Source organism: Lycorma delicatula, chromosome 1 (genome assembly GCF_047948215.1).
Source record: "Lycorma delicatula isolate Av1 chromosome 1, ASM4794821v1, whole genome shotgun sequence".
In the NCBI taxonomy this organism is placed as follows: domain Eukaryota; kingdom Metazoa; phylum Arthropoda; class Insecta; order Hemiptera; family Fulgoridae; genus Lycorma; species Lycorma delicatula.
The window spans coordinates 124,662,380-124,806,558 of NC_134455.1; the positions used below are offsets into that span (position 1 = coordinate 124,662,380).

General features: G+C 35.5%; 1 protein-coding gene and 1 long non-coding RNA gene across 3 annotated transcripts in view; one reads left to right on the forward strand and one right to left on the reverse strand.

Annotated features, from left to right (window-relative positions):
* Window positions 1-11,727: 11,727 nt before the first annotated feature.
* LOC142321863 (E3 ubiquitin-protein ligase MARCHF5-like) lies at window positions 11,728-85,631 on the reverse strand. Of its 2 annotated transcripts, none has more exons than XM_075360324.1 (8): window positions 85,422-85,631; window positions 64,474-64,595; window positions 61,651-61,744; window positions 47,008-47,122; window positions 38,246-38,376; window positions 28,662-28,852; window positions 26,545-26,710; window positions 11,728-16,148 (listed from the first exon to the last, which is right to left on the reverse strand). In XM_075360324.1, the coding sequence occupies exons 2-8, from the start codon at window positions 64,539-64,541 to the stop codon at window positions 15,999-16,001; spliced, it is 915 nt and encodes a 304-aa protein (XP_075216439.1). In that variant the 5' UTR covers window positions 64,542-64,595; window positions 85,422-85,631; the 3' UTR covers window positions 11,728-15,998. The 2 variants fall into 2 exon arrangements, with proteins under 2 accessions (XP_075216439.1, XP_075216448.1); XM_075360333.1 differs by lacking the exon at window positions 85,422-85,631 and adding an exon at window positions 84,981-85,338.
* A 58,141-nt stretch (window positions 85,632-143,772) lies between these two features.
* The window catches only part of LOC142318176 (uncharacterized), a 3,247-nt gene continuing 2,840 nt past the window's right edge, over window positions 143,773-144,179 (forward strand). The window contains exon 1 of the long non-coding RNA XR_012754844.1: window positions 143,773-143,961. This is a non-coding gene — a long non-coding RNA (uncharacterized LOC142318176). The remainder of the gene's footprint in view (window positions 143,962-144,179) is intronic.

Below are 144,179 nucleotides of genomic sequence, written 5' to 3' on the forward strand. Positions count from 1 at the left end.
GAGTCCACTTCAAACTGCTGGATTCTGTTGTTTATCTTTACCTGACTGAAGTATTTTTTGTTTTGATCTGGACTGTTAATTTCATATATTGTGAATTGGTCTTGGAGGAAGGAATCTTCTTCTGCATCTACTGTCTTTACACCTTTCTTTTCAGACATCAATCTTTTTAGGCACACTTTATCAACATGACTGAGAGGTGCCAAACGGCAACCTCTCAGTGGTTATTTTTGCCTGAGGAGCTCCCCAGTGTTAACAGGACAAAGTTTGTTGTTGATAATAACATTCCTCTCACTTTGCCACTCATCACAGATCATCCTCTTCAGAAAACAGAAAAGATCATCAGAAACAACAATTAATGGAAGCTGGAAACAAGCCTCTTTTGACGCACTATCAGCGCGCTCATTGCTTGAAATTTCAATATGGCTGGGGATCCAGCAGAAGCTCATAGTTGTATTGTCATTTGCGAAATAACACACTGAATCTCACAGACAATGGAGTGTCTGAAATACATGTCACTAATTGTCAGTAAGACACTTATGGAATCTGAGCAAACATGTACATGTCGAAAAATTGGGCTAATTATATTTAAGGCCTTATTAATAGCAGACAACTCTATAACAAAAATACTGATGGTGCTGGCAAGGCCAAACATGTATGTTCAGTTCTATTACAAACCACAACCAACAGAATTTACTTTTTAGAGCTGTCCGTATAAACTGTAGCATCAGAGTTCACACTACTATTATAAATATGTTTATAAGATAACGCGATTTGTGTTCTTTTTATGGTACCGACAAAGACTAAAGCAGTCTTTAAACATTACAGTAATTTAATGTCATTTCTATACTTGTAATCTATATGTAATGTCATTATACTAACACAATAGAATTATATTTAATTAGCTAAAAATTTCAGTATCAAATAAATTTATCATAATAATTGATAAAAATGAAGCATGAAAAACTGTTCCTATTTTGGTGAATGCATGACATGGAGTAAAGTTATTCACCATCACCCTGTTCATTAGCGACTGGTGTACAAACCTCAGTGGTTAATTTTTTTACAATTCAGCGGTATAGTTTTCCACAAGGCAAATTGACATTAGAATGGTAGATCCTGTGTCCTTAATGTTCTTGGGTTTGCCACAGATATATTTGGATTTAGTCAACAGTGCACATATTAATGGAATTACTTTCCCGAAACAACATCAGTTAATAATGACTTACACGAGTTGAATAAAAGCTCAACCTTTACAAATAGGTGTCATAATAAAAGCATCCGATGTATATGATACTGTTTACAACAATAACTATTATATGGGCCAATCACACTTAACTTTAAATTCAGCATGAAATGTACGCTTAAAAGGTCCAAGTTAAATGATTTCTTTAGAGTTCATTTGTGGTTGGTTAGAATTTACATTTTCAGCCTGCCAGTCTTACTATTTGCTATCAAACTGAAAATATACTCATACCCTTCATTACATCTGCATATTTTCTTATTTTGTAACAGTGTGTTATTTAAAAACCATCAGAAGTAATTCTAGAGCAATTACAAGGTGTGTTCAAAAAGTAATGAGAATTTTTGTTTTTTGGAAAGAATTTTATTTATTCGTCTACATTAATGTTATCCCCTACAAAACAGTCCCCATTACATATTATACACTTATGTCTGCACTTTTTCAAATCCCTGAAACACTTCTGGAACTCGATCTTTTAAATAGTATTTAGCTCTTTCAGCTATTTGCTTTTAATCTCATCTATGCTTGTAAAACGATGGCCCTTTAAGGTTCTCTTTATTTTTGGGAATAGAAAAAAGTCACATGGGGCCATGTCTGGCAAATATGGTGGCTGGGGTATCATCACAGTGTTGGTTTTGGCTAAAAATTGACGAACAAGCAATGAAGTGTGAGCAGGCGCATTATTGTGGTGCAAAAGCCATGAATTGTTTTGCCACAAGTCCTGGTGTTTTTTTCGAATTGCTTCACGCAAACGGCATTGCACTTTTAAGTAATACTCCTTATTGATTGTTTGACCTTGTGGCAAGAACTCATGATGCACTATGCCGTAAAAATTGAAGAACACTGTGAGCATAACCTTCACATTAGATCGTACTTTTAGAGCTTTTTTCGGTCTTTGTGATCCAAAATGCCTCCACAGGGATGATTGGGCTTTAGTGTCGACATCATATCCATAAACCCATGTTTCATCACCTGTTATGAAACATTTCACTAGTTCTGCATCGTTGTTGACTTCATTTAGTGACTCCTGAACAACTTCCGTTCACCGCTGTTTTTGTTCAAAAATCAACAATTTTGGAACAAACTTGCTCACACATTTCATACCCAAAAAATCTCATGGCTTGACCCAACTGATATCCCAACATCATCCACGACTTCTCTGATTGTGATTCAGTGATCATTTCTTTCACTTTTTCCACGTTTTCATCGGTTGTTGATGTGCTGGGACATCCAGGGCACTTGTCATCTTCAACATCTTCACAACCTTTTTGGAAATGCTTATCCCAATCGTAAATCCTTGCTTTATTCATAGCAGACTCACCAAAAGCAATATTTAACATTTTTAAAACATTGCTACACTTTATTCCATATGGAAAAATTTAATACAAATTCTCTGATCCATTATTTATACAAATAAAAAATTGCTGATTGTACCAAAACACGTGCTATCCTTTTGACAGCTGACAACAGACTAAACATCCAATATGACTAAAAATGTACAGATACTTTTCAGACATGTTTATCAATACAACAATGAAGAAATCCAGAGAATTGGACTAATACAACTCGTGAAATTTCAAAATTCTCGTTACATTTTGAATTTCAGTCTTAAAAACAATTAACATTTTTCTTTTCTTTTTTATATAATCCCATTGTAACTAATAATATGAGTAAATATTTATTATAAATATATAACAAATAAAAATAGCCATTAAAAATTGGCAAGCAATGCCGAGTTGAGTTAGCTGATTGTAATTAAAACTGAAGAAAAAATAGAATACATAAAAAAATTACCCTTTTCAATATGTCATTCTTTTATGAAGAACGTTATTTGTGCAATCTGAAAGAATAAATTCAACTTAAATTATTTTTTTGGGGTTTTTCTGGGCGAAAAACAATTCCGCATTACATTCGCCCAAACATAATATATTTATTGTAATAAACAAAGATATACCACATTACATATCTCAATTAAAGTAATAAAGTAACCATCTGCTCTATGGCATTTGGCATGAATAGCTAAAACTCACTACTACAGTAATTCAAATACTTTAACATAAATGGACAGCCCTAAGAAACCATAAAATATAAGATAACCATTTCATTATACCATAGAACAGTTTGCATGTTAATCTAGCGACGCAATGTTACAAAACAGATACAATCCATAAGGATGTGGCGCATTGTTAGTTGGCAGTCATAGGAGTGCATCTGTTTGTCATCAGATATCCATGAGCAAGTCTAGTTTGCCCTATTCATAAACAGCAAAGAACAACCTCCTCTCGATAGTTATTTCTGCATGAGTGTGCCTAATTGGATGAAATTTATTAACAGTAATATGCCTCATTGTGGCAGATCCTCTTCAGGAAACAGACAAGATCGTTAGAAGCAACGCAATTTGTAAAAGTTGGCTGAAAACAAGCTTCTTTTGATCCCTATCTGCATGCTCTACCACCCCCCTCCCCCACCCAGGGCTGACAGTCACATTAGCAAAGGACACAGGCAAGTCTCCTGCAGACACAGTATTAGAGAATTTTCTTCTTTTAATAGGATTTCCACATCCTCATGGTGAGAATGAAGACTAAACATTCCATTGGATAATTTTTGTAGCTATAAAAAAGTACTTATTCCTGTTTTACACATAAAAATTTTGCATGCAGATTACTTATCAAATTATATCCGGTTTTTCATTTTACTATTTATAATTTTTAAAAAGTGCTTTACTTCTTTGAGCACTTCTTCAGCCTCCATATCCTTGAGATAGTGGTGGGGACTTGGAAGTCTGCGCTGTTAGTGCAACGGAAATTTTCTTTGGACTTGTTTGAAATGGTTTTCAGTAAACTAATTTTATTTTTTTTGGCAGAAGTTACCTTCTTGCCACTACTTAATGCTGTAATAGCAGCCATGAGGGACTTTATTTGATCCGATAATGCTTCCACTAATTTGGTCAGTTCTTTGGAAGTTATGCAATCATTCTCTTTTTGAATACTGTTTCAAGAGAGAGCCTGACAAAACTTACACCACACTGTACAGGATTCCTCATGTTGTGGGATTTTCTGTATTCCCATCGAGCCACAAAAAAGGGAAATTTCTGTTTTTAGTACTGATCTTCAAAATAACTTTCTCTTCTTTGTACATAGTGCATTCTCGCAATCTTGCTGAGTGTGGACCTTTACAATTTGCATATTTATCTATCTCAGCAGTTTTGATGTCATTGTGTCTTGTATAGCTGCAACATGCACAAACTTGTTCAATTTGTGTAACTATCTTTGTTGTGGCAATACTCTGACACTGAAAGCAGCATCCAGGATTAGGTATATATGGTGGTCGCACCATACAGTCAGACTTGAAAAGGATGTTGGTACTCAACACCGTTCTCCCTTCGCAAATCTTCTGCACTGTTTAACTGACTGCAGTGACAACTCATCTGTTATTTCCGATAACTCCATGTAAGCTATCATAACAAAAGAAAATCCCCTTGCTGAAATTCAGCATCTTATAGGGCCTCCACTACCACTCCATCTTTCCCTATATATTTAAGGGCTAACAACAGTTTTCTGCATTTTCTCATTACTTACTTCAATAAACAGGGTGCCATTCCTGAGCTTTTTAACAGATTTTGGATCTCCACAAGCTGTTACAATACAGTTATTTATCAGGAAGGGAGAAACTTTACAAAAATACTTACCTTCCTCACTGTATCTCACTATTAGAAACCTTACAGAGGAAAATTTCACCCCCTCTATAACGTTATTTTTCTCCTCATTACTAGTTAAATCTTCAACCGACAACATCGGTCAAAGTCTTTCAAACCTTTGTTTTTGTTGGTTTTTCAAATGAAGAACAACCAGAGAAAGACTTTTATTTGGAACTGCCATACAGTTCCCAAGAGTAGTGACAATATAACAGAACATTCCAGCAGAGTGCATCCAAACTGGAGCTGGAGCTATATACAAATAGGTTTGCCCAGGTATCCAGAGGACACTGTTCAAGACTCGCTAAGTAGAGCTATCCACATATCAGCACAATAATTTTCACCTTGGGTTACAGTTGTGTTTCAGAAGGTGTTGCAACACAGAGTGTAAATGTAAGAAGAAATATAGCAAGATGTTGTTGTGTATGTTGTAATTTGGGTAGGGTTCTTAGTGTAGTGTAGTGTAGTGTATGTGTATAGTGTTAAGTGTTCTGCAGCTCAGTGTGCAGTTGAAAAAAAAGCTGCAGAGACTAGGGCTGTGGGGGTCACCGACCCCCAAAGTCTTAAAGAATAAGACTTCCCGTTAATTTTAGGAGTCTTAAATTATGTAAATTAAAATAAATCTTCATTACAATAAAGAAAACTTTGATTTGTTTCTGAATATTTATCTTATGATAAAGAAGAGTTTAGTTTTATTTTCGTTAAATGTTTGTTGTGTGATAAAGTTGGACTGAAGGAATACTGATAGTGTAACAATGTTTTCTTTACTTGCTAATCAAGATAACATCAGTAATTATAATTAAACTCATTTCTTAAATATAATTTTATATAAAAGATTATAATTTTTATCATTAGAATCTACAAATAACTAATATTGTATTATATAATTACTGAATGTTCTCATAATTTTAGCATTAAAAATTTTTTCCTACATTTAAATATCAAATAAACAAAAAATTACATATTATTTAAAAACTTAAGAAGTAAAAAAATGATTAGTAAAGGACAAACAAAAAAGAAATAAGAGCAGATACAGAACAAATAATTGAGAATAAATTAGGAAAAAATAGAAAAAACCCAGTAACAAAATAAATAAATTGAAAATCAAGATACAACAATAATGGAATTAAGGAAAAGTTACTTATCAGCAAAAAATTATTGAGTAAATCACAATATTTCTTTTTTTATAGAAATCAATTAAACAGATAAAGAAATTTATTATGCAATATAAAATCATTATTGGTGTGTGCAATGACATCTTAAAAGTAGATTTAAGAGAACCTGATCTGGAATTCTTTAAAATGTGTCAACCTGGTAGAAAATTAAACCCAGTTTTAGAGTCATTTGTATCTGGTACAAACATTTTAAGAGAAGATATAATTTACAGCCGAATTGGCAAATTTTATTATTTATATTTATAATAATAAAATACATAGGCTAGTCTGCAATTTGAAAGCAAATACAGTATACCAATTTCACACAACTCATTGTTACACATTAGATACATACAAATGACAAGAAAGATTTATTTGTCAATCAAACGTGACAATGTTGAAGTGGTGATTCTTAGAAAAGGGCAATAAAAAAAAAGGAAAGGAACAGCAAATAATAATAAATTAAAATTATTATTAAAATACATATATATATTTTCTTCTAAGATCGTCATAATTTTTATATTCAGTAAATTAGCCATCTTTCTTAACTTCACAATGTAGCCTTCTTAGCTAACTCAAGCTGGATTTACACATGTACTGTGCATGAACTGAACCGCTTGTCATGACCATTTCAAATGAAAAATGGTTTAGCCCAATTGAAATCCTTAGACAAGTTGTTTTCAATTTACACATGTAGGACTGTATGCATATTGTGCTCAGACCGTATGCTCTTTGACTGCTTTGAAGAGGATTCATTAAAGACATGACAGATGACAGTCTGACAATCAATCATTTTTCATGTCACATTTATAACATTTCCATTAATCTTTGCTTGCACTAGAGCCTCTTCTAATTGCATCAACTTGCCATGGAACCTTTCAAAATCATCACTGAATTTTTTGCGAACTTCCATGGTTTCTATGGTACCCTAGCCTCTGACGTTTGGAATAGAAGTAGGTCAGATTCGGAATTGTCAAAATAAATTCAAAATTATATTCATGAAGGAAATTATATACAACACAATCAGCATATCTTTTTCTACATTTTCAGGCTTCATCTGAAAACAACTGTAGAATAATCGGAATCTTTGCACCAAGTGTCCAAACGCATTTTTTGAGGTATGCCAGGCATTTGATAATGGTTATTAAATATTTTTTGTTTTTCATTATTATGCAAAGAAGATTTTGGGTAGGGTTGCAGTAAACATTTATTAAAGAGGAAAACCTTCATCTCCCACCATTACAAAAGGTAATGAATCTGAAGTTCCTGGTAATGGTTTTGGCGGAGGTATATCCAGATCCCTTGTTCCAGATGCTATACTACATTTGACATTCTCAGAATACTGCCATCACTAGATTTCCTGTATCCTCTTACATCCATGACTACAAACTTGTAATCTGCATCTACTATAGTCAACAAAACTATTGAAAATGAGCCTTTTTAATTAAAATACAGTGAACTGCTATTTGGAGGTGCTTGTCGTCACTACATGCTTCCCGTCAATCACACCAATGCAGTTTGGGAATGGCCAATAATAGTTAAATTCCTCTCTGTATAATTTATGAACATAATAGGTTTTACTTTTCTTTGTTTTCTTCTATTCTTCTTGCATGAGCTCATATAAGCAACAGGCAATAATTATATCCTCTTTGTCTCGAGCCATAACACTACATTCCCGTTTACGAACAAGAGTACTAATGAGCTAAAAGAAAATGGAAAGAATATGCGCATAGTGATTCAATAACAATAATTGGAGTTTGGTATGCACACAGTAACATATGTGTAAACTGAGACGGTTGAAGACAGTTACGACATGGTAGCGATACATGTGTAAATCCACCTTCGCTGTAATCTGAGTACAGTGAGTTTTGAAGATGGAGTATACCCAAAACACATCAAAATATGATCTAATTATGTTAAGGCTACGAAAAGTAGATAACTGTACTCAATAAAAAAAAATTACATTTTTTCATCATTTTTTTTTTTTGGAGAAACATCCAAACAGACCGCCTAAGAACAAAACACTATACTGGTTCAAAGAATCAAAATACTGCATATGAAAATTATGATGTGCATAGATTTAAATAATTTTGCATATTGTAATGCACCCAACACAATTCAAGTAAATAAAATAAATGTTGTAAAGGGATGCACACAAACAATGAAATTTTCAAAGCGTAATTGAAACAAAAATTCACATCTCAAGAAACAGAATTGCATGGAAAGTTTTCATAAAAAATAAATGAATAGAAACATGAATAAATAATACATCAAATCATGATTATATAAGTTTGGAATGTAAAATGCTTTCCCAAAAAACCAAAATAGAAAATAAATTTAACTCGAACAGGCTAAAACTGATTTCACAAATTTTATAAGTTTTTCAATTTTGACCACACAAAACAATGACACTTCAGTATCCTAATTTAAGCCAACATTATAGTGCCACATAACATATACAAAAACAAGTAAAATCTAATATACAATTCTGCAGAAGTTATCCAGGAATAAAATAAAGTACCATCAGATAACATGAAGTATCCATGTATTAACTTAGTGTAACCCAACTGCAGATGACAAAGATTACTTCTTCATAGTGACTGTTTCTCAAGGCAATAAACTAGTTTTAAGCTGATACAGCTCATCATAAACTGCCAACCACTCACTGTGAAACTTCATATGAAACTTGACAAAACAAGTTCAGACTAAATAACACTTTTCTTTAAAGTTGGCCAAGTACAAACTTCCTTAGCAGCTGGATCCAATCATCTGTTGCCAGGAACTCTTATGTGGCTGAGAACCTAGAAAAAATATATATGTATTCCACTGCTGGGAAGAGAAATGTTTAAACATTTTTAATGTTTTCTAAACAACTGTTCACCTAGATGTTGTAGGCAGTTAGCATATACTATTCAAGGCTGTTAGCCCTTTACAGCTAATAGTCGGTACTAGCTAATAGTCGGTACTAGCTAATAAATAAGAATGTCCTACAGCTATAAATGTCAACAGTTATTAGAGTGAAGTGAATATCAGACATTGCTTGAGGAGCATTTATTGAATTTTAGTGCAACAGAGTATGTTTAATTCCATCTATGACTAGATGGGCTATGAGTGTGGCATAGAATTTGGTGTTACACATCCTCAACTGAAGTAAACTGAACACATAAATTCCACAACAAAATATAATGGAACAACCGACAGAATCCCCCTCCTTACGATCATGATTGTAAATCATGAAATCATGAAAGAAGGTTACAAAACTCCTGTTGCATTATCATATGATTAGTATCTGGTTTTTAGTGTTCATTTAGCTGAAGATGACAATGATGTAATGGAAGTTATCATGGAGAGCAAATACATTGTTTGACAACAAACATAGCTCAAAAGTTATTGTCGTAAATACAAGCCGATCTCAAACACCCACTTGTAATGTTAGCCAAACACAAATAATGAAATGGCCTGTGAATACCTGTAAACAATACCATAGGCTGGGTATAAACATTGTATCCCTTCCCAGCCAGAGAGAAGGTTAATAATAACTCTGCTAATATGCTCACTGCTAACTAAAGTAAAATGTATACCAGTAGCAGCAGGTACAAAAATGTATGTTACAAACACTGTTGTACATTACAACAATACTACGTTAACAGATAAAATGCGACTGTAGAAAAATGCAGAAAATATCTCAATTAAGTTTAAAAGAAAAAACAGAATTAACTTACAACTGTCATCTAACTTTAAACAGTGCAATACATGCATATAGTATATGGGTTAAATATTCTTTGTTAAGCAGAACAAATGTGACCTACAATTCCTTAAGGTTTTATTCTTTATCATTCAAGAATATTCTATTACATCTTCACTCCACATCATTTTTCTCTTCCCACCAAACTGCTGTGATAACATGATTGCTGATTGGTTAAATAATCATGTCCAGTTACAATGCCTGTGGGCACAATTAATCAGTTCAGAGTGGATTCATGGAAAAGAATATATATACTTGAAGCTCTCTACAATTAGATGTCAACATTCAAAATACTTCAACTTACAATTATTGGCAATGTATGGTTAATAAAATATAATAGTGTTACAATACACAGAACAAAGAAAAAAGGCACTTCTTAGCTTTTTAAAATAGAATTATAACTTTTCGCTATAATGAATTGCCAGTCATTTTCATACAAATTTACAAAATACCCCTGCTTAGTCAAACTAGGATATCCACATTAAAACTTTTATATTTAAAGGGTCTTAATCTGTTTGATTATATCCTTTCCATAAGGCTTACAATGCAAATTTAGCCAATCTTTTGGCGTGAACAAAAAGGAAAACTTCAACTTCTTTGCTTTAGGCTATGAGAAAAAAAGAGGATCGCAACTTTTTTGGCACCACTATCCAGAAGAATTTTCTTATTATTTTTTTATTTTATAAGTTTTATTAAAAGTTCTTTTCTGTTCAAACCATCTTATGTGTTTCTGTGTGTGTTTTATTATACAATAAAACTAAATTGCAGTAATTTGAAGACTAATATTAAAAACCTTTGCATGTTTATAATAAAGATCACTTTATAACATTTTTTGGTTATACAAAACCCTAACAATGACAACTACCAGGTCAAAACCATTCTTAGCATTACCAAGGTGTGTTACGTGACCTGAATACCGAATAATGTTTAACTAACATGGATATTGCACAATTATAAATTTATACTGAGAATAACAGAACTGCCTAAACAGAAATAAATGATTTATTTAATAAATAGTTTCTTAAACATTTAAAAATTAATGTTCTAAAACAACTGTTCAACTACCTGATATATGCAGTTAGCCTAGTCTGTTAAGGCTGTTAGCTCTTTACTGCTAATAGTAGGTACTAGCTAATAAATAGACTGTCCAGTAGCTGTAAGTAAAATAGTGTTAATTTCTGGCAACTGTTATATAACAAGTTTTTTTTTTAATTTTAAGAATCAATATGTTAATAAAAAGTTCTCTGTTTGTTGATAATATACTATTTCAAAAAAATTTATTTGCAAAAAAAGAAATGTTTGAAAAATAATCCATTTAAATTTTATGTTTCAGTTGTTTCGTTATATTCTATTGGAAATTTCAATAAAGGAATGATATTTTATAATATCCTTCCTTTATAAGTATTCATTTTAACACATAATTATGGTAATTTGTGTCTAACTCCTGGAAAAATCTATACACTTGGTGATGGGATATATGTTCTGAAACAATCATTTATAATATATATTTCCATCAGTCACCAAATGGATGATACAAAGGTGTATAATAAAATTTTGTTTCCAAATTTGACTTAATATTATAAACCAAAAATGTTTATTAAAAATGGTAGCATGCATGTCCCCTCCCCATTCAATGCATCACCCCTCTCCACTTCCCTAGTTGCTGTCATTTATATATTGGGTGTAAAAAGTACATCCAAATGAAAACCTGAAGAAATAACGGTTCAAATACCACAGTAAAAGTTTACTAAAATCTATGTGTAACTGTTATAATATATATATAACACACTTTCTTTTATACTGCTGCTAAAAAGAGTATCAAAAAAAGATCAAATAGTTTCATCACACAAAAAATTAGTTACATGGTTTATCAAAAAAATTGTTATAAGCTATAAAAAATATAATATTTTTTTTTTTAATAATAATAATAAAGTTAAATTAAAATGACAAAAGGATTTAAAAGAAGAATACTGCCAACAAATTTTAATGTTGGAAGTTTACTATAAACATAAAAATTCAAAAAATATTTTCAGTAACTTATCCTCTTGATTTTAAATAAAAAATAAAATTGTACCAAACCATTATAAATACACCGTAAAATTAAAACATATCACTGCTCTGTAATTTTAAATGTGGTTAACAAGAAAGAAAAAATATTTTTCAATTATTATAAAAATACTCTACACACTCTGTAACATTGATATATATATATATATATATATATATCTTTTATATATTTTTTATTAACTGTTTAATATAATAACTAAAAAATAAGATTAAAACTGAAAAAAAATTTAAATATACTTTAAAGAAACTGAGTACAACTGATAAAAAAAAGTTACAATAATAATAAATGAAAAAAGGAAGACAAAATTTACATTCAATTTATAGATTTTTTCTCATCATTTCATAACTTAACATTTGAAGTAGTATTTGAAAGCTCGATCATGAATGCTGGGATCTATTATTCCACAGCCACTGATTAAATTTTTCTAATCCATTATTTATAACACCATAAAGTTTTTTCATGACAACTATTTTTCAAAGGATATCTCATATTGATGAATATATCTAAAAAAAATCTCTTATTTTAAACAGTCTGATAGTATACTTTACACCCATTATGAAGGCAGAAAATTACAGACAACCTTGGAATTATTACACTTTCAAACTGAAAAAGAGACTTCTCTGTTGTACTTTGTAGACGTGAGAGAAGTGAGCTACAGCCCAAACAAAAATAGTTATTTCAAAATAAAAAAGAAGTTTAAGGACTTATTTACAATATATTTTTGAAATATATATTGAAAGTAATCTAATAAAAAATATAAATATTTGAAATAATATATATTTGCTACTTCATACAGTTAAATTAGTTAAATTTTTGTTGTTGAAATGGATTGATTAATTAAAAAATTTCTCCTTCCATAACTTATTTTATCAGCCTGATTTTGGTTTGCATCTAAGCAGTATTATACCTCTTTATATATTTAAATATGTTAAGCGTATTACATACATTATATAATTTAAAAATAATCTGCAAAATACACTTGACAAAAAAAGTTGAATAACAAAAGGATACTGTACATTTTTACAAAAATAATTAACAGATGTAGCAATATAAAATTATATAATAAAAAGTAATGAAGCTGGAGAGCAGCTGAGTACTTCTATTTTCCTTTAATTAAACAAATGTACATGACAAAAAAGTCCAGTGTTGATGAATTGAAAATGAATCCGAAACTATCACAAAACAGAACCTTACACAGATGACGTCTACATAGATAAAACTTCACTCTAAATGAAAGAGAAATTAACAAGGCATTGAGAATTGGAATCTTCATTTTCTCCAAACAAAACTTATCGTGAACTCACATTTATTCAAAATAGTGGCTTTTTGTAAAGGAAATGGCTAAGGGAAAAACGTATTTCATATCTGATATTCTGGATAGGATGATACTAAGTCAGTCAGGAATGACTGTAGTCTTCCACTTAAGGTACAAGCTAGCATAACAGGCCAGTGATATAATAAATGCTAACATAAAAATAGGCACTAACAATCAATATGTTGACTCCATGATATCACTGGTCGAACATTGTAACCAAATTGGTATAAGCACACGTGTGTATTAGATTTGTATTCTGTAAACATTCATAATGAAAGCATCATGCAAACTATAACATTTTCTCAATCATTCACACAAGACATTAGGGCAAAATGAACAATAACCATATTAAGCTAGATTAAATGTTAAGGAGTGAAAAAATGATATTCATCTAATTTTGTTTTGGTTCTATTTCGTCGTATCACAATAATATTCATTTATAGATATGTACTGTTACAATGCACAAGAAAATGTTTTAATAATGCTGGGGTTATAACAAAAAAGACCAAAACGTGATAACATATCTATCAAAAGAAAACTTAATATTTTAATTTAACAGCAATAAATATATCTAAATACAAAAAAAGTTTCAAAATACATCAACTTAAAATGTCAAAAAAGAAATAAAATTTTACATTTTAATGATGCAAATAGGTGGGTGATCTTTATATAAACTTATTTTCTAGTTTTTAACAATAAATAAAATTTTGTTTTAATATTTTATTTTTGCTATTTTTAGTTTTAGTCCATAAAAGAAAACAACGGCTGTAGTCACAATAGCAACACAACAAAATATTTATAGGGAAACTTACTTAAACATGTGACAGTGCAACATTGCAATTATATGCTGATAACTGTAATCATGCATAAACTTCCAGTGATATGTTAAAACTACTTAAATTAATGTTAACTACACAAATTATTTTTGATCATTTCATATTTTACACTATTTTTCATGAATCAATAGAAAATGAAACCAAACATTTTTCTACCACCTTTAATTAAATTAACAAATAATAAAGAGCTGAAACTGGCATTCAGAATGCAAAAAAAGAAGAAAGAAAAATGTATCCCGTATCTTAACAACTTTATCACAGCACATTCTCATAAATTTTATTTGGCAAAAAAAAAAAATCAAGTAAAACATTCATTATCAAGCTTTCAAATAATTCTAATTTTTTTTAGTTCAAAAAAACTACTACTTACTTTTTATAACAGACTTAAAATTATTTAATAATCAAATGCCTGCAAAAAAATTATAAAAAAGTGTCAATATATTTAAGTCAGGACTGTCGTGTAAATGCTTATGCATTCACAACTAACAATATATATTTATACACACATATATATATATAAAAGAATTTTTGAAAATTTAAATAATTCATCACAATATTGACTAATGTGCTAATTAAATTAAAAAAAACAAATTTACCACCAAACACTGTAACAAAAAAAAACTAACACCAATAGTCAACTTTCACAAGATCATCATCATCTGCACCATATACCAACTGATAATGCAGGACCCCACAAAGTCAACTATTGGTATTAGCTTTTTATGTTTTTTGTTACAGTGTTTAATGGTTAAGTTGTAGTTTTTTTTAAAAAATATGTGAATATATGTATATATATATATATATATACACACACACACACAGATGGCCCAAAAGTCAGAATAGGATTTGAAAACTCAACATTTTTGTTTAAAATATTTTTTTCTGTAAGCATTGTAACTGAGAGTCTGGTGTTTTACAATGAAGAAATACACGTAAGTGCAATGGATTAAAATAGTGGAATTTTACTTCTAAAATCGGAGAACCATCATTTTATCTTATTACCCTAAAGTAAAAAAAGACCACATTCACCTAATAATGAACATGTTAGCAGTGCAGAAGATTCAGAATTATCAATGCACCATTGATCTAAACAGCTTGATCATTTAACAGCATTTTGATCTAAACAGCTTCGGCAATAAACAAACTTGTCAGCTGTGGGGTACAAAAGACTTAGAACTTCACCACTCAACTGAATTCTATTAAATGTATAGTCTCGTGTGGAATAACACTGGAGAAAAAACTGGTCCACAATGTTTTTTTAAACTGACAAGTAAGCCATGACAATTAATGGCAAAAGATAATGAAAATTATTTTTGTTTCCCACAGTCAAGAAAAATCCTTTGATAAGGTAACAGCAAAATGAACCTACTTACCAAATGACCTGGTGTCACCATGCATTTACTTATATAAATTTGGCAAGGAATAATTTCACAATTCAGAAATTAATTTGTCATCTTGATACCTGGATTTTACAACTAATAATTTATTCTTATGGTGATAACTAAAGAATATATTAATATGGCTCGAATTCTTCTTTAACTTAAGAAAACATTCAAGAAGAAATTTTGGCGCTGCTGTCAGAAACATTATAGAAGTATTGGAAAATGCCTTAAACCAAACCTGCCTTTGCAAAAGAGCTAAGATATAGCCACGTATGATTTTCCATTCTTATCTAAAAAAGTCTAAGCTTTATACTTTATTTAAAATATAAATCAATAATAAAGATTAATAAATACAAAAAGTATTTAAAGACAAAATCCCATTCTTAAGTTTTGAGTCACCTGTTATTTATCAATTTCACTTTTTAATCTCATAAAAATAAAACAAATTAATAAAAACAATGTATTATTTTTGTTACATACGCTGCTGAATCTTTATAGTTACAATAAGAAATGTAATATATAATAGATTAACAAAATCACTGGCATAAATTAATAGAAATGAATTCACTGTATCTGTTGAGGCGGTTGTGGAACATTCGGTCCAACCTCAGGTGGTATAAAATCTAAAATCTTTCTTTTATTTTGTCGAACGTATTTAAGTTGTTTATAATATATTTTTATACAGCCTTTTAATGCAATGAATGCTATTCCTCCCTATAACATAAAAAAAGATATTAAAAAATATATATACTTATAAATAAATTCCTATTGAGAGATGTTAACTAGTAATACTAATAAAGTACATAAAATAGAACAAAGGGGATTAATTAATAAAAATAAATCTAATGAAAGGTTTTACAACAAAGCAAGCATTTATAAAATAAAATGTGGAAATCAAAATTTAAAAAATATAAGTACATACAGCTAAGACCAATGCATATTTCTGCAATTATGATTAAACATAAGCTTGTTAAGTAGTTACATATTTACTACAGAGTATTAGGCCTTACAAAAATATAAAAAAGAACTGTAAGTGCATGAGTTTTAATGGTTAAACAATAAAACTGGTAACTAAAACAGAAATTTATTTCAACTTTAGATAACAAATGTAATGATTTTTATTTAATGTGCAAGTTACACAGCTAGTAAAGTAAAGCACAACAAGATAGATGTAATTAGCTACAACTTTGTTAGAGATTTTTTCCTAGTTCTAGATATATTAATTTGAAATTTGAACTTTCATTTTCAGTTATTAGAATGCTAAGATATCAAATCAGTTTTTTGGGGGCTCACAATGAAGGTTCATTATTAGCACCCAGAAGTAAAAATTCTACAATAAACAAACTAATTCTATACCAATATACGGTAAGTCTAACATATATGTAAACAAAATAACAAAAAATAGAATTAAAAAGCAAAATACAAAAGAGTAAAATATAATATAAATTCTAAAAAAAAAATGTACAATAATTATTAAATAATCGAATACAGTTGTATTCCTATACTGTTGTATAAACATCAAATTGGTTATCATATTATTTCGTAAAAGTATAAAAATGTACATTATTGTAAGTCTAAATTGAAATTGACTTACTTATGGAATTTAGCCTATTGTATGATATGTAAGCAAGCACAATCATTCAACTCTAATAACTGGCAATTAAAATCAATATTTTTGACTAAAAAAACCTTATAAATTTTATATGTGAATAATTATTTCCTATAATTAGAATTACTATGTCATGTGATCTTACAAACCATTAGATAGGTGTCATTAACTACTTAAAAGTAATGAAAAAAAATAAATAAATTGCACGATTGTAAATTGGATTAATAGCCAGTTTCTGCTGTGGAAGAAAACCATACTACGATCATTTCAAAAAAGCACACTAATATTAACTTGCTCCACATTCTGTTTTGCCAACTTTAATGTGATTTTCTGATCACGACACTTTTTAATGTTTCTTTAGATAATTTCCTCAAGTGTAAAATGATTTTTTTTATTTTTTCATTACTTCACTTACAATCAATTTTTTCTTTTAATCATTTTTTTTTTGTAGAGATTACCGTAATATATAATAAATATGTTTAAATTGACCTCAAAAGAGGAAAATTTTCAAAATTAAAAAAAGGACAGAAAATTCAAAGAATATGATCCAAATCAAATGGAAAAGTGCTTGAAAAATATGATGAGTTTCAGGAAAAAAACCTGAAACATATCTAAAATGAAGGAACTTGTGTGTATCAACATATTCAAGAATACCTGAACACAGAATAAAAAACAGAAGGTAAGGAATTTAAGCTAGGGATTCTAAACAGTAAACACCAGGAAAGATTCAGTCAAGAACTGGGAGGCTAAAAATTTCTTCCTCAGATTTTGACTGTTCATTATTCTGAAATACTATAAATGGTTTTTATAAGCAAAAAAAACAGTTCACACTACAACATAATTGTTAGTGGCTACAGGGAAAAAAATCATTTTCTTTCGGGAATTCATTCATTAGATTTAGGTGAAGAAGATTTATTGATAAAACGAACTTATTAACTGATTGACAATACATCGTGGCCTGGCACAAATAGTGTTTGCATTCCAATTGAAAATACAAGTCAGAAGATCACTTTTATACATGGATGTATCATAGATGGACAATAATCTGATCCTTATTAAATCCTAGCAAAGTGAGGATATTTGTGAAGTGGTAATAAAAGTTCACGGCAATGAAAAAAAACTGTATTAACAAAAACGATGCACAGAATTCACTTTTAACATGGGAAAATTGTTAACTGTCTGGTGGTTACTATGGCCTGATGAAGTCTAAAAATCTTGAAATGGCTTACTGAAAAGTTAATTCCACTTCTTCCAGATAACAGTGTTGTCATTTTGGGTAATGACCAAACCAAAGCATGCAATTAAATAAGCTACCATTGAATTACAGCAAGAATTATGTAATTTAGGCTTTTAAATAACATCCTATTACAAAAAAATACCCAAAAATTTGAATTACAACAGCTTAATAGCTGAAATCCCAGAAAAAATACTGATTGACAATGAAGGTTTAACACTGAAAGGAAATAACATTTTGACTTTTGCCACATGCTGACTATATGCTTTTAAAACACTTGGACAGAAATGAAGACGTTATTGAAAGAAGGGTTAAGACAAGTAAACAAAGAAAACTGGAATAAATATTGCAGGTATATAAGCTCAAAGATTACTAGCATAAAGATTGGCTTACTGAAAATATAATTGAAGACTGACATCATGATGAGAAATAAACCAATCATGATTATGATGAAAGTGACATAAGTTACAATAATAAAGCGGCCAAAATAAAATAACTAAAAATTAATTCTAATCTCTTTCTTTTCCTTTTTTAAAATAGAAAATAAAATAGTAAACATACTGAGTGATTCAAAAAGGATTTCACACCTTTAAAGGCATACAAAAATTTATTGGGTGACAAACCTGATGTGCTTTTCTATGAAATCAGATCTCAACCAAATCTGACTTAATAAATTTTTTATGCTTTTAACCTTTTCCTATCACAATGCTCCGCGCTTCTTAGCGCTCCGCAAAAATATGTTGGTATCTGATTGCCTCTCTTCATAGTCTTATGCTACCTTCTTGTGAAAAAAATTTCAAAAAATTACAATATATTAACAAGATTTAACAGATTCTGACAAAAAAAAACCTTACGATTGAATATTTTTTATGCATGTAACAACAAAAAAATTGAAACCGTACAAAAATTACGATAATTTAATTGCAGAATTTTTTTTGCGCATTTCTACCGCGTTTTTTATTAGCGAAATTTTTTTTTTGTTTTGTGTTTATGAAACATAGTTTGCTGATTAAAAAAAAAATACTTTCAAACAAATCGGTTGAAAGTTGGGCAAAATATGATGAAAAACCCGTGTCATAAATTACAGATTAATTAGCATATCAGTTTCGAGAAATTTTTTTAGTTATTTATTTTTTCTTAGCATTACATATAATGTAAAATTTATTTTAAAAATTATAAGACTTTCTAAGAGCATTTATTACGTAAAAAAACTTTTTTTTACAACAGAGTATTGCTGTTACACGCCGCGGGTGGGGAGGCAATAGAGTTCATGAAACGCATAATAATTACCCCAGTAATTACAAGCTATTCGGTACAAACAACAGGTATTTTTTATGTTACTATGTATATAAAATCGTAATATATATTATATATATATATATAATATATAAAATAAGAAATTACGAGCGCGCACTAGTTTTTACACCAACATATAAATCGCAATATGGGAGATTCCCCAAAAAAACAAAAGAATGAAATAGATGACAAATAATAAATAACCTAAACAAATAAAATGAAGTAATAAATTTATAAATAAAAAGCTCTTACCCCTAGTTGGTGATATTTTGGCGTGTGTGATACACGAGAAAGCATCCGTCTTATACAGAGTGGTACCTCACAAGCCACACACCTCCAGAATGATCTTACGCGAATGCCGTTTGCCGAGCACACAACGCATTGTCTAAAACTGTTTGTTCCCTCACGTTTATGAAAATGTCTTGCTTCACAACTTTCAAGACGTAACAATTCACGATTTCTTACATAAGATCCTCGTGCAGAAAATCTCGTAGGAGATGATGAAACAAGCCCTTTCAAAACCTCATTTCGAAACCACCTGAAGGATTGGTTCATCTCCATCTTATTGACTGACTTGTAAGCCGTATAAGCATTGACAAGGAGCATATCAAAAATGTGGAAAAAAAGTTTTTTCGTCCATTTTGTCATGCGCCTATGTAAGTAATAGCTTGAAGACAGACGATCAGATAGATCAACAGCCCCCATGTAATTATTGTAATCTACAATCATTACAGGTCTCACGACATTTTCTGTACCGCGAATTGTTACACTGTATTTACCCTCTTCAGCAGGCCCACGAATAGAAGACAGAAGTGTTACCATTCGCTTGTCATTGAATAGAATACAAGATATTCCATCCAGTGTCGTACGACAGGCTAACCGGTGTCTGGTCAAACCTAATTGTTTACGTCTGTTTCGTGTGAATTCAGCTGGCATTCCAGCATGATTGGATCGAGCTGTTCCACAAGCTAGAATTCCCACATCTTTCAGTCGTCGATATAATTACAGGGATGAAAAAAAATTGTCCATATACAAATGATATCCACAATTTTCATAACCTGCAATTAGGTTGATAACTGTACGTTCAGTAATCGTTTCGTTTACATTTAGTTCCTCTCGTTGTCTCCCGAGATATGCATTCATATCGAATGTGCACCCAGAATTATCGCAAAGTCTGTAAACCTTTATCCCAGAGCGCTTTCGTTTACTAGGTATATACTGCCGAAACAAGACTCTACCCTTGTAGGCGCATAAAACCTCATCAACTACAATTTGTTATCGTGGATTACAGAGTTCACGAGATTTCTGACGTGCAATTTCAAATATTTCGCGTACTCTCCAGAGACAGTCATAGTTACCAGTTTGCATTTCTGATTCTATTGGTGGATCCTGGTTAGTGAAGTCCAAAATATGAAGAAAGACAGTTCTCGGTAATGTATTCCCAAACCAAGCGATATGGGAAACCTCGTCAGTTGACCAGTATTCTTGTAAAATGTGTCTTACAGTATGACCCATTTCCAGGATGATTGCAAAGAAACGTTTCATCTGGTCAAGACTAACGTCACCTTGAATTCTGTCCTTAGGTAATGGTCTATCAGGTCTACGGCTTTGAAAATACAAATTAGTTTGTGATGTTACTTTTTCAAGGATAGCCCCAAAAAACAACATAGATACGGCAAACGGCGTCTGCCCATGAATACGGGGATAAGGAATATATTCAGGCATATTCTGTAAATTCCTACGACGCTTCTTAGGCCGACCTCTCTTATGAGGAGCGGATTTAGCCAAAAGGTCGGGATTCTTTACAAATGCACCTGGTTCCGGACTCGTAAAAGGCAAACTGTTTAGTGTGTCATATTTACACCTATCAGTACAAACTAACCAGGGATTTCCAAGAACCGGCAGACGACCTTCCAACTCGTAACCTTCGTCATCTGTAACTGTTTCGTCATTTTGGGCCCGGTCAGTTGGATTTTCTTGTAACTCCGCCGTGTCAAGTTCCTCATCTTGGAGAGGAAAATCAATAGCTGGTTGCATTTCAACATCCAACTGCACTGGAGAACGATAATGGATTTCATGAAATATATTACCGTTTCCTTCAGCATGTGGATGTAGAACTGAACAGGCTACATTTATTTTCTGTTCCGTGTCAGTATCACTAATCGAATGACCTGGATCATCATCGTCGCTACTAAAATTCAGGAGATGCGGTTTCGAAAAATCGATACTCCTAATTTCAGTATTTTTGATGTCGTCCAAGCCCTCAAGGTCGTCACTGTCATTTTCTTCATAATCTGAAAGTCCTTCGTCAAGAGCAAACCTAATCTGTTCGTCATTCATTGTCTCGATAAAAAAAAAAATTACGGCAAATAAAAAAAAAATTAAAAATTAAAAAAAAACCCCAATATGTGAAAAAAAATCGCACTGAATAAAAAAAAACCGATGTAATTTTGAAAAAAATAATGAAATAATATATTACCAACGGAACGCCAGTTTGCGATAGTAAGTTACTTACTGCAGTTCACTCGTACTCACTCACACAATAAAGTAACATATGTTAGTATAAATGAAAGAGATTCAGAAAACTACGTTTTATAAAAATCCCCACCACATAAAAGTCTATTCAGATTGACAAAAAAATATTTTTACTGTAAAAATTTTTACTGTTATTCAATACGAATTGGTATGCGTTTCATTGATGCCGATATCTTTTGTCAGAAAAGATTTATTAGGCCTCAAATAAAAATGACACACATTTATGACCACAATTCCTTTTTTTTTGTGTGTGCCGTGTAACATAACTTATTATGTGTTTCAATACATCGTTATGTTGCTAATATAATAAGCTAGTTTTGTAAATAATAAATAAATCCGTAACCCTCATAGCAATTATAATACACTAGTCACACACACACACACACACACACACACACACACAAACACACAAGCACATTTCTGAGAAAAAAATGGTCATATTCTTTCTTGTCCAAATAAAACAATTTAATTCGTATAACCATAGTTCGAATTGTATAATAAAACTGATTCCTTTGTGAATATAAAAAAAAATAACCGACTTAGATCCCATATAAAATGATTTTGTAACAGCGTTTTAAAACTGTCACCGCACAGAGCCACTTTACTGGCTTCCTGATCTGAAAAGGTTAAAGTTGTCTTTTTGAATCACTCTATATATTATAAATAAAATGATAAAAATCAGTGTATTCAAAATTGCATACAAAGTTTGTAGGCAATTTTATATAATTAAACCAATCAATAAAAATAAATAAAATAAATGTTAAATTAAAGATTTTTTTCTCTTTTTTTTCAGTCAATTGATTGGTTTGATGCAGTTCTCCAAGATTTCCTATCTAGTGCCAGTCATTTTATTTCGGTATATCCCCTACATCCTACATACCTAACAATTTGTTTTACATATTCCAAACATTACCTGCCTGCACAATTTTTCCCTTCTACCTGTTGCTCCAATATTAAAGCGAGTATTCCAGGATGCCTTAATATGTGGCCTATAAGTCTGTTTCTTCTTTTAACTATATTATTCCAAATAATTCTTTCTTCATCAACTTGCTGCAACAACTCTTTATTTATCACTTTATCCACCCATCTGATTTTTTAAATTCTCCTACAACACATTTCAAAAGCTTCTAATCTTTTCTTCTTAGGTACTCCGATCGTCCAAGTTTCACTTCCATATAAAACTACACTCCAAACATATACTTTCAAAAATGTTTTCCTTAATTAAAAATTAATTTAATTTAATTAAATTTAAATTAATTTTTTTTAACTTAAAAACAATAAATTTTAAATTAATTTTTGTTGTACACATTATGTTTCTGACTGAAGGCTCGTTTCACATGAGCTGTTCGGCATTTTATATCAGTCCGACTTCGTCCATGTTTAGTTGTCAATGTTTAGTTTTTTTAATTTTTGGGAAGTAGAATAGCAATTCTACTTCCCAAACAACAAAATTCTTCTACCTCTGTAATTTTTTCTGTTCTTATTTTTATATTCAGTGGTCCAGCTTCATTATTTCTACTACATTTCATTACTTTCGTTTTGTTCTTGTTTATTTTCATGCAGTAGTTCTTGCGTAGGACTTCATCCATGCCATTCATTGTTCTTCAATTATTACTGTTGCTGTTTGGTTCCTGCACATGTTAGTAATTGCTCTTCTATCTCGGTACTTGAACCCTAATTTTTTTAAAATGCTGAACATTTTATTTCAGTCAACATTATCGAATGCCTTTTCTAGGTCTATAAATGTCAAGTATGTTGGTTTGTTTTTCTTTAATCTTCCTTCTACTATTAATCTGAGTGCTAAAATTGCTTCCCTTGTCCCTATATTTTTCCTGAAACCAAATTGGTCTTCTCCTAACACTTCTTCCACTCTCCTCTCAATTCTTCTGTACAGAATTCTAGTTAATATTTTTTATGCACGACTAGTTAAGCTAATTGTTCTGTATTCTTCACATTTATTTGCTCCTGCTTTCTTTGATATTATGACTATAACACTCTTTCTGAAGTCTGATGGAACTTCCCCTTTATCATAAATATTACACACCAGTTTGTATAATCCATCAATCACTTCCTCACCTGCACTGCGCAGTAATTCTGCAGGTATTCCATCTATTCCAGGAGCCATTCTGCGATTCAAATTTTTTAATGTTCTCTTAAATTCAGTTTTCAGTATTATTTCTCCCCTTTCATCCTCTTTGACTTCTTCTTCTTCCTCTATAGCACCATTTTCTAATTTATTTCCTTTGTATTGCTTCAATATATTCAACCCACCTATCGATCTTTCTTTTTTAATTATAAATCGGTGCACCATCTTTGTTTAACACATTATTAGATTTTAATTTATGTCACAAAATTTTCCTTAGCTTTCCTGTATGCTCCGTCTATGTTACCAATGATCATTTCTCTTTACACTTCTGAACTCATTTCTTTAATCCACTCTTCTTTCGCTAGTTTGCAGTTCCTGTTTATAGTATTTTTTAATTGTCGACAGTTCCTTTTACTTTCTTCATCACTAGCATTCTTATATTTTCTACGTTCATCTATCAGCTGCAACATATCCTCTGATATCCGTTTTCTACCAGTTCTCTTTGTTCCACCTAAGTTTGCTTCTGTTGATTTCAAAATTTCCTTTTTAACATTCTCCCATTCTTCTTCTACATTTTCTACCTTATAAGTTTTACTCAGAACTCTTGCGATGTCATCCTCAAAAATCTTCTTTACCTCCTCTTCCTCAAGCTTCTCTAAATTCCACCGATTCATCTGGTCCCTTTTCTTCAGGTTTTTAAACCCCAATCTACATTTTATTATCAATAAATTATGGTCCCAATGTCTGCTCTAGGGTAAGCTTTGCAGTCGATGAGTTGATTTCTAAATCTTTGCTTAACCATGATTTAATCTATCTGATACCTTGCAGTATCACCTGGCTTTTTCTATGTGTATATTCTTCTATTATGATTTTTGAACTGGGTGTTGGCAATTACTAAATTATACGTTGTGCAAAACTCTGTAAGTTGGTCCTCTATTTCATTCCTTTTGCCCAGCCCATATTTTCCCACAATTTTTCCTACCTTGCCTTTTCCAATTCTTGCATTCCAATCTCAACTATTATTGAGTTTTCATCCCCTTTTATGTGATCAATTGCTTTGTCAATTTCTTCATATACACACTCTACTTCATCATCATCATCATGGATACTTGCAGAAGTTAATAATCGTTGTCGGCTTAGGTTTTTATCCATATTATAATGATACTGTCACAATGCATTTTGAAATACTCTACTCTCTTCCTTATCTTCTTCTTCATTACAAAACCTACTCCTGCCTGCCCTAAAATAACCTGACTAAAAGTCATTTTCCTATTCCCACCAAACTTCGCTAATTCCTATTACATCTACATTTAATCTATCCATTTCCCTCTTTAAATTTTCTAACCTACCAACCTATTTTAGACTTCTAACATTCCATGCTCCAACTCATAGAATGTTATTTTTTAATTTTCTGGTGACTCCTTCCTTAGTAGTCCCCACTCGGAGATCCAAACGGGGGACTAGTTACTTCCAGAATATTTTACCAAGGAAAATGCCTCCATCTTTGTTACATTAAAATGGAGTTACATTTTCTTGGAAAAAAGCATCTGTAGTTTTCCATTGCTTTCAGCTGCACAGTACTTAGAAGATTGAATGATGCTGATATGGCCGTTTAAGTCCTCCTGATCCACACCGTTAACAACTACTGAAAGAGCTGCTGCCCTCTTGCAGAAATCATTCCTTAACCTGGCTCTCAACAGATATGTCTCCAATGTGGTTGCACCTTCGGTTCAGCTATTTTATACCACTGAGCACTCAAGCCCCCTCACCATCGGCAAGGTCACATGATTCAACGACAGAGAATAGAAGTTTAAAAAAAAAATTGATAAAATTCATCTAATCTAACAGTTGTTTGTAATATGTACATAAAAAAATAAAGTTATCGATAAAGAAAAATAGACAACATAAATTATGATGTATATAAATAAATTAAATGTATAATGTATGGTATTTAAATAAATAAATAAATTTAACAAAAAGGGCATCAGACAACCAGAAACGGTTTAGAGGTGTGCGTCCATGCATTTGTTATTTGTGTGAGAGGTTTTACAAGTCTATAAAAATGTCATTCAAATGATATATTTAGAAATATGCAATATTTATTATTTGTCACTCTTGCATAATTCAAACATTAACTAACCAAATTTTTTTATACTCTGTAACACTCCACCCCACAAAGGTAGCATTGTACGAACATCATAATTTTTATTCTAACTACCTAAAATGCTATCTTCTGTCAATTATGTAAATAAACAAACCAACTTACTTATCATTGTAGCTAATGATTTTATATCCTCAACACATAATATACATAAAAAACAATACTTATAATAGAACTTCAAAAAATTACCAAAAGTGTTCGCTGAAGATTAGATGGTATATTATCAAATAAAACCTTGCCACAAACTGTAGCCACAGAAGGAAATAAAAGTGCACTGCAAAGAACTCTTGTCGCAGAAACTGTATCCGATACTGCTGGCAAATCTGAATTATTTCTAGGTATCTCACTTTCACATCTAAAAATTAAAAAACTTAAAAATCATTATAAATTAACAAAACCAGTTAAAACTTATATTCAAATACATATAAAATAACTTTTTCCCGAAAAACAAAGATGAAAGTGTAAAAGCAATAGCATTATCATATTTTTTCCTAGAATATTTTGGATGTTAGCTCTTAATTTAAATTTACAATGCAATGCCGCATCACACACCACACACACTCCACAAGGATGTGGTGTATTTTTAGTTGGCAGTAACAGTGAACACAAATGGGTGCACTGGTCTGATTCATTAGGTGTCCAACTATAAAATTAGTATGCCCCAATCATAAACAGCAAAAAATAGCCTCTTCTCAATGGTTATTCCAGATTGAAGAGCTCCATGGAAGCACAATATCCTTGAGGTATCACAGTTCATTATCTGCTGTATTAGTCCAATCACATAGCCACCTCCTCATAGAGTGTGTTTAACAGAATTAATAAAATTGAGTGGTAAAGGACTGTTTGCTACTTTAGCAGCAGAATCCGCACTTTCATTACCTTGGATTCCCACATGAATAATGATCCAGCAGAAACTCACTTGTATGTTGCAACAGTTCAACTCAGCAATTGCATTACGAATTTCAGGGTGACGATAGGATGTTTACAATACAAATCGTCTAAAGCTTGGAATGGACTACACGAATCACTATAAATGATGATGTGCTGACATTATGGGTTAATGATGTTCAAAGCCTTATTGATGGTGTACAGTTCAGCATTGTAGACACTTGTTTTGTCTCTACCAGGTTGATATAACAATGGCTTCCGACAAAGAACAACATATTATAAATACACAATAGGTATTTTAGTGTCAAATTAGGAAGGTTTGAAGGCATACTGAGACAAATATTTTCAGGTGTAGGAAAGGCGTCACATGAACTTTTTAATACATGCGGCAACTCAAATATAAAGATAGTGTTTAATTTGCCGACTGAATCACCAACTTTTAATGGTATTATTTCCATCTGTATCTTATATCTCCGTATATCATGAAGTGAGGGATACAGAATGAAAACAATCTGCCAGGTTAGTTGCAACTGCAGAAGAAATTGTCAGAAGTTCTCCTTCATGAGTCTCAGGATAGACCGTTTCTGAAATCTGCAAACTGCATGAAGCTTTTTTCCACAGTAGATGTGGGAGTAGTATGTGATATGGAGTCTCATTACATATGAGATAGGTAATTCCTCCATGGCTTTCTCCTAGCATCTATGTATATATATGACAACATAATGCTCCAGCTTTACGGTTCAATTTTAAGTGTTCATTTGTAGGTCTGCAGTTAAATTTACACAGTGCCTGCTGTCATTTCTAAATCACCATGTTTTAGGTATGACTTTTCTCATATTTTGAAGATGAGATATATGCACAAATATAATAGAAATAATTAACTTTGTCTTGATATTATACATACACCTTATATTAACATCAATGATATCCAAAACACCTTGGTTTAGAAAGTTAATTTTATAGGCGTTTTTATATTTTAGTTCCCTAGTTATTTTATAATTTAATACTTTAAAAACCCCCTGACTATAGAATTTAAGATGAAACAATTAACTGAAATCACTCAATTGTTGAATAACTAATTTTCAAAATATGAGAAATTTTTAATACAAAAATGATTATATTTGAGCAATTCCTGAAATTGGAAAAAGTGTACTCATTAATGTTTCAACCTCTACCTTACTCAAACTGCAGAATGTTTCAGTCAAATTTACTTGCAAAAGAATTATTCTGAAACAATGCAATTCTCAAATGTAATATTCCTCCACTACTTATAATGAATATGATATGTGGAGGAAAAAATACTCGGATATAATTCATTCATAATTCACATTAAAATACAACTTTAATCTCATTTAGGAAAACAGTAAAGTAGATCTTTTTATATTTATTTAACGAGAGAAAAAATTACAGTTACATACGCAAATGAAGGCAAGATGTACTTGAGAAGAGGCAACTTTGGTGAATATTTCCGTAAAAATGTTAATACAGTGTCCTCCCATCTAACCATCTTACCCAGAATAAGCACTATAGGAATTGCTGGTAATCCAATCAGCAATACTAATGGATCTGCATGTTCCATTGCAGTCAGTCCATCCTTGTGTCCTAAGACCTACAAAAAATAAAAAAAATATACCTATTAAGAATTCATAATATTAATAGTAAAAAATCATGAATAAAAAATACAAATACTAGAACTAGCTAAATATTAGATTTTGTGAAACATATTTATACTCCGTAAGAGTAAGAGTACCTGATCTAACACTTTCTTGTCATTCCCTAAAATACAACGAATGTTACTGGATAGTTTAAATTTGCGACATAAGGCCACATAACATATGCAATCTACAAGGATGAGGCACACAGTTAAGCAGCAGTTGCATCTTACGTACAGTGGTGCGTTTTCCACTGATATCAGGCACTCATGAGTAGTTATCCTATTCACAATCAGCAGAGGACCACTTCCTCTCACTGAATTTTCCTGTGGTAGGAATTCCATGGCAACATTATCTTTGATATGTCAAAGTTTGTTGTCTACTGTAGCAAATCCGGTCATCTTGCCACTTCACATGAAGTGTGAGTTTTACACAGTTAATAAAATTGGATTTAATTGTGGTGAAAGAGGGTTGACAACACTCATCTTTAGAAGCAGAATCTGGACATTCATCACCCAGAATCCTCAGGTGGCTAGAGATCCAGCAGAAACTCAGCGTTCAACTCTGCAATTGTGTTGTAGATTTTGATGACGATAGAATTTCTGGAATAAAAATTTTCTAAGGATTGGAGAGCATTACAAGATTCACTACAAAAAATAATAATAATAATAATGATGGTACTTAAGGTTAATGATGTTCAGAGCCTTATTTATAGCGTATAGTTCAGCAGTAAACACACTCATAATACCAGATAGACCAAATATATAAGTTCTGTCATTAAAAACAAATGCGCATCCAACAGTATAATTTTGTTCTGATCCATCTATGCATACTACTGTGTCTGGGTATATCTGGAGAGAATATAGTAAAACATCTGATGATTGTGTTGATTCTGTATTGTACATCATAAGGCCAAACATAAAATTTATAAGGTTGATTCCCCATGGAGAATATGAACACAGATGTTACGTTCCACTTGTGCCATCAGGTGCTGCTAACTAGCGAGGGCTAGGGCTCTCCAGCAACCTATCGTGTCGTACGATGTCCTACGTCATAATACCACAAGGAGTGGTCATTATGATGTAACGACCTGTATTCATTCGGCACCAGAATCTGACCCACAGCAGTTGTGTTGTACATTCAGTCCAGATGGACGCACATACTAATGTTCGGATGAATGCTTATTTTAGTTGTATACTTATATGTTCACCTTTGCACCTATCACCTTTGCATCTACAGTTCATACTAGCTCTGAAACCTACCACAAATGTTTTATGGTCCTCCACATCGCAAGGGATCTAACATACTTTTTATGGTCTTCTGTCGCCAGATCAAGTGGAATCGAGGTGTTGCCAATTGAGGCCGGATGATTCAAGAGCCGGATTTCACCGCTATATCATCTACCCATGGTCAAGTAGTCAGATCGAAGAACAAGATTCAATGCAAGTTTCGTAAGATCAAATCAAGCCACTGGATTAAGCGATATTTATAATTTATTTATAAGCAGTGTATTTAAAACAAAAAGTGTATATTACAAGTGCAGTAATGTTACAATTAACATTAGTGAAATATTCAGATTAAATATTTCAATGGTTTGCAATACAGTTAAGTTTGTGGCTATAAAGGTAGCAGGTATACTAAGGAAACTTCCATACCGGTTTGGGTAAGAATGGCTTTGTTAAAGCTGTACTGAGCACGGACGCTCACGCTCAAGTTCAAATTTCACATTGTTCATTGACCTGGACAGGCAGATGTCAGCTGATATAATCGTATTAAATATATATACGTACAAGTTATTTTGTTCATTCAACTTTAGACATAGACAGTAATTTAGCAGTATTGTTTTGTATACAACTTTATCCTTTCCAACATTACTTTATGATAATTTAATTTCATATAGATTCAATATTATCTCTGTTAATATTATTGCAGCAAAATGGAATTTAAATATTTAATTACAAAAAGAGGCATTATAAAAAATAGCTTAACAAGATTAAAAACATTAATTTACAATTTCAACCCCGAATCAGACGATTACAATCTGTTTACTATTAAATTCAACAAATTATTAGAATACAAAAAGCATTTTTTGAAGCTCAATCTGAAATAGAATTACACAAAGATGTAACAGATAAAGACGTACAGGATAGGCACACATATGAAAATATTCTTGACAAACTTAAATTGAAACATAAAAAATTAGAAAATCGTTTCAAAATTTCAGAGGTAACAGAGTTAAATAAACTGATTAATAAACCTAATCCAATTACGTTAAAACCTATACAAATTTATCCCTTTCACGATGATGTGAGAGCTTGGCATAAATTCTTTGATCTTTTTAATAGTTTAGTTCACAACCGCAAATAATTTTCTGAGGTTGACAATTTTTACAACCTTAGAAATTTCTTAAGGGGTAATGCATTGATGTAATAAAAAAATTATCAGTAACATCAGAAAATTATGAAACTGCAATAAAATTATGTAAAGATCATTATGATAACAAAAGGCTAATTGCAGCTAAACATGCTTTAGAAATTATTAATCTAAAACCATTATTAAACAGGGAAAATTCTGAAAATTTATCTAAATTCATTGACCAAATTAATTCAAGCATTAATGCATTGAAGAATCTAAATATTGATTATTTAGAATTTATTATAATACAGTTAATTAGTCAAAATTTAAATTTAAATACTATAAGAGACTGGGGAAAAAACATTGGAAAATAATGAATTTCCAAAATTAGAACAACTCATTTCTTTCGTAAAATGTAAGTATAAACTACTTGAATCCACTAACATGATTCAATGTAATGAACACCTACATTACAGACGTCTAATGTAGGATTTAACAGCAAAAAATATGACTATTCGAAACCTAGTTCTAGTAAAAATGTATTTTGTGTAAATAATACTAATAATTTTATGTGCGCATTATGTAAAACTAGCAACCATAAATTGTATCAATGTGATAAATGTTTAAATAAACAGCACATTGTGAAAGTAATCGTAACAGTAAAAAATGCTCACGAAAACGTCAAACGCTAATTCATTTAGATGCTGCAAGAGTCACCAATTTAATCTTCTAAGCCGAATCAAGCTCCTTTAGCTAATAGTTCATATTGTACTTTAAAATCAGAACCTAACAAGTCTGTTTTACTCACAACAGCTGTAGTTAATGTAAAAGATAAAAAGGTAATTTCATCCAAACCAGGGTCTTACTTGATTCCGCTTCGATGATTTCATTTTGTACTGAAAGGTTTGTTGCTAAACTTGGACTAAACTTTGGACAAACCAAACCTATTTTAATGCTGATCACAGGTATTAGTAATGGTGTTACTAAATCTAAGCTAACTGTTTATTTAAATATTAATTCTAGGTATGAAAACTTTAATTTTAATTTGATATGTCATGTACTGCCATCTATTACAGGTCTGTTACCTAATGATTTAGTAAACATAACTGACTGGGAAATACCTTCTCACCATTTTCTCACCAATCCTCATTTCAATATTCTTGGTCATATCGATATTCTCTTAGGCACTCAATACTATCTTTCTCTACTTAAGCCTGTTCAATTGTCTCTTAATTCCAATCATACCATACTTCAAGAAACTTGTCTTGGTTTCATAGTCTCTGGTCAAATCCCTACTAAGCCTAGTAAACAGAAAAATAATTCAGATTCAATATCACTTTTTGTTAGCAATGAACAGCTTTCCTCTCAATTAGAGTCATTTTGGAGATCTGAAGAGATCGAAGATCATTTACCGACTAAGGAGGAATCCTTTTGTGAAAAACATTTCGTTGAAAATACTTTTCGTGATGACAAAGGCAGATTTGCTGTATCTCTTCCTCATAAGGAAAACTACGCTTTAGGAGATTCTAATGAAAATGCAAGGCATCGTTTCAATTTGTTACATCGTCGATTCCAGAAAACGCTAAACTTAAGGAAGATTACTTCCATTTCATGAAGGAACATCAAGAATTAGATCACATGCAACCTGTAGATTCATCTCAGTATTATTTGCCTCACCACACAGTATTTCGTGAACTTTTCACCACTACCAAAACTAGTAGTATTTGACGATAGTGCGAAAACTTTGAATGGCCAATCACTCAATTCAATTCTTGCTACGGGTTCAGTAATACAACAAGATTTATTTTCAATCATAATTCGTTTTAGAACTCATAGCTATGTGCTATCAGGAGATATTTGTAAAATTTATAGACAAATTCGCATTAATCTTCAAGATTTTCCATTGTAAAGAATCCTCTGGTATGATAATGACAACTCATCAATCATTCCATACAATTTACAAACAGTTACTTATAGTTTAGCACCTTCAAGTTTTCTAGTAACTAGATGTTTGATTGAAATTCAATGACCTGTATTCATTCAGCATCAGAATCTGCCCCAGAGAGGTCGTGTTGTACATTCAGTCCAGATGGACACGCATACTAATGTTCGGATGAACCTTATTTTAGATGTATATCTACAATTAATATATATATTAATTGTATTGTAATATTAATATCGTCTGCAACCCAAGGTTTTCTACCAGTTCTTTTTGTGCCGCCTAAGTTCGCTTTTGCTGATTTAAGAATTTCCTTTTTAACATTCTCCCATTCTTCTTCTACATTTTCTACCTTATCTTTTTTACTCAGACCTCTTGCGATGTCCTCCTCAAAAATCTTCTTTACCTCCTCTTCCTCAAGCTTCTCTAAATTCCACCGATTCATCTGACACCTTTTCTTCAGTTTTTTAAACCACAATCTACATTTCATTATCACTAAATTATGGTCGCTATCAATGTCTGCTGCAGGATAAGTTTTGCAGTCAACGAGTTGATTTCTAAATCTTTGCTTAACCATGATATAATCTATCTAATACCTTGCAGTATCGCCTGGCTTTTTCCATGTGTATATTTTTCTATTATGATTTTTAAACTGGGTGTTGGCAATTACTAAATTATACTTCGTGCAAAACTCTATAAGTCAATGTCCTCTTTCATTCCTTTTGCCCAGCCCGTATTCACCCTCTATATTTCCTTCCTTGCCTTTTCCAATGCTTGCATTCCAATCTCCAACTATTATTAAATTTTCATCTCCTTTTATGTGTTTAATTGCTTCATCAATTTCTTCGTATACACACTCTACCTCATCATCATCATGGGCGCTTGTAGGCAGATAGACGTTAACAATCGTTGTCAGTTTAGGTTTTGTTTTTATCCTTATTACAATGATTCTATCACTATGCATTTTGAGATACTCTACTCTCTCCCCTATCTTCTTGTTCATTACAAAACCTACTCCTGCCTGCCCATTATTTGAAGCTGAGTTAATTATTTTAAAATCACCTGACCAAAAGTCGTTTTCCTCTTCCCACCGAACCTCACTATATCCTACTACATCTACATTTATCCTATCCATTTCCCTCTTTAAATTTTCTAACCTACCAACCTTTTTTAAACTTCTAACATTCCACGCTCCAACTCGTAGAATGTTATTTTTTAATTTTCTGGTGACCCCTTCCTTAGTATTAGTAGTCCCCACCCGGAGATCCGAATGGGGAACTAGTTTAACTCTGGAATATTTTACCAAGGAAGGCGTCTCCATCATTGCTATATAAAAATGCAGAGAGCTACATTTTCTTGGAAAAAAGCAGCTGAAGTTTTCCATTGCTTTCAGCTGCGCAGTACTCAAGAGGACTGAGTGATGTTGATATGGCCGTTGATATGAGTCGTTCTGACTTACGCCCTTAACAACTACTGATAGAGCTGCTGCCCTCTTTCAGGAATCATTCCTTAGTCTGGCTCTCAACAAAAACCTCTCCGATATGGTTACACCTTCAGTCCGGCTACTCTGTATCACCCTCACCAACGGCAAGGTATCATGATTCATACAGGGAGGGAGGCTTTTATTTAAGGATCCTACTGTTAGTTCCTCATATAGGCATCTGATGTTGCTGCTGGTTATTGGGAAGGTGTTTGGGAAGATGGTATATTTGCACATAAATGAGAGGTTGATGTCGCAACAATTATTGATGGACGATCAGTATGGTTTTCGTCCTGGTAAAGAAACGGAAGACACTATCCTTAAAGTCATGAGTATTGTGAGGAATAGTCTTGCCAGGTATGTTTGGGGATTTTCCTGGACATATCTGGTGCGTTTAACAATCTGTGATGGCCCTCTGCTTTGTATCAGTTACAGATACATGGATGTACTTGAAGTAAAATGCAGGTAACAGATAGTTATTTCAGTCATCGAGACACACTGCTTTTTGATGGTGGCTATGAAGTAATAAAGACACTGGGTCGTCCTCAAGGCACAGTATACTGTGCCCTTTGCTATGGGTTGTAGAGTTTGATTCTCTAATGCAGCTGATGTTGCCTGGCGACTGTTACAATATCACTTATGCCAATGATGGGCTGCTGGTTGAAGTATGCTGGCGGAACAAGAATGAGCTTAGGGCCTTTAGCTAAAAATTTATTATTTGTTCTACTCAGTCTCATATCTAGTCTAGTCTATACTCAGACTATGTCTATTGTACTCAGTCAGTTCATATGAGTAGGGTTGGTTATTTGTTTTTCATTATGTCAATTTAAAGGGTTTACACCAATGGAAATGTCATTTGTGGCATTTGCACCAGTGGCATTCTGGCAGAGACCAAGATGATGAATGAGACATGTTAATCAGTCTGTGGGTTTAGAAGATGATCTCCAGTAAAACCCATTAGGGCTAGGTACAGAGGGGTTGGCGTGGCAACTGGAATCATCACATGGCGGGTTCTTCTTTTTCAGTCAGGATTATCATAAAGCTTTGACAAGAGCACAGAGAAATAGAGAATGCTTTCATTACAGGCTTATTAGATTTATGAATCTGTTTCTTGATTTTTAAGTAAATCAAGAGGACTTTTGAGTAAATTGAATCGAAGGGCAAAACTGTCATTGTTGTGATCAACACTTGCTCTGTTGGTATGTGAATAGTATTTTTGGTGTTTAAAGACTCAATCAAATAGTATATATTATCAGAAAGCTGTATTTAACATGAATAAAAACATTTATACAGCGAAACAACATACTCTGACCACCCTGTGTTATTGAAACTTAATATATGAAAACAACTTTATTCTGAATATTCATCAGAGCAGAATAGATGCTTTTACCACTGGGATTAATATGGTTTTTTTGTTTATTGTTTTTTTTTTTCTGATCTCGCTACATAAGCTTGAAACTTCCATATGGGAGATGGAAATGAAATTTTGTTACTTTTACTATTCTTTTATTGACATCTCGCATGGTTTTAGAAGTCAGGCATAACCTTATGATAGCACAGTATAATACAGGAATTATTGGAAATGACAAAATATTATGTTGTTATTATAACTGAATTATTTCTTATTAAATAACATTACAAAAAATTTTCAAAATTCTTAAAAACTTGCTTTATAATTTTTAGTCAAACTTTAATCAAATTATTATCGTACATTGCATAAATTTAATTACTAGATTAATTTGGATTTCAAAAGATAACATTATATATAGAAATTTCTAATTTATTTATAAAATAACAAACAAATTTCCAATCAAACATTTACTATACAAAGTAACAAAATAATGAAGTTTTTATTTCATTCACTATCACTTACTATCATATTTCAATTAACTATCACAATTTTTGATAAATGTTTTACAAATTTTGCAACTTTTTACACCCGCACCCTTAATTTAACCCCCACACAGATGTAAGGGATATTTGCCAAAGTTATGGTGGAGTATTATACTGTCACCCGACCTTAGTAATTGTGTAAAATTTTATCAATTGGCAATGTCAGGAAGTATGTTAAATTAAGGATAAAAGATTTGAGGACAAAAATAAAAAAAAAAACCACGAGTTAAAGAAAAGCAAGTAAAAATGTTTTTTGTAATTACTTCTTCTTATGAGGCATGTTTTTTAATTTAGATGAAGGCCAATTTGATATAAAACAAAAATGAATGACATTAAGAGCAAACTTTAGTACATTAAAATAAACTTACACATATGTATTATTTTTTCATATAGTTGTCATTTACATCAACACATTTTTCATATTACTCTTCTAGCTTTATTTTCCATCTTTGAAAAAATTCCCCAACAGTGATTTAAACCAATTAGTTACTTTCTTTCAGTTCCTTATCATTTTTATATCTATGCAATACAAACCATTGTTTAAAATGTAGAAAAGGTAACAATTAAAGTGCAAGGTTAGGACTCATAAGTTGTATTTGAAGATTTCCAAGCAGTCAGTTTAATTGTTAAATGGCTTTTATTGCAGTATAACAATCTCACTGGACAGTTTCCATCTTTTCTTGTGAATAGCAAAGTTTTTCAATCAAAGGTTTTTAAATTTCACAATCCATAATGGCACTTACAGTATTCCACAACCAAGCAACTCATCATAATCAATCTATTTCAAATTACTCAAAGGAGTTTGACAGCAAAATTTACTTATTTTTGGTCACAGCCTTATATTTAGAGAATTGAAAAATTGGTTATTACAATTTTAGGATGTTTCATATATATATATATATATACCTTCAATGAGGTAGTAGATTGATGGTATGACAAAAAACTAACCATCAAATCTACACAAAACATATTTTACAGATAGAGCATATTTTGGGCTATGCTGAAGAAAATAACTCTAAAACTAATTGAAAATTTATATCATAAAAACAGAATTCACAATTTGGAACTAAATATTTTTGGAAAAAACGCTCATTTTTTGGGTAGAGACTAGAGACTAGTTTACAAGCCTCTAAATTTTATAATATGCATAAAATCGGCGGTTATATTCAAACTGAAATAACTCAAAAAGAACACATCACATAAATCCTAATTCACCAAACTAAATTTATATATATATATAGTAATAATAAATCATTAAAATTTTGATCACTGAGACTTAGCGAATATAGCAGTAACAATTTTTTAATAAGCAAAGAAATTTTCATCTACTTCAAATTTTTCCAGTTGTAATCTAGTAACAGAGAAATGTAATAGTTAAGATTCGGCTAATAAATAGATTTCCAGTTGTTTAACTAATAGATAACCACTGCAAAGAGAATAGTTCCAGCTATGTATGTATGTTAGCAGCATACAGAGAAAATGGGAAAAATGATTTACATAAGATTTTAAGCATTAATATACTCAAATTTACAAAATTGAAATACTCTAACAGCAAAAAACAGTGAAATTAATTTGTATACATTAAATATTTAATACATAATTACTTCATATACACCAAGAAAGACAACTAACTGCAATCTCACCACCAAAAAAATAAATAAATAAATAAAATAAAACACTGACCTGCATTACAGTTACAGCACCATATGTAACAGCAGTCCAATAAATTGAGCCAACAACAATTCCTGCAGCTACAAATGGACAAACTTTGTACACTGCAACATCCACTGTATCCAGAATAAGAAGAAGTGGCCCTAAAAAATTAAAATAACAAACATTAACTGAGAAACCTAAATGAAAATGAAACGCACTATTAGAACTAATGATGTTAATAATTTTAAATATATATTTATATCAAGTGATATAGATTCCAATGTGAGAGAACTTTCTGAAAATATTGTTATTGATGAAGCTATGAGGAAAATAATAGTGCAGATTTAGAAAAGGAATCTAGTGATACTGATGGACAAGTGGGTGAGGAAAATGTGATTGAAGCAGCATGTGAAGATAAAGGGCATGAAAATGGTTGGCAAGAATGGTCATTAAATGATTATGCTTTTACGAAATTTAAGTGGTTATAAAGCTCTAGCAAGGTCAAACTCACACAATATCCGTACACTATTTTCAGCTTTTTTCACAGATGAACTATTGTCCAACCAGGGTGTCTTCCCCTATGGGGTCAGATCAGGTATCATCAAAGAGGGTAAATAATAAAAATGGATAAGGTAAGAAGAAAAACGTTAATATGATGAAATTAAAAAAGGTGAGATTATAATGTTGGAAACAAAACAAATATTCCCTTTTGTTATGGAAAGACTCTAATGATGTCATAATGCTGAATACGCTTTACGACAACACAACCAAGACAGTTAGGTGTATGATTAAAAATGGAGTAACAACAAAATGTAGAAAAACCAACAGTGATGTGTAAATATAAACAAAATCGATGGGAGGAGTCTACATTTCTGATCATTATATTTCATCATATGCATTTACCAGAAATTCATTGAAGTGGTGGAGGAAAGTGTTTTTCTGGTTGTACAGAAACTTGAATTGTGAATGCGTTTCTACTTTACAATTTTAATCAGAGCAAAGGAAAAGTGCATCAATGTATATTTAGAAAAGAATTAATAATAAAACAACTGGTTGGTAATTTCAGAAATTTAAACAAACGGGAATAACTATCGCAATCAGAAGAAGACGAAAGATTAAATGGAAAACTGCACCTACCATATCCCCTGGAAGAAGGAAAAGCAAAAGACTGTGCATGGTGTGTATTGACAGGAGCACTGGTAGAACGAGAAAATGAAGTAAATTTTACTAAAACTTGCCAAAACAATCTTGGGCTTCATATAGGATAATGTTATGAGAAATATCATTCAGTAAAAAAATGTAAAACCAATTGAATATTTGGTGTGTGTGTGTGTGTGTGTGTGTGTGTGTGTGTGTGTGCATATATATATATATATATGTATATCCTTGATGTTTATTTTTATAAAACTAAAAGTCCTCTGGTTTCAAAAAAATTAAATTCATTCCCACACATGTAAATTCTAATCGGAACACATTCTATGTACAATAGAGAACATCAAAAAACATTTTTCCCCCTGGGTGTACAGCTGTGTTATTATCAGAAGCCAGACAATATTACTATAATAAAAAATTAAAGATTAACATAAAAAGTAAATTAGATGTAAAATGTCTGCAATATGCAAAATAAAAGCACAATAAAAAATAATATTAAAAATTTAACATAAAACAACAAAGTTGGCATATGGCAAATAGCGAACTGCATAAATGGAGAAACGATAAAGTTATAATCAAATATTTCAATGTAGATGAATGACCTCAAGAAAGAGTATGACATTCAATATACAGTCATATCATTCCCTAAAATATTTTAGATGTTAGCCCCAAATTTAAATTTCAGCAGCAATATCACGTAACAGACAGTCCACAAAGATGTGCTGTACCATCCATGTTGTCATTGTCGATTAACAGTCACAGTGAACACAAGCAGGTGCATCGTTCCGACACATGAAACATCCATGGGTAAGTTCTAGTGCACCCAAGTCATAAATGTCAAATAACAAGTTTCGTAAATTACTCATGGATGAAGAGCCCCTTGGCGATACAGTCTCCTTAACTGGATAAAGTTTATTTTGATGACAGTATTCCATTCACTTTGCCACTTATCATGAACCACCCTCCTTAGAAAGACAAAATTTTCTTCAAACACAATGCAATTAGTGAAAGGAGGCTGCAAACAAATCTCTTGATCAGCATGTTCATTGCATGAAATTACAATATGGCTTGGGATTAAGCAAAAGCTCACAGTTGTGTTACACTGAGTCATTTAGAAATAAGACAGCATCATTATTTTCCCTGGGTGCACACATCATCATCAATGTCCGGACACGATATTTATAATACAGTAAACAAATAAATACTAAAAATTAACAATTAAAGATTAACTTAAAACTAAAACCCAGTTAAATAAAAACACACCATAATTGAAAAAAGCCTATGACACATGCTAAAAGTGAAATAAAACCACAATAAATAAATATAACATTAATAATCTAAATTAAAAAATAAAATTGCATCTGTCATATGCCAAATGGCATGAATAGATGAAAAATCAAATATGTGAATAAAAACAGAAGGCCAAATGAAATCGTCAAATATTGATCATCTAATTGTTTCTAAAAGTATTTCAGAAGGTAGCACATAGTGAGTGAACCTAGTATGCCCTATTTGCAAATGGCAAACAACCTCCTGTCGATGGTTATTCCTGGAGAGAGTAGCACCACGGTGATACAGTTTTGTTAACAGGACAAAGTTTATTGTAGATGGTATTATTCCATTCACTATGTCACTCACCACAGATCACCATCTTCAGAAAACAGACAAGATCATCAGAAACAAAATGATTAGTGAAAAGAGGCTGGAAACAAGCTTCTTTTGCCGCACATTGCCTGAAATTAAAATATTGCTATGGTTCCAGAAGAAGCTCACAGTTGTGTTACATTGAGTCATTTGAGAAATAACACACTAAATCTCATAGACAACAGGATGTCTGGAGTACATGTCATTAATCGCCTGTAAGGCATGTTGGGCTAATTACACTTAAGGCATTATTAACAACATACAGTTCGCAACGTAAACACTGATGATGCTGGGAAAACATATATATATTCTATTGCAAACCACAGAATTAATGTTTTTACAGCCGTCTGCATAAATTATAGCACCAAGATTATGTTTATAATATCATAAAAATTTTCTTACAATATAACCAGATTTATATTCTTTTTATGATGCAAAGACTAAAGAATCAATTTATGAGAGAAAGCCACCAAGGGGAGGTAACAACATGAAGCTAATGTAAGAAGTGGAGGTAATTGTATATTTTGAGCTAAGAAAAGATGCTGAGCTCTGATGCCTGGCGAAACAGTGGATCTTGGGTGTCCTGACATTGATTAAGATGCCGATTAGAGAAAACAACATCAAAAGTTGGATGATTTGGTTGTGCTTTAATACGAGCTATCGTATTAAAGCTATGTGCTTTAATATGAGCTGTTTTTACGCAAAACAGTTCATTTGTTCTTGTTTATCCCAAAGGGATGGCTCACCACTGTCTACCAGTAAACTTATCACACAGGGCTTGAATAAAATGTACCTGTAGCAAGCCAAATGAATGATGGACTGCACTGATTATTCTACGAGCAATGGACGAGCGGATAAGTATGCCACGCACCCGTAGACTAAGCAGGAATGAACCAGAGCTTGGTAGAAGTGTAACAAGAATACTCAATCAGTTTCCCAACGCATATTAGATAAAACTCTCAGCATGTCTAGCGTTTTTTTTAATTTTATTTTCAGATCCATAATCCAAAAATCCAATCCATGTGCATGGTTCAACTGGTTCATCATGTAAAAACGGTTCAGGGTCAACATGTTCCCTCAAGCAAAAAAAGCTGTGATACATTTCATACTCTCTGGAGAAAACATGGATCCAATCATTTTACACCACAATTCTAAAAGGGTTATGGTTTTTTTGGAGCAGTCAGGGATTTTACTTGGTCACAAAAAACCTGGACAATTTGGAAGCACGATTCGCACATTCACAGAAACAGCCCAAACCAAACTAACTCTTGGTATTAAAGGATCACTCATATTGAGGGCTTTTCTATATTCCCGATGAGCCATAGGAAAGAACACTTTCTGTTCAAAAAGGTTCTTGTGCACACGTCAATACTCTTACATCTTCAAAGTGAGACCAAAGACCTTGAATGTTCCACTGTATAATGTTCATAAATAAAGGTAATATATATATATATATATAAATTAATTGTACATGAGGTTTTTTCCATCAAGTTTTTTGTTTTTGAATAAGTTTTTTTAACTCATTGCAGGATCTACTCTGCAATTACCTGCTTTTGCAAGAGCTTGTCTTGATATCGACAAAACAGACATCCGGTTTAACCATGTTACGAGAGTTCAGTATCTTTTTATATTGTTTTCGTTGGCAGGAAAAGTTCATTTCTGCTCACAAAGTCTGAGAATTGCCTTCTCTTCTTTAGAAGTTGAGCAATCTTGTGAACAAGCTGAGTGTGTTCCCACAGAGTTAGCACATTTTTCTTCCTTCTGGCAGTTAGTGTCGTTGTGACCTTTGGCACACTGAGCACAAATTACAGTTTTCAAACAAGATGTAGTATGGCCATACCCTTGACATTGGAAACATCAGTGTGGATTGGAGATGAATATTTGTACACAAACCGACAGGTAATCCACTTTTATTTTCTCTGGTGGTACCAGAAGGTTAAATGTTAATATAAGGGAAGGTGTAGGTTCTTTCACTTCACTCTATCATTGTGTTATTCGCTTCACCTCTACAAGTTCTTGGGACAGCTAATTCACTAACATCAATCTCTAAAACATCCCAGGAAAAGATTACTCCTCGGCAGATCTTTTTTTTCATAGCACCTTCATGTTAATAATACTGTTAGATATTATTTTTTGTGTGTGTGTGTGTGTGAGTAGTTGTGTGATAAGTATGATTGTTGTGGTGGGGGCCCGGCGTATGGTCTCAGTGTGCGTTGTGATTTCATGAGAGACGGAGGTGTGCCGTCAATAGTGCAATATTGTCATTCAGTCATTTCATTGTATACAGTCCATTTGTTCTTTATTCAATGTTGTTTACTTCCATGTGGAATAATTCAGTTTTTTTTTGTGTCTGAGTATCACCGATAAAAGCAGCATCATTTTTTCACGATTAGAATTATGTACCGCACTACTTCTGGCACAATTAGTCAAGAAAGTAATCTCAGCCTTGAATTAGAAATGACACCTAAAATAGTTCTCTGGTCAGATTCTACTGTAGTGTTATCATGGATAAAATCTTATTCCTCTCAGTGGAAAACCTTTGTGGCCAACAGGGTTGCACAGACACATGAGCTATCAAGCACATGTGAGTGGGGAGGATAATCCAGCAAATTATATCTCAAGAGGGTTGATGCCAAATCAAAATGGAGAAGAAACCAGATGGTGGAAAGGTCCCGAGTGGTTAGCACAAGACAAGAGTAAATGGCCAGAAAGATCTTGCACAAATGAAACAGAATTGGAAATCAAGAAGAGGATTCTTGTGGTAACAGCCATTGAACAATGTGACCTGTGGACAAGATATTCAGAACTCAATCGTCTCCAAAGAATGACAGCCCTCTGTATGAGGTTTATTAGCAATTGCAAATCACCCATGGGTAGAAGACTTAACGGTCTTTTTACAGCAGATAAGCTAAACGTGGCACTTGAAACATTAATTAGAAGAGCACAGTTAGAGAGATTCGAGGAGCATCTATCCCTTCAACGAAGTTCATCGGTTCATAATAAAAGCTGTTTAAAAACTTTGCATCTGTTTGTAGACAATAAAAATATCATTTGGGTGGGTGGAAGACTCATTAATTAAAAGGTGAACCATGAGCAAAAGCATCCAATTGTATTACCATCAAAACATCCTCTCACTAATCTAACAATGCAAAATGAACATGTGAGATTACTACATGCTGGGCAACAGCTACTGCTGGCATTAGTGCGATCGAAGTTTTGGCCTTTAAATGGTAAAAGTACAGCAAAAAAGATTATTCACTAATGTGTTATGTACTTTAAGGTTAAGCCAAAATCATATGACCAACTTATGGGCAATTTACCAAAGGAAAGAGTCCAACCTGCACGACCATTTTTAAATTCTGGGGTTGATTACTGTGTCCCTGTATCAGTTCGCCCAAGCCATAAATAAGGAGTTGTTCCTGTAAAGGCCTACATTGCTATATTTGTGTGTCTTTCAACAAAAGCACTCCATATTGAGTTAGTCAGCGCTCTTACTACAGAAGCTTTTCTTGGTGCATTAAAGCGGTTCATGTCACGATGTGGAAAATGTACACACATATTTTCAGACAATGCAACCAACTTCACAGGTGCAAATCAAGAGTTAGAATTCTTAAGGGATCTATTACTTAGCAAGGAGCATCAGAATCTGTGGGTAATTGGCTGGCAATAGATAATATTCAGTGGCACTTCATTCCATCAAGGTCACCTCATTTTGGGGGCCTTTGGGAGGCAGGAGTTAAGTCTCTCAAGCATCATCTAAGGAGAACAGTTGGGAATGCAATATTTACATACAAAGAATTCTACACTATTAAACTTTAATCAAGCCTGTTTAAATTCCTGACCTCTCACTCCCATGACCAATGACCCCAATGATTTGTTACCCTTAACTACATCCCATTTCCTCACTGGTGATGTGATTACAGCATTGGTTGAACCTGATCTGCAAGAGATGTCAATGAATCGTCTACATGATGGCAACTTGTCCAACAACAACTACAAGGATTTTGGTCTCGATGGTCAAATGAATACCTATCCAGTTTACAACAGAGACTTAAGTGGCAGCAACCACCATTGGCGATTTGTTGATCATCAAGTACAACCTACCCCCAATGAAATGGAGACTGGAACGTATTACCGAACTTCACCCTGGAAAGGGTGAAGGTCACCGTGGAAAGGGCCTAGTCAGGGTCATCAGTGTTAAAACTGGCAGTGGAGTTCTCAAAATAGCTTTAAACCAAGTATGTCCACTTCCAGCAAAGTAGTGTTGTGGTGTTATTTTCATATGTTTGGAAGGTGGGCAGATCGCCCTTCCACGTTTTTAGTGTAAAATTCATTTTGAAATTTATGTTTTATTTTCCTTTTAGTCATTTCAGACATTGTATGTTCATTTTTTTTTTTGTTTTGCATTATCAATTTTGTTTTTTGTATTATGCTTTGTTCTAGCATCTAATTTAGACTTAAACATGTAATTTTCAGTTTATGTTATACTTATGTTATTTTTTCATTTTTTTTGCAAGTATGTGTTCATTTGTGATGATCTTTGTTTGAAGGTGACCCTTCAAGGTGGGGGGCATGTTAGATATTATTTTGTGTGTGTGTGTGTGAGAGAGATAGTAGTTGTGTGAGAAGTATGATTGTTGTGGTGGTGGCCCGGTGTACAGTCTCAGTCTGCATTGTGATTTCATGAAAGATGGAGGTGTGCCGTCATAGTGCAATATTGTCATTCAGCCATTTCATTGTATACAGTCCATTTGTTCTTTATTCAATGTTTTTAAATAAACGTTGTTTACTTCCATGTACAATAATTCACTTTTTTTGTGTCTGTGAACAATCCCAAACAACTACCCATACTGATGAGTCCACATTCTCCGGTGGTATGGGAAGGTTAAACATTAGTATAAGAGAGGGAGCAAGTTCATCCATTCCACTCTGGCATTTCATAATTTGTTGCATCTCTACACCTTGAGGACAAAGATAATCAGTAATCTCACGAACGTCGATCTCCAAAAGTTCCTGGCAAAAAAATACTCTTCAGCTGCTATTCAAGGATTTGTGGCATACCGCTTTTACATTGATACAACCCATGTTGGTGAGTCACAAGAGTGATCAGCCCTGTTCATCACTAAATGTCTCAACCAGTATCTTCAGTCTCTTCACTTTTTGATTTTCTTTTCTTTTTGATTTTCCAGTGAATCACTTGAACCTGTAATCACTTTATTTATCAGGAAAGGTGATACCTTTTGAAAGGAAGCTCCTTCCTGATTGTTTTTAAGAATCGTATTTTTATACTGTGAATGGGATGCACCACCATTCCATTTACACTATTTTCTTCAATATGGTTCTTATCCTAATCAGAGAACGCTAAGTGAGGTCTTTTCACATGATAATTTGTGGTGGTTTTTTCAGATGGATCACTAACCATCATAAGGTTTTTTTGAAGACTAGTAATTTTGGTCCCACTAATACTGGAGAAATACAAGACCAACTCTGCTGAGCCCACGCGTACAAAGGCTAGAACTAAATACAACTGAGTTCACCCAAGTGCCCAGAGAACATTGTTTGAGACTCACTGCGTAGAGTCATTCACTCATCAGCATAATAGTTTCCACCTTGTGTTATGGTTGCGTTTCATAAGGTGTCGCAACACCACTGAGTGTATGTATAAGAAGAAACAGTGTAAGGTGTAGTTGTGTTGCTATGAAAGTCTGTATGTTGTAATCTGTGTAATGTTTGTGGTGTAGTATATGTGTATGATGTAGAAGGTTCACCAACTCAGTCAGTGCATAGTGGAAAGAAAAGCTGCATAGATTAGGGACACGGGGATGCCAATCCCCAAAGTGTAAGATTCCCTGTCGGGGTTGACTCCAAACTGATTAATTTCAGAAATATTATTAAAAGTGAACAGATGCAAATTACATAAGCATTACAAATTTTTTTTTGTAAACAGTTAACATCAACGTAACACTTATTTAACATACGAGAAACCTATTACTTACCCATCTGAGGAAGAATTATAATATACTCTGTATTGCATTGGGGGCACGATACTTTTCCAGTTCTATTTCCTTTCTGCTTTTCATCAACCCACCGTTGTAAGCAGGCTTGGTGGACCTAATAGGAAAAAATAAATGAGAAAAATCAATACAATAATAAAATCACTTTACTCTTTTCAAAATGCTTCAGAAATATAATGAGAGTACTACTTATTCAACATAAATATATAACAAAAAGAATTGTTACTTTAATAAATTTGATAACTAAGGAAAATTTAATTTAATGAAATAAAATCAGGAATCTTTCCTTCTTTTTTCTTTTAATGTTAAAATATTGCTTCTTCGTAAGGTACAAAACCTTACTTTCCTTTGAATACAAAAGTTTTCATAAACTCATCTTTACTCCAATGAAAATTTCATCGGTGAACTGTAGAACAGTAATACAAAATCTTTATTTAAATATTGATTGCATAGTTATAAATAAAATTTTACTGACACTTTTCAAAACAGATAATTTTTGGATGGCTAATGACTAAATTCAGGTGGTTGAAAGAAAATAATGTTCAAATAAGGAATAAGCCAAGGAAGCAGCCATTTGTAGATATAACAGTTCATACTAAGAGCTAAAAAGATGTCTATTCTTTGTTAAAATTTATTTCATATAAAAAAAAAGAAACATATGGATTGCTATCAAGCATGATTGCAATGAAAACTGAATAAACAGTTAAACGGAACCTGGATGTATGGAAAAACTGCATCACTGGAACAAACTATGACAAATGTACAGTTTTACTACATACTATATAAACAAATTTTTGCAAGTGAAACTACTACAGCCCTTTTACTGGAACTCTTTTTACCTTATAATCACCCACATATAAGTGAAATAATTAGCATAAGAACTAGTAATATTGAATTGAGGTCATATTACAAAGGAAATTATTAATTGACTAATCCAACATGTGTGTTCTAGTTCCTTGTACTTAAATCAATCAATGTTGGCAGTCTACTTTGCTATCTCAACAAGTTATAATGCACAATCAATGAAATTTAACCCTTTGCTCTCCAAAACGATTTTTCTAAAGTGTCCCCACAGCTCTTACAACCTGTAATGCATCCACTCATCATACAAATGACAGCAAATACCCTCAAACAAATCGAAGCCTACTGACAGAACACTATAGCCTGCAATGCAGGACACAGGGGTTAAATTTTCAAGCATCATCTAAACTGTACCCTAATTTTAAGCATAATCTAAACTGTGTGCTGAGTGAAAAGTTTTTAATAAATCATTATGATTATATGTTAAATGAACTAATTTTTAAGGACCCAATGTGTGCCTAAATCTACCTAATGTATAACTTTGAAATATTAGTATCTTATGTAATAGATTAAAATAATTCCAGGCAGATTAATAATTTAAGCAAAAGCCAAGAGATTAAACAGATCACAGTTAGCAGCCAGTTATGTTTGACTAAAAGGATATTAAAAGGAATGAGTTTTTGTTAAAAAAAGTTTCATGGGAAAGCAATGAAATGTAAGATAAAATAAATTAGAGATACAGATTATGCAATCAATAATTAAACATTTTGTATTAGTGTTCAAAATTTTCATTGGAGTAACGATGAGTTTATTGCATAAATGTTTCCTAATGAAAACTTTTCAAAAGAAAGTAAGGTTTCATCTTACCAAGAAACAATATTTTAAGAAAATGTTAAATTATAAATAAAATTTTACAGAACTTTTCAAAATGGATTACAATACACTTGATTTATTTTTATAATTTTTGGTTGGATAATGACTGAATACGGGTGGTGGAAAGAAAATAATGTTCAAATAAGGAATAAGTCAAGGAAGCAGCCATTTGTAGAAATACCAGTTCACACTTAGGAGTTATAAAGATGTCTCTTAATTTTTATGTTGGTTAGATTTCATACTGCTTGATATCAAAGTAAACTTTATATATATAATATATATTATATAAAGAATAATAATATACAGGATATGGTTCATAAAATTATACAACCCAAAATTAATCTGGTATGTTAACCTGGTAACTGCATAACCACTTTTTGGTTACGCAGATATTACTGTGGAACTGAAGGTTACAACACAAAGTGTCCCTTTCATCTAAATTAATTATCTCTAAGTAGAACAAGAATGTTGTATTAAAAGGCACTGAAACGGTATATTCTGGAGCATCACCTGATAACTCTAGTGACATTCTATTGGTGCTGTGCAAAAAGTTTCAAAAAACAGAAGTTACATCACATTGGGTACAAATACAATAAAATATTGGTAAAAGGCTTCAGCACTAGAAATGGTTCAAACATTTCATTCGTGGTAGTGTACATATTTTGGGCAATTTTATTTAGATGACATATTTTTATTGTTCAGAATATATTACCAAGCAAAAAAAAAAAAACAGAATTCTGAGTACAGAGTTCCAAAAATCACAATCTAGAAAAAATAAAAATAAAAACTTTTGTTTGTGTCTGTAAAGAAGATTGCATTTATTAGTACAACTGAGGCATCTGATTTTAAAATCATAAAACTTCATTTTTAATCAAAGTTCAGGTGCGTTTTAAACAACTCCAGAATAAATATCCTACAAGATAAAAATAAAGTTTGGTTTAATCCAATTGTTTTTTACATCAAGTCATGACGCACTGATATTAAATGAAGATACGACCAAATGCACCAATGAGAATCATGGAAACTAATGTAGAATGAGATTAGATTAGAAACTGATCAGTTTATAATTTTTTTTCTAGCAGTGCAAGTTTGTTGGTTTCTTCTTGGGTAATTCAATATAATTATGTTAATAATAATTTTTTATATGTTACTTTTTAAAAAGGTTTATTTAAATCAAATGCAAGTTTTATTTAAATTTAGTAGTTATTTACAAATGAACCAGTTGTTAGCATTTCACAAATTCTGTTATGCAAATATTTTAAAAGTAGATGAAGATAAATTTTATTATAATGTATTGAGTAAGACTAATGCTGTTATCAGGCATGGATATAATGACATTGAAATATGTTCACAATTTTAAGGAAAATACTTAATAATGAATGTATCTTGTAACTTCAACCACTAAAGTTTCAAAAGTAATATTCAAAAGCAAGAAAAAATTGCCCCAACTTCATAAATTAAAAAAGAATGTCTCACTGTAATTAAGGTAAACTATTTTCTTTTATTGGTACTAGGCAATACATTTGCCCTATTTTATAAGTAAAAAGTAGACTTTAAAGTTTCTAAAAGAGATAGGTTTTGTAGTTTTACACAATAAAAACAAAGTACACATACCATGATTGAACACACTGCCCATCAAAAAATCAATGTTTTTTTTTTTTAAATATATTGAAATAATGATAAGTGATATTAAATTTGGAATAACAAATATGAAATTATAATTCTTGAATAGTAAATCCTGTAATGAAATAAATATTGAACTGAATATTATGTAGAATAAGTAAGCTTTGAATAAAAATAGAGTTCTGACTTGGATAAGTCTGTAGCATAAGTAAACCTTGAATAATACTATCTGGAATAGGTGAGTGCCTTGAATAATGTGGATTCCTTAATAAGTAAATCTGATGTTGACTGGATACTTTAGTAACATAGATAACCTAAATACGTAAATCGCTTTGTAGGCAAAACTACGAGGGTGGAGTGAAACATTCTAGCCTCATACAGAGATAGTATTATTAAGCTTAACTTCTCAATGGTGTTGCATGATTCCATTTTTATTAGTTTACTATTAGAGTTTTAAGTCACTGCATCAGCAGTTTGTACAGCATTTACAGTCTGTCAAAAACAGAAAACAGTCAGTCTGGGAATTAGGGTGGTTTTATGAAAAATGGAAAATCTGGAAATTTGTGCAGCGATTAAGCACTTTCTTCTGAAGGATTTAAATGCAAAGGAAATTAAAGAGCTTGATATGACATTGGGAGACTCTTCTCTATCAAATACAGCAGTTAAAAATGGGTTGAACATTAATGAGTCACATAGTGGATGCCCTTCTGAAGTGCCTATATCAGAAATAATAGAAAAAGTACATAAAATCATTTTAGCAGATCAACAAGTGACAGTGAATGAGTTAGCAGAGTCTGTACACCTGTCAACAGAACCCATACGCAATATTTTTCATGAACAAGCTAGATGGGTACTGCATTTCCTCATTGCCCAACCAAAAACAGTCCTGAAAAACATTTCGGCACAATCCAGAGGAATTTTTACATCGATTTGTTAATATGACTTGGGTTGTGCACTATATTCCCAAGACAAAGCAGCAGTCAAAATGGGTTGAAAAAGTCAACCTACTCCAAACAAAAAAGTGAAAATGACTTTTTACACAAAAAAAGTTACATAAACTGGTTTTTGGGATGCAAGTAGAATAATTTCACTTATTATCAAAAAAAGAGTGAAACAATAAATGGCATTATTATGACTACTGCAGCATCTCAGAGATGAAATTAAGGAAAAACTACCACATCTGGCAAAAAAAAGTGCTTTTCTACCAAGACAATACTCCAACTTACTTTTCAATCATTTAAGTTATTGCAATGGCAAAAATCAACAAATTATGGTTTGAATTGCTCAAACAACTTCCATATCAACCTGATCTGACTGCCAATGCCTATCAGTTGTTTTCTAACCTAAAAAAATGGTTTGGAGGGGAGAAATTTTCAACCAATAATGAGGTTATTAGCGGCATACATGGTTACATTATAGGAGCTGGATAAATAGATATACCGAACTGGCATAAGTATTGTTAAGGAATGCTGGGCTAAGTATAAAAACCTTAACGGTGACTTATGTTGAAAAATAAATCAAAATGAACCTAGAAAAATGTTTTCTTATGGGCCTGGAACTTATCACCCTATCCTCATAATTTAAATATAATGCACAGGTGGATATCTTAAATACGTAAATAACTTATAGATATCCTAAATAAGTAATTTACATGATAGCAAAACCTGTTTAAATACATTGCACTACAAATGGATCTCTTACATAAGTAAATCACTTTGCTTGAGTGAATATTTGCAATGGATCGGGTGAAGCCAGGATCTACAATGCTAACAAATACCTTAAACATAGACAGGATGTCCCACAAAGAAACGAAGAAACATTCAGGACATGATCTACTGGTGAAAATAATGAAATAAGTTCATGTAAATGTAGATCTGGAAATTCTGTTTTCAGAGCTATGGCTAGTGAAAGATTTTGCCCGGATTTCAGCTCTTCTAATAAAAAAGAAGTCCTACTGTAGTTTTTGGGACCCAAATTAAGAAGTAAAGTTGGTGGTTTTATGTCATTTGAGCTGGAAGATCGGCTAAAACAAGTCCCAAAAATATAACTCAAGTAGTTTTTAAGATATCCGACATAAAACACAAAATTCAGCATCAAAAACTGTTTGTTTTTTTAGTTTGTAGTAAAATTGCTTTGCTAAATGAAAAATGCATTAGATTTATTAACAAAACTTGTAGAGAATTTAATTCTGAGAAAATTAATATAAATACAGTTAATAAAAAGGAATAAAAACTTTTAAAAATTAGTTTTTTATTGAAGCAAAACAGATAAAAAATAGATAGAAAATCATATTATTATTTCTGTACCTAATAAACAGTACTGTTAATATGGCAAAACAAAAAAATAAAATACATTAAATGATAAATGGTAACAGAATAACAAACCTAAGTTACAGTAATTGTTCAAAATTTCCTCCTTCACAATGAACACAGCACGCACTCAGCTCAACATAAAATATTTCTGGTGACTTTCCATATCATATCAGGACAGTTTCATATAAATTCAATAGCATTTTATATTTTAATGAGCAACTCTTCTATAGTATTAGCGTTTTGTTGGTATACTATCATTTTCATACGTAATCTAGTGGCGCTGTCAGGTGAATGTGGCGGCCAATTGACTGGTTCAGAACATCCTTCAGTTTAAGAAATTAGCATTTTTTCTACCTCCTGAAGAAATATGTAGCATTGCACCATCATGCTGGAAAATCATCTGCAATCTGGTTTATAAAGGTTCATCCTCCAAAAGAACCAGCAAATTATTTTTCAAAAAATGAACATATGCATTTCCTATAAGGTTTTCATTGAAAACAAATGGTTCCAGAATTTTGTCATAAATAATGCCACATCAAACATTAATGTGAAATCTACATTGAAAATTAGTTCCTTCGGTACCATGTGGTGGATTGTCTTCGCTTCTTAAATTACAATTTTTAGAACTGAAGACTCTGTTTCTCATAAAAGTGGCTTCATCAGTAAATAAAATTGAATTTACCTTATCAGCATTGTCTAGAAGCCAATGACAGACGTTTAACCGCTGAGAGTAATCTATTGGCTGCAAATTTTGAACTTTCTGCAGTTGGAAAGAATAAAGATTTTCTTTCCATAGGATGCCTCACACTTTATTTTTTTTTAAATCAATGTGACAAGAATTTCACCTACTACTAGTGCCTGGGCTACACTGAATATGCTGAATCACAAGATGTTCATCATTAACACCATGATTTACTTGGCGTTGAACACAAAACAAACACAATGGAAATTACCCTTTTTTACATAAATGCTGATACAGTAAAAGAAAAAGTTATACTATTTGAAATCCACCTTCAGGAAATCTCTTCTGATATTCATGTCGAGCAGCTTCGGAATTTCCTTTACAAAATCCATAAACAAAAATTATAACAGCATATTCCTCTTTAGAAAATTGAAACAGCATTTTTACACTACGATATGATAACATTACACTTCCATTCATCTGTATTATAATTTATTACATCAGATTCAAACGAAGTACATAATTTTCATTGTTAACCTATACAATAAAATTTTCTTAAATATTTCTAAAGTAACATACATTTCAATTTATTTTTTATAAAATTATTTTGTTTTACCTGTGTAAATTAATGAATATATTCAGCTAAAATATAGTTTTATAAATTTTGTATTTCTTTTAACAATATTTTCAGTAACTAGCATTTTTGTTTTTAAAAAGAATGTTTATTAGGTACAGAAAGAATAATATGATTTTCTGCCTATTTTTGTTTGTTTTGCTTCAATAAAAAAATGATTTTTATTTTTTATTGGCTGTATTTATATTAATCTTCTCCGAATTAAATTCTCTACAAATTTTGTTATTAAATCTTCCACATTTATAAGTCATTTAACAAAGCTATTGTCCTGCAAACCTACAAAAAAGCTTGTTTTTCAATACCAAATTTGTGTTTACATCATATATCTTAAAAACTACTGAAAAAAAAAAAGTTACAGTTCTGGGACCTGTTTTGTTCCATCTGCCAGCTCAAATTCAAAAGAAACCACCATCTTTACTCCTTAAAATTATCCAAAAATTACAGTAAAGTTTCTTTTTATTAGAAGGGCTGAAATCCGAAATCTTTCACTAGCAATTACTCGAAAACAAAGCGTTTCCAGACCTATGTTTAGATGAACTTTTTTCATTAGTTTCATGATATAACATGTCCTGAAAGTTTCTCCATTTCTTCATGGGACATCCGTATATACATATTAAGAGAAAGAGCAAGAAAAAAATTATTAATGAGCACTTATACAATTCCTCATAATTACTGATAACAAACATAGTTTGAGTATTGGTATGCAAAGTATTTCGATTGTTTTTTGACATCCACAGTATGTATTAAATTGTCTAATCCTGTAAATGTTTTCATTATTAAAAAAACATGTAAGGTAGTGTGCCCTGTTCCCAAACAGCAAATAAGAACCTCCTCTCGATGGTTATTCTTACATGAAGAGCTCCATGGTGATGACAGTGTTCTTGACTGTACAAAAATTTCTTGATGTTAGCATTCCATTTGCTTCGCTTATCATTACAAACCATTATCTTCAGAAAACAGACAAGATTGTCTGAAATAATGCGAATTGTAAAGGAGGCTGCAAACAAGCCTCCTTGTCACACAATCGGTGTGCTCAAGGCCTGAAATTCCATTACGGCTGTGAGAAGCTCACAGTTGTATTACACTGAATCATTTAAGAAATAATAGACTGTATCACACCAACAACAGGGTGTCTGGTGTACATGTCACTAATTGCCTGCAAGACACTCTTGGAAACTGAGCAGACAAAGTAAATTTTGGAATGTTGGGCTAAGTAAATTTAAAGCTTTATTAATAGCATACAGCTCCGTGATGAAAACACTGGTGCTGTTGGTAATGTCATACAGTACAGTATGTTCTATTGTCAACTACAAAAGCACAACCAACAGAATTATCATGTTTAGAGCTGTCTATATAAACAATAGCATCTGGATTCATATTATTTACAATATTATACAATTCTTCTTAAAGATAACCAGATTCGTATACTTTTTATGTTTCTGACAAAGACTAAAGCAACAATTTACGAAAGAACGCCACCAAGAAGAGTAATATCATTGAGTAACAGGAGGAACTGGAGGTAACTATTTAGATAAGAAAAGGTGATGAGCTTTAATCCCTCTAGCAGGGCAGTAGATTTTGGTCATTCCTAATATCGATTAAGAAGTTGTTTGGTGAACATCGCAGCAAAGGTCTGATGATTTGGTTGTACTTTAATGTGGGCTACATAGGAGATCATTTGGTTTGATCTATCCCAATGAGATGGCTCACCAATGTTCATTAATAGACTTACCATGGGGTTGGAACAAAACACAGCTGTAGAGCAAGATGAATAAATGAATGATGAACTACTTCAACATAGAGCAGTAACCCATGCAAAAGAAAAAGACATGCAGCGATAGTCTAAGTGGGAACGAACCAAAGATCAGTAGCGCAACATGCATACTCAATATGGACATAATGATGTTGAAATATGTTCTCAAGTTTAAAGAAAATACTTTTTTCAGTAAATTGAAGGATACTGACCTATCACAGCTAAATTTTTTATTCAAAAAAATTGTGTGCTTACTGAAAATAAAAACAAGCTTATTACAAAGGCAATTAAATTTTGTATAAACTGAATGTTTTTCAGGAATTGTAACTAAAGGTAAAGGTGATAGAGATAAAACCCCAATTATTCATTATCACTAATAATGAAGTCTGGAGTGGTATAGGTTTGTCCAAAGTGGTATAGCTGATGTGAATAAAAAGAGTTCACTTTTCAGGGATGACAAAAAATGGAGTGAAAGAAAAGACATAATGTCCATTCTCAAAGCCAAAAGCTATTATTCTTGAAAAGAGGTAATTAAGAATTTACTGACCAAGACAAATACATTGGAAATTTGTTTACAGACAATGTAACACAAATTTAAAGAGAAAAGATCAGCAACTATCATTTGCCTTTTCTAACCCATGGCTCTTTTGACATTTATTAGGCATTATTTTGTTGTAATTTTATTTTCATAACTGAGCTAGATTTATATTTTTGTGCTCATTGGTAACTTTAATGGTCAGTATAAAGTTTATGAAATCTTTGAAGATATATTTATTTACTAAGCACATAATAAAATGACTAATTTAAGAAATGGTGATTAAAATGTATTTAAAACTAATGTTTACATTTTTAATAATTATGTTAATAAAGTATTTTGTAATCAAAATTTTGTTGTTTATAAGCATTTGTAGGTATCTTGATTTTAATAAATATGGATTAATTACTGGCAAAGCCTATATAGAATCATTCTCAGAGTTTGATGGTGTTTTAATGACACAATGGTCTACCTTTAAAGAATATATTTAATAATAGGACTGATAGTGAAGTTGAAAAAACAGTGCAGATAATAAAATCAAAAGTATGTACAGTTGAACTGATAATATATTCAACACAGAGTACCCATAACAAAAGTTCAGGCTTTTACAACAAAAGTTTAACTGAAAACAGTTAATACAGTTGTGGACTGAAAGTACCTCACATTAACAATCAAAATCTGCAATGGCTTCAAATAACTCTGATGGGGCTGGTGATAAAAATCTCAAATTTACACAACTTGCAGTGTTTTTGACAAATAAAAAAGTTTTTTGTGCATTGTACTAATAAAAAACTTAGAACCTACCATTTTGACCTACTAAATAAGTGCTCCAAGGGGATTTCTTGTCTTCTTGGCACTTTAATATTTTTATAGTTATTACTATGGTTGAAATAGACTTGTTTGAACCATTTAACTGTAGTGTTAATGTTATAACAGGCGCTTGAAGACATTTCCAGTCGTCAGGAAATTTCATGTTGCAACATGCTCATTTATGCTTGTTGCATCATTTTAGAGTGTTTATTAAATAAATACATTTTACTTAATAATATTACATTTGCAAATTTTAAAATCAGTTAGATTTTTACATTATTTTCAAGTAATTTCACATAAAACAATGGAAGAACAATGTTCCATAGGAATTTATGTGAATGAAGAATGTCATAAAACAGTGTACGGTACAGGGCCAAAACAACTTATTAAAATCTGTCAATTTAGTGATGAAAACCAACAACTTATTTTTTTACTTGTTAATTCAGATGTCACTAGCGTTTATAAGTATCGAAAAACGTTTTTGTCAAAATTCAGTCACCTGTATGGACAGTTCTGTTGTGACCATTTGAGAACTCATAAAAAAACAGTTACGAAAAACATAAGGGAAATAACATTAGAGCAAGATCTTAAAGGACAAATTTAAATTTAGTTCCTGGAGAGTCTCTTTGTGTTAACTGTTTCAAAAGTACTTTTTCTCAGCAGAAAAATAACTGAATGAAATCAAGAGCAATACATTGCTCCACATCACAATATTGAACAATTGGATGCTGCTTCAGGCATTTTGGGTGTATAACCTCCATCAAAATTGAAAAAATTAAGTATGGATCAAAGGCCATCAGCATTAAAATTTAAAATAAATAAGGTATCTGAAAAATTAAAAAAAGAATCTTAAATTGTTTTTCGACTCAAAAATTTCTAAAAATGAAAATCCAGCTCAATATTCTTCACATGAATATGATGATTTTATTTTAGAACTAAAAAAAAAATGTGTTCTTGTTTATAAAGATAAGGTTAAAATTAACAGTTTACTTTCCCAATCTTGGATCAGATCTAAAATAATATCAGAGTTCAATGAGTCTGAGCATTTAGTTAGACTTACTAGAGAATTAGTTAATGAGCAAGGCATTCTACTGGAGTTGATGTTATGGTGGTGGGGGCAAACACAAACTGGAGTAAAAGAGAACAGGAATTAGTAATAACACAATTAAAAAGGTTGTGTTATTTTATGAAGATGACAATAATAGCAGGCTGTTATTTTTACAAGGATTATGTTAGCAAGCATGTTTGTGTCAGTGCATAAGCAACCTTGTTCTGATAAACTTAATGAACTGTATGTCTCCTTTAAAAATGAAAATCCTGAGGAAAAACTGGAAGATGATAGTTCTGCGAATTCTGTCCAAAACTGTGTATTTTGGCTGATATATCCGGGACTCATACAGTTTGAGTCTGCCCCTACCACCATAACATCAAACTCATGATTGATGGTTCCAAACTTAATGTTGATTATAAGGACTTAGAAATCTTAGTGACAAGGATAACTACAGCTGTATGATGAATATGTGCACCAAATGTCCAGGTAAGCAGACAGTGTTTGACATGCTCAACTTTTTTGAATAGTATGATGTGTTGCCAGATACAATAATGTACAAACAGTGGGTAACAGCTAGTAGGACAGAGATGGTTACTGTTCTTCAGACTAAAGATGAGTTCTTCAAATCATTGGTGGAAAAATTGAAAAACTCACCATTTTGTGTCACAATCTCAAGCTAGGTTTTTCAAGAATAAAAAATCAGAATTAGGTGAAGAAGAATGTTTGGTGATGGTAGACTTTGCAGAAAACTTTTCATTTCTTGTTCAAGACGAGATACAAAGCTTCCATTGGGTCAACAGCCAAGCCACAGTTCACTCTTTTGTGTTTATTACAACACAAAAGTGTCTGTATTTTAAGTGATCACTTGAAGCATGATACAGCAACATTTTATTGTTTTCAAAAACTTTTAACACACCATATCAAGGAAGTACATCAGAATATTAAAATTTCATCTATTTTACTGAAGGTGCTTCAAGTTAGTATAAAAATAAAAAGAATCTTGCTAATTTGTGCAGTCACAAAAAAGACTTTGAACTTGAAGCCAAATGGCACTTCTTTGGATTATCCCATGGGAAAAACACCTGTGATGGTGTGGGAGGAACAACAAAACGAGAGGTGGCAAAGGCAAGCCTGCAAGACCATTAAACAATCAGATACTAAACGATGATGAAATGTATTCATTTTGTAATCATAAGCTGAAAAACATCAAGTATTTTTTTATTAAATCATATGAAATAGCTAAGATTTTAGAAACTCTAAAAAACAATTTTGACTGCTGTGAAACAGTTTGGACTGCTAGTAGGTACTAGAAGCTACCACAAGTATGTTCCTGTCAGAAGGTATTCTAAGACGTTACTTTACTTCAGACTCCAGGACTATGAAGACCATCCTGCATCAAGTATTGTACCACTTTCACTTACGGAAAAAGGCAATTGCTTATGTGAAAATCAGTGGTGGATAGGAGATGAAGTAGATATTAGTCTTGAAAATGATAATGTACAGGTTCATTTTTTCACCCAGCTGGACCCTGTACATCATTTCAAAAGTCTCAACAAGACAAAGTGTGGGTACCGATCTGCAAAGTCCTGAGAAAACTGACATCACTTGAACTAACTAAAGTGGATCACTCACACAAATTCAAGAGAATTATCAGAAAAAATAACATAGCTGGTTGGTTAACCACACTAAACAATAAACTTCCAATGGTACAAAAACACGCTACTTCATTGAAGAATAATTAAAGTTTTGCTATAATTTATTTTTTCTTCGATAGAGTTTACAAAAATAAATCTATTTAAAAATAAAAATGGATTCTTGAAAAAAGATATAGGCTACCACATTGAAATCTCAGTTTGGGTAAGTTTTACAAGTATTTTTGAATCAAAATTGTATTAAGTTACTGGTATTGGTTGTTACCATTAACTTACGACCTATCATTAATAATTTAAAAAAAACTATTTTAAAAATATTGAAAATATCAACTTCAACAACATAGGGGCTAAATATAAAAAATGTAAAGTGCAAAGAAGACAAGAAACTTCCTTAGAGAGCTATTTAGTAAGTCAAAATGGTATCACTTTTACAGGTTTTTCATGATTTTTGAGAGGTTATAGTGCAATACACAAGAAACTTTTTTATTTGCTATAAACATCTACAAAAAGCTGCAAGTTGTGAAAATTTGAGATTATCACCAGCCCCATCAGAGTTATTTGAAGCCAAAATCTGAATTAAAAAAAAAAATAATTTTCAAAAATTCAGAAGTAAGTATATCACCATTAATATTATTTATGATAAAATTACCAACATTTACCTACATATAAAAAAATAATTCAAACAGTGTATGCCATCCCTGTCTCTTGAAAAAAATTACCAAAAGTGAAATTTAACTATTTTTCATGTTCAACTTTATTGGTAATTTTCTCTTAGAAAGAAGAGAGATAGATAGGTAAATAAACCACTGGACCAATCTTTTACCTTGAGAAAATATGATCTAAATTGATTTTTGTTTCATCCTTCCAGGACCAATAGTTTTTTAGTTATGATTTTTTCTGTAAACCCTTACAATCACAAAAATAGGTGTGCACACCATAACGAAAATGGTTGTCACAGGTAAACTGCTTAAATAAAAAATTTAAAAAAAATAGTTTTAAGGTCCTGAAACATGTAAGAAAGAAGTGGAAAGTTTCATTTTATTTTGAATTTGTCAAGCAACCAGCTTATGTATTTTTGGGACACTTCAAATTGACTGACCCAAATATAATAGATATTAGATGAAATGATTAACTGACCATAACATTATACTGCCACGTATATATTCTAAAGAAAATCTATAAAATGGTGGAATTGTTTTTCTTTTTTTTTTTTACTTTTTCAGATCTCAATTTAGAAGTTTTCATATTCAAAATCATGAATGTGTAAAATAGTTTTAAAAGCATGAATGCAAAAATAGTTTAAAATCACTTACAAAAAGTTCAGGGAAGTATAAATTGAAAAACTGTTTGCGGGTGTTCAATCCAAATGTTACAAGACAATGTCTAGAGTTGCATTAAGTAATAAATGTTGAACAGATAGCCCATAGGCCAGCACAAAAAAACTATGTGTAGCATCTAAATTAACATATGAACCCAGACTAAATCAACCAGATAGTGATCTAAGCACATCTTCATAAGAAATAATATTAAATAACTAACAAACTGGCACCATAATAAATCTAGTTTCTTAGTGAAAAGCATTTAACTAATAATAAAATGTTACAAATTAAAAAATTTAAACCAAAGTTATTTTATCACTATTAATAAGTAGTCCTGTACAGTAATGCTACAGATGAACACAACAAACCTACAACTAACATTTCATGGATACCAACCTTAGGTTGCTAACAACCTAAAGAATAACAACCAAAGAGTTAATAAATTTTAATTAATTTTGTAATCTTTGGTTTAAGTGGAAGAGAACTAAATACAGCAACTCTGCTACATCAAATAAATAAATGTAATCAATCTTATCAGAATCACTAAAAATTAAAAATATAAATCACAAAAAAGTTTAACCCATTTTGTTGATCCTCGACAGCTGCAAGGCTGCACCCATGTAGCAGATGTGTCATCATCTTCACTAGCAAAACAAACCCAACAATATCGCCTCCTGCAAAAAAAATTTACAGGAATAAACATACTAATAAAACCTCTGAACATCTAAAAAAAACTGTGTAACATTGTATTTCAACTGCAAATCCTCCATAGTCTTATCTGTTTTTCCCTTGACAAAAACTTCAATAATTCAAAATAAAATAAAAAGACACTGATAGTTTAGCAACATATTTCTATTTCAAGAATTTGTTTCTAGATTTGAAAAAGACAAGACATCATAAATAAAATGCCACAGTCAGGAGGGTCAAATTTAACTACACTCAATTTCTCATTACTCACTTTCTTCTTACCTAATTTTCGTAATTATGCTTTAAATTAGTTTACTGTTACTTCATTTCAAGTATGCTATTATTTACATATAATCGTAGTTTAATCATATAAATATTTAAGCCCAAATATGCTTGGAAGCAGATCAGTTACCACAATGCAATTGACAATCAAAAGAAAGAAATTTTTTTCGTTTTTTTTTGGGGCGCACAACAAAGGTTAGCTAATAGTGGCTGGACACAATGCTTCTACAATCTAATTTTATAACAACAAATACTAAACATCACAGATATATAAACAAAATAAAAAAAATAAAGATAGTAGACGATCTACCATGGCGGAAATGGAATTGTTCGGGATCAATTATGGCATTTCTGCCTCAAGAAACCACTCTTGACAACCATTTAACATTCATTCCATCAACTTGCATAGAAGATAGGATGATAAATTGATGATATCACTTGAGGATGATAACTTTATCATAAATTATGTTAACATAATTTATCTTTTTATCACATTTCAATATGGAAATCATCAATGCTTCTGACCAAGAATATGGAAAATCCTGATCAAAAAATATTTTATTACAGTTGCACAAAAGATGACTAAATGCAGTATCAGGGAGGTGTGATAACTTACTGAGAACCTGATATTATCATTTCCAGGGGAAGTCACATGAAAATTATTCAAGGCATACCTTAGCTCATCAACAGAAAAAGGTATATTTAATTAATTTTGTGAGTTTCAAATTACAAACAAGATATTTCACACCTGCAACTTATACCTCAGGGTCATTCCATGTCAAATCAACAAGCCTCACAACGTGACATCACCAATTTCAACAAAATTCATAGGATTGATCATATCTATAAAGTGATGCAAAAAAAATATCTTTTTCAGATTTTTCAGTCGCTCAGTTTTTTGTGTAGGACGCCATAAAAAAGTAAAAATTTCAAAAAGCAACGTTCAGGTAATTGCAAAAAATTAATTTTCTCATCTCCTACGAGAGCTAGAGAGCTCAATTTAGTGTCACTTTAAAGCTCTTGGAATGGGCTTTCATATGACATATCATTTGGCAAGATTTTGTGACATTAATAATTCAAGGTAACAAAAAAATTTATTTGCCCTTGAATATATCCTAGTGTATTTTTTTAAATTTGAAAAAATATATTTTTTGCTTCCTAATGAGTTGTACATGTAGTAAACATTTCATAATGGGATTGCAATGTGATCATGGTGAAATAAAATAATGAACTTGCACATACTCACCACTTCACTGCAATTTGTATATCTTCCAAAGATATTTACAGAAGAATCACACAGTGTACACTTCTTTTTTACAACTTCTGGTTAGTATTGTCCACTTCTTGCTTTGAGAGTATTACTCTAATTAAATAAGCACAGGCGTTTTCGAATTATAAAACAATATTTAATAATGAGAACATAATGAATAATTGAAACATAATGAATTAATTGAATATTATAATAATAATAATACTGTAAGAACTGTCCACATCATCACTCTAATCCTTGATTTGACAATTAGGCTTACAATCTATATCTCAAACATTGTGATACAACAGAGAAGTTATAAACTTTTCCTGTTGGATTTACCCTGGGATCTACTTTTGAAGTAACATCACTCCTATGTACATTACGAACATCCTCAAAGTCTGGGTAGTGGAAGGAAGGTAAAGGTCTATGTGGATACAAAAACATCAATTTGCACTGATTGATTTTCCTCATTTGAGTCTAGAACACACCCTAACCATCAGTGTCCATCATATCTGCAGATCAAGAACCCAACCATTTCTGTGAATTCAAGATCATCCTTAATATTTGTTGTGCTTGCTACTGTTGAGTTGTTAGAAAATGAAAATGCACTCACTTGTATCCATTTCTTGTTCAGCGGAACAAAAGATTGGAGCTTCTGAGTAGCTGGTATAGTTCTTGCTGTCACTGTCCTACTCTTCAAAGCCTCTTCTCCCTTATGCTGTTGAACTGTACTGTAATGGAAATATATTAACTCAATGTGTCCATTTGCCTAGTAATACAACTGTTGTGGAGTCAAGATCTGGTCATTGTAGGTCATTTGAAGATTTGCTCTAGCTGCACGTCTTTTAACAGTCTCTCCAACACCATCACATGCAATTTTGCCTTGAGATATGGCAAAAAAAATGCCATTCTGCTTTGATCCCAAAGTCTGATTCATGGTAACAGAGGTTGAGAAGATTGAGTCTGTTTTTGTACTGAGTAATTTATTAATTATATTTATTAAAAGTATGATTCTACTGAATAGTGTGAAGGACAAAAAAAAAATCATTAGATAAATAAATAAACTAAAAATGTTAGATCTCTGAACTTTTCATCAAACAAAATATAATTTATAATTATAATATAATACAATTTTAATGAAACATCAATCACATTCAAACAAACTATATAAAAAAAACTTACTCCTCTGTATTTCTTGACTGATTTGTTGGATAATCAGTTGATATAGTGTTAATGGCAGCCTCTGCCATGATAGCTAATCTGGATGTTCATGAGAATTTCCAAGAACATGTAAATTATGAAACCTGCAAAAGTAGAGATACATTAACAATACTTTTCCAATCAAATATCAGATACATACATGGTGGTATCAAAAGGTTTTGAGAATAGTTCTGTAACATGCAACAGCTGGCAGCACAAGGCCTCACACAGTCACTGGGAGCACCAACCTTCATAGTCAGTGAAACAAGACACATTGTACTGTGTGCATCAACAGCTGTGTAGCTTGTACTATTGTGATCATGTGAATTACCACTTTTGCAATTCCCCATGAACACCAAGCTTGAACGTGAAATTATGTGTGAAACTTGGCAAATCTGTCCCCAAGACGTTGCACATCGTGCAGCACGTTTACAGTGATGCTGCTATGAATCATGCAAGGTTTTATGAGTGACATGCACGCTTAAAGAGCAGAACAACATCACTGAAAGAAACAAAAGATCAAGAAGATCTTCAATGATCTCAACATGGGAAAATATTGAAAACATTTTTTTTTTTTTAGGGCGAAAAACGCCTGCGCGTTATCATCGCCCGGAATCTTTTTTTTATATAAAAAATTAAAGGAATTAAAGCTAATCTAAAAGATGAATAAAACTTACAACTAATATCACAGATAAAAACTAAAATAAAACCAAGAGTAAACAGAATTTTACAAAGTCCGAGATGGGTGTAAAGGGCCCATTCCCGGATAACAAAAAGACTAAAAAAAAAACTAAAAACCATAAAGGAACTAACATAAAACTTAAAACTAGGTTAAAAACTAAAATACAAAATTAAATAAAACTTAAAACTAACACAAATTATATAATTAAAACTAGGATAAAAACAAAAATTAAATAAGTGAAATAAAACTTGAAACTAACATTACTAAAATCTTACAACTAATATCACAGACAGAGTCTTTAAAACATAAAAGTAAAATAACTATATAAAATTTAACAAATTCTGATAGGGAGTGTAAAAGGCTCCTTAATCGGATAAAAAAATCAAAAACACAGAACCAAAAAAATAAAAAAAACAAACTTATTAAAAACTATTCCAGTATTAAAAAATATATGCAACAATATTAAATTTTTTGTATTAACCCAGCACTACGCAAAATTAGAAACATCTGGGTTAAAATTTCATTATCATTGCACAAGACACCACGGATATATTCTGGGTAGTTTAGATTTACGACGCAACGCTGCATAACATATGCAATCCACGAGTATATGGCGCACAGTCATGCGGCAGTTGCATCGTGCGCATAGGGGTCCTTGTCCTCTTGTCATCAGGTACTCGTGTGTGACCCTCGTGTGTCGTATCCCCAATCGACAGAGAAATACTTCCTCACGCCGAGTTTTTCTGTATGAGGAATCCCATGGCAACACAGAATCTTTAATCTGCCGGAGTTTATTATCAAGTGTAGCCGTCCAGTCACCTTGCCACTTTGCTCTTTGTGATTGTTTTACATAATTAATAAAATCAGAAGTAGCAACTCGGGTGGTGAAAGGAGGCTGATTATATGCTTCTTTGGCAGCGGAATCTGCATGTTCATTACCTGGAATCCCTACGTAGCTAGGGACCCAGCAAAAACTTACTTCTGTGTTGCGATTATTCAACTCAGCGATTGCGTTGTAAATTTCAATGACGATAGGATGTTTGGAATAAAAGTTTTTTAAGGCTTGGAGAGCACTACACGAGTCACTGCAAATAAGAATTTTTCTATATTTAGGGTCAATGATGTTTAGAGCCTTATTTATAGCGTATAGTTCAGCGGTAAACACACTCGTAATACTGGGTAGACCAAACATATAAGTTCTTTCATTGACAACAAATGCACAACCAACGGTATCGTTTTGTTTCGATCCATCGGGTCTGGTTTCATCTTGGAGAGAACACACTGAAACATTTTGGGGAAGACAATAGGTAGTGTTGATTGTTTATTGTATGTCGTAAGGTCAAAAGTAAAATTTATAAGGTTTATTCTCCACGGAGGATATGAGCAAGGATACGTAGGAAAGAATGACGGTGGTCAACATTTATATGCTGCAGCAGACGTCGGACACAGACACCTACATGTGTAGTACAACGTGGATGGTCCTTATACTTTCCTACATTAGGATTTATAAAGATTGAGTCAAGAGCCGGGTGATTTGGCTGTCCTCTGAAACGAGGAAAATAAGATGATAACAGCTGGGCTCGTCTATCCCAAAGTGATGGTTCACCACAGTCTACAAGTAAGCTTGCGACAGGACTTGACCTAAATGCGCCTGAGGCAAGCCGAAGGAAAGTATGATGTACACCATCCAGCATTTTAAGCACGGTTTGACGAGCTGAAGAGTAGGCGACACAACCATAATCTAAATGAGAACCCGAACAAAGGAATAGTAAAAACGTATCATACATGACCAATCGGCTCCCCAGTTGGTGTTACTAAGGACTCGCATCATATCTAGAAGTTTGGAACATTTTGTTTTTAATTCTTTTATGTGTTTGACCCAAGTAAGACGGCTATCAAAAAATAAACCTAAAAACTTGACGTTGATAGCAATAATCTCTCCGTTCAGAAAAACTTGCGGAATAGAAGGGTTTCGTAGCCGAGAAAAGACTATACATTTTGTTTTGTCGGATGAAAATGTGAAACCAGTAATCCTGCACCAAGCTTCAAGGTGAGATATAGTGTTCTGTAGTAGTCTCTCTGCAGTGGGTGTTGAACGACTCGCAATGTAAATAGCAAATAGAGAACATGACACAGGAGGCTGTACACATTTGGTAATACTGTTTATGGCTCCAGAAAATAAAGTGGCACTTAATACACTACCTTGAGGCACTCCATTCTCCAAGATGACACTACCTGAGAGCGAATCGTCCACCCGAACACGAGCCGTTCGGTGATTTATGAATCCCCGGATAAAAGCAAGCATATTGCCCTTTATTCCCCATTCTTTGAGCGTGTTAAGAATACCACGTCGCCAGGCTGTGTCGTATGCCTTTTTTATATCAAAGAAAATAGCGACGAGGTGCTGGCGATTGAGGAAAGCGTTTTGTATGGCTGTTTCCATTAACACTAAATGGTCAATGGAAGATCGTCCTTGTCGTAAACCACAATGTTCTGGAGATAGAAAGCCATGTTTCTCCAAGTACCATGTAAGTCTGCGGTTTACCATTCTCTCCATGATTTTACACAAAACGTTTGTTAATGAAATAGGGCGGTAGCTTGAGGGGTTGGTTTGGTCTTTACCAGGTTTATTACTGGTATAATAAATGCTTCTGACCAGCAGGGTAGGAAGACTTGTTCGGAGAATAAACCGTTGTAAATATTCAAAAGATGTTGTAGTGCCGAATTACGAAGGTGTGAATGCATGACAAGGCGAATGTTGTCTGGTCCAGGGGAAGTGTCACGTGAGTTATTAAGTGCATGTAACAATTCCTTAAATACGAATGGGGTGTTTAATTCACCTACCGAATCACCTATGTTTAACGGTAATACTTCTATCTTAATGGAAGCGGAAAGATTTTGCTGCAGTATTTGCCACAGCCGAAGGTGATGAAAGGAGTTCCCCTCATCAATAAGACCGAGAATTGATTGTTTCGGTGATCCGAAAATTGAACGGGTTTTTTTCCACACAGTAGACGTGGGAGTAGTACGTGAGATAGTGTTCACATATTTCGTCCATGAACTCCTCTTAGCGTTCAAGAATACCCGACGGCATACCGCTCTAGTCCTGCGGTATAAATTTAGATTTTCAGCTGTAGGCCTGATTAAATTTGCGTAGTGCCTGTCGTAGATTCCTTATAGCATATTTGCAATCATCATTCCACCATGGAACGAAAGAACGTCTAGGATTACCCGATGTTTGTGGGATATATCTGTTGGCGTTCTCAAGTATCATGGACGTAAAAGAGGAATATTGGGTAGGATGTTCGCACAATCGTCATACTGTGATTGGAATATTTTATGGTATCCATTCCAATCCGCCTTTTCAACAATCCATCTCCGTGGCCTTCTTTTAATCTCGCAGTCTACACCGAAACAAATAATAATTGGTCTGTGATCGCTGCCGTAAAAATCATCACAAACAGACCAATTGAAATGAGGGAGTAAATTCTCTGAGCATATGGAGAGATCGATGTTAGATACAGTACCAGATGATAAGAACATAAATGTGTGTGATCCATTTTTCAGTAGACAAAAGATCCAAGTCTTGTCTCACTCTGTTTATCATATTTCCTCCAGTGGAGCAGTAGGTTGAGCCCCAGGAAATATGGTGGGCATTGAGGTCTCCTACTATTAACGATGGAGATGGTATTTGCGTGAGGAGATTTGAGACATCTAGAGCACTGAACTCAGTGTTCGGTAAGAGATTCAGATTGCAGATATGCAATTTGAAGGGGATAGAGACCTTTACTGCAATAGCAGGAATGAGTGGTTAGTTGAATTCTTGTAGCCGACACCCCATTCTTCATGAAGATAGCCACTCCACCACTCTCCCTACTGTCTACTAGGCAGTCGTATCTCTCACAGAAGTATTCTCTGAGTGTAATTGGGTCATGTTGTAGAAGGTGTGAGTCTTGGAAACACATGAATAGTGAATAATGTGCGTGCGCTAGTACTCTAATATCTTCAATGCGGGACCGAATACCTCTAACATTCCGCTGAATAATGTTCATAAGTGTAAAATAAATAAATTAAAAAAAATTAAATTTCGGAAATTACATAAAAATTAGCTGTACGTGATTCGGTTTTTCTTTTTTGTATTTTTTATTTTGAAGAACTCCGATGCCCTGGGGTCAGGTGGTTCTTCAATCATATCATCCAGTATATGAGGTGATGGTGGAGGAGATTTGTTTGAATGGGATGCTGCAGTTAACATCCCAGAGGGGGTGATTATGTGGGTTCCCTTTACGGGGATCTGATTAGGTGGCTTACTGCCAGCTGTGATAGTCCCTACTCGTGCCGGTAAGACTTTAGGAACAGGGTCTTTCGTATGTATCACACTGTTGGATTCACTAACTGCGACGAAAGACTTTTTATTCATTTTTGTCAGCTCTGAGATAGTGGCTGTAAGTGAAGCTACTTGATCAGAAAGCATCTGAACAAGTTTTTTAAGCTCATTTCAGGACCCGCACAGCTGATTATTAACATTTGTAAGAGTTTGTTTCGATGTAGCGGTGGCAAAAGATACATCTGGTTTAACCAGGTTCCGTGAATTATTTAACGTTTTGTATTCTCTGCGTGCGGCCGGGAAAGATAGCTTTTGCTCCGTACAGATTTTGAGAATTTCCTTTTCTTCTCTAAAGGTTGGGCAATCTCGGGAGCGCGCTGTATGTGGACCACTGCAGTTTGCACATTTTTCACTTTCTTCGCAGTTAGTGTCATTGTTACCTTCTTTAGCACATCGAGCACAGATCTCATTTTTCGTGCAAGATGTAGTGTGACCAAAACCTTGGCATCTGAAACATCGCCGTGGGTTGGGTATGAATGGTCGTACCCGAACCATAGAACCGAACCAAACCCGGTTTACCCGAACCGGGAGGTAACCCACTTTAATCTTCTCTGGTGGAACAAGGAGATTGAATGTTAGTATAAGAGACGGTGTCGGGTCTTCCGTTGCGCTCTTCCGTTTCATTATACGTTTCACTTCAACAACATCTTCGTGGCGAAGCTCATCAACTATTTCAGTGATATCTATCTCTAAAAGCTCTCGACAAAAATTACACCCCGGCTCGTATTTAACGTTTTGTGGCATTCTGCACTGATATTTATACCACCCATATTACGGAGACGTAAGATAGATCGACTCTGTTCATCGTTGAATGTTTCGATCAGAATCGATCCGTCACGTAATTTCCTGATATTTTCGGGGAATCACTAGCACCTGTTATAGTTTTGTTTATTAAGAAAGGTGAAACCTTTTGGAGAGAGCCACCTTCCTGACTATTTCGGAAAATAACGAATCTAATATTTTTAGAAATCAAGTCTGAAGATTTGCAGTTCTCTTCAGTAGGACTTTTATCCTCGTCAGACAAAGCTGATCAAGGAGCTGATCAAACGTAGAGCCATTCACCCATCGGCACGATTTGTTCCCACCTTGGGTTACGGTTGCGTTTCGTAAGATGTCGCAACACCACCGAGTGTAAATGTTAGAAATATCAGTGTAGGATGTTGTTGTGTAATTGTGTAAGTGTGTATGTTGTAATTTATGTAGAGTTCTTGGTGGTGTATAATGTAAAGTGTTCTGCAGCTCACTGTATAGTGGGAAGAAAAGCTGCAGAGGCTAGGCCCGTGGAAACCCCTAACCACCAAAGTCTTGGCTAGGCCAACCCCCAAAGACTTAAAGAATAAGACTCCCCGTCGGGGATTGAAAACATTGTCATTGAGAATTTGTCCCCAGTGGTCAGACCATAGTCGCAAATTCTATTGTCAGGTTTTAACACAGAAGGGGGAAGACCCTCAGCAAAAGACAGGAACTGTGGAGCATGAAAAACTGGATGCTCCATAACAACAATGCACCTTCACCATTCTCTCTTCACACGTGAATTTCTCAGAAGAACACAACATGATCTCAATTCCACATGCACCGTACTCTCCAGATTTAATTCCTGTGGACTTCACACTCTTCCCACAGATGAAATCCAACTTTAAAGGGCACCATTTTGTCATCCTTGCGGAATGCACCACAAATCACAAAATGCACTTGCCATGCTTCAAGAAGTGAATTTCAGGACACATTCCAGACGTAGAAAGAATGCTGGGAACACTGTATTGTTATGAAAGGGAACTACTTTGAAGGTGACAGTAGTGCGTACACATAAATAAATGAAGTAGTTTCTTGTTAACAGGTGTCGTCTCGAATCTTTTTGATAACCCCTCATATTTTTAAAAACATAATCGATGTTGAAAAGCATAAGAAATCGAAAAGATTACTATTGGACCAGAAAACAGACTCATTCCAACACAGTTGACAAATTCAACCGTTTAATAATAAAGAAACATAAAAAATAAACATTAATAAATTAGTCAGAATTATAAAACAAACTCTGTAAAGAGCAGCACACAAAAAATAAAAAGAAACAGCACTTTTTTTGTTTTAAATGAACACTACTGAAAAAAAAACAAATGAAAAATGGTAGTGAATTCATGAAATTTATCTTCATACATCCAATACCCTCTCACATCTCTAATAATCTTTTCTTTCTTTTTTTATCTTTCACACATAATTCTAATGATGATAACTTTAATAAAATACCTTTAACTGAACAGTTGACAATAGAAATTCAAATAGCTATATGAAAACAAACTTTTATTTTTTTTCTTACTAATGAAAGAGAAAAAGAGATAACCATGAAACAAGCATTTTACAAAAATTCACAAGTACATGTGTTTACATAAAGTGGTTGTATTATACTGGACCAATATTATATTGCTCAAATTAAAAACTTTTATTGAGGTAACCATGAATGTGGCAGTATAGCTAAAAGCTATGTTAAAGACTCCTTTACTGATGACTGGTGTGGGGTTTGCGCTTCCACGGACTCATTTAGCTAGTCAGAGGGTGATATTGTAGGAAAAGAAAAGTAAAAATGTCCGAAAGAAGCCTAAAGCGAAGGCGTTGGCTGAGATAATTTTTACTGATGTATATGTCTGCCGAGAAATTTGCAATTGAGGCCTGGCTGATGACTATGAGATGTAATCAGTTACAGAGTCTAAAGACAACCTCTGGTAAAGGCCAGGGTTCAGAACAGAAGAGCTGGTGTGACGCAACCGGAATCACCACAAGGTGGGTGTCTTCCCCTATGAGGTTGGGATGTTAGCTCAGCTCTTTTGCAAACGTACTGTATAAACTTTAACTGAGCTTAGAAAATAAAACATAAATTATTATATTTATGTCCAAATGAACATGTAAATGCAGATAAATCTGTTGGTTTTGAGGAGCAATTTGTGGTTGCAATGAACCCTACAAACTGAGGTATTTGGATTAATAAGTCAGCAGTCACCAAACACATATGTGCTCTTGAGCCATAATTATGGCGCTCTAGCTAGTGCATTGCTAATCAGACTAGAACTCTTACTAAATTTCACTACTACTTAATTAATCAGACTTGGACAATAGACCAAGAGAGGCATAACATCACTCAGCATGAATAGATATAAATTTAGGTGTGATCCCAAATATAGGATTATATTTAAATTAACCTTTCAACACCCAAACTTGCCTTTTATAATATATAAAAAATAAAATAAAAGCACAGTGATCCTAAGATTTACCAGCACACCAACCAATAGGAAAGTGAAATTGAGTGATAATGATTTGGATATTAATCTAAAACAAGGAAAGAATTGCCATTCTGATGCTAATTTTGAAACCAATATTTTTTTCACAGGTTTCATTAACTGTGTGAACTGAATAAAATTCAGTAATGAGAAGTAATTACTGGTTTAGTATAATAATTACTGATTAAGTACAATAAATATTGATATTTGTGTGAATAACCATTTACTATTACTGATCAATAACTGAAAGGAATCAGTATTGACATGTAGTGTACTGAAGTATGTAAGTATTTACTTACGAATGATTCACTCCCACGGACCTGTCTCAACATGTTTATCAGTATGCTGCTCTGATATCACCCTAATCCCTAATGTTCTACACTAACTAAAACAGCTTCATTTGTATGTACCTTTTTTGTTCATTTCATATGGCAAAGAATGTCTAGCGACAATCAAACACATGATAGTAGTGAAATACAATTTGATGTTTCATTAACAAAAGCTGAATGCAATAGAACAGCATTTGTTAATACGCTTAAAAAGAATTAAATTATTTTGAACAGATCATTAGCCTCTAAAATAGTTGCCTCAAAATAAACTGCTTGGGACGATATAAAAAGTAATTATTAGAAAAGTAGTGGTGAAACAATTTCCTTAGATAAACTGAAGAGGATCTTAAATAATGTAAAAACTGAAATGAAGAAGATGATCAACAAAAATGTTACTGGTAATAGTACAAATATTAAAGTGTGAGAGGAAAATTTTATTGACTTACTGGAAAAATATGAACCCAACTATAAACAAAGTACCTGTCGCACTTGGTGTCGGAAATGTCAGTAAAGAGAAATGATGTGAATCAAGCATTGAACATAAACAATGGTCATCGTCAACAAGCACATTGACTGAAAGTGTGAGCCAACTTTTACTGATAAAATGCTACAACTACAATTCATATCTGAATATTTAGTTATGTTTTGGCGTGATCGTTGAAGTGAATATGGAAATTTCATCACAGAAATAGTGAAAAAGTTTTCATCTATGGTTGTGCTAAAAACTAAATATAGAAACAGTCTTTTGTCACTTGAAAAATGCTTTTTGTTTTTAACATAGATACACGTATGGTAAAACTTTTAAATGAAAACAAATTCAACCATCTTATTAATTATTTTCTTAAATGTGTACTTATAAATGTACGTAAAATTTTAATAAGTGATTTTTATCTCATAAAAAGATTACATTACTGTTTATGTGTAAAGCTGTAAGCTAATTTCCGAGCCCACCTTTCATATCACTGTGACCCCCAGGTTGAGAAGCACTGCTATAGACCATACCATCAAAATAATAAAAAATAAATTAAATAACAACAAAGAACATCCAAAATTTATTAAAGGTATCATAATCATTACTATAAGAAATATATGTCAACAAAACTATTTTGAATTCAGTAACAAATATTACACACAAAATAATACCTATCTATGGGATTTCTACTACCAGCAACTATATCAGAAATATATCTACACGATTTTGAGAGTAAATTAGACACGTTATCATTCATACATATAAACTTTAAATATGAACATGATATGTTGATGATATTCTCACAATATATAACCTGGTAATAAACAATGATCATCTAATAATATTAAACAAATTAAATTCTTAAAATGAAAATTTTAAATTCTCACTTTAAATAGATAACAATAGAATGTTAAATTATTTAGATGTCAATAACAAAATAAATGACAACCAAATTGAAACAACAATTTATAAAAAATCAAATCACCCTTGATCTCAGAAAATTAAAACTACACAAATATGATTAATAGAGCAATCAAATACACATATAATAACAAAGAAAAGTTAAATAATGAAACAAACAACATAAAACATATGGGTTGAAAATGGATATGATACTATTTTAATTAAAAATATTTATTCAAACTACTACCAAAACACAATAACCAAATAACAACCTTGCAATCAATACATAAGACACAAAAGAGTGAAAACATATTCATAAAGTAGTATACACTAATAATATCATTGAAAATATTGCTAAAATTAAAATAAGAAATATTTAAACCAGCATACAAACTAATATCTACATAATAAAATATTTCAAAAAACAAAGATAATAATAATAAAATAAACAATCTGTGTTGAGTTTATAAAATTAAATATATTGACTGTAATTTAAATAACAAAAATAAATATATCCTATAAGACTAGATTTCTTGAACAGTATAGAAATTACAAAAATAATAAATTAGGTTTATCTAATATGGCAGATCATCTAATAAACAAATCAACATTCTATTTCTGATATTAACACAAATTTAAAAGTAATAGAAATTAAATATATTAGAAAAATATTACATATATAAATAAAAACCAAATTTCAATTTGATAAACCATGATAGCATTTGAGGGAGACGGTCTTATAAAAACAGCAACAGATTAGCAGCACTCATTTAAATTAATATGCAAATTTTATTATTTTAGTATTTTTATTATGCAATAATGGAATTATTATAAAACGGAATGCGGGATCTCACAAAAGCACTTTCACAAAAAAGGAAGGAAAAAGAACAAAAAAAACCAGAAACGTTTGTCTGTATCTCAATAGTCTGTATTAGGTGGTTTATTTAATAGAATTTAAATATATATATTTTTTTTAATGTACACATTCCAGAGGTTAAGTATATTTTCTTTGGCCAAAACATTTTAAAAAAAGACACAATGTAAGATTACAATGTTTTCATAAAGAGGGATTTCACAAACGAACAAGATTTTTTAAATATCAACATTTGTAAAATAGTGCTGTTGATTAATGTTTATGTCAACCAACACAGACACCTATAAGTTTGTTATCATTGATAGAAATCTGTATACAGTCACGGGGAATGTATTAAAATTATTTACACAACACTTCTAAATAAAGTGCTGGGTAAAAAATGTATATTTGCTAAATACTCAACACATTAATTATAAAGGGGTAGTAGATGACAAAAATTGGGCTTTATCAAAGAATAATTTAAGAAAAATTAGCAATCCAATTAAAGCTGTAAAAAAAATATGATAATTTATATAATGTTTTATTATTTAATTAATTAGTTTTTTAATTCTTAATTTTCCTTTAATAACATTTTCTGTACGTAGCCTATGTAGCAACTTTTGTTATTACATTTTTAATTTTGTCTTACGTTACAAGCAAACTGACAGATTGAATGTTTTATACTCTATATAATACTTTTTTTATACTCTATAGTCATGATAAATTAATGTGACCATAAGTGATATCAGAATAGAATAGAATAGAACAGCAGCAAATGTCCTTATTTTTTTGTATTGTACTACAATAAAAATACGCATAGGTAATAGACCTATTGACTTACCGTTTAGTTAATTCTAATTCATGATTCATAACATTCTTTTAACGATCAGAAAGCAAAATGTAATGATGTAGGCGATATAGTTTAGTCATTAAGTGCAACTTTTTTCTGGGATTTTTCTAAAATATGAACACCACCACCAAATCGCAAATATATTATCCATTGATTTCATAGTGTAACTGTCATTCGATAATTCAAGTTCATACATACTTTTATCCACAGCACTACTTAAATTATGATACAGTACAGTATATTTTTCTTTTATATATAAAATTTTACAAGGTAATATGATATTAATTAAAAAATATTAAGAAAAGAAAATTATTGGTCAATTTAATAAAATTTTACCAGTATATCTAAGAAACAGAAATTTTCACTACCTTACTTTATCAAGTTTTGAGATTACTTTATTTTACTCCCAACTAATTAGGTTTTTCATGTGAATATGTTGATTATCTGCAAGAATATACTTAACGTTGTAAATTAATGAATAGTTAAATAAACCATATTAAATAAACAAAACATAAGTGGTTTTACAATAGGCTGCACATTTAATATGTTGCACTAAAAAATTTAAAAAATTGTCAATGTTATAACTTTAAATGGCAATGTAAAATTATTTTTAAGAATTTACTTCATTTGTAGATCTATCATTCAGGTGCTCATATGAATGTGTACAAACAAAAATATCAAAACAATGAAGGGAAAGCTACTTATTGTTGACAGGCTAAGCAGAAGGATAAGTGACTTGTGAAAAAACTAAATTGAAAAATAACTTTTTGGCATTCTTGGCAAGATAGAGTGCTTAGATAAAGAGCTTTGAAGAAAATAATGATACTGTGATTTTGCTCATTAAAAAAAAAAAAAAAAAGATTTAATTCTCTTGGTAATTAATTAATTATAATTAATGTTAACAGACAAAAAAAACACCATCAGTAAAAAATTTCTCAAACTTTTCCAACTGCCTTTAAGGTATGGACTGGAATTAAAAATTTATTTATGCCTTCCTAATTTTCCTGAAGTAAGTTTTTCATTAGATCAGCCCACAATAATATCTTGTAGTTTTAATACTTTATTAAGAACCATTTTTAATCAGAAAAAAATTTCTTAAAAAATTATTCACTGGAATTTGAAATTAAACATAATCTGTGAAATGTTTGTAACTGCTTATTTCAAAATTTTTTTTAACTTTGTTTTGATAAAATCGCTAATAATTAAAAAATGCAATGCTACTGAAATTAAAATCTCCTAAAATAATATATCTAACAAAAAAGAAAGGAAAAATAAAAAATTCTGTTATTAAAAATTGTTTTCCCCTGGGCACACAACAAAGTATCATTATCAGTACTCAGAACAATACTTATAGAGTAAATAACTAAATATTAAAAATTAAAGAACAGTAATGTAAAAACATAACATTAAAATGCCTAGGCATTAACACAATGCCTAGGCTTTGCAGACGATTTAGCCCTACTAGCCCAAAATATAGAAGAGGCCAGATACCAACTGTCAACACTGGGAGAGATTGCAGGAAAAATTGGTCTAAAAATTTCATATGAAAAAACCAAAATTATGGTGAGAGACCCACTATGCATAAGCAAAGTAAAAATAAACAATAACGACATAGAACTAGTAGAGAACTTTAAATATTTGGGGAAAAACATCACACACAACCTCCAAGAAAATCCAAACTGGAATGAAAGAATAAACTCATCAAAGCCACAATAAAAACACAAAACATCTATAACAAAAAATGCATGTCCATAAACACAAAAATAAGACATTATAACTCAGTTATCCAACCAGAAATACTTTACAGATGCGAAACCATATTTGGACCGTACAAGACAAGGTTTACTGACAAACTGGAAAAAATTGAAAGACAGATTCTACGACGATGCATCGGGGAAAAACATTAAAAAAGACGGGATTTGGAGAATTATTACAAACAAAGAGATTTACAAAACGATCATCCCGATAACTAATAAATTTAGAAAGAAGAGAATTTCTTTTCTAGGACATATTTTCAGAATGGAAGAGACCAGACTTATCAGACGGATAATCAAACTTTTCTGGAACAAGAAAAGCAGACCAAACTGGTTATACGAAGTACAGAAAGACATGAAGGAATTAGACATAACCCGTGAAAACCTAAAAATGAAAACCAGAAACTATGAGAAATTAAAAAATAAAGAAACAAAATTCCTATCAAAAACCAAGAAAACAATAAGCCGGGTGTACTCTGAACAAGAAAGGGCAAAAAGATCTGAAACCCTTGGAAATTACTGACAAAAAAGAAAAGCTGAAAAACAACAAATCAGCAAGAAAAGAAAGAACTTGCCAAAAAATGAACTAAAGTGATCTATTATGGTCTTAAAAGTAAAAAAAAAAAAAAACACAACATAGATGGAAAACACCTATACTGTATGCTAACTTATATGTTAGTTTTTTTTTTGTAGAAGAAATAAAAATAAGTTTAGTATCATATTACGTGTTACACAGATATGGTGATAAGTGTATCTAAAATCTCCAGAAGCAACCTAAACACAATACATCATTAACATAAGTAAATAATAGTTATTTTTACATACTATATAATAGAAAATTAATTTAATTTCATTAATTAGTAATAACAAACAATAAAAAAATACTTATTTGCGTAAAATTGACAATAATCGAACTATGGAAGAGAAAGAGTTGAACAGTGAGTGGAGCGCTTACCAGCCAGTAACAGCGAAACATATGGCCTAGCCAGCAATGCCAAGTTAGATACTTTAGTACTAAATTCCACACATTTTTGTTGATTGAAACATTTTTCAATCTTTCATATTGGTCTAACTTTAGACAACTCATGCCGTATACCTAAATGTTGTCTGACATTAATACTGGCTTGTTTTTTCCCAATTGTAGATCGAAGATGCCTAGAAAACACAACTGAAGATTTGGTAGCAGCTCCTACAAAGATTAAGAGCGAGAGAAATTAATTAAAGCTATTAAAGAAAATGATTTATCGATCAGGCAAGCTGCAGATAGGTTTGGAGTAAAGAAATCAACACAATAATAAATTGAATGAAAAACAATCAGAACAAATTGAGAGGCCTTCTACCTTTAGTGATGAGAAAGAAAAGATTTACATTGATCATCTTATTGTTGTATCGAAATGGAGCTTTTCTTTTTCATTTACAAATATTAGGTATATGATTAAGGGGTTTCTTGATCACACGAGTAGAACTGTCCCATACTTTAAAAATGACTTTCCTGGAACAGATTTTGTTCGTATGTTTATAGCAAAGCATACTGACAAATTATCACAAAAACTGTGTAGAAATATTTCTACTAAATGAGCTGTTGTAAACCTCAATCAGGTTAAAAATTATTTTAACAATATAAAAGAAAGCTTGAAAAATCAAACATACTCAACTCTGATGAAACACACTTAAATGATAATCCTGTAAAACAAAAACTCCTTTTTAAAATAGATAAATAAATAGAGATATCAAGTACACCAATACAATTCTCAATGAAAGAAGACTGCAACATCATTGATGTTTGTAAGAACAACTGAAGAACTTCTTCTTCAGGTGCATACTATACACAAAACCTTTACGATTACTGGATTCATGGGGGTTCTCATGATGCTGTGTACAATTAGATGTAAAAAAAATTGAATAAAAAATTGGATGTAAATAGTTGTGGAAAAAAAATGTAATTTCAGGATTCAAAACGTGCGGCACTGTACCTTTGTTCTTGATAAGATTGTTAGTAAAGATAAAGAAATAATTAAACAAAAGGTTTCTGAAACACTTATAAGTATGCTGAGTGAACTAAAGTATCCAATCTCCCAAAAACAAAGAAGAAAAAGAAGTAAAGTTGATCCAGGGAAAAGCATCACTGCTGCTTATTTGGAAAAATGTGAGGAAAATCAAAATGATAATGAAAAGAGAGGTAACGAACGCCTTTGACAAAATGAAAAAGAACCCGCTAATAACAAATCTAGTAAAAAAAAACTAATGATCATGAAAAGAAAACTAAAAATCAGAAAAAGAATGAACCTGATAAACTAGAAGACAGTACCTACAGAAGAGGAATGAGAGTCAAATGGTGACAGCTTATAAGATATTGACTTAAAAGAAGAGTTTGAAACTCTTCAGAAGCAACTAAAAGAAAAATGTGAATTAGTAGTCGATCAGGATACTGGTTTTCTGCTTGGAGATTGGATTTTAGTGAAATACACAGCTAAAAAAAAAAAGATTAATTCACTACGTAGGCAAAATTCATAAGAGAGATAAACAAGTTCTGAACTGTTTATTTTGTGAACATTTCTAACAAAATTTTTGTTGGCCAGATGATGACGACATAGACAGTATTGACGATAACAATATCCTACAAAAATTACCAGCACCAAAAACTTGCATAAAAATCAGGGGGAAATGGTTTGTTTTTTTTCAGTTGGGCTTGATGGTTAAGAAATTAGGCTTTATAATTATTTATTTTAAATATACTGTTCATTAATTGATCTAAAGAGTATTTTTTAATAGTATATTATTTAAAATCAGTAGGTACTATAATTTATCACAATCTTTTGTCCAAAGTTTATCATCAAAGTAATATTAAAAAAAAAAAACATTTCATAATTGAAAATGTACATAAAATTAACAATAATATTATTTAACAAAAAAATAACATCATTGTCCAAAGTATCACCATCTGACGGTATGAATATTCTCAACAAGTTCATTGTAGAACATTTTCTAGTCAATATAAAGCAATAAACAAAAAAAATGTTTTTCTTAAAAGGAAATAGTGGAATCTGTTCCTTTTTACTCGCCCATTCAATTAACTAAATCTTTTATTACGTTGTTATAGTATCATTCTTAAAAATGAATTTTTTACAAGTAAAAGTAAAGAAAAAAGAAGATATACAAGTAAAAATAAAACAAGTATAAAACTTGGTCGACTGTTTTATATATTTGCAAAGCCCAGTGGTCGTGAATCTTCAAAATACAGATCAGTTGAATGAAATCATAAATCTTAATGTTAATAACTAGGTGTGTTTATCTAAAGTGATTGCATGCAAATCAGTAAGGGTGTAGTGTAACTTTTAACAAGCTTAGACCTAATTTTCTACTTATCTTACAGATAAATTTCATGAAATTTTAACATTCTGTTGTTCATAAGTTTTGTACTTGATACAAATTTCAGAATTTTTCCATGTCCCTCATAAATAGATAGGCCTGTATCACACAGCAAAATTCAACTTCTTTTTAAACCACATGACAAATTGGGGAAAAATCATGTCTTTTACTATTTTCAAATCTTCTAATTCAATAGTTATGTGAAAATAAAATGACATATGATCAGTAGTCTCGTTAATAATTGAAGAGCTATGAATGACAACCAGATAAAGACCAAATTTGACAAAAATGACTATTTTATCAGTCATGATTCTGTACATTGTACTCTGTATAATAGTATGATAAACATTAAGATGCAGTTACTTATTCTGTCACTAGGTGGGCTGTCTACATTCTGGAACAATGGCTTACACATTTTTTCATAATTGGGGAAGAAAAACCAGACATAAACCACATGTATCAGTTTTTCAACCTCAGTCAAATTGTTAAATACTGTACTCAAGTCAGTTAACCTAAAAATACTTGGATGTAAAGAAAGTGAGTTCTACTATACAGTAATGTAGTACTATATAAAGTTACACAGTGGGGATAAAGTGAGTTTTATTGTATAAAATGAGTTCTATTTTTGCAATAAGTCTAATAAATTATTTAGTGATGATTCAGACTGTGATCCTTGATTTTCATGTCAGTGATAATGAGAATAGTTGTAGCAGAAATGAAAATATTGTGATTAACAAAACAAAGAAAGGAAACGAAATTATAAAAATAGGAAATAGAAGGCTAGAAAATATAATTTTAATCATGGACAAACTTATTTTTCCAAAAAAGGTAAACTTATGCCTGAATGTAAATCTGTAGATTGTAAATGTTTAAATAAGTGTACAAAGAAGCACTATTAATAAAAGTGAAAATGTTAAAAAATGTCAATAATTATAGAGAAAAATTTACAAGTTTTATTTATTTGGTCTTATAGAATTATTTGAGATACATAGACGACATCCTCATCTAGTGATAAAGAGACATTACTGGTGATCCGAAAAATACTGTAATTCCAGAAAAACTAAATAATCATTCTAAATACTTATTAATGTAGATGGTAAAGAATTTAATGAATGCCAGACTGCATTTTGTGCTCTAGATGGAATCAAGAAAGCCACAATAGAAAGATTAGCTGCATATAAAAGAATTGGAAGCACCCCTCCAACAGACAATAAAGGGAAATCTCACGGTTCAAGAGGAAATAAAAGGCCAGAAGAAGTAGTAGATCAAATCAAAACTCGCATACAATCTTTTCTACCTTGTAAATCTCATTACTCTATAAAAACCTGTCAGAAACGATTTCTGTCACCGGAGTTAACTGTTAAAAAAATTCACTCCTTGTATTTGGAAAAATATGAAACATAAAATTCTGAAAATATTAATTAAGGTATTCAATGCAGACTACAAATTGCAAACAAATATTACAATGAAATGTTGAGAACTAACTTTAATATTTCATATGGAAAACACAATCCTACACATATCTTATCTGTAATGAAATGGAAATTAAAATAAATTATGCAAATGAAGTAGAATTAAAACAAAAACTTGAAAATGATAAAGCAGAACATTTTATACTGATTTAAAGGCAAAAACAAGTAGCAAAAGAAGATTCGTAGCTTGATGTATTATGTTTTGAACATCAACAGAATTTGCCATTTCCCATTTTACCAGTAGCCAACAGATTTGAGTCATAATAAATGTTTCTACTCTGTAGAAACAGAAACCTTGAAAATGTACATGTACGAAGAAACTGTTGCAAAGAGAGGAGCTAATGAGACCATATCATTTCTCCATCATTACATTGAAAACTTTGTAAATCCCAGTGTAAAAAAATTGTTCACATTTACAGATAATAGTTCGGGACAGAAATTTTGGTAAAATTGAAATACTAAACAATAAAAAGAATATGTGTATATTCTGGAAGAGTGGTATTCACTTGTTCAATATGCGTCAAAAAATGTTTGTTATAAATGTGCAGCAACATATGGTTAAGGAGTTTAAATCTACTAGCTCCATTTTTTTTTTTAAAGACAATAAAAAATGAAGATGGACTGTTGGGTATTTCCAAATACAAAATTTCTGTTAATAAAAATGAGTATATAACAAATGGTCACAATGTAGATCTTGCAACAGAAATGATTATAACATTAAGAAAGAACACTGACATTAATAACATATTACAAGCCTATCATAAACCCATTCCACTGAATCGTAAGACATTGACAGATATCAACAGAATTTTAGAAAATTTTATTCCATTTATATGCAATGGTATGCTGAACTTCAACCTGTAGTAGCAACCTCTACCAGTAGTGAAAAGGTGAAATTTCTGAAGATGAAAAATGGAATTTAATAACTTAATTAGCCTGATTTTCTTTTTTTATGTCTAGGGTATATATTCTTTATTGGCAAATTTTAGGCTAATTATATTTTTTCATGTGATAATTTATTAAAATAATCAATAAAACGCATTCAACAAAAACTCTATTATCTTGTTTTCATCCTCAACTTAGTTTTGCCTGGTATTGGGTTAGTCATTCACTCCTGTAAAATATCAATTTTGGGTTTTATCTGCTTTTCATTATAAGCCCTTCAATTAATGAACATCAAACGTAGAAAAGCACTAATGTTATTAATCTACCTTCAGTCGGTTCATGTTTAGATTAATTGTGATGGGGAGCTGCAGGCTTTTTGACACGATTAATCCACCAGAGAAAAAAGTTTTTCTCTTCAATCATACTAGCCAACACTTAAGAATATAATCAACACATTTGCTTGTAAAACCAAAATTTACTCTGCACTTGCATCCAAAAATTACAGGCCCTTCTCTTAAAGATAAGGTTAAAAAACTGGTTTTTAAAAGATTTATTTTTTAAAATTATTTGTAAAGATGAATTTTTTCCAAGAAACAACTAAATTTATTTACAGTACGCAAAAAGGTAAGCAATAATACTTCAGTGAATAAACAAATTGATCACTGTATAAAAGGTACAAAACACAAAAAAACCAATAAAGTATTTAGCCTTTACCTTTTGTAGTTTTTTGTTTCTCGCATGCAAGTATAAAAAATTAAACTAAATAATAATTTTTTCAAATTAATAAAAAAAAGACTCTAACATCAAACATTTTGTAAAACAGCAAATATTCAGGTGTACATATATGTTTTTTTGTGGCTTATTTTATTATGTGAGCTGTTTATTACTATGTATTTAACATAACCTAGAAAATAACATAACTGAAATAAATCATTGGTTATGCTAGTAAACAATATTTCACCGCATGATTACTGGTATCTAAATCAATTATTATTTAACTTTTATCTAAATAATGAATGGCAATTTTTTATACACAACTTATTTTTTTTTTAAGAAAGTAAAATATTGAAAACGTAATTTTTTATCCATCACAATCAACATATATATATATATTTAATATTACAGACATTTAATTGTAATATATATATATAAAAACAAGTTAAGGATTACATCACAGTTTAGTAACAGCTGAACCAACAGCATAACAAATAAAAACAGTAACAAGCAGGCTGAGAAAATAAAATGTATTAATACACAAACTTACAGATTTAGCCAATGTCATTGAAATCACACTTGTGGTCATGTTTACCAAGATAATGTCAATAGTCACTATTACCAAACGTTCATATTTAACTAGAATCGTTTAAGAGAGCCGTGGATAACAACAAATATGAAAGATACTTAACCTTACTAATTAAAAATTTTGTGTAAAAGCAAGTTAAATCGGAAAGTATAAAGAAGTTAAGCAACGAAAGGAAGCTGGTATCAAATTCCAAAACAAATGCAACCCACGAACGAACATCTACAAAACTACTGATCTGATAAAACTGAATGTAAAACGACTATTCATTAACAATATCGTTTAAAGCTAACGAGATTTACAATAGCCGATATATTTAAATAACTAATACAATTTCGACTATTTAAATAGAGATCAAACATTTAATAAAACAGAAACATATTAAGGTTAGAATCCAAAACTTACCCAATACGGAGTAAATTTCGATAGATCTAATAGGAACACTACACCACGTTTGAAAGTATGAAGCACATCTATTGTGGTTATAACAGGAAATGTAAATTAAAAACAAAACCAGTTAATTCACTAACTTCCTAACTAATATTACTAACTAGACTGCAATAGTTAGCTAACTCTTCGGGAGTACCAAAATGGCAGCGTAATGCCAACAGAATTGAAGAGCATGGGACAGTTTTCACATCAGCGCTACTAATGGTTTCGAGTTGCACTAACCTACTTCTTGTGAAAATTATATTTTTTTTAAATTGTGGAGCTTTTTTTAAAAAACTACCATCACTAAAACTGTGAAAATTTAGTAATACACATTACATTAAATGGTTTCTTTTCTAGTATCACGAATCTATTTTCTGAGTGCAACTCGAGCAAAGTTCATACTATTAGGCATAAAATGAAGTTTGAGTTCATTTTTTCACTTTGTGAAAGTTTATTATTTTCACCTTAAAAAAAAATTTATTTACTGTAGCCTTCATTAATTCTTATCTAATCAAAATCGAACAAGTCGGTTTGTAAATATTGACTTGTTCGGTATCTTGATCAGTTGTCTCCACACATTTTGGCTTGAGTTTGAATTGAAACGTATCGCTTGGTTTCAAAAAATGGATACATTATCTTCACATTTAGTCAATATTGCGTTTTATATTTCGACAGCTTACAACACAAAAGTTAAATTTACAAAATGAAGGAGTTTGAATACTAGTAAGGCATGGCATTTTTCATACGCTACAATATTGCGTACCTAACGTTGGTCCCAGAGGCTTAAAAAAAAGGAAAAAAGCAGCGGCAAATATATTGCCACCAAAACTCATAGTCATTAATAAGGCAGTAGAACAATCCTGCCACGCAAGTTCTGATTCGTGGGCTACTTACATTTCACTGAACTATTTTCCACCATCATGAATTAATCAAAAATTGTAAAATTCTGCTTTATAATTATATCATGTAATGTCTGTCGAGCGCGAGCGCGCCCGCGCAGACACACAACACAGCGAGAGAGAGAGAGGGGAGATAGACAAAATTTTATTAGTAATATGCTACAGCATGTTATTGCAACCACATCTGGGTTGCAAATAACTTGCGATTTTTGTGGTCAGTGCTTCCTATAACAATTGTGCTAATGAATATGATGATTTTTTCCTATAAATGGGATCAAACGGGCTAAACGAAACAGAAATATTCGAATATATGGACCTGTTGTCAGGGTCATAGATAGTTTACCCCTCTGGGCGCACAACGAAGTGTCGTTTTCAGCGCCCGGACACAATAATACTATGGTAAACAAGTAACCACCAAGGGGAGTCTTACTTTTAAGACTTTGGGATTTGGCATCCCCACGGCTTAGCCTCTGCAGCTTTTCTTCCCACTTCACACCAAGCTGCTTAACTCTACACTTTACACATACACTACCCAATTTACAACAAATACCCATACACAGCAACACAACATCTTACCCAATTTCTTCTTACACTGTACACCAGGTGGTGCTGCGACATCTTACAAAACGCAACCATAACCCAAGGTGGAAACTACCGTGCCGATGGATGGATGGCTCTACGTAGTGAGTCTCAAACGATGTCTTCTGGGCACCAGGGTAAACCCAATTGTATGAAACCTTAACTCCACTACGCATGCGCTCTGCTAGAGTGGTCAGTTGTATCGCTGGTACTCGTGGGAACTGTATGGCAGTCCTAAATAAAAATCTTTCGGTGGTTGTTGATCCACTTGAAAAACCAACAATCCCGGGAGTTGTAAGATATTTAGACCAACTTTGCCGCCGAAAAATTAGCTTGTATTAAGGAAGCGGAAAGAGTTACAGAGGAGGATAGGTCTTCGCATGCAACGTTTTTTGTAAACGAAAATTCTGTTTTCGTGTACAAAAAAGAGGTGTGCCTCTTTTTTAAAGGCAATGAGGGAGGTAAAATCTTTATTAAGGTTTCTCCCTTCCTAATAAAAATTGCTTCATAACAGCCTTTGGATCTCCGAAATTTATTAAGATGCTTAGAAGTGGCGCCCTGTTTTTTTTTGTTTTTTTTTTTTTAGGGCGAAAAACGGTTGGACGTTATCATCGCCCGGAAAATAAATAAATAAAAGTAATTAAAGTTGTTACATAAAATTAAAACTTAAAACTACTATCACAGGAAACAAAATCCGGAATGGGTGTAAAAGGCCCATTCGCGGATAACAAAAACACTAACATGTAACTTAAAACTACGTTAAAAACTATCATATTAAAAATAAATAAAACTTAAAACTAAAAAAGGAAATAAAACTTAAAACTATTATGTTTAAAGTCTTACAATTAATATCACAAAAATCTTACAACTAATGTCACAGACGAATTTAAAAAACATATTAAAAAAAAAAAAAATTCCGAGAGTGTAAAAGGCTCGCTACTCGGATAACAAAAACAATACATAGGACTAGACTAATTAAATTTTTTGTATTAACCCTATACTACGCAAAAACAGAAACATCCGGTTTAAAACCTCTTTATCATTACACAAGATACCACGGATGTTTCTGGGTAGTTTAAATTTACGACGCAATGCCGCATAACATATGCAGTCCACGAGTATGTGGCGCACAGTCACGTGGCAGTTGCATCGTGCGCATAGAGGTGCTTGTCCTCTTGTCATCAGGTACTCGTGTGTGACCCTCGTGTGTCCTATCCGCAATCGACAGAGAACTACTTCCTCACGCCGGGGTTTTCTGTATGAAGAGTCCCATGGTAACACAGAATCTTTAATCTGACGGAGTTTATTATTAACAGTAGCCGTCCAGCCACCTTGCTGTTAGTAATTGTGTTACATAGTTAATAAAATCAGAATTAGCAACTCGGGTGGTGAAAGGAGGCTGGTTACATGCTTCTTTGGCAGCGGAATCTGCATGTTCATTACCTGGAATCCCTACGTGGCTAGGGACCCAGCAAAAACTTAATTCTGTGTTGCGATTATTCAACTCAGCGATTGCGTTGTAAATTTCAATGACGATAGGTTGTTTGGAATAAAGGTTTTTTTAAGGCTTGGAGAGCACTACACGAGTCACTGCAAATAAGAATTTTTCTATATTTAGGGTTAATGATGTTTAGAGCCTTATTTATAGCGTATAGTTCAGCGGTAAACACACTCGTAATACCGGGGAGACCAAACATATAAGTTCTCTCATTGACAACAAAAGCACACCCAACTGTATCGTTTTGTTTCGATCCATCAGTGTATACAACCGCGTCTGGTTTCGTCTTGGAGAGAACACACTGAAACATCTGCTGAAAGACGATAGATGGTGTTGATTGTTTATTATATGTAGTCAGGTCAAAATTAAAATTTATGAGGTTTATTCTCCATGGAGGATATGAGCAAGGGTACATAGGAAAGAATGACGGTGTGGCAACATTTATATGCTGCAGCAGACGCCAGATACGGACACCTACAGGTGCAGTACGACGTGGATGATCCTCATACTTTCCTAGATTAGGATTTTTAAAGACTGACTCAAGAATCGGGTGATTTGGCTGTCCTCTGAGACGAGCAAAATAAGATAATAAGAGCTGGTCTCTTCTATCCCAAAGTGATGGTTCACCACAGTCTACAAATTAGCTTGCGACAGGACTTGATCTAAACGCGCCTGTGGCAAGCCGAAGGAAAGCATGATGTACACTATCCAGCATTTTAAGCACGGTTTGACGAGCTGATGAGTAGGCGACACAACCATAATCTAAACGGGAGCGAACAAAGGAATAGTAAAAACGTATCATACATGATCTATCGGCTCCCAAGTTGGTGTTAGTAAGGACTCGCATCATATCTAGAATTTTGGAACATTTTGTTTTCAATTCTTTTAAATGTTTGACCCAAGTAAGACGGCTATCAAAAAATAAACCTAAAAACTTGACGTAAGTAGAGATAGTAATAGTCTCTCCGTTCAGAAAAACTTGGATTCTATCCTTGGCTTCTGTAGTGAAAGGATGTGAATTATAGTGTGTCTCTGTGCAGTGCTACTAGGAACCGGCTTCTGCAGTACTTTATACCTGGATCGACTGGCTACCTGACCGACCATGTAGAGGAGTGCTGTTAGGACATCCGCTGGGCCGCACCTGCCTGTATAGCAGGCTATTGTCTACATTCAGATAAGCTTAGAATAGATTTTATTTCTAACTATTGTATTATGTAAATTGAACTTTTCTAAGTCGTTAATAATACATTTAATAGCCTATTCAAATTTTGTATAGGTCTATTGTTAAGCCATATAGAATAATTTAATTTTAAATTATTCTATACAAAAGGAAAGACTAACTTTCCATTCCTTTTATCTCTTGTGCATTTTATTATTCCAGGAAGTGTAGTTATAAGAAGTGCTAGTCTAAGTTTTAATTTTAATTTTTAAATTTTTGGTTCTATTTTCTCCTTCATGGAAGGAAAAATAAGGCCTCCTCCACCCCGTTCTCCCACCCCGAAACTGTCCGACGGTGGAGAGGAAAGCGGGTCTGGCGCTAGGAAGCGCCTGAAACGCCGGAACTCCGCGCCTCCTATGGAGGCGGAGCCCGTAGCGGGCTGCAGCAGCCGCCAACCCGCAGGCTGATGATGGGGCCCCATCACAGCCTGCTACCGTCAGGCGGGAGAAAATCCCGCCAATTATGCTGGACTGCCCGAAGGAGTGGCCAGCATTAGCGCGCGACATTAAGTCGCGTATCGGGGGACGCCTGGTGGCGAAAAGCACCGGGCTTTCTATCAGGCTGCAGCTGGGCAGCGAGGCGGATTACCGGGCGGTGCAGAGTTTCCTGCACTCCAAGGGAATCGCCTTCCACTCCTTCCAGCTCCCGAAGGATAGGGAGCTGAAGGTGGTTATACGGGGGATCCCCTATGGGGCTGCCCCGGAGGAAATAAGGGAGGAACTGACCTCCCTTGGCTATGAGGTGGTTTCAGTTAAGAAGCTCCTCACGAGGGACGGTCGGGAAACCCCGACCTGCCTAGTGGCCCTGAAAAGGACCCCAAGCGCGAGGAAAATTTATGACCTCAGCAATATTTTCTATTGCAAGGTCTCAGTGACTGCATTTGTGTCACGAGGGGGGCCGCCCCAGTGCCACAGATGCCAAAAATTTGGGCACTCTTCAATTTATTGCCAGATGGCCCAGCAATGCGTGAAGTGTGGTGGAAACCACGACACTTCTGCCTGCGTCAAGCCGCGTGAGGAACCAGCCTCATGCGTCAATTGTAAGGGGCCACATCCGGCCAATTACAGGGGCTGCCCCTATTATAAGGAGCAGACAAATAAAGTCAAGGGACTTAAAAAGCCCGCGACTTTAGACGGCCGCAGCTGGGCCCGTGTTGCCGGTGGGGGAATATCAGCCCCCAAACCGGAGGTGCCGGCACCTGTGGCCAAGGCGGTCGTGAAAAAAGGGGAGGTACCCTCCCCAACACCCGCCAAGCCAAAACCGGTGGCGACCACCAAGAAGGTGGTAAAACAAAAGGCGGCGACAAAGCCGGCCCCGGCGAAGAAGGCCAAGCCTTCCTCGACGGGAAAGGCAAAGCCTGCTCCGGCTGGGAAGGCCAAGGAGGCTGTTAAAAACACCGCGGCCCCTGTGGCCCCGCGCCCCACCAAAAGGGCGGCCGCGCCAAAAGGCACCTCCAGCGGCAATCCGAAACCGGCTACCCCGTTGGAGACCACTGGCTTGGACTTCCTGTCGCAGATGACAGTGAAGGATATCCTGCCAGATATCATGCTGGTTTTGCCACGCCTGCTCCAGGCAAAATCTCTCAAGGACTGTATTCATTCCTTAATAGAGTGCCTCATGGCTGTACTGTCCAGGTATGGTTATGCCCACCCTCAGACTCTTGCAGTGGAACGCCAACTCAGTAGTAGGCCGGACGGAGGAACTATGCCGTCTGGCCGAGGATCTACTGATAGACGTGATACTGTTGTCTGAGACGTGCTTGAACCCAAACAAGCAACTGACCCTTCGGAACTATTTTACATATAGGACGGATAGGCCAGTTCGACCCGGATCTCACTCCTCTGGAGGAACTGCGGTTTTAGTCCACAGACGCCACATGCATACGCGCGTTGTTCTTCATACAAACGTGATGGAGCAAACGTGTGTGCATGTGGAGCATCTGGGCACGGTGTATCGGCTGGTTTCGGCTTATAGCAAGCCGAACGACGCGGTAACCGGCGCAGATCTGGATGCCGTGCTGGAAAATTGGGATGGGCCCATGATACTCATGGGCGACCTCAATGCCAAACACGTGTCATGGAACAGCATTCTGACAAATCCGAATGGCAGATTGCTGTACGAAAGGGCGAGAGCCCGCCGCTTGGTCGTCGTAGGCCCTGAGGTGCCCACGTTCGTGCATCGCTCAGGCAGATCTAGGCCTGACGTGCTGGATATCGCAGTCATGACGGGGGGTACCCTCCCATTCATGATTGAAACGATAGAAGACCTCAGTTCGGACCATTCCCCTGTCCTGTTGGAACTAGGTCAGGCAGGGGGTGGCCGAGATCCCCCGCCTATACCCCGAAGGTCAGTTAACTGGAAAAGGTTCTACGAGACCCTCCAGCGGGAGTACAGGCCGGTAAATCCTGAGCTCCTGAACACCCCGGAGGAAATCGACGACACTGTCGGGCGCGTCACGTCGTCAATGACCGAGGCCCTGGCAGGCAGCTCATCGGCCAAGTCTCGAGCAGTTGTTCGAAACGACCTCCCTCCTCATATCTCCGAAGCCATAACGGAGAAACGACGATTGAGGAGGAGATATCGAATCACCCTGTCCCCCGCTGATAAGCGGGCTTTTTACAATCAAACGGACAGGGTAAAACAACTGCTGACAAGCCATCGAGAGGATTCGTGGAACGAATACCTCGCCTCGGTCTCTGACGACATCTCCTCGGTGTTCAGGCTGAACAGGAGACTGCGAGAAGGGAAGAAGCCTCGCCATCCGGTTGTGGGGCAGCGAGGTTTTCTTGCATACTCGGAGGCGGAGAGGGCCGAGGTATTCGCCGATACCTTGGAGGAGCAGTTCACTCCAAACCCCCCTCCCTCCCCGAACGACGAGCACACAACCGAGGTGGAATCCTTTCTTGTAGATTATTTCTCACAGGTGGAGGACGCCCCTCTAAAGATTGACCAAGTCACTGAAGCGGAAGTTTCCGCAGCCATTAAGGCCACACGCCCCGACAAGGCCCCGGGTGTCGACGGGATCAGCGCCCGTGCATTCCGGAACATACCGGCCTCCGTGATTACAGCAATTTCGGTGATATTCACGTCCATTTTGTACGTTGGATATTTCCCGAATTGTTGGAAAACGGCCAAAGTCGTATGTTTACCCAAACCGGGGAAAAGTTTACTTTTCCCACGGAATTATAGGCCAATCTCCCTGTTACCGGTATTGTCTAAGTTGTTCGAGAGGATTTTTCTCGAAAAACTGAGGCGATACATGGAGGGAGAAGTGCGGCCCGAGCAATTTGGGTTCAGGGAGGGTCACTCAACCACCCTCCAACTGGTAAAAATAATAGACGACCTTGTCGGAGGCCTGAACAGGAAACGGGTGACTGCAGCCGTTTTTCTGGATGTGGCCAAGGCCTTTGACAAAGTTTGGCATAGCGGGCTGCTTTATAAGCTAGCGCGATCGGCGATCCCGTACCGCTATGTCAGACTGATGCGGTCATATCTGCTAGACCGACATTTTGTCGTGCGCGTAGGGGAAACGATTTCCTCCACCAGAGAAATAGCCGCTGGGGTTCCCCAAGGAGCAGTACTTTCCCCGTTCTTGTACACTTTGTACGTGAACGATATGCCGCTGTCGGAAGGGGTCAAAACGGCCCTTTACGCAGACGACACGGCATATTTCTACGAATCCGCAAATGTGGATTACGCGGTCCGGAGGCTCCAAAGGCAGCTGGACTTGGTGGAACCGTATCTCGACATGTGGAGAATCAGGGTCAACGGTGAAAAATCGGTGGCCGTGATGTTCACATGCAAGACACGAAAACCGACCAGAGAGCTGGAAATCTCAGGGGAGAAAATCCCTTTTGAGAAGACAGTTAAGTACCTGGGGGTGGTGTTGGACAGGCGGCTTACCTTCGGCGAACATGTAAATTATGCGACCCGGAGGGCTAAGGCCGCCAGAGCCTCGCTATACCCAGTGCTGAACAGTGCCAGCCCGTACCCACTGGCAACTAAGCTGCTCATTTTTCGGCTGTACGTACTGCCGATTCTAACATATGCTTACCCGGCATGGGGGGCAGTGTTGAGCTCCTCGCTTCAAAAGAAGATCGAGGCCGTCCAAAACATAGCGTTGCGGACGATCTTTGGAGCTCCGTGGTTCGTCAGGAACGCCACTCTCCGATCTGATGCGAGATTTCAATCCGTGTCCGAGGTGGGGGTGGCGCAGGCGCGCAGACTGTTCGGGAGAGCGGCTGTGTCCGAACACAGTCATCTTCGGGACATCTGCAGAGAGGACCCAACTCCGACAGTTGTAAGGAAGCGGCCTCACGCCGTACTGGACGAACCACCGTGATGGTGCGGTGCGGTAGCCGAAAATCGACAAACCAGGCTTAGGGGCCTCCATATCGCGTGAGCCATAAACGGAATAGTGCGTCAGACGCGTTCCCGGGGTCGCAAGTGAATAGTTTTTCGCGAGTTATATAATTTGAAGACTTCAAATACGGTAAGTCGCGCATACAACAAATACGCGGTCTAAATTAAAAAAAAAATTTTTTTTTTTTTTCTTTCGTGTGTGTGTTCTGCTTCTTCTGTTGCAGATGATACCAACAGCCACCACAAAAACAAATGGTTTCTTCACTGCGGCCACGCGGTCCCCGCAGACACACGTGTGTCTGAAGGTTAATAATTACGTGGAGTGAATAATTACTGTTTACTTCTTCCACAAAAATCGCCGCCCCAAAACCGCGATCGCGAATAGGTATCACCATTTGTAAGTTCCCTATTACCTTCCTTTCCTTTCAAGAAAGAAGAAAGAGGGAACGAGCCCAGCAGCCATCAGCCCAGCAGCCACCTGCCCAGCAGCTACTGACAGCACAGAAGAGCGAAGAAACCTGCACTTTCCCCCGTTCAGCCCTTCGGGGCTTCGGGAATTACAAGGTTAATGGTATGTAACTTCGGTTACTACCAATTCTTGGAAAGTGCAGGCCAATGAAGAACGAAGAGGTCTTCGGGAGAAGAAGAGGGAGAAGATGAAGATGAAGGAGAAGGAAGACCAGCCACTCGTCTCAACATCACGGACTGGAGTCCGGAAGAGAGCCCAGCAGAGATGCGTCCTGAAGGGCAGCCATACCAGAAGCGGATGAAGAGCTTCTAAACACCCTCTCCTTTTCAAAACTTACAATAAGAGGAAATAACCCAGCAATTGCGACTCCTCCGGAAAAGGGGACGCATTGCTCCCTCCTTACAGATAGTGCCCCGTTGTGGCGTATTCCTGCTAGCCTATTAAAGAGTTAGCACCGAAAGGACTTCAGTGGACGGTCTGAAGGGGAATTACGTCGGGAGGACAGGCTTTATAAGCCTAGCCTTCCGCGGTCGGCCCGTAAAATGGGTTCGATAACGCTGGTATAACAACGGAATTGGAATGCAATTAAATCCGTCCTTAAAACACTAAATTAATAAACAAAACTTGTAAAAATTAGACCCGCTATATAAAATTAACCAATTAAAAAAACAAGCCCGATTAGAATGATCCAGCAGCAAGGGACTCTGTCCAGGTTCTGCGATGGAGTAGGGAGTAATAGACTCCTGCCAACTTTGCATTCCATTCCATTCCCCAGAAAAACTTGCGGAATAGAAGGGTTTCGTAGCCGAGAAAAGACTATACATTTTGTTTTGTCGGATGAAAATGTGAAACCAGTAATCCTGCACCAAGCTTCAAGGTGAGATATAGTGTTCTGTAGTAGTCTCTCTGCAGTGGGTGTTGAACGACTCGCAAAGTAAATAGCAAATAGAGAACATGACACAGGAGGCTGTACACATTTGGTAATACTGTTTATGGCTCCAGAAAATAAAGTGGCACTTAATACATTACCTTGAGGCACTCCATTCTCCAAGATGACACTACCTGAGAGCGAATCGTCCACCCGAACACGAGCCGTTCGGTGATTTAAGAATCCCCGGATAAAAGCAAGCATATTGCCCTTGATTCCCCATTTTTTGAGAGTGTTAAGAATACCACGTCGCCAGGCTGTGTCATACGCCTTTTTTATATCCAAGAAGATAGCGACGAGGTGCTGCCGATTTAGGAAAGCGTTTTGTATGGCTGTTTCCAGTGACACTAAATGGTCAATAGAAGATCGTCCTTGTCGAAAACCACACTGTTCTGGAGATAGAAAGCCATGTTTCTCCAAGTACCATGTAAGTCTGCGGTTTACTATTCTCTCCATTATTTTACACAAAATGCTTGTTAATGATATAGGGCGATAGCTTGAGGGGTTCGTCTGGTCTTTACCAGGTTTTAGTACTGGTATAATAACTGCTTCTGACCAGCCGGGTGGGAAGACTTGTTCGGAAAATAAACCGTTGAAAATATTCAAAAGTTGTTGTAGTGCCGAATTAGGAAGGTGTGAAAGCATGGAAAGGCGAATGTTGTCCGGTCCAGGGGAAGTGTCCCGTGAATTTTTAAGTGCATGTAACAATTCTTTAAATACGAATGGAGTGTTTAATTCACCAACCGAATCACCAATGTTTAACGATAATACTTCTATTTGTATCTTGTACCGTTGAAAATCGTTATTATATGATGAGGTGAGAGACACCGAGCGGAAAGATTTTGCTAGACTATTTGCCACTTCCGAGGATGATGAAAGGAGTTCTCCTTCATCAATAAGACCAAGAATAGATTGTTTCGGTGATCCGAAGATTGCACGAATTTTCTTCCATACAGTAGACGTGGAAGTAGTGCGTGAGATAGTGCTCACGTATTTTGTCCATGAATTCCTCTTAGCGTCCAAGAATACTCGACGGCACACCGCTCTAGCCCTGCGGTATAAATTTAGATGTTCTGTTGTAGGCCTACGATTAAATTTACGTAGTGCCTGCCGTCGATTCCTAATAGCATTTTTGCAATCATCGTTCCACCATGGAACGAAAGGACGTCTAGGATTACCCGATGTTTGTGAGATATATCTGTTGGCATTCTCAAGTATCATGGACGTAAAAGAAGAATATTGGTCGATAAATAAAGTAATGACTATTAATACTTATGTACTCAGTGTGGTGGTAGTTAAAGAGAAAATGAAAAGACTAATGTGAAGTATTTTGTTATAAAGTAGACTTTTTTTTTGTTTTTCTATGAAGTTAGTGTTTTTATAATTTTCTATATTATACTTTTGTTCAAGTAGTAGTTATTAATACACAATATGTAGATTAAACAACATGGTTATTAAAGTCAGTTTTTCAAATTATTCAGACTATTTTGTGTATTCCCGATTTTTTTTTACCGACCAAAGGATGTAAGTAGGAATTTATCAGCCAAAGAGATGTAAGTGACAACATACATTAAATATTTGCTTGGTATTATATTATTTGAGGAAAAAAGTCAACAAATTTTATATTATATATTGAAGAATGATCTAAAAAATATAATTAAAATGTCTAAACTTTATTGTGTCAATGAAGGAATTTATAATAAGACAAAAACTTTGGAGGTTAATTTCTCAGGATCAGGTTATTTGCATTTACACCCCTTTGACTCTGAACCCCTCATATAAAATCATTCCCTTCATATGAAAGCCATTACTCTAGAAGGACAAATAAGAAATTTCTTACATCTCATTTGAATTTAACAATTATGTCTGATCTGTATTGCGAGAAGACAGAAAAACCAATCTGTAGAAAGATTTATGAAAGAGAATTCCACAGCATGAAGTAGTTTTCAAAAAACTTAAAATTTACTCTTGCCGTATATGTGACATACTAACAATGATGATAAAAGCTGCTAGTGAAGCTGCAGATGACAAAGGAAAATCAGAAACTGAAGTAAATTTAGAGTGCAACAAGAAGCTCCTGATGAAGCATATTTTATAAATGCCAGTTATAGACGTTCAATTTAACAATACATGATACTTCAATCATTATATGTGGCATGAGGGTTTAGCTGGATGAGGAAATAATGAAATTGCCTCATGTGTGTACCGTCAGTTAAGTACAATTTCTAAAAATGTAAAAGACTACAAGCAAGTAGTAAGCAGCACCTGCTCTGGGAGCGGGCAACCCGAACAATTGTCTGGGACGCCAAAATTTGGGGGTGGCATTTAGGCTGTTAGTGTGAGAAACCTTTTCACCTGTGAAACCTTTTTTTCTGACACCTGTGATAGACAGAATATAAACTCTCACATATCTGCTTTATTTCTCAAAGCAATGGTTGACATTCCACATTTTAATGTCATACACCACAAATGTTTGGTCACTGATCATTTTCACATGGAATGTGATGTTGATCACGGATAATTTGAAAAAAAAAAAGCAGCTTTCTATGCCAATATATCATCGACATGATTGGTATCAGTTGGTTAGGAACAATGGGAGGAACAAGCAATTTACAGTTTTTTAAATAATTTTCTTTTTTTTTACTTTTCTGGGCTATTGAAAACTGTTTTAGTAGATGGAAGAAAAATATAGATGGTACTCCATATTAATGGCACAATGTTCGGTCCCCGACGGGGAATCTTATTCTTTAAGACTTTGGGGGTTGGCATCCCCACGGCCCTAGCCTCTGCAACTATTCTTCCCACTACACCCAGAGCTGCATAACACTTCATATTATACACATACTCTACACCAAGAACACTACACAACAACATTTTACACTGTTTTCTCTTACATATAATTTGGTGGTGTTCCGACATCTTACGAAACGCAACCATAACCCAAGGTGGGAAGTATCGTGCCGATGGGTGAATGGCTCTACGTAGTGAGTCTCGAACAACGTCCTCTGGGCACCAGAGCGAACCCAGTTGTATTTAGAATTAGCTCCATTACGCCTGCGCTCTGCTGGTGTGGTCCGTTTTATCGCAGGTACTCGTGGGACCAAAATTTCAGTTCAAAATAATAATACTATGATGGTTGGTGGTCCATCTGAAAAAACCACCAAACCTAGTCTTGTGAAGAGGCCTCGGTCAGCTTTGTCTGACGAGGATAAAAGTCCTGTAGAAGCGAATTAAAAATCATTAGACATGAATTTTAAAAATATTCGATTCGTTGTCCTCCGAAATAATCAAAAAAGTGGCTCCCTTCAAAAGGTGTCGCCTTTCTTGATAAACAAAGTTATAACAGGTGCAAGTGGTTCCTCGAAGAACATCAGAAAATTACGTGACGAATCGATTCTGATTGAAACATTCAATGATGAGCAAAGTCGATCTATCTTACATCTCCGTAATATGGGCAGTATAAATATAAGTGTGAAATGCCACAAAACCCGAAATACAAGTCGCGGGGTAATTTTTTGCCGAAATCTTATGGCTATAGATGTCAGTGAAATAGCTGATGAGCTTCGTGCCCAAGATGTTATAGAAGTAAAGCGTATAATGAAAACGCAGAACGGAATGGAAGAACCAACACCTTCCCTTATACTGACTTTCAACCTTCCAGTCCCACCGGAAAAATAAAAATTGGTTATCTTTCAGTTCGAGTAGATAATTCAGTGCTTTAGAAATATCAAATCTCTTCACGCAGATTCCAGTGCCGTAGTTAATGGTAGGAGATTTCAACGCCACCATATTTCCTGGGGCTCATCTTTCTGCTCCACTCGAGGAAGTATGATAAACTGAGTCAGGCAAGAACTAGACCTTTGTCTTCTGAATGATGGATAATACACATTTATGTCTCCATCGTCTGGCACACTGTCAAACATCAATCTCTCCTTATGTTAACCGAATTAACTAACTCCCTCTTCACAATTGGTCTGCTTGTGACGACCTTCACGGCAGTGACCACAAGCCAATTATTATAAACACTGGTGTCGACAATTCTCGATCACATAACCTATTTCAATATTCCTGTAAGCGGTGTGTACGTGACTGTAATATCGTGAATAAAGAGGCTGCCGTATTGGTCGGTATATTGTTTTTAGTTACAAAATCGGTACGTACGTCAGCGGTACCAGTTTTAAGCGATTCGTTCTGCTTGGAACAATCGGTAACGATCAAAAGTACATGATTCGGAAATCCGCTAAACTGTAAGCAGGACATTCATCTTCTGGCCTGTTGTAGTAACAAGAGCGAAAGCTGGCAAACATTTTATACATCATATTTACATCACCCTTGTAGATTATCGTACGGATAGTATTGCAAATTCAAATACAGTCGTACGTTTACCAACTCGCACATACCGAAATTGGTTAGTGTCTTTGTGCCTTTATTTTTCCTATCGGTCTGTAAACCGAATATCACTATCTTGGTTTCTCCGTTTGCGGACACGTTTTTACCGCCCACGAATGTATATTTGTTTGCGGTATAGCCGGGTACTCGTGTATCTGCCATGTGCGAAAAGCGATAGCCAACGGTCTACCCAGTTCCACCCTTTTTAACAATTGCAATCTCACCGTATCGGTGACGTGAACATACGGAATTTTCCATGTCACTTTTATTATTTTCAACATGGAATCCGGTGCATGGAAGAAATAAGTGCGTTTACATCGCTGGAAGATCTAAGCAAAACCAACTTCTGTTTCACGTTCAATATTATGTAACTAAGAGGCATGTAGAAGCAAAACCTTCCCGTCTTTTCGTCTGCATTGAATTTATCAATTGTGTTAAACTTCCATCCGTAGTTCTCCAAAATATTCTCTTCGGTTTTACGCAGATAAGATATTTTTTATAGTTGTAGTTATTCCCAACTTTTGTACACGAAAAACTTCTGTACCGTTAATCTCGTATCGTATCTCTTTGAACAGAAACGGTACAGAGTTGTTGGTCAATGACGATTCCACCGCCTTTTTATCACCGATCTTGGTAGTCAGCGTACCTTCTACCATCAATACACTTTTATACGGTAACAGGTACACATCCTGTTGGTGTATGGGTATCCGAATTTCATCGTTGTTGTTATAAGTCGACGATGCGTACGGCCGATGGGTGTGATATTCATACTCAGTGATAGTGTTGTCGAAGGAAACACTTTCACTGAAGTCCAACATGTCTGCTGTTGCCATTACGATTCACCACTGTAAACCCGAGCTTGCGAAGAGATAACACGTTCTGCGATGTTAACGCTCTGGTGTTCAAACGTCGACTGATCGTTTTGCGTACCGTTCCGCTACTACCAATGTTACTGTATATTAGTCCCATTTTCTAATCGTCTTAAATTTAACCTCGAAGTTTGGTTTCTCCGCAGAAATTTATCAGTTTTCCGTTCTGATCGATAAACCTCAAAGTGATTTAGTTTATGCTCATTGTATTCACCGGTAAGTATATTATATTCTTTGGCGATTCGATTATCTTGAAACCGGGAGGTACAATTAACGTAAATTCATGCAACACGTGACCTGATCCGTTTGTATAAAAGCCTCGTATAAGATTGCATTCGACACGTACGGTATTCACGTCGTTAATGAAGACCGGTCTCGATGACGTGTGCCATATATTCGCTGCTAGACGCACCTAATCCCAATAGCGGTACCAAGCTATCTTCGGACTTTATGTGAATTACGGCATCGCATTTAACTTCACATTTTAGCGTATTATTATTCGGACGCATAAACAAGGTTATTCCGTGTTTTTCCTTTAATTCGTCGCTTACTGTTTTTGCTATATCATCCACTTCGTAGGAACCGGTCGGTAGCGCCAACCGGACTTTATTCTTTTTCGCCAACGGCGTTGTTGGTAAAACGGTAAACGTGCTGTTAGCCAACGATGCTGATAGTAAAATGGTAAACGTGTTGTTGATTCCGCTTTCCACATTCGGTATCGAATTGTACGTGGTCAAATTTATCAATGCCAATTCTCAACCGCCATTTGTTAAATCTAATGCCGGGAAGAATGTCGTGTGTAATAACGACGTATATCCACGTATGCAGAATATTATGATGATGTTTACTGGTACACGGACGATCCACGACTGAGGAATTCAAGACATAAATGTCCGCAGATAACCGTGTTTATACTTTGTCTGGTTTGACAATTGTAATTGATAATCGACTCGGATGGAAAGTAACGCATCAATTCATTCGGCGGGCGCAAATTACCGAAACTGTCAAAATAGTCTACCGCCAGCCCTCGTTTTCGGTAACATACCCAATGCGTTCCGTGTCCGGTACTACGATCAAGATTAACTATCGCCGACTCGTTAGTTTTCGGTTTTTCTAGTAACGCGTCCAACATGAAGACTCCTCGAAAATCGGGTATTTTTAGTGTATTTTTCGCGTACCACAAAAATTCGATATTAGATAGCGACCAGACTGGGACTCCCTTTATTGGAGACTACGTCGACGACGTGTTTTTTTTTATTTCTATCACCAATCCCCATTCCTGGGTATGGTTTAAGGTGTAATCCTCTCCCTCCAACAGTTGCTTTTCTTTTCATCATCTCAACAAGATGTTTTATGTTATTATTTCTTGTACGTCTTCTTCTTCGCCGTCGTATCTTTACTCTTCCACCGCCACCGCCGAATTTTGCCTTTAGTTCATTGCGTTTGTAACTGTCAACGCTGTAGCCTTTTCTGCGATACTGGAATCTTTAGCTTTCACGCTTTCCCAAGCGCTTTCGGCTAGTTTACGATCTATAGCCGCTCTGTTTTCGTTATCGCTGTATGTAGCGAATGCGATATCGTGTTCTTTACAAGCTGCGTCCCACTTGTTTACACCAAGATCGCCTCTCTAAATCGCTTTTTCAAATTCATTCCCGGTCCGCAGTACTGACATTCCGGAATATGTAGTTCTACCGGCAGTAGATCGATGCCTTTATCACTTTACCGACAACCTTTTTGGCACCTTTTAATGACTTTTCACTAATATAAGATCCTAACGCTCCTATAGCTCCTGCGGTTAGACCTGTTAACAGTCCAGCACCTCCTTTACAACTGACGACTCTTTTAGTCTTCCTCGCCTTACCTCCCTTACGCTTTCGATTACCGACGATGCGTTTTGACCTCCTCACCCTTCCCATGTTGGAGAGAGACTGAACTATTTTTTTACGATCGTCCACCGACATCCTTCGAGTGGTGGTGGTGGTTAGGAGCCACTTTGATCTACTACTGTTAGACGTATGTCGTTCTTAGTCGAACCTCCTTCCCCTCATCTTTACGTGTAGGTGGACGGTTCGGTAAGTTTTGCTCATGTTCGACATCCTTCGGTGGATCTACTATTGGTCGAAGTATCTCGTTGTTCTTGATCAGATCCTTCTTCCCGTTATCTTTATTAAGACCTGTATTTGGTTGGTCATGTTGCATTTCACTTTCATCAGACTCTTGTTTGTCTGGCATCAGCTTTATCTAATAGTTTCATAAACGCGACTGGACCAATTTCTTCATAACTTGAGTCCTCTAAATAATGCATTATATGTCTATGTAATCTCAACAGATATTCTACAACAGACGCCTTTGTAGTTAGATCATCAGACTCTACCGGAGTGCTGGCGTTGGTAATAACACTTCCTTTAGCATCTATCACCCCAAAATTGTTAATCAAACACCTTACATCGATTATTTGTCTTATACGTTGCTCTATATAATCACAAACCACTTTGAAACAAGATCCTTTGCTCTTACCGCATGTTCAGAATTCGTGAAAATGTTTCCTTTCATATCAATGAGATTCTCTTCACTAAAAGGTGAAACGTTCTTGTTGAAGTGGTTGTGTAAATAATTGAATTATAAACTGAGATCCTCTCAGTCTGGAGAGGCCAGTTCGAGGATCTCCTGATTAGTGTTAAAAAGTTTGAGAACCGCTCTATTAATAATATAAATAGACTTTATACAAATAAATCTGTGGTACACTAAGTACAACACAAAATTGTTTTACGTTTTATTCTGCAACAGTTTTTAAGTAAATGCATGATAAAATATTTTGTATTAAATTTTATCAAAACGTTTAAGAACCCGTGACTGGTATTTTAATAAAAGTAAAAATATTTTAATAAAAGTAAAAATATATTTTAATAAATAAAAATAGCACTATTGTGCTATTTCGTTCTGCATTCTCGTCAATGTTTGGTTTTCAAGAAGACTGCACACTAGTTTCTTACTGTCCAAAAAGGAATCGGGCAGTTCTTCTAACCTCAACATTACATCACGACAATTATATCGATGAGGAAGGTGAGTTGTCTAAGCCTGAAATCGTAACATTTTATAACCACACTAAAATTGGGGTTGATTTACTTGACCAACTAATAGCGAGGTACAATGCGCAAAGAAATACTCGTCGATGGCCAATGGTTGTGTTTTTTAATCTCTTAAATATTTCAGCGATCAATGCACTTTGTATTTACAAATCGTATTCAAAAAATAAAGTGAGCAGAAGTATATTTTTACAAAATTTGGCATGGGAAATGGTTAAACCACAAATTCAATATAGGTCTACAATATTGCAACTACCTATTGAATTAAGGCGCCGGGCATGTATCCTTCTTGGTACTTCAATGCAAGAGCCAGCATCAACAAAAGGAAGAGAAGGTGCTAGAGGACGTTGCCATGACTGTGGGCGACAAAGAGATAAAACCACAAGGAAATGGTGTGATAAATGTGAAACGTGGATGTGCAATGATCATTTAAAAAGTGTTTGCCAAAATTGTTTTTAAAATATTTGTATTTTGTATTAAATTTATGATATTCATAACAGTTAAAAATGTGTTTGCTTTTATAATAGAATCTACTTACGGTAAATTTGTGACTTTTACTTGTACTTAAAAATGTTTTTGTTTGCTTTTACAATATATTTTTCAAGTTATTTCATGATTGTTTTTATTTATAAACCCTTTCTAACATTAAAGTAAGGCATAAAGATTAATAATTAAGTTATTAAATTATCGGATACCAAAAACAAAATCATTCTGTGGGTGACACTGGTCAACAATGCGACCATTCATGTAACTGTTAACCGCGCGACTACTCCAGGGTTAAAAATGTGTATATGTAATTTAACAGGCGTACAAGGAAGTCTTGTGGTGTTCACATCAATTTTTTTCCTTTTTGAAACACGTTAGTTTCTTTATTTCACACTACACCACACACGATTGAGAGTGCTGGTGGCGGGGAAAATTTCCCTCATAAATTAGATTTTTTTTCTTTTTAATGAAATTTCTTTAATGCCCTAGTTAATTTTATAAGCTACATATATTTAGCTGGATAATTTTTATGAAGTGATTATTACTCGTGTGTATATGTAAATGTATATATATATATATATATATATATATATATATATATGTATATTTTAATGTTTAATTATTTTATGAACATACACTTTCGGAAATATACTGTCGCTATTGAAGGTATAAAATATAAATTTACCTTCGTATAACGTAAAAATAAAATAGAAATAGACGTATATTAAGAATACACTTAAATAACATATGCACTTATTAAATAATATAACTGCAGGAAATTCTACATATTAAAACGCCTACAACATAGTAAAATAATATTTAATAATCAGATTTTTATTACGTTTCCCTATCTTTTTTAACTGCATAGGTTTTGAAGAAAGATCTTTTAATACTCTTTGAGATTTTAAATTAGGTATTTAATTCCTAATTTAAAATGACTTTTAATTACGTATTACAAGAGTCATCTACCATAAACGTTTCGTTATAATTAATATCCGATAACCTTTATTTAATTAAAAATTAATACGAAATTAATTTATTCAGTGATTAATTTCGATTATTCACCTGTCATTTACTAGTTAAGATATGATGGCGTGAAATAGAAATTTTAAAACTAAACGAAGATAAAAGAATAAATTAAAAATATTTGTTTGAAATTTATTCACGTTTTCAATAATACTTAATTAATGAATTATTCCACGTTAAGGCAGTGGCGTAATTTCTGTAAAATAATTTATTCAAGAAACATTTTATGGTAATTTAAGAAAAAAGAACAGATAACAAATCGACAATTTTACATATCGTGTAAAATAAAATGAAGGAGCGTTTTTTGTAAATATAATAGTTTATGTTTAAATTTGGTTTAAAAAAAAACGAATATAAAGTTAAAGGATTACATATGTAAGAGGTATGTGTGTGTGTGTGTTTTCTTCCCATATACAAAAATGTTGATGTGTGATAGAAATAACTCCTTGAAGCGGTATAGCTCTTAAGACAACGAAAACCCCACTCCTGGATAACTAATGAAATGCTTGCTAGGAAAATAGTTTCCCTGTTATTTTTTCACAAAGCTAAACATATAGTTGCCCACCAAAATACAAGAGATGTTCAACTGCAAAAGTACTCTTTCATACATTCATCATAGGTTGTAAAATGAATACCGATACTCTCAAAAAAAAGAGAAAGAAAAAAAGAATCTTGGGCTAATTCTGCTCGCAGTTTAGGTGTTTTACATGTACCACAGTTTAGAAAAACTGGAAAACAACAGTCAATGTACCCTTTTTGTCAGAAAACAATAAATTTACATTGCCTCTATTCAATAAGAGATTTAAAAATATTATTTTCTTTTTTATTTCAGATTTGATCTGAACAAATAGTAAATAAAAAAGCACAGCACTTAAAACATGATGCTACCTTTATCAAGTTCCACATTCCTTTATATTTACATATAATAGTTTGAAATTTGGAATTCGTATAACGATGGGAAAACTGTAATCCACTTAATATACTACATAAGCGTTTTGTAAACACAGGTTTCTAAAATAAAATTATCAGTTTTTAGTACAACATCCTTCAATTTATCTATTCTACGCAGATAAATTCATTTAAAAAAGATTTATAACAGGTGTATTAATGTTTAAATACAATCGGAAATTAACGACGGTTTATATGTGTCGTATGAAATCCACCTTGGTGCCATAACTTGGTTAGGTGTATTTATTCTGTGTATTATTCTTGCTGGTTCATATTTCGTGGTAAATAAAATACATTGTTCAGTTATGTTTAAGAGTATATTTACGTAAGTTATAATGATCATTATAAAACAACATATTTCAGATTTAATTTAATGTATATGTTACCTTGTTGAATAATAAGTGTAATTTACACGTGAACAGTACTTTTCTTATGAATAGCCTAAAGTGTGAGGTGCAAACACGCATGAGAAAGAATTGGAACATCAAATTTTTAATTTGAAGCTATGATATTTACATAATCTTACATATCACTACTAAAGCTTATTGTCAAATCCATTCTGAGATACCGTCCTAAGAGTATTTTGTAAAGTTTAGTGCGTTTAATTTAAGAGAGGTGTTTTACAATTTATTTTACATATTTTTTTATGTATTTCTGTGATTTTGTTTCTTCATAAAATAATGAACTATAACCATAAAAGTTGGCATCGGAATGTAGAAATCACTAGCGGAAAATCCCGATTCGTTAGTATCAATTTCTAGAAAAAAATTTCTTATCTAACTTTCGTATTATCAATTTTCATCATTAAAAAAAATATATTTTTGTACAAGAGGTAATCAATTTTGAATAACTAATAATACCATTCCAAGACATCGCCCGTCAGGGCAACCCGCCCGGAGGGACTAGCTGTGGATGCGTGCCGTAGGCTCGCCCTGCAGTTAATTATAAAATACAGAAATAAATAATACATAGATCATACATTTTATTAAAAAAAAAATCAAAAATAACGATTATAATATACGAATATAAATAAATATAAAATCTGAAGTGACACCACATGACTTCCTTGTACGCCTAAATTAAAATTATATATACACATTTTTAATTACATGAAAAGTACATAAAATTTTATTTCATTAATAACTCCTGATAATATTTCATATTTTATATTTTTATTGTTATTGAATTATTATTTACCATATTTTTTTTTTAAATCGGAGATTAATAATCATTAATAAATAAATATATTTCAATTAAAAAAAATTGATGTTGAGTCTCATTCGATTAGAAGAGCCTTCCTCTTCTAACATCCAGATTTAATTAAATAAAATTTTATCTGGCTATAACTCTGGATCCAATGAAAATAAGTACAACTTTATATCGTCGAAAAGCTCTCAATGAAGGCTTATTACTGCAGTTAAGAAAAAGTCCAAAATCCAGGTTTTTTGGATTTTGGGCTTTTTTGGACACTTATGGTTCAATCGGTTGCAAAAAAACAGGGGAGGTACATAACTAGATGTTGCAACAGTCCTAAATCCAAAATTTCAACATCCTACGGCTAATCGTTTTTGAGTTATGTGAGATATATACGTACGTACATACAAATGTACATACGTACGTACAGATGTCACGCCGAAACTAGTCAAAATGGATTCAGAGATGGTCAAAATAGATATTTCTGTTGAAATCTGAAAACCGAAATTTTTCGCGATTCACAATACTTTCTTTACTTCGTACAAGGAAGTAAAAAACAAAAAAAATATCCCTTTCGGCACGTCAGAAGGCGGAGGTAGATTTCACAGATGCTAAGTAAGGGATAAAAAATATTTCCACCTTAAAGTTAAGAAAACCTTCAAATTTACTCAAGACGACAATGGTTGCATGTGAAAAAAGTTCAGGATGAATGTAAGTACAACCTGAGTAAACAAAACTAAAGGAACGGTCTTTACATGAAAGTAGAATATGTGATGTTTTTATTATTTTTACAAAAAAAATGAGGACTGTTAAGTTTTAATTTGTACATCTTAACAAAAAATATAACCTCTTTTTTACTGGGACCATAAGGAAGTGGTGACGTTATCTGCGCACGGATACAATATTATTATAGTAAAAAATATAAGCTAACACTACTAAAATTAAATAATAGGAAGCCGCAACATAAAAGAAATAAAATCAACAATTAAAACAGGAAATATCATAACGAAAGATATTTCTCATACAGATCAGAATAAACGAAAAGTGTCTACGGTGAATACTAAAGGTGAAATAAAACTACGATGAAATGCAACATTAAAAATCTAACTTAAAACATCAGATTATCAACTGGCATACGCCGAATGGCATAAATAGATGAAACATATTATAGCAAGAATAAAATATTTGAATACAGAAGCACGGCCTTAAGAAATAACATCGTCTAATTGTTCCCTAGGATATTTCGGATGTTAGCTTATATTTAAATTTTAAAAACAATGCCGCATAACAAACACAGTACACAAGGATGAATTTAGTTTAGAAATAAGAAAACGTGACTAGTTCTGATGGCTAGCGAAGCAATAGATCCTGATATGGAGTAAGATATTTGCAAAACACCGCGTCAAAGGTAGATGATCTGGTTGTTCTTTAATGCAAACTACATAGCAGAAGGTCATTTGGGTTCACCTGTACCAAAAGGTTGGCTCACCACTGACCCCTAGGAGTGTTACCACGGGGCTTGAACAAAATACACCAGTAGTAAGATGGTTAAATGAATGATGGACTACATCGTGCTCCTAAGAGCAATGTCTCGTGCGGATGAATAAGCCAAGCAACCGTAGTCCAAGCGAGAACGGACCACAGCTCGAAAGAACGCCAGATGCATACTCCATTAGCTCCCTAACGAAAATTAGATAGAACTCTCAGCAGGTCTAACATTTTTAAACACTTAACCTTCAACTCCTTTAAATGAGCTATCCAAGTCAGTCGTTGGTCAAACCTAAACCCTAAAAATCTAACTAGGGTACGTGGTTCTACTGGTTCACCATATAAAAACAGTTGAGGATTAACATATTCCCTCAGCCAGGAAAAGGACATTAAGTTTGCTTTCTACGGGAAAGAGGTCAATCCAGTTTTTCTCCGTGGAGAAGGAGAAACCACTTGGTTTACAACACGATTCTAAACAGGTTATTGTGTTTTGAGCAGCATCTGAGTAGTAGCTAAAGTTCTACATAAAATCTAAATTGAAATCTAAATACAAATAGCCAACACATGAATGGTTTTGCCCGATGATTGTTATATTTTTATTGCTACAGAAAAAAAGGTAACACTTAGAACACTTTCCTGTGGTATTCTGTTTTTTTAAGTAAGATATTTTCGGATACCATCATTCCAACTCGAATTCGAAGGGACCGAATCTTGGAAGAAATATTTGATAAATGGCAGGAGAATCCATTTTACACACATTCATTAAGTAGGTTTAGGACTCCTTTCCTCCAAGCCACGTCGTCCGCCTTTCTCTTATCGACAAATGCAAGCACGCATAGGCGAAAAACGACGGTATTTTGAATAACAGATTCCAGGGCAACTACATAATCGAAATACGATCTATCTTGGCGGAAACCACATTGTTCAGGAGCAATTAGGTTATTTTTCTCAAGATAAGACACTAGATGATGGTTTACCATTCGTTTCATCAAACTTGGACGGGAAACTGATCAAGGAGATAGGATGATAAATTGAATAAAATAATTCAGTGTGGGAATTATTAATGCTTCTGACCAAGAATCCGAAAAAGCTGGTCAGAAAATTTTTTATTGTAAAAAGAAAAAGGTATTGTAATGCAATACACAGGAGTGAAGATATATACTGAGCCTGATATTATCATTTCCGGTGGTTGTATCACGGGAATTATTCAAGGCATACCGTAACTGAAAGAAAAGAAAACGTTTAATTCATTTTGCAAGTCCAAATAAAAAATGGGATATTTTTGCCTGCAACTTATACTTCATTAACGCAGGAAAATATGCCGATGTATGGGAAATTGACACAAATTTATTTCCAAACGTGTTCGCCAGATCAATTGGTGAAGTGTGGAGGATGCCACACTTCACCAATTTTGCAGCTAAATTTGCTTCGGAGATCATACTGATCCACTTATGACGCAAAATTTTCCCCACACAATCAATAATGAAGACGTCCGAGAAATGCTATCGACAAAATTCAACCATGAATTTGAAACGCATCATGTCTTTATCCCACTGAAACACACGACGGCATACAGCTTGCGGATTCCGGTCAATATCTCCAGATTAGCTTCCCACAGCAGCTAGGTAGGAGTCTTTTACCCTTAGACTATCAATGTCGGTTGAACAAAGGAACCGCATCGAGGAACTCCCACACGGTCCGACAATGCGGCTCTCGCCACACTGACTCGCTGCTTGCGAGTGGCCAATTTTCCCCTTGATCTCTAAGTTCCAGGGTGGCCCGGTCTCTGGCCCCCTGAATAGCATGGCAGTCAAACATCATATGCTCATTTGATTGGACCTCCCCGCAGACGCACAGCTCATCAGCTGCCAAGCGGAACCGAAACAGATATTGATTCAAACTGACATGGTTGGTGAGCACTTGGGCACCCGTTGCACTTAAAAACGAGTTTGAGGCATACCATCCCCCCAGATCCTGTATAAATTTATACAAGGACCTTCCCTTATTCGTGGTGTGCCATTCCAGCTGCCATGCATCCATCGCGAGGCTCAGCAGCCTCTTCCGGAGACTGGAGAAGGGCCACTGAACGAAATTTAGATCCGGTGCATTGTGATCACCGTTCCGCTCCGGTACTGCCCCAGCTCGTAACCGGATCCCAAATACCTCGGCCTCTCGATCACTTCGCAATTTCCACATGGCTGCACGAACTTTTAACACTAAATCGATTGGGAGAGCCTTTCCCAATACGGTGGTAGCCTCGAAGAAGGTTGTTTTAAATGCAACAGTGCATACAATTAAGACTCTGCGCTGGGCACTCCTTAAATTTTGAATAAGTGCTCGATTTCTTTCCAACCTATCCGCCCAAACGGGCGCCGCGTAAGAGGTCATGCTTTCAAAAACACCTCGGTATACCATGTACATCTGACGGCCTGACAACCCATAGTCTTTCCAAGCAATCCTCCTAAGTTTGTGCATCACTGAGACGGTGTCCGCCGCTACTTGCCTAATGTGGTTGCTAAAGAGCAACTTCTCATCAAACAAAACAGCAAGGTACTTATGAACCCTAATTCGGCTGATTACACAGCCTTTATACTTAATGTGGGGGGTTACGACTGTACGATAATTTGTCTGCACCCTTGAGAAGCATGTACTTCGTCTTGGGCACAGAAATCTTTACATTTTGCATGTCCAACCACCTCTCCGCGGTCGACAAAGCCGCCTGCGACCTGTTTTATAGCTGCGTTCGTGAGTTACCACGAACTAATAGGAGACAATCATCGGCGAAAGCCTGGGTCGTGACCCCCTCTTGGAAAGTCAATCCCAGAAATCCGTCAAAGACTAGGTTCTACAGCAAGGGACCGACACGCAGTCATAGCAAACCTACACAGGATGTCAGACACCACACAAACAACACATAGAGCACGTTAAATAACAACAACATAGCACAAAACAGGACAAAGGACAAAGGACATCCCCAACACAAACGCGATACACACCCACACAACAGTCAAGACGGAAATCTCAAATAGTCACACCACTTACCAGTGACTATCATCATACGCACGAGCAGAGTGTCCCCAGCCTCATCGAGACCACCATATGTACGGGGGGGGCCCTAGGCAATCAGCCGAGAACCTCACCTCCCCACCCCCCCGGCGTCATTCTTTTCTACGGGACTACTTATATAAATGTAACTTCTTCATGACCGTCCTGATGAATCTTTCCACAGTCTTCCACTGTGCCTTACCTTGTAATAGGATTCGTAGGTTACCTTTAGGGCGAAACATGTGCTTGTATCTCAGGTTGCCGAGCATCTCTTTACGCTCTATGGCGAATCGTGGGCACAGAAAGAATACATGTTGAGTGGACTCTTCCACCTCGCACTCCGCCCAATTTTCAGATAGTTCGAGCCTGAATCTGTACAAATATAACCTGTAGCTCCAATAACCCGCCAGGAATTGTGTTAACTCAAAACTCAACGTGCCATGGTTCCTCGGCACCACCACCTGATGTCCCCAATGTGGCCATGGGTCCACCTAGAGGGTGGACCGGAGGGTCGGTCCAAGGACCGACCCCTGCGGCAAACGTCTATCGAGGTTCTTTTCAACATACCCATCATGCAGTCTAAAGGTTATCTGACGTCCGGTTAGGTAATTTCGCACCATCCATCGCAGGTAAGAAGGGACACGTAGGTCCTCCATTGCTCCCATTATTGCTGAGTGGCGGATTCAATGTGACTAGGACGCAGATCCTACCATCACCTCTTCTCATGACTCATTTCTCTATTCACTCATGGCTCTTCTCATGACTGTGGCCAAGTCGCAGACAGCATCTACGGCATCGAGAGCGGATTTACCCCTTCGAAATCCGTACTGATTCACATAGAGTCCGCCTTGCTCTTCCATTACACCAGCTATCCTTTGCTGAACCATACATTCCAGTATCTTTGCTAGCGCATCGATCATCGCCAGCCGGTGGTACGAGGAGGGAAGTGCCAAATCCCTCCCGGTTTAGGAACTAGCACCAGCTGCTGACGCTTCCATCTGCTAGGAAAAACTGCCTCTTTAAGATAGGCGTTGTATGTCTTTAAAAACGCCTTTGGCTTAGCCCGAGCCGCCACCCTGATAACCAAATTACGCAGAAAATCTGAGCCAGGCGCCCTGGCCGACGGTATTCCTCTGATCGCCGCCTTCATTCTGCATCATCTTCGATGTAATACCAGCCGCACTTCTCACCTCAGGGAGAAATTCGTGTCCTCTGAGGGGAAGAGCCCGTCAACTATGTTCAGCACTTCTTGCGTACACCTCATAACTGTAGCTCTGGGTCTTACTGATTTCTTCATTAGAACCATATAGGGCCTCCCCTCGGGTCCGTCTCCACCTCCTCGATTAGTTGAGCCTAACAGTTTCTCTTTGATTCTACATAAGCTTAGCAAGCTTTCTATGTATTTCTTATACAGTTCAGCGTATATGACTTTCACCGAATGCAAGTAGGCTTTGTCATACGCCTCATAGCGTATAATTACGTCTGCAGGGGTTGTTTGTTCGCAGGCTTCTTCAAGACAATCGGCGAGACATGTGGCCTTCCCCTTCGCCGTGGAGACCCGACGTACTACATGTAGGTCAAGCCGTTCGGTAAAAACACCAGGGTCGAAGTCCCTGCTGCTCCAGCCTTGAATATAGGTAGTCCATCACTACCAGCTCCGGTGCCAGCGATCGTCATCAAGATCGTTGGCCGTGTAGCTTTTCCAGCAGCAAGCTCAAGGGAGGCAAACGTCACGTCCATTATACAGCTCGAGGGCCCTCTCCGAAATGTATATGCATCGCCAACATTTAGCATTAGTAAATCCAGTGCCGCAGTCATGTCCATAAGCACCGAACCTCTTACGTTTGTCAGAATTTTTATTTTTTATGGATTCCAATTTAGCAATGTATTAGATAGGATAAAAACGAACTTAATGTTAGTCGATTTTCGTTCAAATGAAATAGGATGGGCCGGGGAATAGCAACAAAAAGAAGCACTTTTCGTGCTTGTTTGATCATCCTTTTATCAAAGTTAATAACCCACTTTTCAAAGATTTATCCGGTTCCCCATGATTTTTTTAAACTCAAGCTAACTTCAAGTTATTTAACGCCTTTGAAAAAAAGCGACTGTTTATTTTTTTCTTAACACAAGAAGTTTTAATTCTTCCACCGGTCATGCTCACAGAAGACGACCGTGATTCAGTCTATATTGTGGTTTGCTCCAAAACAATTATCGTAATTAAAAGTAAGAGTTTTATCGGGCCAACACTTGAAAAAATCACCAATCTCATCCTGATTTAATACTTTGTCGAGCTCATATTCTTTTAAAATGGTTTTCAAAAATGTGTCTTCCCATTGAAAATATTTTGCGGCCGAAACACAAGTACTTTCACCGGATATTATCTTTTGTTGAATTCGATTCTACATTTGAAATTAACCAGCCATACAGGGTTGGCTTGGAAGTTGGAAATTTCCTAATTTTCAGTTTATTCGGACGGTTAATTCTTAATGAGTGGCTCAATCCGGCATGTTCTTCGCTCGTAAAATTTATTTTTTATATTTTTGCATCCGTGTTGATTTTCAGTCATCCCAAAGTTTGAGAAAAATATAGTACTTAATTTTTTCATTAGACAGGGGAATAAAATAAACTGTATACAAGTAAATAACAATGACAAAGAAAAACATTTTTTTCACATTTATGTTTATTAAAATGTAACACGTGTGTTAAAGAAATATATTTCTTTTTGTTATTACGTGACTAACAATATGTAATAATTATTACATAAAATTATGCAAAATGTTTGTTATTTTTCTTTAAACACCTGCAAAGTAAAATTTTAATATTCGTTGTAACAAATTTTTATTCTTTTTTACATTTATTATCGATACCGTTTTACATTTACTACTTACACTATTTCTTTTAAAAAAAAATTACAAGTTAAAAAACTATAAAAATATTATGATTTATGTTTAATATATCCGAATTTATTATACAGTACTTATCACTCTTGTATTTGCCCTTGCATTAAAACTTATTTTAATGCTGTTATATTATTAATTGCACTCCATCCCAACTGAGTAATCTGCAATCATATTAGCCGTAAATTGCCCTTCAATGAAAGAACACAGTATAAACTATTTCAATTCGGATAACTTAACCTTTAAATTTGTATCCTTTTAACCTTTCATATATCCTTGTCTGCAAATTCTTTTTTCACCAATGTATATTTTCTTGTCTCGTGAATCAGATGAAATTTTCACATGCAAACTTTCTCACATAAATAATAAAAGCTAAACTTACTATCTATGTTTAAAAGTTAATTACAATACACACACACACACACACATATATATATATATATATATAGAGAGAGAGAGAGAGAGAGAGAGAGAGAGAGAGGGAGGGAGAGAGAGAGAGATTATGAATCTCAATTATGAATGTTTTTTTCTGAAACAACAACGCTAACTCACGTTTAATCTTAGTACTTACAGCGCATGACGACTAAACCGCTTTCCTTTGCTATTTATAATGCCGCATAATAAAACTTCACTTTATAACTGAACATCTATTCACGCAGTTCAAGTATTGATAACCGAGTAAAAGAGTAAAATTTTCTTAATATAACAACTACAAGAAAAGAAAGCATTTAAAATTATGCGTGCTAAAATTTTTATTATAAACCTAATGATGTTTAATGCGATAAATGCGTTTCCGTAAGTATTTATAATACATTAGTAATAAAATATTTAATCCATCATATTTCATAGATAAATGAAAATCTATCGTGGTCGATAAACGAATTATTCAGAAAACCAGTAGGGTCATATGATGCAGTCTTTAACAGTGTATATTTTAAAATTTAATCTACAATTAATTGATATAACTTCGTTATTGGTAAAAAGTAAGGTTTAACCATACAGTGTTGAATTTACAGTGTCCTTTTTTTGTGACGTAATATTTTATAATAATGGTTACATCATATTCTCAAGAAGATACTAAATGCTTTCCTGAAATAAAATTTAAAAAATTGATTAAATTTTATTTTAGTATTTCATTTATCAAAATCGCGTAAACTTTTCTAAAAAAAATATTCGCATATAATGAACCAGTTTCTATTATTTCATAATTTTTTCAGGTGATAAGTAATTAGCCATATGAGTCCAGGTTATGCGTAGAAAAAAAATATATAAATTTAGTACAAAAATGCTAAATCCGGGATTAAATTTTAACCAGGCTTGGCATAAGATTTTTACCTCGTTTTTCCGCGCACTAATCTTTGGCTTTTTGAATATAACCCGACTAGAAGTTGAGTTTTTTTAATGAGGAAAATTGTTAACGTGTTATGTTACAAAAAATTCATTCAATTCCTTAACAAATGGTTGGCGGTTAATTATTTTCTGTAACTGTGAAAACAGTGAGTTCTGAATGAAGCTGTTATTATACATTAGCATCACTTTCTTATGGTTTGATATTTTGAGTCGTCTATTAAATTGCGTTCTTTTAAATAGGTGAGTTATTTCAGGGAGTAAAATTTAGAACCAGCAGTTTATATGTAAAAGGACGAGCATAATGTTTCATATTTAGCCCTAAATCTACAATTAATAAACATATATATATATAATAAACATTTTATTTGTGAACTTTACAAATGCATTATATTTTGATTTTGTTCTGGACTTTCATATAAAATTAGTAAAATTCCAGCACCAAATCTGTGTCTGATTATCTATTTCAATAAAACTGTTAGGACAGAACTTGTTTATACATATCTTACAGAAAGGCTTCATTTCAATCAGGGAAACAGATTTACAAGCTTAGAATAATAGGTATCTTCTGGGTTTGCAATTTAAATATTTATAATTGGGCCACCGTATTTTAAGAATGTTCAACAAAAGAATGCACTTTAAAAAGAATAAATTGTAAGATAACAGCGGAGAAGGTTTTGAATTTAGATCCTGAATCAAAACGTTTCAAGGGACGACAATCGAATTGACAGTTTACCTAGGTTTGTATATTTCAAATAAACAGCAAAATAAATTAATGCTTTGCCAAAACACGGATGAATCCTTATTTTAAAAAAAATAATTTTTATGATTACTCCGCGAGAATGCATTTTTGAAAAAAAATTCAAAAGCTAAAAATGAAACAAAAGAGAAGTCAAAACGGTTTTTTGAAAAAAATGTCTGAAATTCCAAAATATGTTCCCCCCAACTTCTGAAACGTTTTTGTGATTTACTCACTACAAAATTATTAATATTTTTCTATAATGATTAGTGTCCACTGTCTATTACGTGTAAAATGTATATCACTGGCGTAGTGATTCGTGATCCAGTCAATAATTAAATAAAACTATAATGATGAATATATATATATAAACCTTAAATAACCTTAATATTGAATTGTCTGCTCGAAGGAAATACAGGCAAATCAAATTTCATTCTAACGTAATTTCACAAGAAATTTTATTTTATTTAATTTCATTCTAAATATTTACTGTAACTGTTAAAACAGTGAATTCTGAGTCAAATGCTTATTATATATAAGCATCATTTTCTTATGGTTTTAAACTGAAAAAAAATATTCAATTTGTTTCAAACAAAATAGATATCTCTCTTCATTTTTAGTAAGGTTGAAATTTGGTAAAGAGAGTATTTTATGATATACTTACGAATAGAAAAATACACCCAAAAATTCTGTTCTTTAAATTACATCTTATATACTTTCCCAAAATATTTACAAAAAGCTACTTTTCTACTTGAAAAAATGAGTAAGTTTAGAGAAAGCTGGAATACAAATAATACCTATAGGCTATATCTAAGTATTCTCTAAAAACGGTTATACTCAATTTTTAATCAATTTTTACTGAAGACGGTAGAATAGAAATGTTGGTACTGGGACAATAGTAGTACGGAAATAAAAGTACGGCGCCAACAGTACCCTTGCTTCCGCAGGGAGCGTTACTGTCACCGTCCGCCATGTTTGTTTTTCCCTTTTTCCCTGTGGAAATTTCTTTTTTCCCTTACCGTGATATTAGAAATTCCACAGTGATAAAAACTTGAGTAATATATTTGCTTTGAATATTATTTATAATAATTAATTCAAAGGTAGGTACCGTTGAAAAACAGCTGTTGCGTACCGATCGGTTTGAATTAAATAAATAAATAATATTTGGAGGGAAAAAAATTTGGTCGGCTAGGACTCGAACCGGTCATGACAGGACGCGACTGACTGACGCCTTAAACCAATCGGCATGATATTAAAGTAAATTTACACCCAGGAATTAAATACATATGATGAACACAAAGTGCAACAATTAATTGATATCTGTTAAGCAAAAAAAAGTCTTTTAACGCCCCACATCAAATACAAACGTGATAAATATAACATGTATCATTGTAACAGAAGAAAAATTTAGGGTTTATACTCTTTATTTTTTTAATTTTATTTAACCGAATAAGAAATAAAAAACTTAGTTTATGCAGTATTAATAAGTTCATTTAAATAATTCTATAAATGAGTGTATGAAAAGTAAACTTATATTATAATAGAATTATCTTACAAATTTATTTGCAATAAATAAATAGTAGCACTAAAAAAATTATTTCTTTAAATTTTATAGATCGGAAATATAATTAGAGGTATAAATACATACCAGGCCAGATTCAAAGCGACCGCACATGCACATCACGTAGACAGTTACTGCTGCTACCACTATTAAGTAAGTATGTACGTACTTGAAGATAATCCTGGTCGTCGCGGCCGTTACACCGAGACGCGTCACCCGCTACTCCAGTACCCGAGCGTGGCTCGTTCACCAAGAGGCGGGGACGGCTGCGTGTGTGTTAGCGTGCGAGCGTTGACGTAGCGGCGCGGGTTGTCGACAGTGGAAGTATGACGGTGACTGAAGAACAGCTGACGAACATAACCTAAGGTTGAGCTGGCGCCGGCGACACTAGCGCTCCTAACGACCACCAGTAGAAATAGTGACGCAGTACCAGCTGTGTGCCACACCCAAACCGAAGTTGAAACTACGTGCCTGGAGTCATTTTAAGAGTAACCTAGAACACTGTTAATCGTGTAATTCTAAGAAACGACTACGTATTTTCTCAGCACTTTTAATAGCGTAAGTAACCGGAAACGACATATCATGTTACACAAAGTGTTAATCGTATATTTCTAAAAAAACGACTAGTGTCGTGTAATTTCAAGAAACGATCACGCATTCTCAGCACTTTTAATAGCGTAATAAACCTGAAACGGAAGATCATGTTACACAAAGTGTAATTCTAAGAAACGACTACTATCGTGTAATTCTGAGAAACGACTACGTATTTTCTCAGCACTTTTAATATCGTAAGTAACCGGAAACGCCATAACCTGTAATTATACGAAACTTGTCGAGATGTTACTGTATGTTAAATCCAACAAAGGTTATGGAACACCGCGTTTACAATTTTAATTAGATGTCACAACGTCCTTACACGACTATAGGAGAAATAACCAAAACCGATGCGTCTATATCAACATCCATCTTAAAACTATACCGATTTACCAATTGCATTTTCACGCCACCCTAGAGGTAGCAACCGCGGCGCGTTGAGATTTTTTTACATGAGTGAAATCTCTCCCCTAGAGTCCTACTATAAACCACTCGAACTAGTTTTTATATAGTTTTTTCTATTTTATACTTTTTTGTTTTTATTTCTTTTTTTTTCTTGCGAATGATTTTCTGTGATCCACAAAGCAAGCATAAATAATATTCCCGGCATTAAGCCAAGATGGAAAGCTTTAACTACAATTGAGACCTCCAACCAAAGATGTCGTTTCGTCAGCAGACTGAGTTAGAATTGTTTTTTCACCAGAAAATGTTCTGCTAGTATGGTGAAATTCGTCAGCGGTTGAGACAATTTTTTCATCAAATACCGCTGTTAATATAACACCGCTAGTAAAAAACTGGTCGTTATCAACAACAACAACAGCTATGAATGTAGTATCTACTTTAAAAGATAACGTGTTCAGTAGCACGACATGATTACCAATCAGTAAAAACATTACAACCACAAATAAATGGTACACTGTCATCATTACCTTCAAAAACAGCTAAGAAATCTACTGTAAGAAGTACGCCAGAAACTGCGGAGGATAATGACGTTGGATTAACAGATGAAGATGAAAATATTCATCAAAAGTGGAGTGGGTAACACTAAACACATCATAAAGCAGTAAGAACAATGACTCAAACCTCATTCACAGTTGACCAGCGGTCATGGAAGGAATTTCTTCTTCACAGAACTACAACACCGACCAATCGTCAATGATTGCGAAGGAAACGTTAGTAGAGGAAAAGAAGAAGAAGAATAGTAGTACAAGAAAGTTGAAGACCGCAGAACGAAGAAAGTCACGTATGCAAAAAAGAACAAGAAGAATATTAAAAATAGATTGAATACCGAAGAACGAAAAAAAATCGCCTAAATTACCAATGGATAACAAATAATTAACCAAAGAAGATATTTGTTGTGATGATGGTAACTTTAATGTGATATAATAAAGTGAAAGACACGTCAGACTTATTCGCAGTTGAGTGCTCGTCCTGGAAGGTGTGATCGAGTATCACGGCTTCCACGGTAATCACAATGAGTTTATAGTTAAAGAACTGGCTGTCGTTGGAGATGGGCATTATATGATTCTGCATTTTCGTTCACCGTACGCGAGGTCCGAGTAAAAATCAAAATACCGGCGAATGGCTTTATGGTTGAACCGAAATTTTCAATACACCGATGATATTATGAAGAAGCTTTGTTCTCAATTCGCTACAATATATACCAAGGGATTGGAGAAATGCGAATTCCTTCGTCAATTTCATAACGATGTACGGACGATAGCGGAAGACGCACCGAAACCGAGTTCAAATTACATAGTAAATTGTCCGTATCACAATCTTCACACCAGTGTGAAATGTGCGTTGCAAACTGGATGTATTTACCTAGAATGGTTAACGTTATGTATAAATCAGTTGGATCAGGTCAGAAAAGCGGATCGTTTGCGATCGTTTGAAAATACTAACGCAGAAAACAAAGAAGAATTGGCCAAGAATGGTTATTACTATTCGTTCAACGACTTGTGCGTAAAATGTTGTTGGTGCAACGAGCCGATTAACTCGCACAGATTACAACGTTATAAAGATTGCATCAAGGAAAACACTCCGCTTTCATTCGAGTCTATTGTGCCTCGAAGACTGCCGCTGTAGTGCTCAGTCAGTATGCTGTTGAATATACATCTTTGGTTATAAAATTTGCAAGAAAAAAAGACAAAAAAAATAGATATAAGAAAATTCAAGTGTTTTATAGTAGGCCTCTGGGAGAGAGATTTCACTCATGTAAAAAAAATCTCAACGCGCCGTGGTTGCTACCTCCAGGATGGTGTGGAAACGCAACCTATAAAAAGGGTGATGATTTAGTGTACTAACAGTTTAGCGATGGATGTTGATATTGCTGCATCGGTGTGGTTAATTAAATTTTTCCCCCATCGTCGTGTAAGAACATTGCGACATCTTATGAAAATTGTGAATGCAGCGTTTCCGCAAGCTTCAAACACAAATATTGATTTGAACCGTGTCAATACGGTTAGAGTAGTTTTCAATTATAACGCCACTTACGATGAAATTCATAGTCGCTTGCAAGAGTATCTTGATAGCTTAAAGATCGATACTGTTGACGGTGCGTGTAAAGGTTGTGGTGGTGGTGGTAAGACATACCAAATAAAGTACAGTTCTTCCACAGACGATCGATTATCAAATGGTTATCACAAAAAAGCTTTTACTGATTTGGTTAACTAATTGAAATTGGTTGCATCGTACGTATGATGGTTGCATCGTATTGTTTTATGATGCTTGTTGAACACTGTAACGATGATCAAAGTCATGCAATCGTATGTAAAATATTCGACTATAGCGGACGTGGGTTACCTGAATATTTGTGCTCGTGCGAACTGATTATGGGAAACGTGAAAAACCATAAAGCGCTGTTGTGTGAAAACCAATTTGAATTACTGTGGGACAATCCTCCGCCATTTGCATGTAGAGTTATCAATGTAAACGAACTCTACCGGTTGTTTTGTAAACTTTCCGAAAAGAGTGGGAGAAAGGAATACGACATAAATGTCTACACGGTACCGACGGCGTTGTACAATCATTCGAGTACAAGTCCTGCAATTGCAATGACGACGATGGACGCTATATCGTTAGTTAATATTTTCAACGACGGTCAGGATTTTAAGGTACCGTTGAGAACGTTGACCGATATTAGTGTCGGTGCAGATTACATATTATTGGATATGAGAAAGGTATTTACAGAAAATGGTGTGGTTCGTATTTGCGCAATATATTATGACAATGATTTTTCGGACACAGAATTATGTTACTTCCAATTATATTTATCAAAATAAATATACAAACAAATTCACCGATGATGAACTGAGCGTCGTAAAACGCCATCCGATGAAGCTAACTTGTTACGGTTTAAAAGACGATGGTATCACTGAAGACTTAAAATTAAGTTTGTAAAAACATCAGTTTTCATGTTCAAGGTCATTCATAACCAGTATTTTAAAAGCAGACAATGTGAACTTGTCTCAATTAAATTGTGGACTTTGAAGTGTTAACAGCGTTGTTGTCATCTTCTACTACGTTATCGTTATGAAATCGACGAAGGAATTCGCATTTCTCCAATCCCTTGGTATATATTGTAGCGAATTGAGAACAAAGCTTCTTCATAATATCATCGGTGTATATAGCCTCACCGTAATCTCAATTAGTCAAACAATGTTTTTTACTCACTTAGATACTGCAGAAAGTTTTGTTTGATCACTAAACACAGTTTTCAACACTCTTGGTCACTTAATACCCTTCAGGGTCACGAAGGAATCCAAAGAAAACTTCACTAACCTCTACATTTTTCAATTGAGAAAAAACGCTAATAATTCTGTTAGTCCGTGTCAAAATTCATAAAAAATTCTCACAATAGTCCGTTATCCAATTCACTTTGATGCCTGTATGTCCAAACCGAAACAATTCACCAAAAACCAGTCAAAATAACTCAAAAACGCGGAGCGGCTACAGGAACGTCTGCACGTATCCAAGTCTCCAACTCGACTCGAGGTTTTAAGCGCTTAAATAGCTGCTGAAACGTTAAAGATATATTTAAAACAAACAATGGAACAACAAAATCAACCTACTACCAGTGATGTTCCCCAGAGCCCGAAACACCAACGCGGGCAGCGTGGCCGTGGCGCGGCACAACGCAACCAGGATTACTTCCGGAAACGGAAGGGTGCTGAGCAGAACGCAGCAAACCGTAAGAGGATAGAAGAAAAGTGCTTCTTCCATCTTACTGAATTGTCCACCGAACTCGCTAAAATTGAGGTAACTCAAGTTAAAGTAGCGAAAGAACTACCCGTAACAACTAGGGCGATTGGCTTCTTAGTTTCAGAAGTATTCAAGAAAGCACAATCTAAAATGCCAGATAACAATATTTTAGTCCACAACATGTATAGAGCTTCCCTTTTGCAGTTTGAGATGCAAGTGAATCAATCAGCTAAGCTCTCAAAAGAAACCGAATCTCCTCCAGCTCCATCTCGTCAAGATTGTGACATATATATAGAGAGCGATCAAGCAATTTTATCAAGGCCATGAAATTTCCTTCCAATTTCATCATTAATTAATTCTTTTGGCCATTTTTCATGTTATAATTCAACTTATCATCCATATATTCCATTACCATTCGTTAGACCTAAAGTAATAGTGACAAAGGCATATATTGCATCACACAATAGCTTATCATCAAGCAACAAGCTATCGTATTGGCGGGGATAGGGATGGCAGTTTGAATCTCGATTTTTATATCTACAGCGCCATTTTTTAACGAGTCACTCTATTTTGAACAGTCTATAAATATCAACGGGATTGAAACGTATTTACTCGGAACAATTAATGCTACTTCGGATTTCTTGTTATAGTAAGATCGATAAAAACTTTTAAACATTTTATACATTATGAGGGAATCTCCTTGAATGTTTTCGACTGGATAGTAAATCGAATTCAAATATAAATAGATGTTGTTAATTGAAACCGCATCGAAATTAGAAGCGCTTTTAGCCGCATCTCTTCTCCTAAAGGTTTGAAATCCGACGATTACTTAACGAGGATTTTCCGCTTGCGTGGTTGTTTTCGCCGTCCAAATGACATCTTTACTGTGAGGTAAAGAGGGATATTCGTACAGATTCCACTTCCGGAAAGCCATAGAAATAGGTTCATCTCTATCGACAAGTTTGAGAAGTGATAACCGCCTTTTATCCGATACATAAACATACGGTACTTTCCATACTATTTTCGTGGTACTAAAACTGTGTTTTTCCTGGAGGAATAAACACCGCATTATTATCAGTGGATAGCCGAAGTAGGATAAGTTCTTGATTCACGTTCAGCAGTATTCTGGTAAAATCCTCGAAGAAACCAAAAAGCATTCTCAGCGGAAGCAATACGCTAAACGTTCAAGATTCACCGTTGATATATGCGCCACTGGCTTGTTGTATGTCGAGTGCTGGACTTGAAGGTGGAAGGTAGCCATTTTGGAGCTCTCGGTTAACAGTATTATTGTGTGGTTTTTTTGGATGTTTGTGTGTTGTTATATATATATTATAAAAATATAGAGTAAGTTGTGTATATGTGTAAAAAATTTTTTCAGATCGGTTCGAAAATAGTGTAAATATAAAACATTTAGTGCTAAATACGGTGGCCGCTTGGCGGCAAACAGCTGAGTTTTTTTAATTTCTTTTTCTTTTTAAAAAACAGTGTTTGAAGACATTTGGGTGTTTTTTGTTATTTGTTTTTGTTGTTTTAAGTTTAAAAACTCATTTTTGGCGGTTTTGGACCGTGTATTTTTTATTTTTTACTTATTTTTGTTAGTTTTGCGTTTGCCCAGGTTGCCTAGGCAACCGTAGTTTGTTTATCTTATATTAGTTGTATATACTTCTTCTTTTTTTTTTGACACTATCGATTAGTTCGACTCTACCCAGAGTACGGGAGATAGTGTCGGTAGCGCTCCCAGCGGCGTGAGGTGACGTTAGCTGGGTAATTAGTTAGTAATTTGTTTTTTTGTTGTTTTTCTGTTCTCTTACTAATTCTAATGACGAGGAAGCGGGTACGGAGTGGAAGCAGCGACGACTCCGCGGAGGAAGGAGCGCGGGTGCCCCACCCGGACCTGTTGGACCTTCGGAATGAGGTCAACAAGTTGCTGGCCCTGGTTAGGGATAACCCTAACACGAAAAGGGAGATTAAGGAGGTGGCGTGGATCCTGGACAAGCAGGTGGATGCAGTGATGGACAGGGTCGACGGCCTGCTTGCCCCGGGACACCCGGGAGTTTGGTGTCCAGACGGAGGTGGAACCAGCGGCGATGGAGGTAGCTGAGGCCAACTCCGAGGAGGTGCGTAAGCAGCTCGAGGACGGAGTTACGCAGGAGCAGTTGCCGGGCCTTATCTCCCGGAAATGGCCGGCGAACTGCTTCCAGTTCACAGAGGTGAAGGACGGCGAGCCAGATGAGGATACTGGTCGCAGGATGGCGGTCATCTTGGACCTGAAGGGGAACAAGAGGGGCGACTTCGCGCGCAAGGTGTGCGATAGGGCGCCCAGGATCTGCAGGATGCTTAATGAAGGGAAGGTGGCATCAGGGAGTGTGCTCCGTGACTCCGTCGGGGCGGACGTGTTGCTTGGGGAGGCTGAAGCCCTGAGTGAGACGTTCGTTCTGGCGGTGGACTCGGAGTCCCCGAAAGAAGAGCTGGCCCGGCAGATCGTGGAGGGCCTTCAGAAGATCGAAGGTGTCGCAGGCGCGGTGATCCCCGTATGGGCATTGGCGGGGAGCACCATGAACATCGCACGGCGCCTGCAGGAGTACCTGGCCAGGAGAGACGGTTCCCGGAGGGCCATCTTTGCGACCAGGGAAGAGGGTCACAGAAGGCGGCAGGAGGCCAAGCCGACGACGCCGACCAAGACGGTCGTTGTAAGGAAGGAGGGCCTGACTTTCGCCCAGCTGCTCCGCGAGGTAAAGGCGGGGACTGGCGACGAGCTTGCGGGGGCAGTGGTCTCCGCAAGAAAAGGACGCGGGGAGGGCCTGGAAATAAAGATTTCCGACGCGACCGGAGAAGCCAAGGCCCTTTCCGAGGCTATCCAAGGTCGCCTCCAGGGGGTGACGGTTACCCCGGGAGGCAGAGGAGAGTGGCCCGTACCAGTGACGGTCAAGGGCCTTGACTGCGAGGTGACAAAGGAGGAGTTGTTGCAGGCAGTCAAGGACGCGTTGCCCGGAGAAGACCACTGGGCAACTAAGGTGACGTCGTTGAGACCAGCGTACGGGCAGTCTCAGAATGCGGTGGTGGTCCTCGCCAGGCGGGCGGCTGGGGCTCTAGTGGCCAAGGAGAAAGTGCGCATCGGGTGGCAGTCGTGCCGTGTGTTCCGGTGGGAAGCTGATCCCAGATGCTATCGCTGCTGGGAGCACGGACACAGGGCGGCTGAATGCAAGGGGCCGGACAGGTCGAAGGCCTGTTTTAATTGCGGAGGAGCGGGCCATCTGAGACGGGACTGCAGGAGAAGCCGAACTGCGTCAAGTGCGGGCAGTCGGGACACGGCTTCGGTGATCGGAAGTGTAGAGGGGCAAACACCACGCGATGAAGCTCCTCTACATCAACGCAAATAGGAGCGGTCTCCTCCACGACCTCCTGTGGGAAGCTGCCTCCAATGACGGAGCGGACTTCGCCCTTGTGGCGGAGCCGAACGGCCGCGTGATCGGGGACAAAGGCTGGCTGATCGACCGTAGGGAAGATGCTGCATTGAAGGACCTCACGGGGAAATATGCGGTCTCCCACCAACATCGGGGAGACGGGTTTGTTAGGGCTAGGGTGGGGGAGATCTACGTGTACTGCTGTTATATCTCCCCCAACTCCACGTAGGCGAGCTACGTGGAGTTCCTTAGCAACCTAGGAGACGATCTGAGGAGGGCTGGGGTTCCCGCCCTCGTCGTGGGGGACTTCAATGCGAAGATCGCTGAAGTAGGAGGAGGAGTCACCGACGAGCGAGGAGAGGAGTTAGCGGAGCTAACCGCCTCGCTCGGGTTAGTCAGCCTTAACGATGACACTCCCACCTTCTGGAGGGGTGTCAGAGGATCGGTCCTTGATCACGTGTACGCTACGGAAGCTGTGGCCAGAAGAGTCGAGAGGTGCGAGGTTCTGGGAGACGAACTTGGCAGTGACCACAGGGGGATACGGATCCAACTTGGTGGCCCGCGACCGACGGAGAGGCCGGCGGCATGGTTTTTCGACGAGCGTCACATACCGGGGCTCCGGAGGCGGCTTGCGGATCGCTTCTTAGAAGAATACCCGACGGAGCCAGAAGGGCTTGCGGAAGCGGTCCAGCAGGCCTGCAATGAAGAACTGGCAGCTAGAAGGAGCCCGCGGAGGAGGGTGTATTGGTGGACCGCGACGATAGGAGAGATACGGGCGAACGTGCAGCGTCTTCGGCGTCGCCTTAACAGGAGCAGAGCAAGGGAGAGGGACGACGTCGAGGAGCTGGCGCGCGGCCTGAAGGCAGAAAGGAACCGCCTGAAAAGGGAGATCCGGAAGGAGAAGGGCGAGTCGTGGAAGAGGCTTGTTGACCAGCTACAGGAGGACCCTTGGGGGCAAGCCTACAAACTTGTCACCAAGCGGTTGGGAAGACGACTGCCGATCATCGCCGGGGACATGATCGACGGTATAGTCGACTCGCTCTTCCCCAGTTTACCGGAGGTGGAGTGGAGAGTGGCGCCGATGGACGACGTAAGAAGGATCTCCCTTCCAGAACTCCAGGGAGCCGCTGCGAGGGTGAACATCAAGAAGAGCCCGGGCCCAGACGGGGTGCCGGGGGCAGTGGCTCGGATGGTTGTGGAGGCGTTCCCGTGGTTGGTGCTGGACTGTTTGAACAGTGCCTTCGTGCGGGGCGTTTTCCCGGCGTGCTGGAGGGTCGCGCGTCTGGTTCTGTTGCCGAAGCCGGGCCGAGCCCTGGGCGGTCCTGGAGCGTTCAGACCGGTGTGCCTGCTTAGCACACTGGGTAAGATCTACGAAAGGATCGTCGAGGGTAGGTTGACGGCGGAAGTAGAAGCGGGGGGGGGTCTATCCCCTCGCCAATACGGATTCCGGAGAGGAAGATCTACGGTCCACGCAGTACGGGAGGTGATGCGCTTCGTGGATGATGCCGCCGGTGGGACCTGGAGAACCAGGAGAATTCCGGCCCTGGTGCTACTCGATGTGCGCAACGCGTTCAATAGTCTGCCCTGGGAGATCATAGGGCAGGCTTTAGCGGAGCGAGGGATCTCCGGTCAGCTCCAACACATAATAAAGGAGTACCTGAGCGACCGGAGAGTTCACGCTGATACTGATGCTGGACAGCGGGTGTTCCACATGCAAGCGGGAGTCCCACAAGGATCAGTTCTGGGGCCGCTGCTGTGGAACATAACGTACGACGGAGTGCTGCGGCAGCAGTATCCCGAGGGGGTGGAGGTCATAGGATTCGCGGATGACCTGGCCCTGCTGATTGAAGGAGCGACGGAGCGGGAGGTCGAGCAGAACGGAAATGAGGCGCTGAGAGGCGTTCATAACTGGATGACCGAGCACGGGCTGTCGATAGCCCCAGAGAAATCAGAGGCGGTCGTGTTCTCAGGAAGGCGGCCTCTGAGGGAGATACATCTGGCTATCGACGGCGAGGAGATACGACGGGTGCGGACAGCGAAGTACCTTGGGGTCTGGGTGGACAAGAACCGTTCATTCGGGCCCCACGTCGAAGAGGCAGTGCTGAAGGGTGAACGCCTCTTAGCAGCGATCTCTCGCCTCATGGCAAATACAGCAGGGCCAACAGAGAAGAGGAGGAAGGTCATCGCGACGACGGTGACCTCCGTATTGCTCTACGCGGCCCCTGCACGTATTGCTCTACGCGGCCCCTGCATGGAGCAGGGCAGTCAGCGTGGGGAAATATCGTCGAAAGCTGGAGTCGATCCATAGGAGGCTGCTCCTGCGCACATCTTGTGCGTATCGAACAGTCTCCTACGACGCGATCTGTGTCGTCGCGGGGTCCCCACCGATTGACTTATTGGTGGAAGAGCGTTGTTTGCGATTCGGTGGGGTCTCCAAGGAAGAGGCGAGGGCGCAGATCCTGGATCGATGGCAGGAGAGATGGTCAGCGAGCCAGGTGGGCCAATGGACCAGACGCCTGATACCGGACGTGAGAGCATGGGTGGGGCGGCGACATGGTGAAGTGAACTACTTCCTCTCCCGGCTGCTCACGGGCCACGGCGATTTCGGCAGTTACCTGCACAGGTTCAAATGCAGAAGATCGGCAATGTGCAGGTACTGCGACGAAGTGGACACGGTCGAACACACTTGGTTCGACTGTGTCCGGTGGGACGTCGAGAGGAGGCGTGTGACGGCGTTCTCACCCGACGATGTCATCGGGCGGATGGTCAGGTCCAGGGAGCATTGGCAGGAGATGGTAGGCCTGGCTCACGCCATCTTGGACTCAAAGGCCAACGAGGAACCCCCTCGGCTGCGAGCGCGTCTCTGAGGAAGATTGGTCGGCGTCGATTCAAAATTGTTTGTTGTTTATTGATTATTGTAATTGATTATTATTTTTGCTGTTTGTTTAGTGTGATTGGGGCATATGGGTTTTACTCCACACGCGCGCCCTTGTGGACCACAGGGCGGCGTGAGGAGTATGCTGCGGATGTATGGTGTGTTTATATTGTGTTTTGTTGTTAAATTTTTAAATACTGTGTAGCGGACAGTGCTTAGGGAGCACGTGGTAACATATTGTGTATCTTTTTAATTTTGTGTATGTAATATTGTAATATATGTATGTATTGTATGTAATATAGTGCTGGGGGAGCACTAGAAAAAAAAAAAAAAAAAAAAAAAAAAAAAAAAAAGTAGCCTCAAAAAATTCTGGAGGCTGGGGATGAATCGTGGCGACGATTAGGGACCAGGGAGGTAGCCTTATTGCCTAGGGTGTTCTGGCCCCATATAATGGAGTCGGAGCTCCCCGATGATGGCACTAAGGACCCTCAGGTATGAGAGGAACGCGTGGGGGTAGCGGTACGCGGAAGGCGTGCCGGCTACAGGTAGGATAGGGACGGGGAGGGTAGCCCCATTGAGGAGGGGGGAGTTAGCTGCCCGCACGAGGTGGTTGGCTCACCCCGAAGAGGCTTTGGGGACCCCGGTGGGAGATCCTCCGGCAGGAGGCAGATAGGGGGGGCAGAGACTGCTGCCACGACACTGCAAGTTGACCATGCTATGTCCCAACGGGCGGAGGCTGGTTGCCTTGGGGTGTTTAATAAGAATGGCTTGTTGTATGTCATCTGTACCAGACGATTACCAACCTGCCGGAAAAATATGATCCTCAGAGAGAGGGCATTTTTCATCATCGAAGTCACACCTACATTTCTCACTCAATCAACTGCTTGTCCTGTTATCTCGAACCGGATTTCATCAAAAAGAAAAGTACCGAAATTATTACAAAATTTTAGCGTCGGGTCAGCCGCTCCATTAGCATCACCATACTTTCCAGTGATATACAGGTAACTATCACATGGTAGTGTGTATATATCTTGTTGCTGAATAAGTATTCTTATCTCATCGCTATTATTAAAAGTGGTTTCCGCATAAGGGTAATGAGTATGATATTCTTTACCCGTAATGCTTTCATCAAACACCACGTTCGCGCACAGTCTACGTTTATTATGTGTCCATTCATTATTGTAAGACCGTGAAACCTAATGATTGCAGAAAACGCACGTTCTCTCGTGTTAACCGTTTAAGCTTCGTAGGTTGACTGTCCAACAGTGCGGCTGTAAGAGGGGATTTATATTCTACATCATCGATGAAAATATCAACGCTATATTGAAGACGCTGTCTAGATTTGTTATCCCCGATTCGAATTTACTTATTCTAGTCGGTAGAGTATCTCGCATAAAAACCCCCCTGAATTGCGGTATTTTCACTTTACGTGCAAATCGTACCAGCTTCATATCCGTTAAGAAACGAACGGGAAGCTTGCATAAAATTTCTAATGTTTTCTATCCCCACGTTGTCGACGTCGGAGCCTGCGGCGTGCGGGTCGTCGTTTTCTTAAACCGCATCTTTCTTGGAACTGTAAGGCTCGGGGTAAACACCTTTCCCTTTTTTCTTATGGTTTTTCTCCGCGTACCTCTGCCCAAAGGTCTCTTTAGTCTACCACCGAATTTGGTTTTTAGTTTCACAGCGTTTGTTGCGGCCCATGCGACGGCTTTCTCAGCGCCGCTAGAATCCAGTGCCGACGCCCTTTGCCAGGCTCTTTCTGCAAATTCTTTATCAGCCTGCGCTCTCCATCGAGAATCGCTGTAGGTACTGTACGCAATATCGTGTGCTTTGCAGGCTCTATCAAGCGCGTTAATCCCCGGATCTCCTCTTTGCAATCGTTTTTCTAGTTAGGTCTCAGGACCGCAATACTGGCAACCTGGTAAATGAGCTTCGAAAGGGAGCAAGTCTATTGCACGATTGAGTACAGTTCCTGCAATACCAGTTGCGATATCGAGTGTTTTACCTGGAAGCCTTGCAACAGAACTTAACAAGCCGCGTCCTGCTTTCTTACTAACTAATTAATCGCTTGTTCGCGTTTCTCATTTCATACACGACTAAAATTCTTCAGTTGATTCATCTGTTTTTATATAGTTTGGGTTTCCGCATCTTTCCCAATCTCACTTTTCAATCGGGAGTCTGTTTCACGTAACCGCTGTTGAACAGCGGGGTCGTTCGTATTTGTACTTGTTAAAGGATTTACCACTTCTTTCTTGATCATATTTTCGATTCGGGTGATGACTTCGTCGAATTTCGGCTGAATAACCGGCTGAATTTCGGCCTCATGGTTATGAGGTCATTTTCATCGTCTGGATGGGCGGCGTTATTAGCACGAGCGCCTTTAAAATCGATGACATTAAAATTGTTTTGATCTTCGCACTTCAACGTACCTCGATCTTCAAAGTACTGCTCAATGAACTACTAACAATCTTCCATGTTAACAGTATCCTCAGGACTTTCCGCAACGGCAAAATTACAAATTCTTTTTTTGCGGACGTCGACATCGCCTTCGTCGGTAATCCCAAACGGGATCCTCGCGCTGAATTCTGAGTGCCCTAACCTGTTGATCGGCATTTTCTGGAATGAATCGCCTACAGCACGGTCTCTCATTTTATTAGCCCTCGTTCTTTCAATTCCTCAATTATCGATACTATTTCATTATCGTGAGCCTTTTTAGATGCTATTAACAGTTTTACCCTGTCACACACTTCGTTGGGGTCATCGAAATAAACGTAATCGATTTTTCGGTCTTTGTATCGGTCTTTAGGCCATCTTAATATGTATTAAAAGTCCTTCTCCTCGTTTTCTAGTAACTCCAGGCGGAAAAAGTTTGCTTATTACCTCTACATATTTGAATCCTGGATTGGTCTTTACTGGTTCTATAGCGGAGTTGTTTCTTCTGTGTGCGTTTGTCGCGACTAAAGTTTTTTGTATTCTTCCAAATCCTCTTGTGTATAACTGCGGTTTTCTCTTAAAAAGCAACTCATACAACCCTCGAGTCGCAGGATATATATCCTCTCTAATAAGAATATTACTATCTCTGTCGAAGTCTATTATTGCATCGCCAATTTTCAGCTCGTTTCCATCAAAGTGTACACCGTACACGTTATCCATGTTATTTTCTACGTCTCTAATGGCATCCAACATATACTCCTCCGCTAACCCTTCTCGAATGCTAGTCCTTACAGTCATACTCGCCTTCATCTTCCCATCAGGTGTATGCAACAGCTGTTCGATAGTGGGTTGGGTTTCAAAAGACTCTTCCAGTTCATTTTTTAATTGTGGTTCAACATGTTTTTCAGCAAGTCGTCGATCCATGTAAGGGATTAATCTTTTTGCAGTTTGTCGTTTTCCTACCCCTATCATCTCATCATCAACCGTATCGGACGGTTGTCATCCCGAAAGCAAGCATGCTAGACGTATCCATTTTCTGGTGTAACTCACTAACCGACCGTTTACTTCCTTCAGTTAGACCTTCGTTTATTACGGAACGTTTAGCAAGTTTCATTCTATCTCTTCGGTCAGTATATCATACATTCAGCCCATATCGAAGATTAATAATTTTATATATATAATTTAATTATGTAAGATTATAGTTTTTTATATGTTAGTTTTGATTATTATCTTGAAGATGGCAGAGTAGCCGAAAACGCTCAAGGAAATTAAATTGAAATTTGGCAAGCTGAATTATAATTAGATATTAATTATTATACCAAACGGTGCCATGTTCGAAAAGCTAAAGGTATAAATTGCAGATATTAACTTTAAATGATGCCAATTCCTTCACTGAGACTGCAGGGAAGATTATACCAACAGGATTTCGTGGCTAATGCGACTTCCTTCAAGAAAACAGCCACACCTTCCCGTCCACTACCGTCAGTTCGATTATAGCACCTCTCGCAGAAGCCCTAAAATGACACTTCATAATCTAGATGGAACTGAGCTTCCTCCAGACATAGCGTAAAGGTTTTTCTTGTTTTTGTTGTTTCAATTACTACCCAGCATAAAAGTATTTTGTGAGAGAGAACATTTAATTTACAGAAATCCATTGTTAAAAATTCATGAACCTCCAATTGGAACTGTTAAATGGATTACAATTATTTACCGTAACACTTTACACAGTAAAAGAATAACAAATTACATTCATATTATAGATCCCTTCAAATATAGTGTATCATATGAAAATTATACTAGTAGATATAGGGTAAAAACCACAACATAGGTAGAAGAATTGATATCAGTCTTCCCAGATGTACTTTTAAATGTTAGAGATAAGAAGCAGTTATAGACTCAGAAATATTTAGCAAGACTGGAATAGCAGACTTGAGAAACGGATTCCTACCAATTAAGAAGAAATTAGTAAAAAATATAATAATGGGAGAAATCCAGAAAGTAGGAAAAAGGAACCTTTATAGTAAAGGTAGCATTTCCTTTTAACAATTGTCTTTTGTAATACTGCCCACTGACACACAATAAACAGATGTTCTTCCCTGACTAGATTACCAGACCCAGATTTAAATGCATGGGAACGAAAGGGTTCGGTCGATCATTCTCGCGGTTCGAATTGGGGCCGGTACGGCAGGTAAAGAGAATAGGAGTATAAATATTCCTGGGAAGACCAGTTAAAAATCAGTTCCGCGAAAGGAGTATAAGCGACACGTTAAGATGTCAGTCAGTGAAAGTGTTCTGCAAAGAGGGTAGTGAAGTAGCGGATTTCTAGTTTAGGTTCGACGCAATTATGGTTACGTTACAGGTAAATCCAATACAAGAAAACTAGAAATGGTTCGATGGTAAGACTATTAATGAAAGAGATAATGTAATAAATTTCATTCATAGATTGTTAGGGTAGTTTTATTTATGAACAGTAAAGGTATTTGCAGGGAAATAACTATATACTTCTCTTATCTATTGTACTACTGTTGTTAATACAAGACTAGTGGTTCAAAGTGTTCAGAAACAGCAGAGCTGTTTCTGAACACTTGTGTTGCTGTAGAAACAGCAGAGTTCTACACATAATTTGGAAATTTAAATGCCCTTAGATCTAAAGAAGCACTATTATCTTTTCAGATATTGTGTCAAAAGTGTAATTTGGTGGATCAAGTATATCTGCTGGTTTTGCTGGTCAATCGATTTCACTAAAAAGGACTTTTTCTCGCAAAATAAATAACACTTTCTTTCTGCTTAATATAGAATCTACAGAAAAATATAGTTATTAATATTTGTTACGGAATATAATTTATTTTCTATTTTGTACTGAAGGATCAGTATCCTCAAAGACTGTCAACAAAAGAAAGTAAACAAAGAACCAAGAAAAAATTCATCATCACTCTTACAAGGTATCATCTGTACCTGTATTATAACTTACCTGTCCTACTTAAAAAGAACACGTTTTCTTTTTCACTTTTAATGTTACCACTAGGTTCATTATTTTTCCAACACTGTTAGATTCTTAATATTATTAAATAAAATTAAGATTTGCTACATCTGTTTCATAATTAAATATTTTTAATAATAATAATTATAAAAAATTAAAACAGGTCTGTTAAATCAAATAAATAATTTTTTTGATTATTTCATTGCAATAACCATTTTTTCAATACACCTCATTACTATTATCAAATCTATATTTAGTTTCTTCTATGTGAATTTCTAGACGAGTATTGATTTCCATTACTTTAAAATATCAAAGAGTAAACAAACTACTTCCCCTCTTCTTAACACCAACTGCTATCACCAAATAACTTTCAAGCTATTTTTTCATACACAAATTTTTATGCAATTGTCTGATTTTTCCAAAATAACATTCTTTACAGACTTCTCATTTAATTAAAATAATTTAAAAGTTTATAATATCCTTCTAGCTGGTGTAAGTTCATTAAAACTACTATCAAAATTTAAATTTAAAATATGACATTGTATTGAAAGTATTCGGCAACAAGAACTTTTTTATCTTTTCCTATCAGCTTATCATCAGGTAAATAAAAAGTGATATCTCTTGTTAAGGAAGCATACTGACCTGGCTGTCAGAGGGGAAAAAGACGGGTAGAAAAAGCCCAGACAAAATTCTAAATTAAACATATTTTTAGGATCTGAGAATAGCACTTGACAATCAAAATAAGTCTTATCCAGTGCAATATGTTTACTATGCTTTTATAAAAAATGGCAGCTTGGACACTGGGTGAGATGTCAATAAGTCGTTACAAAATGAATTTTTTCTGATAGAGATTATGGTACTGATAAAATGACATTGTTTTACCATTCAGTTTTTCTCTACACTTGAGAGAATGCTAATGTCATAAAACCGTGAAGCTGACTTATGTACTTTGCATAATTAATAAACATAAGGAAAGCAATGGAATATTGAACTTGTTTGCCTCATAGAAGGTTTTTTGAATTAGTAGACTAGGTTGACCTCAAATATTTTGGTTAAATTATTTCAAAACCTGGTTTGAATTGGCCACTACAGAGCTGTTTTAGACTCTTATTAATAATTAAATAAACCAAAATCACAAAGTTACTGGCAGCTTTCGAACAGACAGCCGTCCTAATAAAACGACATATTTACTACCATATAATGGTCAAATGTTGTTATAAATATAACATTTATTATTAATACATCATTAATTTTATTAAAATTGAATTTAAAAAAAAGTTGTTTGCAAATAAAAATACTTTGTATATTTTTTAAAAGTTTTAGTAATTCTTTCCAATTTATTTCTATCGATTTTTTTCATATCTTTACAGTCACATTCCACCCAAGCATCAAATATTAAATGGACAAAAAAGAATATCATATTTTTAAATATAATTTTTCTCAAGATCTACTAATACCAAGTACGAAGCATTATATTTCTTCGACCTTGCTTCTAGAATGTTAAATGGTTATACCTTTTGATAGGTATAATCAGTTAGTATAACTCATAAATAATCAGTTAGTAACAAATTAGGTTTTACCCTTATTTGTCTCTAATTCCTTTACAAAATTAATGATAACTTTTTCATACTATATTAGCTTAACAACTGATAAAAATACGTCTCTGATTAATGAATAAACTGGTTTTCCTATCAATTATAATTTATCATATTCTGTAAAGTATTGGTACTTTATCCATCTTCATTGAGTCAGGGTTGAAAGTAAATTGTCTTGTCAACTAGCACATGATTCAGGAAAATTCAGTGTTTTTTAAAGAGAATTAATTTAAGAAATTTCCTTATCATAAAGTTGATTTACATGCATAAAACTATTGCTTTTTTCTATTATGATATAAACTAACTTCTCAAATCATAAGACATAAATTATTAATTACATTCTATTAAATGTTATTAATTTATTTAATTAGTATGTTATACATATGTGTAACTAAATAAATCAATTTATTTAAATTTCAGACCGATTTATAACAAAAATGTAATCATAGTTCCATACATACTTCATGAAAAGTAAATAGGATGTAACTTTTTTTATACCCCACATTTTCAGTATATATATATATATATATATATATATATGAGTGTGTGTGTGTGTGTGTGAGCGCGCACACGTAGATACAAATTTACAGTTTACTTCAAAATATAAATGAACAAATCTGCAATATTATTTCTAACACACAGATTATGTACTGCTAAAGAAAATGTAAAATTAAATCAGGAGAATTCTCATCATTGTAGAACAAGTACTATAGTAATAAGTAATAGTACTTAAGTAATTTATAAATCGTGGAATTCGTTTTTCAAGTGGTAATTCCCCTACGTATCGTAGAATCTCAATCAGGAAAAAATAATTGTATTTTTTTATTTTCTACATCTTAAATAAAAGTATTGAATATAAATTCATATGATTTTTATTTTTCAGTAAAACTTTAAAGTAGGTTCCAAGATGCGTCAACATAATTTAAGTAATAAAGTAATAACTGTCAAAAAATTTTTCTATCTAAAAATAAGTCACGTGGACTTCCAATTTCTTCTCAATCCAATTTTTTAATCTCAATGTATCAAATAACGAACTATTAGAGCTTAGGGTTTTGGTTTACTTGGCATTTCTCCCGCCACCACCCCAATTAGACGCCCAAAAGCATAAGACCGGATGTCTATGCTACAAACTGGAACTGATCACACAGCCCGTACACCAGGGAATAGCATAGCAACCGCCATAACATCGACCTCTGCTTACCCTCAGGAGCACCAAGAAACACAATATCCAGGAACGCCTGTAACTCACCACTATGTTAAAGTGTGTTCCCGACCACCAAACCCGCATCAAAAACTACGTGCACTGGCTTTGGCCGTAACATGATTTTACGAGCTGAAAGGAATTGCGTTGAAACTTGCTCATGGAGTCTTGCCACAACTTGAGTCAACTTGAGAAGATCTGCAGACCCTCAGTATGCACGTCATCAACGATATTCCCCTTAAATAAAGGGACGACGCTGGTATCTTCTCCTAGCGGACCAAATTCTTGCGGGCAGCACGCAAATGCCACAGGACGACCACTTTTTTCCGGTCATCCACATGTGTTTAACAGACGGCTCCCCGGAAACAGCGGTCATGACGGCTACAGGCACTTTCCGATCCGCAAACTGGCCACTAATGGTCCGTCCATTGCCCGAGGCCTCCGTAGGATCCTATCGCAGCCAGTCTTGATTGCCCGGCTGAAAGGTTCAGCCATCAATAAGCTATATACATAGAACCTAACTCTGTAACTTGTAGTTTGATTTGCTTGGAATGATTTTCGCCACCACCCCATTCGGTCACCCTAAAGCATAAGACCACTGTATTGGGAAGTGTTGACACTGTGGTAGTATAAGACACTGTGGTAGTGTTTGTGTCTGTGCCACAAACAGCTACGGAGCCTCGAAAGAGATTAGCGACCAGTGTCCTAACAAGCTCCAAGAGCAAACATAAAACCGTGAGCGGAATAATCGTGGTGCCATAGACCACTCGCTTACATGTACCACCGTCCACATTTCATATATCACTAAAATTGGTAGGCACACCCCCGTCAAATATTAAAACGTATATGATTATTAATAATTAAATTTATCTCGTCAAAGACAGGAATTCGCTGCCACGCCTAGGCCGCTGAATGCCAGCAAGTACCTGTTCACCTTGACCACTAAGTTCCAGGGTAGCCTGAGTTCTGGCACCCGAAACAGAAGGGTAGTCGATCATCATGTGTTCGTCCTACTGTATCCCCCCGCAGACGCACAGCTCATCATTTACCAGGCGGAACCGAAACAAACATCGGTTTAAATTTACATGGTTGGAGAGCACTTGGGCACCCGTTGCCCTTAAAACGATAGAGAGACATACTATCCCTTCAGATCCTGTATATTTCTATACAAGGACATTCCCTTAGAAGTGGCGTGCCATCCTTACTTCCATCACGAGGCTGAAAAGACTGGTCCGCAGGAGGGTGGATTTAAATCATCGTTCCGATCCGGTACAGACCCGGTTTGATACCGCTTACAAATAGGTCGGCTTCCCTGACTCTGCAATTTCAACATGGCCGCCCTAACTTTCATCACTAAATCGATTCGGAGAACCTTTCCCAATACAGTGGTAGCCTCGTACGGGGTAGTTTTAAAACACCAGTGCATACAATTAAGGCTCTGCGCTGGGCATTGCTTGTATTTTAAAAAACTTCTCCACCTTTCTTTCAGACATATGTACCAAAACGGATGCCGCGAAAAAGGTCGTAATTTCGAAGACACCTCGGTACACTATGTAACAATGACGGACCGGCAGCCCGTAATGCTTTCGAGCAGTCCTTGTAAGCTTGTACACCACAAAGACAGCGTTTGCCGCTACTTGCTTAATGTAGTTGCTAAACAACTTTTCATCAAACAAAATACCTAGGTACTTATGAACTTAACCTCGGTTGATTACACACACCTTTTACTTAATGCGGAGGTTACGGCTGTATTATAATTTGTCTGCACCCTTGAAAAGCATAAACTCGTCTTGGCACAGAAATCTTTCATTTTTGCTTGTCCATCCAGCTCTGTGCGGTTGATAAAGCCGCCTATGCTCGATCTTTTAGCTCCGGTCTGAGTTACCAAGAACTAATAAAAAAGAGTAATCGGCAAAAGCCTGGGCTATGACCCCTGCCGGAAATGTCAGTCCCAAAAATTCGTCGAATACCAGGTTCTACAGCAAGTGACCGACAATGGAGCCCTGCAGACTTTCCCTGGTGATGGACGTTTCCACAACTAGGTGCGCATCCTTAAACAAAGCCGTGCGATCAGACAAGCAGTCACGTACTACTCCTGCAGGGATACGTGAACATTGCGGCGTTCCAACTCATACAGGACAGAACTACGTTCTGGAATTGGGTCAGAGAGTCTAACTACTTGTACACCTAAATAAATCGCTCGTCACCAAGGTGGCGTCTATGTAACTTTCCCCCGCAGTTCGGAATGGAAAGTCTGCGGTTTTCTCCCTCGTTTAGTAAATAGAAACTGGCTTCTACAAACTGTACAAGACCACCGCCTCCAGAGTCAGTGAGTGGTGAAACCTAGGCGGAAGACTTTGCATTAGCGTTCAGAACTACCAGCGTTCTGATGCACGGGAGACCCTCCAGAATCCGCTCGAACTTTGCCAACAAATCTTCGATTCTCCATCCAAGCTGGAAGTATCCCGACGCCAGTACAACATTGAGCGTACCCTTCGTAACTCGCACGACGGTGAATTGCTGATCAGAAAACTGAGGCATCCAGAAGACACCCAATAAGACCGAGCCGACTACGATCGCAGAGAGCGACCGTTCCCAACGAAAATGAATAAAAGCAACCTCGTGAAAGCCGACCACCCTATCCCCGACCGTGTACGCCTCCTGAAAATAGAGGACCTCGTCGTGGTCCACCTCAAGAATCGACATGACTTCATTGTTGGCCGCCCGGGAACGATGCAGGTTTAACTGCTCCTGGTGCAAGCGTTCGATATGGTGACGACCGTCCTCGATAGCTTCCCCCAATTCAGGGATTGCTATACGGGATATACGTACGCTCTTTGTACGGGCTATGTCGTACGACTTGCATTGTGTAACCCGTTCCGGTGTTCAGCATCAAAGCTTTTCACCAAGGTACAAGGAGTGCACTTTGCATGCGCGGTCTTATTAGCGCAGTTAACTGCCCTGTGTCTCAAGCGCGCAATGATCACACATCTCCAACTGTGCTCTAGAGCGGAGAGATGTGTGACCAAAGCCTTGACATTTGAATCACCGGGGTAGTTCTGTATGATCGACGACCCTGCACGAGGTCCACCCAAGGAACAGCGGGCTACCGGCCACTAATACCTGCTAGATTTTAGGCAAGGTCTCGATTAACCAGTGGCTCATTCAGGGTTCTTTCCGTTCCAATTGTCGGACACTCTGGTTCCCTTGAAGAAGTCCTCGGCAGCCATATCCAACGCTGGATTCTGGCTGTGTATCGCCTTAAGGACTTTGAGCTCTTCTACCCTTGATGCGCTTGGCATGAATCGTACACCAATATTTGTGGCCTCCGCTCGGCCAGCAACGGAGACTTCAGCTCTTTCTGCTTAACAACCTCTGCCTTCAGCAGCCGCTTCGCCTGCAGCTCGTTTACGACTTCCAGAATCACTCAATGGTCTTTTTTGTGACCCGGGAGATGTGAAACATTTTCTTCCGCGGGTCCAGGACCTTTTACAGGGTCAGTTCCGTCAACGCAGACGAAGCCCACGGATGAGGGGTTACTAGGACCACCTCAACAGTACCCTGCTTAATTTTGTTAGCCGGCGCCTGGACTGGCGGCGGAAGACTAACTCGCATAGACCCAGGTGCAGCTGTTACCGCAGTGAAGGATACAGCCTTTTTTTACTTCTCCTCCACCCGTTTCAAAGAAGTGTGGATTTCACCAAGAACCCTCTCTGTTGCCGGTTTGAACTCCCGGACTTCTTCCACCATTTTGCCCGACAGCCTATCAACGACTGAATCTAAGACACGGTTAGCGCCCAGGAGGCCCTCATATTTTTACGCCAGCTCAGTAACAATCGTGTTACATTCATAAAGGTAAAAGTCAACAAGCTGCCGGAAATCGACCGAAATACGCGACTCATACCTTAGGGTTTATTTTGGTTTGCTTGGAATTTCTCCCATCACCACCCCATTCGGTCACCCTGTAGCATACGATCGAATGTCTGTGCCACAAACGGCTACTAAGCCTCAAAACAGTTTAGCGACCAGTGTCCTAACCAGCACCTAGAGCTAATCTAAAAGCAAGAGCGGAATAAGCGTGGTATCATAAACTCGCTTGCGTGTCCTTCCACGATGCGATTTCGAATTCTTTCGGGAATTCGAAATCAGCTCGCCCGTATCCGAAAGTACAGGCCCGACGACATCTTCGTGCTCGTCAGCAGGCACGTCGCGGATGATCCAGACTGGGACCACCTCCATGTCCTCCACACCTGGAGTTTTCAGCGATCCAGCTGCTGATGTTCCATCCGTAAGTACTATGAACAGACGGTTAGACATCGACACACTGTTCGGTGCAGCCAGCTCGAAGCAAAGAACCGGATCAATATCGTCCAGTATCTATCTTCAGAGGGCCGGACAGTCGTACTCCTGGTTGTCGGAGACTATCATTGGATCGCATCTCCTAAAATTCGACTTGTATCCGATGGACAGGATACAGTCGATACCATCGCGGGAATGGTGGCGGACTGCCACCACGAGAGGGAAGATAATAGTGAAAGAGGGCTACCAGATAATGTCACACTTCCTGAACACCGTGATGGACGGAATAGAGTTGATAAAAAAGAAAACGAAAAAAAATAACAGACGACGTGCTGGTAAGTTTTATTGTCAATTACAGCATGTCCCCGCCCGAACGTCTGCTGACAAGCTCTTATTGGCTCGATTCGACATTGACCGAAGAGCTGGACGATTCGGATAGAATTGTAAAACTAGCCCTCCGTAAAGTTAAACATATATATATAACGAGTTTGAGATACTCGATTCTATGCATTTGTTCAGTAACAACTCTCCCCTATTTAATTGTCGCTCTAAACGTGAATTCGACAAGTGCTATTACGGCGCTGGTGACAGCGTCTACGCGCTTGTTGGACTCCTGTTGTTTCAATTCAACATGAACGTAATAGAAATGAAAGTGTTTCTTAACACTCTTTATAAAATCTGTGATAGAAATTATAACAAATGCAACACAATTTATATATACGGGCCGCCAAACTCCGGCAAGAATTATTTTTTCGATTGTGTAGCGTCCTTCTTTCTAAATGCAGGCTACATAATCAGTCCAAGCCGGCACGAAAGGTTCCCATTTATGGGCGGACTCGCCCGTCAAATAAACATCTGGAACGAGGCCCGATTAGATCTGTATTATGTCGAAGACATAAAGCAGATCATGGCCGGCGACCAACTAGAGGTGCAGGTGAAAAACCATCCGCCTAGAATCCTGGAAAAAACCCCCCTTGTTGTGTTAAGTAATAGAAAGGTATTTCCTGACGACCGAGCGTTTGCCATCAGGTTCAGGAAATACGAATGGCGGCCCTGTCAATTTTTAGCCAATTGTAAAAAAAACCAAACCCGGTCAGTGCGGGTCTGCTTATGTGCTAGGGAGTAATGTTCAAACACTGAAGGATGGAACGCCGATAATACATTGAATACATTGATATATGTATTAAAATACTTCAAAATAATTTTGTCAACAATCACGATTTTGACATCGGTTGTTTAAAAAAAAACCCCCTTCAATTCCTAACTCTCAAAAATAAAAAAAATTTTATAACTAAAATTATTTCCTGCGGGACACAAATCAACAAGTAAGGGGATCAAGGAGAGCCATACAATGCTTCGCTCAAAGATTAAAAACGTTTACATTTAGTTTAAAAAAACTATACAAAGGAATGAAAACACTACAACATGTTATTTATTTATATTATAGCTCATTTCATAAGGATTATTTAGGAAAAAATCTTGTGATTACCCTTTCCCTTTTTGATATTGAGTTTAACGCTAAACCATGTTTTCGTTTTTAAAATCTTAGATGAAAAATTAAGATTTCTTTCTGCCAAAATTGTTACACTTAGAAGAATGTTATATTTTTCTCTAGAATCCCCATAGTTTAGAACAAAACTTGAAAATTACATGACTGAATGAAAAATAAAAAAATTATAAATTATTTTATATTTACAGATGCTTTTTGTCTTGCAACATCAGACTAGCAAAACGTGAAAAACCTAAAAACTAAATAGCTATAACATAACGAAATGAGAGTTGAAATTTGGTGTGGTTACTTACCTCTATAGACAGAACAAACAAGCTAAGTTTCATCAAAATCTGAGATGGTGGGCGAGGTAGCGGTTGAATTGACATGGAATGACCCATTATGAAAAAGGTATGTACGTCTATTGTGGCACTCATTAGTAGGGATTAATGTCATTAAAAAAGACAATGGGTATTAACACCTTTGAAAAAATTAGAAGATTCGTCCATTTCAATGATAATAATATAACGATGCTAATGGTAAAAAACAAAGCCTGAATTTGATTCTTTGGTATCTAAATTTAAATCTATTCCAATGGAGGAAAGCTTGTTTGTTGATGAGCAGAGATA

Excerpts from the sequence above, each read along its gene's own strand:
- LOC142321863 (XM_075360324.1), bottom strand. The coding sequence starts at position 64,541 with ATGGCAGAGGCTGCCATTAACACTATATCAACTGATTATCCAACAAAT. Across the intron at positions 61,745-64,473 it reads CAGTCAAGAAATACAGAGGA|GAGGCGATATTGTTGGGTTT; the intron begins GTAAGTTTTTTT and ends TTTTTTTTGCAG. Across the intron at positions 28,853-38,245 it reads GTGCTGTAACTGTAATGCAG|GTCTTAGGACACAAGGATGG; the intron begins GTCAGTGTTTTA and ends TATTTTTTGTAG.